The sequence below is a fragment of the Balaenoptera acutorostrata genome, chromosome 12 (genome assembly GCF_949987535.1).
Source record: "Balaenoptera acutorostrata chromosome 12, mBalAcu1.1, whole genome shotgun sequence".
Classification (NCBI taxonomy): Eukaryota; Metazoa; Chordata; class Mammalia; order Artiodactyla; family Balaenopteridae; genus Balaenoptera; species Balaenoptera acutorostrata.
In genome coordinates, this window is record NC_080075.1 from 2,045,726 (window position 1) to 2,189,904 (window position 144,179).

The 144,179-nt window shown below is 46.1% G+C and overlaps 2 protein-coding genes across 4 annotated transcripts; one reads left to right on the forward strand and one right to left on the reverse strand.

Moving 5' to 3' along the window:
* Positions 1 to 34,562: 34,562 nt before the first annotated feature.
* LOC103002143 (transmembrane protein 14C-like) lies at positions 34,563 to 35,071 on the reverse strand. Its single transcript, XM_057558505.1, has one exon. The coding sequence runs from the start codon at positions 35,015 to 35,017 to the stop codon at positions 34,673 to 34,675; it is 345 nt and encodes a 114-aa protein (XP_057414488.1). The 5' UTR covers positions 35,018 to 35,071; the 3' UTR covers positions 34,563 to 34,672.
* A 16,336-nt stretch (positions 35,072 to 51,407) lies between these two features.
* ST6GAL2 (ST6 beta-galactoside alpha-2,6-sialyltransferase 2) lies at positions 51,408 to 118,435 on the forward strand. Of its 3 annotated transcripts, XR_009009978.1 has the most exons (7): positions 51,822 to 52,114; positions 89,104 to 90,027; positions 98,350 to 98,447; positions 99,849 to 99,950; positions 102,903 to 103,077; positions 113,666 to 114,623; positions 114,843 to 118,435. XR_009009978.1 is itself a non-coding variant. In XM_057558640.1 (6 exons), the coding sequence occupies exons 2-6, from the start codon at positions 89,160 to 89,162 to the stop codon at positions 113,917 to 113,919; spliced, it is 1,497 nt and encodes a 498-aa protein (XP_057414623.1). In that variant the 5' UTR covers positions 51,408 to 51,684; positions 89,104 to 89,159; the 3' UTR covers positions 113,920 to 118,435. The 3 variants fall into 3 exon arrangements, 2 of the variants coding, with proteins under 2 accessions (XP_057414623.1, XP_057414622.1); XM_057558640.1 differs by lacking the exon at positions 51,822 to 52,114 and adding an exon at positions 51,408 to 51,684 and having other exon boundaries at positions 113,666 to 118,435; XM_057558639.1 differs by having other exon boundaries at positions 113,666 to 118,435.
* Positions 118,436 to 144,179: the final 25,744 nt, after the last annotated feature.

A 144,179-nucleotide genomic window follows, 5' to 3' on the forward strand; every position in this document is an offset into this window, starting at 1 on the left:
AAAGGGCCACAGACTGGGTGGCATAAATAAACAACAGAGGAGTTTGGGATTAACATATACACACTACTATATATAAAATAGATAACCAACAAGGACCTACTGTACAGCACAGGGAACAATACTCAATATTTTGTAATAACCCATAAAGAAAAAGAATCTGAAAAAACATAGATATATATGTGTGTATAACTGAATCACTTTGCTGTGTACCTGAAACTAACACAAAATTGTAAATCAACTGTATTCCAATTAAAAAAAAAAAAAAACAGAAATTAACTGACTCACAGTTCTGGAAGTTTCAAGATCAAGTGATCAGCAGAGTTGGTTCCTTCTAAGGGCCACGAAGGAAAGATTTCCTTGGCGTGTAGGTGGCCATCTCCTTATGTATGTTCACATTGTCTTCCCTCTGTGTGTGTCTTTGTGACCCAATTTCCTCCTTTTATAAGGACCGTTGTAATATTGGATTAGGGTCCACCCCAATGGACTCACTTTTTATTAATTGAGAAAGAATTGACATATAAGACTATCTTAGTTTCAGGTGTACAACATAATGGTTCAACATTTATACATATTCTTAGAATGGATAAACAACAAGGTCCTACTGTATAGCACAAGGAACTATATTCAGTATCCTTTAATAAACCATAATGGAAAAGAATATGAAAAAGAATGTATATGTATATATATATATGTATAACAGAATCACTTTGCTGTACAGCAGAAATTAACACAACATTGTGAATCAACTATACTTCAATAAAATAAACTTTAAAAAAGCATTTGTATATATTGTGAAATGATCTCCACAATAAGTCTGGTTAACATCCAGCACCATACATAGTTACAAAATTTTTTGTCTATATGTGGCTATAAAACCAGCTGTGGTTTTTGGATGTCAAACAGTTGTCCCCGGGCTTCCCTGGTGGCGCAGTGGTTGAGAATCTGCCTGCTAATGCAGGGGACACGGGTTCGGGCCCTGGTCTGGGAAGATCCCACATGCCACGGAGCAGCTGGGCCCGTGAGCCACAATTGCTGAGCCTGCACGTCTGGAGCCTGTGCCCCGCGACGGGAGGGGCCGCGATAGAGAAAGGCCCGCGCACCGCGATGAAGAGCGGTCCCCGCACCGCGATGAAGAGTGGCCCCCGCTTGCCGCAACTGGAGAAAGCCCTCGCACGAACCGAAGACCCAACACAGCCAAAAATAAATAAATAAATAAATAAGAAAATCCTTTAAAAAAAAAAAAAAAAACAGTTGTCCCCTGGTGAGAAAATATTTTCCAGTTATATGTGTTTAGACTCATGTGAGAATAGGTTGAATGTCCACTTTTTTGTTTGTTTTTTGTTTTTTATACATAGTTACATCTTGTGATGAGAATTTTAAGATCTACCTTCTTAGCAACTTTCAAATATGCAATAGAGTGTTCTTGACTATAGCTACCACGTTCTACGCTACATCCCCAGGACTTACATTCTTACAGCTGGAAGTTTGTACCCTTTGACCCCCTTCACCCATTTCGCCTACTCACACCCCGACCTCTGGCAACCACTAGTCTGTTCTCTGCGTCCATCAGCTTGTGTTTTTGGTTTTGCTTTTTTGTAGGCTCCACATATAAGTGAGATCATACAGTATTTGTCTTTCTCTGTCTGACTTATTTCACTTAGCATTATGCCCTCCAAGTCCATCCATGTTGTGGCAGATGAAGATTGCATTCTTTTTTATGGTTGAGTTTTATATATATGTATACATGTATAATGTATATGTATATACACATATAATGCTGCAATGAACATAGGAATGCATATATCCTTTTGAATTAGCATTTTCATTTTCTTCAACTAAATACCCAGAAGTGAAATTTCTGGATCACATAAGAGTTCTATTCTTAATTTTTAAAGAAACCTCCATACTGTTCTCCACAGCGGCTGCACCAATTTACATTCCCACCAACAGTGCACGAGGGTTCCCTTTTCTCCATGCCCTCCCCAACACTTGTTATGTCTTGTCTTTTTATAGTAGCCTTTGTGACAGGTATGACGTGATACCTCATAGTTTTGATTTGTGTCTCTGATGATTAGTGATGTTGAGCACCTTTTCATGTTCCTGTTGGCCATCTGTATATCTTCTTTGGAAAAACGTCTTTCCAGATACTCTGCCCCTTTTAAAATAATTGGATTGTTTGGTTTTTTTTGCTGTTAAACTGTATGAGTTCTTTACACATTTTGGATAGTAACCCTTATCAGGTATAAGATTTGCAAACATTTTCTCGCATTTGGTAGGTTGCCTTTTCATATTATTTTGGGGTTAATGGATTCATTTTAACTTGATTACTCAGTAAAGAGCTTATCTCCAAATAAGGTCATATTGTGAGGTGCAGGCTGGGGGTTAGGAATTGAACATATGAAACCGAGGGAGGCGGGGACATAACTCACTCCATAAGAGTAAAGTTCTAAGTGCACAGACACACAGGACTTGGGCAGTGTAGTATCTGATGCCCTTTCATCTCAGAGCGACGTAGTCCCTGGGAGCAGTTAAAACTGTTCAGTGCAAATGCTCACCAGAAATTCAGAACAGGGTGAGGGGTTACACAGGCACCAGTGCCCCAGGTGTGACTGTGGGAAGACCATTTATGAGCTGATCCTTTTAGTGACTACAAGTACGGAAAACAAGACGGCAACAACAAGTCACCTTTACTTCCATTGGGCTGACAGAAAGTTGAAACGGTACGCCATCGTGAAAAGAATGGTTTAGAGGAACACACACCCGCATTGATGAGGGGAATGCAAGATGCAACCACATTTCCGGAAAGAGTTTGCTGATTTTATCAAGGCCCCTTTTTTAAAGGTATGTAATCTGACCCAGGATCCCTGATTTTAGAAACTTTCCTTCGGAAACTAACAAGGGCTATATTGCAATTTTCGATATTCTTCCCAACATTGATTATAATAGTGAAAAAATGTGAAACAGCCTCAATGTCCAATAAAAGGGGACACTGATATATTCTGTCCAATAAAAGAGTATAATGATGTATTCAAATGATAGAGAACTACACCAAAACAAAGAGTTTTCAAATAATTTGTTTTGATGAAAAACAATTTTATGATATGATATTAAGTGAAATAAGCCTTGACTGTATAATATAAAATGTAACTAATTTTGTTTAAAATATTCTCAAAAAATAATGGAAATCTTAGCAATTATTATTTCTTGGTGATGAGATTAGAGATTTTTTCTATTTTTTAATTTCCATATTTCCTAGCTTTCTTACACACAGTGTATTTATGTGTTAATCCAATAAAGCACAAAGGACGGAATTATTTTAGTATCGTGCTCCCCTTTCTGTTCCTTTCTCTCCTCCTCTTGGTTTATTTTCCTCAGGGTTGCAGATTGAACAGTGACTAAGTACTCACAAGTCCATTACCCTCTTATATTCATTACTACTGCATCCATTATAGCTTTAGCCATATCCTGATGCTCATGAAGCTTACATGAGAATCTCAATTTGTTTAACCTGTTATCACTAAGTAAAGATGCACTTGCCCCTTTGCTTCAGCTGTGTCATGGCAGTGGGATGAAAGTGCTTGTAGTGAATGGAAAATGGATTCACATTAAGATTTATAGGGGCTAGAAATAGAAATAATCCAGCTGGATCACTGTCACTTATAAACTATATTTTTCTATATGTATCTTGTAATTCCTAACTTGGGAGTTCCTCCATGATAGAAATAGTCTGTCCTCCCTATCGAAAGAGAAAAAGAAACAGAGGTAGATGCAGAAGTAAGTGTACATGCAGATGTAGAAACACAAATGCAAATATCAATGTATTTATTAGTATGGCATCAGAAATTTTTCGCGAATTCTTTCAATACTTTCTTCTCACTTCTGCAGGATAATTATTCTAAAGAAAGAATGTGATCATGTGAACTCCCTGGCGTGAAATTCTTTTAGTGGGTGTCGCGCTGTGTCACCTCAACCCGCCTTCAGAACGAACACTCACTTCCCCAGGTGCTGGTAGTCTTGGGGGCTAACGGCTCTCGTTTGAGTGACCCTCCAGGAGCTGCCCTCAGCCAAAGACAGCAGCTTCTCCCCAGGTCACCCCTCCAGGGACAGCCCGCATCTAACGACTCATCAGTGCAGGGGTATAAAGGGCATCCCAGGTCTAGAGCTCCCTGTGGGGTGTGCCCTGCAGTTTACTGCTTCCCGCTGCCCACCGCTCCTTCCTTCACTGCCCTACAAACGCTGGTCCTGGGAACACTTTCTAATAAATACTCACACACACACACAAACCGTCTCAGCGTTTGCACCTGGACCTAATCTAAGACTTGGTGCCAGGACTGGCCTGAGGAAACTGACTCTAAAATGGGGTTTCGGAAGGAGATTACCCTGGGTAAGCTGGCTGTGAAAATCCTATCAGGGGTGGTAGACGGAGCGTGAATAGCCCCAGGCATCCTGCAGCAGTGAAATTAACTTTCTCCAGTGGAGAACTGGGATGGGACACCAGCGGAAAGAAATGCACTGGAGTGGGAGACATCTCAGAGAAATTTCAGGAAAGTAGAAATGAAGGATTACTGGAATCAGGTAGCAATTTTGGAGTGCGATTAACACATCGAAGAAAACAATAATCTGGGTAAGTCTAACAGTCAGAGGGCTTCCTTGTCATGATATTAATATAAAGAGACGCTCATCTTCTGCAGCGGAAGGACAGAAATCACTTAGGATCAAATCCAGGACAGATTGGCAGGGCTTCAGAGGCAGTTGAATTCTCAACCCTAGAAAGCCTTGTCTGCCAAGGTTAGGGCCCTTGGAAAGGAGAGGGGCCCTGAGACACAGAATGAGGGGCCCTAAGACACAGGATGGGGATATCTGGGCTCATGCACTTGAAATTTGGAATGCTAATCCCTCTGGAATCTCTGGGTCTGCCTGAGTAGCTACTCTTCCTTGTTAAAAGCTAGGATTCTCCTCTCTTGCTTGAAGATGGTAAGCATATCTCTGTATTCAAGATAGCACACACCTCCTTCAGGACCTATGCTTACATCCTCTCCTGGACACAGATCAATAATTCGGGTTAAGTCATAACATAAACTTGCCAGGAAGATGCTAGGCTTACTAAGAGAGGAAAGTACTATTGCCCAAAGAAGCCACACCACTTAGCCAACATGAACAAGTGGGAGGTGATATGTGGGGCTGTATTTTAATGGTCTGAATCAAGGGAGGCAGAAAAGTTGTATAAAAGTTTATTCACATGGACGTACTCTCCCATGAGACAGGATTTAATATCCAGGCAAAGACCCCAGAAGATAGTACTAACGCCATGCTTGACTGGTTCTTAGAACCCTGGAGAAAGCAATGGCCTGTGTGCATGAAGTTGCCATGCCATGACCATGGCAGTGAGACAGGAGATCAAAAGCTCCGAGAAGTAGACATACTGGAGGGAACACACCACACAAGGCCAGAAAACCAGCTAGCCACCGAGGTTCTGTTGGAAGGTACCACTTACAAAAGCAATAAAAAGCATACTAGTAGAGGGCTTCTCTGGTGGTGCACTGGTTAAGAATCCACCTGCCAATGCAGGGGACACGGGTTCGAGCCCTGGTCCGGCAAGATTCAACATGCCGCGGAGCAACTAAGCCCGTGCGCCCCAACTACTGAGCCTGCGCTCTAGAGCCCGTAAGCCACAACTACTGAGCCCACGTGCCACAACTACTGAAGCCAGCACGCCTAGAGCCCGTGCTCTGCAACAAGAGAAGCCGTGGCAATGAGAAGCCTGTGCACCGCAATGAAGAGTAACCCCCACTCGCCGCAACTAGAGAAAGCCCGCGTGCAGCAACGAAGACCCAACACAGCCAAAAATAAATAAGTAAAATAAATAAATTTTTAAAAAAAAGCATACTGGTAGAGATGCTCAGAGATGACTGTGCTTTCTAGACCAGGCTGACGGTAGGAGGTGACGTTATAGTCCTGGGCTCCCTAACAGCACTAAGGATGATAAAAATACCGAAATAATAGAGGAGGCTGCCACGCATAAACATCAGAAGCGAGAGAGGACAATTTTCATAATAAACCCTTAAGAGTTCACACGCTCCTCACTACCCTCTGGATACAGATAAACCCCTAAGTCTAAAGGGCATTGGACTTGCCCATTTATTTATCTTCTCTGTAAAACTGCGAGCAGTGCCTGTCTCCCGTGCATTCTTGCCAGCCCTGTGATCAGCGCAGTCTGGCTCACGGTAGGAATTCAATAAATACTCACTGAATTAATAAATGTATGAAAATTTGTCAATATTACATTTTCTTCCCGTGAGTATTTTGCTCAGATACCCTTATTTTGCTCCCTGCCCCTTGTATAGGATATGGGCTTGTAGATGTCGGGGGTGTGTTCTGATAGCTGCAAACTTCAGAGATCAAACCAGAAAACTCAAATTCCTGATCATTTTGGCAGCAATAGTCCAAAAAGGTAGCTAAGACAAGGTTTATAATGGCATCCTTAAGTCAATGAAAAGGAGCTGTAACTTTCCTCCGTAAAATCTTTCCTTAGGGAAAAAGAAATATATGGGTCCTACTAGCTCAGGGAAAAAGTAGAGCCATAAGGTGATTTTTTTCCATGACTTCCTTTTCCACTTCCACTTTAAACGTACACAGCTACTAGATTTCTCCTTCTTCTTCTCCTTCTCCTTCTCCTTCTTCCTCTTCCTCTTCCCCCTCCACTTCCCTTTCCCCTTCTCCTTCTTCTCTCTCTCTCTCTCTCTCTCTCTCGTTTCAAATGTCTTGACTCTTGGGAAAATATACACTGCTATAATAATCCCCATGTTCTATGTATATAAAATCTAATTCGTATAATGACCCTTTACTGATTAAGGAAGAAAGTTACACTTCTTCAAGGAGATGGCTGACCATTGCCTTTAGAAAGAAATGTGCAATTTATTTGTAAATTACCGTGACTCTAGCAGCAAACTGTATTAATTAAGCTGCCTTCCACACACATCATTTCACTGTTCCTAGAGGCATCAAACAAGTTTTGGCACATTTTGTACAAAACTGGTTGCCTGATGATAAATTACATAAAAACTGAAAATACCAGCAGTATTCTTTCTTTTTAATTGGGGTATAATTGGCACTGAATATTATATTAGTTTCAGGTGTACAACATAGTGGTTTAATTGCCGTATATGTTGCAAAATGATCACCACAAAAAGTCTAGTTACCATTTGCCACCATACAAAGTTAATACAATATTGTCGACTGTATTCCCCAAGCTGTACTTTATGTCCCCAGGACTTATTTATTTTATAAGTTTGTACTTCTTGACCCCTTTCACCCATTTCACCCATCCCCAACCCCTCCCCTCTGGCAACCACCAATCTCTTCTCTGTATCTATGAGTCTAGGTTTTGTTTTCTTTAGTCTGTTTGTTTTTCAGATTCCACATATAAGTGGAATTATATGGTATTTGTCTTTCTCTGCCTGATTTCTTTCACTTAGCATAATACTGGCAAGGTCCATCCATATTGTTTCAAATGGCAAAATTCCATTCTTTTTCACGGCTGAGTAGTGTTCCATTGTATATATACCACATCTTCCTTATTCGTTCGTCTATCAATGGACACTTATGTTGCTTCCATATCTTGGCTACTGTAAATAATTCTGCAATGAATATGGGGGTGCAGATATCTTTTTGAATTTGTGTTTTTATTTTCTTCTATTTTGGATATATACCCAGGAGTAGAATTGCTGGATCATAGGGTAGTTCTATTTTTAATGTTTTGAGGAACCTCCATACTATTTCCATAGTGACTGCACCAATTTACATTCCCACCAACAGTGTACGAGGGTCCCCTTTTCTTCACATCCTCACCAACACTTGTTATTTGTGATCTTGTTGATGATAGCCATTCTGACAGGTGTGGGGTTCTCACTGTGGTTCTGATTTGCATTTCCCTGATGATTAACGATGTTGAGCATCTTTTCAAGTGCCTGTTGGCACCTTCATTTCCTCTCTGGAAAAATGTCTATTCAGTTCTTCTGCCCATTTTCTTTTTGAACTATAGTTGAGGTACAATGTTATGTTAGCTTCAGGTGTAATCCTCTGCACATTTTTTATTCTGATTGTTTGGGTTTTTTGATATTGGTTTGTATGAGTTCTTCATGTATTTTGGATATTAACCCCTTATCAGATATATGATTTGTAAATATCTGCTCCCATTCAGTACATGGACTTTTCATCTTGTTGATGGTTTCCTTTGCTGTATAGAATCTTTTTAGTTTGATGTAGTCCCACTTGTTTATTTTTGCTTTTGTTTCCCTTGCCTTTGGAGTCAGATCCTAAAAAAAAAATCACTAAAACTAACATCAAGGAGCTTACCGTGTATGTTTGCTTCCGGGAGTTTTATGGTTTCAGGTCTTACATTCAAGTTTTTCATCTGTTTTGAGTTTGTTTTTGTGTGTGGTTTAAGATAGTGGTCCAGTTTCACGTTTTGTATGTGGTGGTCCAGTAGTCCCGACATCCTTTATCTCCAGTTGTGTTCTTGACAGTGTTTCGAGGAAAGTCAAGTCAAGACAGTGACATGGTCCTAAGCGTGTTTCAGTGAAAGTTAACTAGAAGCTTCTCTCACCTGTGACTCCGTGTTTGCAGTTGACAGAATCCTGCCAGGCTCTCCATCCAGGAGAAATTCCACGGCAGGAGGTTCTGGGTGACGTCCTGACCAGGACCTGCACTTCCCTGCTCACTAGGGAGTCTGAGCTTGCAGCTATAACAAGCAGTTAGTACAGCAAACAAAAACGAAACAACCGACTCTTCAGCGTCTCAGGATTCAGAGAATTTCCTGGAGTTCAAGAAAAGTCCTCAGAGGCAAAGTGTGTTTCCTCCCAGATGCGCGCGGTGCAGAGCTGGTGAACGCGGCGGCGGATGCAGCCAGGGCTCTGGCCCCGGCCCCTCCACCCCGTTGGCGTTTTCTGCACACGCCCCCGTCCGGCCTCTCCGTGACGGCGACCGTCCTCAATCGGCCAGACCCGCTCTGCCCACGAAGGGGAGTCGGAGCGCCTGGGAACAGGGAGCGGGAGAGCCGCCCCTCATCAACACCCGGGCGTCCATAAACCCCACGCCCGTCACTCGCAGGCTTCGAGCCAAAGTCACCGTCTGCGGGGCCCCCCCGGCAGCACACGGCCTGCAGAGCGCAAAACCAGCCCTGCTTGGGACTCACGCCTTTAGACAAAGCTGGAGGCGAAAACAGCCAGCCTTGGTGGTAACGCAGGGCGCGCCAGCATCCCAGCAGTGGCAGCGCCCATTTTCAGCAGTCGGATCCCAGAGCCCCCGCTGCCCCTGGGCTCCCTGGGGACCGGCTTTGCGATGGGCAGGTGCAGGCGAGGGGCAGGGCGCCCAGGAGCAGCCCTGTGAGGGGCCGGCAGAGTAGCAATGGGCAGAGGAAGAGGTTCACCCGGGAGACAGACGAAGAAGAGGCCTCCCAGGACGTCTGGGCTCCCGTGGCCCTGAGAGTTGGTCCCGTGGAGGCCAAGGCAACCGGCCGTTCAGGCCACCAACAGCGGGCCGGCCGTGGGAACCGGGGCATCCCTGGAGGCGATGTGAGGGGGCTGCCACCCTGAGGCCGGTCCCAAGGGAGGCCGAGCTGGGAGCTGCCGGCAGCCGACACCGCAGGCAGCGGGACCGGGCTGGCAGGTGCTGGCGGACAGGCCACTGCGTCCGCTGCAGCATCTGCCCTCGCGGGCCTGGGGCCTCCATCCCAGCGGGAAATCTGCGATCCCGGTGCCTGCGGCGGAGGCCTGCCCCCCACTGCACACAGCGGGACCGGGAGGGTTTATGAGTCAGCTGAGCCGCGTCCTTCCGGAAAGCTCCCCCACCCAGGCCAGGGCCCCCCACTGCCCGGGTCTCTGTTCTCCATTAGCTGCCAGCTTGCCCTCCCTGGGTCTCCACAGAGCAGTCAGCGCGGGGCGGGGTGGTGTCAGGCTCGGGCACTGACCTTCTGGCTCTGGTGTGACCCTCCTTGCAGGAGCTGGTTACAGGCGATGAGAAGGCTTCAGGCTGTGCAGTCTCCCCGACCTTGCATCTGTTCAGAAGGACAGACAGCAGAGCATGACTCAGCTATCGTCCCCTCCGCCCGGCTCTGCTCTCCCAGCCGGGTGGACCGAGGCCCTCAGCCTGCAGCCAGCACGGCCTCTGGGCCAACAGAATTGACCCCTGCGTGTTCCTCTTCTGCAGGAACCCCTGAAATCTGTCTGCTGCTGCCTTTCATTCACTTACCGACATTTACTGAGCCCCCATCAGGGTTCACCTGCAAGGCTGCTCAGCTTGTCCCCGTGTCCCCCATGCCCCGTGATGTGATATGGTCCAGCCACCACCAGGTCGACCGTCTGCACCACTGACGAGCCTGCTGTGCCCTGAACGTCCCTGTGCAAAACCCGGATTCTTTAAAATCCCTTATTTCCAAGACTCAGAATCCTAAAAGGGGTGACATCAGCAGAAATACTACAAAGAAATTCTTAAATGTTTTCAAATATGAAATCTGACTCTTATTAATCATCAGTAAGTTAAAAAATATAACTTTAAAAATGTTTCTACTATAAAATTATTAATTAAGAGGTAAAAACTACTATGGATGAAATGAATAAGCTACAAGGATATATTGTACAGAACAGGGAATAGAGCTAATATTTTATCATAACTTTAAATGGAGTATAGTGTATAAAAATTGTGATCACTATGTTGTACATCTGAAACTGATATAATATTGTAAATCAGCTATACCTCAATAAATTATACATAAATCTAAGCTGACATATCATGTAAAGGCAGGCCTTTTCCTTTCAGAAGTACCCCCTGCAAACCTGTCACTGAGATTCTGTGGCTGTTTCTACCCTAGACCTACAAATGCCTGGAGAACTGAAGCCAGGATCTTGTCTCTGTTTTGACCCAGAAGCTCGGGAGCTGGGAGCTGGCGTTCAAGGGCATCAGCCACTGAGACCAGAAACGAGAAGGGGGTGTGTTAGAAACCTCACCCCATCCTTTGTCCAAGATTTTGCCAGATAGCCTCAATTACGACAAATGAAGCAAACACTCTGAACCTTGGTTAGACCGTATGTCTGCCGGTGCCCCTATGTACGGTTCAGAAGATAGGAAAATATTTTCACTGTAGGTACGAAACGTAGTGAGAACGCTTTACCTAAAATCTCCCCATCGTGATCATATTTGTAGAAACTATGGCTCTTCACCCATTGAGTCACACCCGGCGATGAGAATCTGATGCGTTCCTCTCTCCACAACCAGGCACAGGCAAACTTCCAAAATTTTCAGACACTTCCAGGGGCCTCATCGGCTTCAGAAGTTCCCTGCGCCCCTTGGAGCCCAGGAAGAGAATCCCAAGCTCCCCACCAGGGGAGCGCCCCGACTTTCTCTGACACGTACAGGGAGACAGTGTCTGCACCCACTGTGCCCTGCGACCTGCGACCTCCATCACTCAGTCGCCTCGGCGACATTTGGAAGCCCAGCGGCCTGTAAATAGATTTACGTGCATGATCACTGAGTTTCACAAGCTATTATCAATTTCATGTGTCCCCTTTCATGTAACATTGAATGCGTCATTATAAAAACCTTTTGAGACGCTTTCCTCCCAATTACATATATTTTAAGAAATAAAAAGGGGACAAGATAAGTATAATCTCATCACAGCAATTGATGGTAATGTTCTACTGACAGTATCTACATAATCAATCAGCCTGCAAAAATCCATGACAAAAAGTGATGTCTAGTTTCCCAATAACCCAGGTCTTGTAGATTTTCCATTGTTAGAGAAGAAGATAAAACTCTGCCGTAGGCTCGAGAGTTGACATTTGGTTCTGACCTACCCATCTTTGGAGAAAGTTCTTCAGGTCTAAGTAAGATTGTTTAGAGAATATCACACAGGAGATGATTCTCACCAGGCTCATCACTTAAGAAACTCCTGTTCTTCGCCATTCATGAAATCTTCTCCCTGATTCCTTTCACCTGTTTAATTCCTGCTGTGATGCTATAAGAACGGACAATACTGCCAGAGGAAAGTTGAGCTGTATTTCAGGAACCATATACGGTTCAGTTGCCTCAAGGAAGCCACCCAGGAAGGTGCAATCCACACATGCTCTCTCTCTAAAGTTCCTAGGCACCCAGAGTTTACAGCATTCCTTCAAACACTGAATTGTCTAAAACTTGGTTTCAAGCACGGCTACCATCAGCCCAACCCATTTGTATATCTCTTGAAGACTGAACTCCAGCTATGGAATTTCCACTTCAGGGATATTCAAATAATTAAAAATAAATTTCTGATCATTCAGAAATGTATCAAGAATAGAGAGTTCGTCCACAATGCTATCAATTTATTTTATGAACAATAATTGTGAAATTTTTATCATAATGGATGTGAATTCTCTCAGTGCTGATGCAAGTTGAACTGCTATCTTATCTAAAACCATTCTTATAGTATGATTTAGTAAAATATGGTTTAGATACTATATATATCTATTGTGGCTTCACGAATATATATAGTATCCTGGTAAGCATAGGCTAGAGATGTATGACTAATTAGGTTCTGAGTTTGACAGCCTACTAAGAAATGGTAACTAATTTATATAGCATTCTGGAAAGCTCCCTTCCCTAAATTAAAAGTTATTAAAACATGCTACTTATAAACCAGTGTATGGAAAAATAAGAAAATAAATATTTTTATTTTAAAGTGTAATCTGCAGAAAACAGAGATGAGCTCAAAGATTTATGTATAAGAATATTTGTTGTCAGATTATATATAAAATTAAAAAATGGAAAACATAAATTTTCAAGAAATAGAGTTAATACAATGCAATATTATACACTCATTAAAAGAGTTTTAGGAGAATTTTTAATAACGTGGTAAAATGTTCGATTATATTAAGTTTTAAAAAGTAGGTTATATTGGAAATTCCCTGGTGGCTCAGTGGTTAGGACTCAGTGCTTCCACTGCAGGGGGCCTGGGTTCAATCCCTGGTCCAGGAACTAAGATCCTGCAAGCCGCACAGCACAGCCTAAAAAAAAAAACGTAGGTTATAGCATTATGTACAGTATGGCTTCTTATTTATTTTAATGTATAAAAATCCAAAGGAAAACAATATATTTTTTTAAATGTTTCAAGGTATTTCTTTTTTTTTTAATTATTTATTTATTTATTTATTTATTTATTTATTTATGGCTGTGTTGGGTCTTCGTTTCTGTGCAAGGGCTTTCTCTAGTTGCGGCGAGTGGGGGCCACTCTTCATCGCGGTGCATGGGCCTCTCACCATCGCGGCCTCTCTTGTTGCGGAGCACAGGCTCCAGACGCGCAGGCTCAGTAGTTGTGGCTCACGGGCCCAGTTGCTCCGTGGCCTGTGGGATCTTCCCAGACCAGGGCTCGAACCCGTGTCCCCTGCATTGGCAGGCAGACTCCCAACCACTGCGCCACCAGGGAAGCCCCGGAAAACAATATTTTAAATATTAACTGTGATTAGCACTTGTGAATGAGAATTTGTATTTAAAATCTGTATTTAAAAATTTTCCCCCAGTGCACACATATGACTTTTGTAATCAGAAAAGAAATAGCAAGCACTTTTTCAAAACAATTGATATTCTGTATTGGAAATACAGTTTTTAAATAAATTCTGATTCTAAAGCATAATTTCTATTAACAGCAAGAAAAGTGTGAACTCATAAAATTTTCTCTGAGATTTAAAATAAATAAAGTAGAATTCACCTAGCACTCTGATTTTGTTTTCCAAATACTATTCTCCAATAAAGGAAACCAGGTATTTTTAGGGGTCGAATTCCAGGGACTGAGGCAGGGAAAAGTCAAGATGAACTCTGAATATCTTTTAATTTTTTTTTTTAATTTTCATTTTGCACATAAATATTTTTATTCTTAATTTCATAAGCATTACATGCAGAAGTAGTGCTTTGAATGAAACACATCCGAGAGTCCATACTGACATAAAGATAGATGATATAGATAGATAATAGATAGATAGATGATAGATGATAGATAGATAGATAGATAGGAAAATGAGGGGGAGGAAAAACGCCTCCTTACTGTAGAATTCCCATTAATAAGTGAGCTTTTAGTAATTGTACTGTGGTTACAGAAAATGTTAACATTTGAGAGGTTTGATGAAGGAAGTCAAGAACTCTTCTAGTTTGGCAACTTTTTTGTAAACTTAAAATTATTTCAAGACGAAGAGTTTAAAAATTAGGATGATTTAAATAATAAGGTATAATTATTTTATATTATTAAATTAATATGTCATGGTTGTAGAAAATGGAATAGGAGACAAAAATATCACAACTCACAGATCAGTCAGACAAAGATACATTTCTATTGTCTTTACTCTTTAATGGATATTTTTGAAGGCACTTAAAGGCAAGAGCTGTATAGATCTAAAGAGAAACTTGCAATGCCTGCTGGATTTATTCAAGTATCTGACCCTGAGCTCTTACAAAGGACCTTAGACAGACATCTTTGCAAGTGTTCTGACTCAGAATTAAATCCACATGTTGAAACATGGGAGGACAGCGGGCCAGTATCAGACATGCCAAAGACGGCCTCTTCCCAACCACTCAGAGCAAGCTTCCGGCCTGGAAACTGCCATCAGCCCATCCCATCTGGAGAACATTAGCAGGAATTTCCATTGGTAGCATCAAAACTCCCCTCCAGGCATGAAGGGGCCTGATGACAACCGGGAGATGCTAACAAGATTTCCAGCAGAAGAGAAAGGGCAAAAATTATGTTTAAATTATGTAAAACTGCTTGTCTTAATATAGAATCTTGATAAAAAACCAAGGCATCTGAAGTAATTACGAGGCATCTACCTGGTAAGGCATCGTTACTAACTTGGAAGCAAACAAACAAGAGGCAGCAACAAGGACATGCCTTCCATTCAAGCCACCAGAATCTTGGTACCATGTTACACGCCCCACTAGAAATGATGGTTTCTAGCTGGACGGGGAGGGGAAAGCAAGCTCAGAGTCCCATGTGAGCCAGCACAAGGGATCTGGTCTCTCCAGCTGGAACTAGGCTGTTGCTGTAGCAACCACCAGATGATGGACAGATTTCTGAATGTGCAGGGGTCTGGGATAAGCGCTTCCGGGTTATCCAATAAGCATTTTCAAACCTCCTAAAATGTGTACACTGTGGAAAGATACTAAATGCTATGTTTCAAGATCAATTTTAAATGCTTTTCTTTTAAACAAAATTGAAAGGATGGACAATCTGAACTATTTTTAGTCCTAAATAACCATTTGCACTAATACCAGTTTTATTCACATGTCAAGTCAAAACTCCCATTCTTTGGGCAGCTCTGCTTATTTGCTTTCAGGAAGGTTGGACAGAATTAATGAAAAAGTATAGTAGCCCTAGATCACAGCAAGTTCTTTCCGAGGTGAATTTAATGCCAGGAGTTGGATAGGTTTTAGAAATCAACATAGTAAAAACACAGTGGGATGCTTTTGACCTTCACTTGCTGTATATACTTGACTCATTTCCTTAAGAAAATACTGTATCCACAAAGCAATTTCACTTTGGTTGAAACAGGAATGAATAATGCCCATACTACAGTAGCATTTCCAGGCAACCAAGATTCAATTCTCTGAGTTTTATGCAAAATACCCTTGACTTCAATACATCTAAAATGCTTTTGACACCCAACATTTAAAAAATGCAGTGAGATGCCTAGAATTACTGGAATTTGGAGCAAGTGGTTTCCTCAGATCCTGCCTGGAGAAGACCCTGGTAATCACGTAACCCACAGCTAACGTCTGAAGGAACAATCTTAAAATCCAGGCAAACCTTTTAGTGGGTTTATAACTATAACTTAAGCTTCTTCTTTGAATGTGGATTGGCTTTACTAAAACACCTAAGCTAAAAGTCATCTATCTCAAGGCAACCATCAGACTGATTATCTTCAATGACCTTTCATTGAAGCACATTATATTCAGGTAGAGGGACGTACCCATATCCTAAGTGTAATCAGCTCAACACCTGTGTAACCAGCACCTAGAAGAAGCAACAGAATGTAAGACAGAATAAGAAGGCAGAGGGACCTTTGTGCTCCCCCCATCACTGTCCCCCAATGGCAACCAGACCCTGACCCAATAAGTTAGCTCCCCTGCTGCTGAGCTTTACACAAACAGACTCACACACTGTGCTCTGTGTCTGGCACACTCAACTCAACTGTCCTTCCATGCTGTTGCTTGTAATGAGAGTTTGTTCATTCTCATCCCGGTACAGTATTTGATCTATCCTTTCCATTAAAAAGATGATCTGGATCTACTTTCATGTGGTCCATTCTAGGAAATAGTTACAATTTTCAAAGTAACTTCTTCTCAAAGCTGAAAAGCAAACAAGATAACAGAGAGCGGGGTGGGGGGGGGATTGACACAAATGTGTTTCTCCTTGAAACGTGAGTGGTGATACTCCTGTCATGTTGCTTTGATGGGATTAGAATAAACATCAAACGTGATTGCCTCTGAGCACTGAGAAACAGTATTTTCAAAAGTCACCATAACTTTTTGTGTACAACACGTTCAAATCCCGTATATTTTCTTCCATTTCTGAAACCCACCCTGAGATTTGGTGGAACTGTTTCAAGGAGGTGTTAACTGATTCCGTCTTCTTTTTTTTTTTTTTCAGTCTAGAAGGTCTAAAATGATTTTTGAAAGGAAAAAAATAACACATTGCCAGCATGCATATTTTCAAATATATGACCGGTCGGAAGAGGCAGAAATCCCATGCCTCTGTACCAGGAGCATATTTTCAGAAGAGTCCCCATTTTTATTACTGCTGGGGCAGCAGTGGGACCATCTGCAGAAGCCCTAGAGCAAACACATTATCTTGAGAGCCTGCAACATCCTACCCAAAGCACAGTTCTGCTTTCAGACTGCTTCCTGGGAAATGCTTCCACACACCTCCCCACGTCATCCAGATGAGAGCTTAACGTGGTCACCGCGTCATTCAAATGCACGATCTTCTCAAGCTCATTTCCATGAAGAAAAATGCAGGCTCTGCCTCTAAAGGCAGGTATAGACCAAGGCTTAAAAGTCAAAATTAATTCTATTTTTTACACTCCGCTGCATTAACTAACGAATCAAATCTCGATGATCTTTTCTTTTGAAAAGGAGTTTTAGGAGCTTTGACATCTGAGGAGAAAGAAACCAGGTAAAGCTTTTGTCTTACATTTCCTCCAAAAGATTGAAAAAGTAGTTCAGAATGTTCAAAAATTAGAAGTATGTCTTTTTAGCCAACAGATATTCTTTTACTCCTGCTTACCCTTTCCCGAAAACATTGTGTACAAAACACGAGCAAGATCTAAGCTGATCTCAGCCTCAAACTTCACACGAACACACACGCACACTTGTGGTTTTGTGTGTATGCACAAGACATATAACACGAAATCTAAAACAGAGCTGTTGTCAGGAGTGTCCAGCTGGTCGAGAAGGGCCAAGACCAACCTTGACAGCCAGGTCTGCGGGGGGGGGCCGGGGCACAGTCTCCCCAAGGTCAAGATTAGCACTGAGCCCTCCGTTTCTCTGTCTCTGTTTCATTTTTTATACAACTCAAAAGGATTTGACTACACGGTCTAAGTTTCTTTCCAGAACTAACAGGCTTTGACTCTTCTTCAGAAATAAATCAAATGGTGAGAGGCAGGAAGGAGGTCAAAGCAGAGGCCAGGGGCTGGGTGATCAGAGTTACAGGAGGTTGGAGGCCTGGCAGCTGGTGAGGGATAAAGGATCAGATCCCCAGGGATTTCTGGAAAGGCCTCGGGATCTAGCAACAGCAATAACGCACAGCACAGCAATGGCCTAATCCTCGTGCCTTTGCATTTCCTGCTGACTAAGGGCAGGTGGGGGAGACAATACAAGAGTCAGAGTCTGTCCAGAGGGAGGGCAAGTTCAGGAGATGGGCATCGCCAGACCATGAGGCTCCCCACCCACTTCAGAGAAGGCAGCAATTCAGGGGAGAATATGGTATTTGGATTTTTTAAAATAAACTTTAAAAAATTTTAGAATAGTTTCAGATTTACCTAAACACTGCAAATTTTTGCACTCTGCTCAATGATGGATAAATAATGTGAATGAGTAATAAACCTTTGTTCAATTCAGTTAGATTAAACTAAACCCCTGCGATTTTAGGGTCCCTTTTACTCTGTTTCTGTTGTAGGATTTACCTTTGTTTTTTCCCAGATGCTTATCCAGTAGTATCATCTCAAATTGTTGAGTAGTTTGTCTTTCTTCAGTTACCATACACAAAATTTGAATTAGGGTCAGTTGCTGGACCGTTTCTTTTCTAACTGATTTTGTTTTCCATTGGTCTGTCTAGTTATGCAGCAGTACCGTGCTGTTTTAATGTATCTGGCTTTGCGAGTAACTTTTTATGTCTCCTAAGCATAATTCCTGCCCATCAGTCTTCCAATTCAGAGTTTTCCTCAAATTCTTTTTAAAAAATTTTTTTCCATGGGCAATTTCATATCTTTCTCTCATATCTTACGTCTACTCCTAAATATGTCAGTTTTAAAATTGTGATCCTTGGACTCCAGTTATTACAAATAAGATAGCTAATTCTTCTCAATTTCGTTTTCCTTTTCTCCTTTATCAGTGGTCTCATACACACATTATTAGGTTATTTAGCACCGACATTTGTGTTAGTCTTGGTTCCACTCCTACATGTGCAATGCTTACTTAAGTCTTTCATTGTGGTCTCTCTTAGCATCTCTTGGTTAGCGAAGAGCACCTTCCAATAACTCCCTTAGATGAAATCACGGGAACAATGTTTCCCTGAGTTTGCACAAGTTCAAAACCATTTGCCTGTAGCCCTTATACCTGATGGACATTTCAACGAGTATAAAATCCTTAGCTCACTCTTCATTTCTTTGGATGTCTTTGTCCTGTCGCAAAAGTTCCTGTGGAAAAGAACAAAATAAACTTCATTCTCCCCCTATGTCTTAGTTTGCCCTGCTGCATTAGAAGTTCTTTCTTTACCCTTGAAGTTATGTTTTTAAATACATTTTTCAATTCTGTTATTTTGGTTTCCTTTTTCAGCAACTCACATGTTGGATCTCTTTTGCCTATCATCTATATTTTTCTCTTTATAATTTTTTTTCTGATAAAATTTCAAGCATACAGAAAAGTTGCAAGAGTTGCAGTACTCTTATTTTCCCTTTACCCTGGTTCACCCATTTTTTTAAATATTTTGCCCCATTTGCCTTATGGTTTGTGCATTCTCTCTCTCCTCTCTTTCTCTCTCTCACCTATATTTTTATTTGCACTCCTTTACCTTAAATATATCAGTATATTCCCTAACAACAAGGCTATTCTTTTATAAAACCACAAAACAATGTTCAAATCCAAGAAATTTAATATTGATACAATACGGTTATGTAATTCACAGTCTCTGTTCAAAGGTCATCAACTGTCTCAATAATGTCTATCATAAAGACCGCCCCCCAGCCCTGCCCAGCCCAGGGTTTCATAAAAGGCCACACATCATAGTTCATCATCATCTCTTGCATCTCCTTTAATCTGAAGCATTCTTACACTTCGCTTTCTTTAATAACTTTGACCAGTTGTCTTCGAGAATATCATTCAATGTGGGCACTTGCATGTTTTGGTGTGATTAGTTGCAGGTTACATGTTTGGGGCAGAAACACACAGAAGTGATGTTGTGATCTTCTCAGTGAATCATAGCAAGAGGTACTTGATCTTGCTTTGGTGCGAAGTTAACTTCCATCCTTTAGGGAACATGGTGTCTGCAAGGTTTCCTTGTCTCTAATAAGTGTCTTGTGGGGAGACACTTGGATGGAAACAAGATGTTTACAGGCTCAAACTTTCTCCCCCTGGTTTTGGCCCAAGTCAACAGCTGTCCAACGGTGATTTCCTAAGGCCACTGTCCCTTCCTCTTTTCTTTGTTGGTTTTCTACATGAAGAAGGAGTGTTTCCTTCTCATTCATTCATTCAGGGATTGACTGATTCTCAGTTTATTCAATGGATAATACTTTCTTTCCCTTGTTATTTATTTTGACGCTCGAATGGTTTCAGAATGGACCAAGGGGAATGTGTTTGCAAGTTGGCTCGTAGGGCCTTTTGGCAGGTCTCCATTCTCTGGTTCCTTTCTTACTTTGAGCACAAAAGGATGCTCTGTTCCTCATCTTGTACTTTCCTTGCTGCAACCCTAGAATCAGCCACTTCTCCAAGGAAACCATTTTTTTCAAGCCATTCTGTTAGAGGATGGTTTTCAGAGCTCAAGATGTGGGTGCCCCTGGTGCTGAGAGAGCTGGGGACTCTATGGATAGAGTCACACATGTGTGCACCTGCACATGTGTGTGTGCGTGTGCATGCACACAGTCGTGAGATTACACAGACACCTCCAATTCCTCTGCACACAATGGGGTTCGTTTTAATCTCCACCCTCTCTGTACTTGTAACTCAGCCATCCCAACAGGAGAGGAGAAAGTTGAGGCCAAGTATCCTCAAGATATTTACTTATTTTCTCAATCCTAAAATACTCAGAGGTAGTTTCAGAGTTAGTAACCAAAATGACTGTGAAAAATACAGTCACTAATTAGGATTCCATATGTATACACTATTTTTATCTTCAGGCTGAGGTAAATAGTCAAAATATTGTGTTCAAAGTTTTTTGGGCTAGTTTCCTGCTCGCCTTCGTCCTGTAATGTTTTTAACACTTTTTTCCCTGTTTTCTTTTGAGCTTTCTCATTTCTACTCTTCAAGTCACCTCATTTTTTTTAGTGTTTATTTGCCCTTAGACTCTATCCAATTCCATCCTCATTTTGGTGATGATTTGCTGTTTCATCATCTTTCACCTGAGTTCTTGCATTTCTGCTTCATTGTATACCTTTTAAAATAGCACTTATTTTAAATTAATGAAAATTTTATTTTTTACAATTTTCATCTCTTCCAAAGCAATGATTTTCTGGAGAATCCCCTTCCTCTGTTGGTAGTCTTCACTGTCTTTTCTTTCTTTTGCAGCGTCTTTGTACGGGTGCTGTACAGAAAGGTTCTCCTTCTTTTTCCATCATGCTGGTCAAGTGAGTGGGCATTTGGAGCCAGTTGCCTGAAGGACTGAGTGAGGGTGCAGCGGGTGTGTTTCCACAAACACATGCTCTACTCCTTGGCCTCCACACGCAACTCCTTCTGCAAAATTGCTGTTTCTGCGCAGTTCCACACACAGCCCACCTCCTCTGCTTTTCTTTTTATTGTGTCACCTAATTCCTATAATTGTTTTTCACAATTTTTTCCTCAGGGTGAGAGCCACATGTCCTCAAACTTCACTTTTGTGAGCCCTTTTGAAAATCTGCTGACACTGGGCTCTGTCTTTGCGAACATTCACCCACAGGTCGCTAAATCGATAGGTTTGGTCTCATAAAAATTCTATTTTCTTAAGAGCCCGGCCACTAATGTTTACAGCTGCGTGCTGCCACCAGCGAGTAGTTTTTCCCAGGGAACTCACTGAAATGCATTTAATGGATTCCCCTAAGACAGGGCCAAGCATGCTTTTTATGGACGTGAGTGTTCAGAATTCCCTTAGCCTGGTTCCTCAGAGAGCTTACGTGTTCCTGCTTTGTTAGGAAGTGAGATCTCCGGGATCAGGAGTGGGAGAAAGGAAGAGGAAGCAGGGAGCGGGGGAGAGGCCAGCAGAGTGCCTGGCAGAGCTGCCCGGCTCCACAGCAAGCTCGCCCCACTGTCCATTCATCCACTACTGTCTTGGAGGGGCCCTCTTCCTACATGTGTCAGGGAAGGAAGGGGAAAGACAGCGCGCTGGCTCCCATTCCCCAGTGATCACAGCTTTGCCCCACCGGTGGTACTTTCTCACACTTCCAAGCCGAGGCCACGATTCTTACACCTCAGAGTGGACAGGCAAGCCCTGATAAGAGCTGCAGGTGGGCAGGCAGGAGTCACCACTTTGTGCAGACTTAGCTTGGCCGTCCGTCCTGGTTCCCCAGATGTCCCCATGTGAGTCTTTGGTCCCAACGTACTTATTAAAAGCACCTCCTTTTGCTGAAAAAAAATGTTTGGGGATGGATGACAAATCACATGGTTATACGGCCGGACCAGGAACAATGCGCCCAGCTCCCTGGAGACCGGTGAGTCTGACAGATCGTCTGTACACAGAGGATGTACACAGTCTGGAACATGTGTCTGGATGTCTTGCCTTCAAGTAAGCTGCCTGGTCAGTCACTCGCTCTGAGAGGATGAGGATGGCTTTCTCCTTTGCTCAGAAATGTTCTTCTTGATGTTCTGGGGACCTAATTCTCTCCTGCATGTGTCTGCTAATATTCAGATATTCAGATACAAGAAAAACGGCACAATGCATGGGATGGTACTGACCTGATAATCCTCAAAGGAGGAGATGAGGTGTTTATTTAGATGAGATATCCAATATGACCTGAGGAAATAATGGGGAATGTAACATTCAACCTGAAAATTGTCACCTGTCAGTGTCACTTCAGTGGTGACACGCATTGATTGAGTTTAATTAACTGGCCCATAATGTACTATTAAAAAGTCTCTGCTCAATGCAAATTAGTTTATATAGGATGGATAAATAACAAGGTCCTACAGTATAGCACAGGGAACTATATTCAATATCCTGGGATAAACCATAATGGAAAAGAATATGAAAAAGAATGTATATATGTGTATAACTGAATCACTTTGCTGTACAGCAGAAATTAACACAGCATTATAAATCAACTATACTTCAATAAAACACATTTTTTAAAAAGTGGGTGCTCAAAACTACTTCAAGAACATGCATGTAATTTAGAAATTGTTACAGGGTGCTAACTTCAGCCACATCTAAAAAGAGCATTATCACACAAAATTTATCTTCCTAAATAATCTCTAAATATTTTCAAACAACCCAGACCTAGTATCCAATGTACTGTTCTGCTTCTTGTAATTTTGGCTTCAAAGGTAAAAGTTAATTGGATATACTGAAAACCTCAGTGACACCCCAGAGGTAAAAGTCATCCATTTTAATTATGAAATGTTCAGAGCACATCATGTGAGCTGTGGTCAGCCAGCATCCGAAATTCAGATCATGAGTCATCCCAATATGCGAATCACAAAGCAAGGGGCAAGATTTTTCCAAATGTTTTCTCTCCCACAGAATTGAATTTGCATCTAAAATCACAAAAATAAATTTCTGAAAGATTCAGTCACAACACCAGCAAGAGAAACATTAGCTATAAACTGTTCTTTGCTAAGGCACCAACAAGAGAGTTGGGAGGGGTAGGCCACGGAACCCCTTTGGTCAGCGACGTCAACAGATCAGAAACCTGGGATTTGAGTTTAGAAGAAAATGATTATAGACAAAATATTGGAAAATAAAAACTACAGGAAGAGTCTGTGCTTCCTTATTATACAGATGTTTGCTATTTCCTTGATTCTCTGACACCCTCAAATAGAAGCTGCTTCATCAACTTAATAACAGACTTTTGGAGAAAAAAATGTACATATGTTTGGGTTTTGTGTTTATTTTTTAACTAAACAAACATAACCCACATACTAACTCATTATTCTTTCCTTCTGTTGTTACAAAAGTTTCCCTACTTTCAGAAGTGAAAGATTATTCTAGAAGACTTTTGGCCATCACTAGCCATAGATAAGATTATGGTGGCACATTGTCTTACAAAACCCATACTTGTTAGTGTTTTTGACCTATTTAGCTGTTGTAGAATCAACAGCATAATTTTGAAACATGTCCAATAACATTATGCTTTTGTCTGAATTTCCTATGATTAAATGTATAGCTTAATTTTTTGTCTGACTTGAATCATATGTTGCTGAAAGTTAAGCAGTTCTTCTTGACAGACATTTTGACAGACAGATACTCACTGAGTGACACAAATATGAATTCATTATGCCAACCATTCCAAATTCCCACTATGAGACTTCTGGCAATTCCTACAACCTTTGATTATATTGCCTGTAAGGTGACAGGCATTTTTTGGCATAGGAAGTGGTTATATTCTTAAAGTTATAGTTGTAAATTTATGTTTTAATATATCTTAAGCAATGAATTACAGATCCAAAACTGAGTTAAATTTCAAAGGCATCTACTACTACCATTTCTATTGCAAATAACTACATATGTAGAGGATGGACAGTACTTTCTAGGGCAAATCCATGAGTAATAATAACCAATAATCATTTACAGAGAAGTTCTACTTCTGGCTTGTAGCAGACCCATGCTCCTACTGCCTACAAGATCTGGATTAAAATTCATTTAAAAATCCTTCTGAAGGAACTGGGGAGCAGCTGTGACAAGATTTGAGTGGCCAGATCTTGGAGAGAAGGAAAGTTCCTAAGGTGTACTTACCTGTCTGTGTGTAGCTCTTCTTCTCAAAACGTGTTTCGATCCATGGCTCATGGCAAGAGTGTGAGAAGCTGGTCAGTGGGAAGGTGCTGGGAGGCTGAGAAGCCAGTAAAGCTTTCAGCAGTGCCCTAAGCTTAAAAGACAGACGTGGAGTTTAGGCCAGCCAAGGTCGCTGAGGTGGGTTCCAAAGAAGCAACATTTGAGTTGGCTGTCTTTATCACTTGCCTGTTTCCATTTTCAGTGATTCCTGTTCTGTCTGCTTTCTCTTGTTAAGTAGTATAGAGTCAGCTCTGCTTTGTATCTAGTCTGAAAATCTCAGCCTTTTAATTGGAGTGTTTATATCATTTACATTTAAAGTAATTTTTGATAAGGTTAAGTCAAGGTAACCATTTTGTTATGCCTCTTCTATTTTCTTTTCTGTTTTTGGTCACTCTGTCTCTTTCCCTGTCTTCTTCTAACATTGTTTCGTTCTCAGTCAGAGAAAAAGCACTTTAACTCAATATGCAATCAAGGAAGCTATGAAATAAATAAATGCAAAAGGGCTTGAGTAGAAAAAACTTAGAACCTATAATGCATTTGCCCAGGACACTTTTATCCTGAAGAGAAGAAGGGTGTCAGAAAGGGAACGGGGAGTAACCAGGGACTCCTACATCTAACCATTCCATCCTGTTTACAGACCTTCACTCAAAGCCAAAGTAAAAATACACTTTGTGGCAGCCATTAGTGCCGTTTAGAAATATCCTGGTTCTTCTTATAATGACATGGCAGGATTGTACTTCCCTCACCCTTTGAAACTGGGTGTGGACGTGTCACATGCTTTGGTCATGAAATGCGAGTGGAATAAGTATCACGTCTGGGCAGAAGCTTTAAAAGCAAGTGTATGAATCACAACGCAATCTCCCCTCCACCTCAGGAATCACAAGCTGTTTGAAATCCAAGTCTGCCGGGATGAATATGTGAGCGAATGTGACAAATCTGCTGACCGTGTCAGAAATGAGTGTAGTGAGAAATAAACTGTGATGTGGTGAGCCGGTGAGATGTGGGGTTGCTTGTAATGCAGCACGACCTAACTTATCCTGATACGCTCTCTATAACTTTTCAGATGAGATGATGCAGATTTTATAGCTATGCATCCGCACATATGTATACATGAACACAATGTGAGTTTCTTCTTAGCTGTGGTTGTATGTTTTATTAATATTCAGGTTCTGATTTGTACTTCTATCCTCAATTTTATTTAACATAGATTTTAGTTTTTGCAGTACAGCAGAAATTAACACACAACCATACTTCAATAAAATAATTTTTTTAAAAAAGAATTTAATTTTTTTCAAAATTATCATATTATAAGTAGAATCACATGCTTTTGATTATCATTAGTGGGTTTTTCCAGTCTTTTTTTTATGATTACACCTTTTATTCTCAGCATTTAATCTAAAATTATTCATTTTGGGAAAGACTTGGGCTAACCCATTAACAGGGAAGTTATGGGAAGGCTACTTAATATATATCCTATATAATGTTTTACATTTCCTCAAACTCAAGCAACTTACTAGAAATGGATTTTGTGGATGAAAAAGGCTAAGTATTGGGCTCATTAAACAATGGACCTGGACTCCATCTTATCTGTTATTTTTATCAATGATTTTTAAATTGCAGAGTAAAATCCCTTGGTTCACACCTGCCTAAGGTCTGCTCTGTAGATAAGAACAAGCTCCAAACCAATAAAAATGACTTGTATAAAATCATAAAATTATAAACCTTTTTTACTAACTCAACATATATTTATCTGACATCTGCTCTATGCCAGGCCTCGAGGACACTCTAGCAAATCAAAGCCTTTGACCTCATCTGCTTGCATTCTTCTAAAGGAGTCAGATAATAAATTTATATTTTTGTATAAAACATACAATATAAAATCTCAAAGATCCTAGGCAATTATGTACACTCAGAAGTCTGAGTTTTTCTCCACTTTGCCTGCACTGCGTTCTCTGTGTTTCTGCTCCCGTTCACATCTATGGCTCGTCCTGCCCTCTGACAGCTGGCTTTCCTCCTCTTGCACCCGAACACTGGCTCTCCACCACGGCTCTGGTTAGTCATAATTTTTGTTTCTCAGAATATCACCTGCCTCCAGGCTCACAGTCTATCTCATGGCCTTTCTTGAAGCATCCTATTAGCCTGATTCCAGCTACCTGTATTTCTCCATATTTCTCAGCTTAAATTCCCAAGACACCGATTCGGACTTGTCCAGCGAGCTTTGGCATAAGCCACTTAAAAAGCATGTAGACCACCCAAATCTGGAGGAAGTGCCCACCCCAACTCAGTCAGGGCCTGAGAAACATGCCTTCCTGCTGCACAAAGATGGATGAGGACATTTCCTCAAAAAGCACCAGGAGTGGAGATGTTTCCCTTGAAGAAGCAGTAAGCATGGTTCATGATTATTTTACTATTTACAAGTGTTAAAAAAAAAAACCAAAACACTCTATTTAGATCACAGGTTCTTAGCTATTAAATCCAAAATAAGGATGAAGAGTCAATACAAACTCCTTATGTTACAAAGACAAACTAAACTAAACTAACATAAACAACACTCAACTAACATAAATTAAACTAAACTAAAATTAAATTAAGTTAAAGCCAATACGACGAATGTTGAGGATGTGGAGAAAAGGGAGCCCTTGTGCGCTGTTGGTGGGAATATAAATTGATTCAGCCGCTATGGGAAACAGTATGGAGGTTCCTTTAAAAAATTAAAAATAAAATTCCCGGGCTTCCCTGGTGGCGCAGTGGCTGAGAGTCTGCCTGCCGATGCAGGGGACACGGGTTCGAGCCCTGGTCTGGGAGGATCCCACATGCCGCGGAGCAACTGGGCCCGTGAGCCACAACTGCTGAGCCTGCGCGTCTGGAGCCTGTGCCCCGCAACGGGAGGGGCCGCGATAGTGAAAACGCCCGCGCACCGCGATGAAGAGTGGCCCCCACTTGCCGCAACTAGAGAAAGCCCACACACGAAAACTAAGAGACCCAACACAGTCATAAATAAATAAATAAATAAAATAAATAAAGTATTAAAAAAAAAATAAAAATAAAAAAAAAATAAAATAAAATAAAATTCCCATATGATCTAGTAATCCAACTACTGGGTATATATTCAAAGGAAATGAAATCATTAAAATGAAGAGGTATCCACACCCCCAAGTCCATTGCATTACTTAAAATAGCCAAGATACAATGTGGAAAGTGTTCACCGATGGATGAACTGATAAAGAAAATGTCATATATGTATGGCCCACAGCCTCTCTCAGAGCACCCAAGCCCTGCACTTTATTCCACCATAAATCTTCCCCATTCCTCTCTCTGCCTTTGAGTCTTGAGTCTCTGCCGAAACACAAGTGACAGTGCCTAACTCCCAGCCATAAAAAAATAGCCTCTGTTTGTTTTCATTCAGTGACCTTTGTTTACTACCACAAGAAAAAACAAAAAAAGTTTGGGAGTTAAGATGATAAATACCTATAAAATCAGAAAGGATTTGAGTAGGGCAAGCAGAGACTTAATCAGTACATTTTTGTCCTTTGAGAAGGACATCGTAAGTTACTCAGTGTCATTGAAACTTAAAGTCAAGGTCAGGAAATGTCCCCTATGGAAACAATCATAACAAAACAGACATGTCAGGTAACCATGAAGGAACCCATCTTAGGAGATGATTTGTAAAGCTGATATTTACTAAATACAGTGTTGTCTCTGTTTCTTCCAAGGTCCGGCTATCAAAAAAACTTGACCAAGAGCTGAGTAAGTAATAAATCCACAGTGAGAGGCAAAAACTGAGATATTTGAGGGTCAGCTCTGATCCACATCCTGCCTCTTCCTTGAAGCTGGTGCAGATCTTTTAAGCACACTCAGCTCTCTGCTTGTCTTCAGTATCACCCTCACAGCCTACGAGAGCCCATGACCTTAAACTCCATGTTCTGTCTGATGCACAGTTAAGTAACTACTGTCCCCGGTCTTGCTAGGGTTTCATGAGTTAACATCAGATCCCTCAAGCAACGGTTAATTTTCTGAGGGCAGAAGTATAGATGTACATACTGGACCACTCACTGTGGTAGCAACACAACTGGACTGACCACGGTCACAAGTCCTCATGAAGCGCCTATGTCTTCCTACATCATAGCTCTTCCCGTAGTGTGTGCAGCTGCCTGTTTTCTTAGGCGTCCACCACCCAACTAGAAAGACCCTAGGGCAATAATTGGGTTCTTTCATCTTTACATCCCTGGTATGTAGCATAGGAGCTGGCTCATAGTAGGGCTACTGATGTTTCCTAGGCTGTCGACTCCCATCTGAGAAAGAGCTACACATGAGTCAGCAATGACCTGGCCGAGGTAGCAGTGGTGTGTTTAACATACCAGGGGTTGCAAAGTTTTCCTTAAAGGGACAGATGGTCAGTTTTCCATTTGCAAGATACGGGGTCTCTGGTGCAACTACTCAACTCTACCCTTGTCAGACAGAGCAGCCCTAGACAACAGAACACAAATGAGCATGGCTCTGTTAATACCACTTCCTTCACAAAAACAGACAGAGGGCTGGATTTTGAGACCAGCCATAGACCTACCTTTGACATAGAATGTCAACACCTCAAAGGGATACTAGCATTAGAAACATCCGAGAAATCCAACAATACTTCAGCCCAAGGCTCTGTCTCTGGACCAGTCTCAAAGACGATGTGATTTGTTGCCTGCATTCACAAAGGCAGGAAGCGCAAATTTTCACATCAGTTAGGGAAGAGGAAAGTGGAGGCTGGGTGAAGAGCCTTCCCAGGGAGAAGCAGAAGGTACCTTGGTCTTCAGTCTCCACAACGACCATGAGTGAGGCTCTGCCCACCTCACTTAATGCTCAAAGAGCCCTACAAAGCAGGCATTATCATTTCTGTTTTACACCTAAAGAAACAGTGACGCAAGTTTGCAAACTGTCTTGTTTGAGAACACAAGGCTCCTGGGAGGAAAAGACAACGTCAAGTCCAGGTCTACCCACTTGCAGTAGCCCTGGGCTCAGTTCCAGGACTAGAGCCAGTGTCTCAGGACAGGTCCTGGGTGTATTTACAACAATGACCTGCAGTGACCAAACAACCCTAGCCTCCATTCACAATATGATGTTTGATATTCTCTTAACTCCTGAAATCTGTCACCCAAAGATGAGAAGAAACCTTGTATGATGGAATTAAACAGCTTGGATTAACAACTGCACTGAAATTACATTCATGATCTCAGCGAAATGCAACCCATTGCACGTTTGTAAAGAAAGAAGTCTTCGTGTTAAAACGGTTCCATCTATTTCAAAAGTAGAGAATATAGTTTTTCTATAATTAAAACAGACTATTTTTATTACTTAAACACATTTTAAAGGAGTATATAAGTTCTAGATTTCAAGTTCTCACTAAGATGAGGTTGAACTTTTAAAATGGAATGAACGTAGATCCATAACATTCACACAACTTGCTATGTCCTCTATTTCTGGCAGACCTTATCTTTTCCTCCTGGCCACAGTCTTTCTTGATACAGATTTCATTAAAAAGAAGCATGAAGATTTGGGGAATCAAAATCACACACACACACACACACACACACACACACACACACACAAAGCCTGTTAATATAACTGACTCAAAATATACACTAAAAAGATGATAAAAGTTCATTTGTTCTCCAGTGGATTTTGACCTAAGCTCATTAGCTGTCTCCTTTCAAAAGATGCAAACTTTTTAGAGGCAGTACAGAAACAATGGCTAGATTCCCAAGTGTGCCAGTGGAGGTTTTCCTTTTGAGATGCTGATAAAGAGGTTGTTTGGTTTTGTTTGTTTGTTTCTCAAGTTTTACACACACACACACACACACACACACACACACACACCAATGGCTGGAACAAATTCCTTGTTAGGGTTCAAGGGCAGCGAAGCTCTCACGCTTCCTCTTAGGAAGTCTTTGCACTGACTCTGCCCCTGCCCCCAGACCCTCTCCTGTGCTCGGGCATCTCACAATCTCCCCGCCACCAGCTCTCCAGAGGTCTCCTGGCCCTGTTAGCCTGTCCTGGAGACTTGAAGAAATTCTTGGCTATGGTGTTTTTCCTAGAGTTTTAAAAAGTCATTTTCTTAAAAAATAGCAATTTAACATTCAGGTTATTTTGAAGCCTTTGCAATCAAAGACTGCACAAGCAAAGGTTCTTATAGCACTCTCACCCACATGTCCATATGTTATATTTTGGATAGCCAAGATGTTAAACATAAGCTTTAATAAATGCAGCGAGGCTAAATGAAGTCAGCAAGCATGACATTTGCATTTACTGTTTAACCATGATTTAGCCTCGCTGTTCCAAATGAAGACAGACAGGCTTGAGCGTGAGAGGGAAAAAAAATCAGTCTCCCTGGATTTTTACCATTTTGTGGACATACATTATAATTTTCAAGTATACCATCTCATTTCTAGTCTTTTTTTTTTTTTAGCTTTTTTCTTACCTCATTTTTCTTTCTTCATAACCTCATTTCGTGGCTCAAATGAACACAGAGGAAGTAGGGAAAGAATATTGCAAACAATACCTCTCAGGTATGTTTGAGATAAGATTAGAACGCAGAGGCTCAGGCTTGCCTGGGACTCGTGATTCACGTGATGTAAGTTACCATCCTGATGACTGTGGCTCGTTTTGTAAAACACAAAGTCTTCGAGAATACTCCTATGATTGGGTAGTGAGAGGAAGAGCTACAGAAGAATACATCTTTGTTACTTGATTTCAAGTATAATTGCAAATAGCTTTCGACACTGACAAGGGAGCAACATTCAGACACTCTCCTTGTGGAGCCGAGCCAAACACCTGGATGGAAACTGAAAAAGAAAAATCAAGCAAATTACCTGTCATTGAATTGTCATGAAGTGAAACACTCAGGTCTTTGGAGACATCAAACACAACCTTTTGATGAGTGGATCCTTCTTCACAGCTAAAATTCTCTTAAAACTGCCCTGTGTTTCTTACATAAAAGTCAGAGTGTCTTCAAATGAACTTATCTACGAAACAGAGACTGACAGACACAGAGAACAGACTTGTGGTTGCCAAAGAGGGAGGAGGGATGCAGGAGGGATGGATTGGGAGTTTGGGGTTAGCAGATGCAAACTATTATATAAAGATGGATAAACAACAAGGTCCTACTGTATATAGCACAGGGAACTATATTCAATATCCTGGGATAAAAAGAATAATGGAAAAGAATATGAAAAAGATATACATATGTATAACTGAATCACGTTGCTATACAGTAGAAATTAACACAACATTGTAAATCAACTATACTCCAATAAAATTTTTTTTTAAAAAGTCAAAGCGTCTTACGTCACAAAATGGCGCAGTTACAGAGAAATGGGACAGCAGTGGGGAGAGCACTTCGGGGGCTGGCCTGCCCTCCGGCAAGGAGACAGGAGGTGAACTAGGACACACCACCAAAGACAGACTGACAGCCAGCATCTCTGAGGATTCACGCCAACAGGTGCGGGCCAAGTAATTCACCTCATTAAGCCTCAAAACACCCCCGGCATGTAATCTGTACTGCTCCTATGATACTACTAATGCTACTGCTAAGAGTAGCTATGACTCACTGAGTGATTGTTGTATATCAAGAACTGTTCTAAGCACTTCATGTTTACATCTATGCATTTAGTCCTATGACATAGTCCTATGACTATGCATTTAGTCCTATGCATTTAGTCCTATGCATTTAGTCCATAGTCCTATCTATGCATTTAGTCCCATGTCCTATGACAACCTATGAAATCAGTGCCACTTACTAGATGAGGTCACTGAGACCCGTAGAGATCCACTTACCCAATCGACATACCTCAATCCGTGTGGACGGGGTGGTCCTGGAGAGGACGGCAATGTGGAACATGTCCCCTCAGTCTCCGAAAACCGGCGGCATTCCAGTCGAGAGTGTTCTGTCCAGGGATCCCTTCCATCCACTCAACATGTGACTAGTTGAATAACTACCGTTTACAGGATGCTTACTGCTCTTGGACAGAGCCTGTGCCCCGTTGGTCTTGGTTTTTTCATGGCTCCTGTTTATAAATGCAGATAAAAACCATCTGATGACCATGAACATCTTCAGCTGTTCTTTTCCTCTGCTCCCTGTTTTTATACATCTCAGAACTCACAATCCCACTGCTTAGTTATTAGTTGTCAGCAATAATGAATAAATTGAAAAGGACACAGAAAAAGTGCAGAGAAGAGAGGGATTCTACTAATTACTTTATTCACCATGATCCTGGCAACTAAAACTTTTTTTTTTAATTTTTATTTTATAGTGGAGTACAGTTGATCTACAATGTTGTGTTAGTTTCAGGTGTACAGGAAAGTGATTCACTTATACATATACCTATATCTATTCTTTTTCAGATTCTTTTCCCATATAGGTTATTACAGAGTACTGACTAGAGTTCCCTGTGCTCTACAGTAGGTCCTACTAAAACATTTTTAAGTGTTAGCATGTGGTGCTCTAGCATTTAGTATTTTTACCATGTAATACATTAATACAAGTTTTTTCATTCTAAGGATGAGACCTTCTGGTTTGACCTTTTAGAGAGAACCTTATTTCATTATAATGCCGTAACTATCTATCTTTTCTGCAAATGTCTTTCAAATATTTATGTCAACCTCAGATTTTCACAATTCACGTAAAGCTTGGAAACAGGAGATCATTGACCTGGAGAAGGTAGAATTCCAGCTCACTATAACCAATTAGACGACAAAAGCAATGCGAGTAGAGAACTATGTTTAACACTGTCATCCAACCTCCCCCATTTGTAAAGAAAGCAGGAGGATGACAAGCGAGGTGGTACCAGAATCGTCCCTTCAGCGAGAGAAGGGATTGCAAGCAACACCTGGGCCAGCAGTTACCCTGACACTTCACAGCTCTGAACATGCTAGTGTATGATGATGTTGTTTTTCTAACTTAATTGTTAAAACTAAGAAACACATTTGCCTTCCTACAGCAATCTCTGGTCAGAGGCTGGCATGAACTTAATTGGTTTTCACTATTGAGTTTTAAACTTCCAACATTGGAATCACCTGGCATATTAGTCCGGTTGAGGTTGTCCAGAGAAAGCAGTAATGTGTGTGTGTGTGTGTGTGTGTGTGTGTGTGTGTGTGTGTGTGTGTGCGCGTGTGTGTAAATAGGAATTGGGTCACACATTCATGGAGGCAGGTGAATGCTAAATTGGCAGTGTGGGCTGGTGGGCTGGAGACCCAGGATGGTACAGTTCCAGTGCAAAGGTAGTCTGAGGGTCAGATTAGCCAAAGTTTAAAAAATCCATGGTATTCTGTGATGGCAAGAATTTGGGGAGAAAAGGGCATGTCTACCATTTTCTGGAAAGTGTGGATTGCAAAATTTTTTGCAAAATAGTCAAACAATTTCTATAAATTTAAAAGGCACCTATTATTTGAACAAGCTATCATACACTGTGGAAATCAATTCCAGGAGTTTCAGACTGTAAACTTTTTTGTTGAAAAATTAAAGAATGAAAGACAGAATAAGGAAACAATATGTGTAAATACAGAGAAAGGTTTAGAGGAATATTCTACCAAATTATTAAAAGGCTGTGTTGGGGGGGATATTGAAAAGATGATATTAAATTTATTTTATAAAAATAAAACAAACAAACAAACAAACAAAAAAAGGTAGTCTGATGGAGAATTCCCCCTTGCTTGGGTAAGCAGGTCTTTTTGTTCTCTTCAGGGTCTTCAGTTGATTAGATGAGGCCCACCCACACTATGGAGAGCAATCTGCTTATTCAAAGTTCACCAGTTTAAATGTTAATTTCATCCAAAAACACCCTCCAAGCTGACACATAAAATTAATCATCACACCTGGGGAGCTTTAAAAAATACTGATGCCTGAGTCTCATCCCCGGTGATTTTGATTTCATTGGTCTAACATGTGTTCTCAGCATCCAGATGTTTATCAGGGGCCCCAATGGTGACACCTTACATTTTATCTCTGGAGATTTCACCTATAGATTCAGAAAGAAAAGATAACACCAACATACAAGAATCAAACTGTATGCTTCTACTATAGGAAGAAGCTCTTGTGTTACACTCTACCCACCTCTTTAGGGTTGTAATGATAATAACTGACTTTTTTCTCTGCAAAGTTGGGTTTTTTGGTTTGTTTTTGTTTTAAGTAAAATGTCAGAATACGTGAAAATGCTGTACTTATTTATCTTAATATGCTAAAAATAGTGAAAATTTAAAAATTCTTCATGAGTCCAAGCTGGGCCATGACTTCTACTGATGGGGTTTACCCAACGCACTAATTCCAAGTTTGGCGACCATCAGCAAACTGGCACCTGCAATTAAGGCTGCAGGCATAAATTTTCCAGAGTGGTAGAATCTCATTCCCATAATGCCAGCCAAGGTTCCAGATGTAACTAAGAAAACCCAAATGTTCCTTGGATCCTGAGACAGCTGATAGGCACCCAGGCTCACTAATCCACCGAACAGGGGCCCAGCAGCCAGGGGTGGGACACTGCCTGCTTTTGCATAGCCAGTGATCCCGCCGGAAGCAACCAGCGCTACATAGCCAAAGCCAATCCAATGTAAAGGCACTAGTGGGCCGGAGTCCTTCTGCATTGTTCTCTTTCACTCCGTCCAAACGGAAGATCACACCAGGCCTTCACCTCCTTCCCGAAGGCCTGCATTTGCTGACAAGGGTGCACAGGCCTAGGAAACCTGTTTCTGCCACAAAGTTTAACAATATTTTTTTCTAATTCTATTACTCATCAATATCCTCATTCCTCCTTGTTTTACATGTGGCCATTTTAATTTATATTTATGGTAATTAAAAATAAATTACATTTAAAATTCAGTTTCTTAATCACAACAGGACTTTCAAAGGATTCAAGAGCCACCTGTTTTGGCTACTGTCCATGGTGTCAGGCAGCACAGATACAGGCTCTTTCCATCTTCACAGAGAGCTCTGTTGGGCAGCCTTGATCTAGAACAATAAACTTAGCTCAGCATGCGTTGTGCCAAAAACTGAGATTACTGACACACAATCCTGACCTCACAACACTTAATATGCAGCTGAAGAAACAATGCATGTGAATACATAATTATAATAAAATGTGATATTAACAATCATAACATATTCATTACACAAATATTTGGGAATCATGATCCACTTCTTTTTTAACAACCCACCTTTTAAAACATTTCAGTCCCACTTTTTCCCTTAGGTATTAAAATTGTATTTCCATATACTTTAAAAGAAAAAAAAAGAACGTTTATAAGCAGCAGTAACAGGGGTAATGGGGTAAAGAGATGTTTCTTAAGGTAATTTCCTGCCCTATAAAAAGTGACACCCCCCGCACTGTCACCAGGTACAGGGGGTGACCCAAAGCAGCATGTCTGTACAGTGTGATAGGACCAGAAGGGCTCTAATTAAATTAATCCTCAAGAATTGTAAAAGGAAGTGAGAAGCATGAATCCTGCAGTACGAGCAGAACCGAGGGTGTTGGTTCTGCCTTAGAAAGCTCACAGGGCACAGAAATATGCAGCCAGAACGCCAGCTCTCATATTTACAGCCAAGCGAACCACAAAATTATGTCAGCCCCACAGCTGAAATCTCTCCCCCTTGGCGAGTTGCACGAGAGGCCCAGTCCTCAGAATTTCATTTGTGCATGTGGCATCAGAGTTATTCCTTGGAGAGGGAAGTGGTGGCCTGGGGTGTCTACAGCCCCAGAAAGGAATTGCTGTCAGGCCGTGTAGACATGCCAAGGAAACAGGGTCTCAACACATGGAAAAGAGCAGATCAACTTCGGGGGTTTGGTTTCAGAGCCACTCGGAAAAGTCTCTCCCTTACTCTTCTTCTGGCAACTGACCCCCTCTCTTCCCCTGGATCCCTCACCTGAGAACTGTGTTCAGAACCTGGGGACACCCGTCTTCTCCTGGCTCAGCATCCGGACGCGCTCCCCAGGCCCCCGCAGAGGCTGTGGGGCAGTCACGTGACACTGGACCAGCCAATCAGCCTTGAGGGGCGTCCGCAGAGGCCTCACCGCCACCCCGCCCCGGAAACCCGACTCAGAACTTGGAGCCCTTGCTCCCTGCCGCCTGCAGGATGCTTGCTGCACCAGCAGAGAACAGCAGGCATTTGGAAACCTTCAGACGGATTTGTAAGTCTTTAAGCAACGTCGTGTTCTCAAAGCGCAGAAATGCTGGAAAGGGGAAATGTAAATAAAGAATGAAAAGGTGTTTGATTTTCTGATATAGCCTAATTTTACTACAATTTTAATCCAGTGACACATGTCTTAAAAAAAAAAGAGAGAGATGCCCTAGTGGATTGAACGGTGGTCCCTAAGAAGATATGTCTAAGTCCTAACCCCCGGAACCTATGAATGTAACCTTGTTTGGGAAAAGGGTCTCTGCAGAGGTAGTTGAATTAAATATCTCAAGGTCATCCTGGATTATCTGCCCTAAGTCCAATGACCAGTGTCACAGAGGAGGCGGCCATGTGGAGACAGTAATCAGAGTGATGGGACCACAGAAAGCAGTACCTGAAGCCACCAGAAACTGAGACAGGTGAGGAGGGAACCTCCCCCAGAGCCTTCAGAGCGAGAGAGGCCCGTCCCAAACCTTGATTCCAGACTTCTGGCCTCCAGAACTGGGAAAGAATACATTTCTATTGCTGTAAGTCACCACGTCTGTGGTCATTTGTTACCGCAGCCCTAGGAAACTAATATAAATGCTAAATAAAAAACTTCATTTGTGGAATCATTCAAAATTTTGGCTATAGGAAGTATATACCTAAAACCAACTTCTTGCTTGTATTAATGCTTGGTCTGACATTAAAAGAATAGCCAACAAAATGCTTGGTGCTTATCCAAAAATATTTTCTTTCACGCTAAGCCAGATTTGGGGAAAGTCTTGGCCTGGTTTCCCAGACTGGCTTTGAATCCTATTTCTTAAGTCAAAAGCAATGTCATTTTTGACGGCCACTAGAAGTGGTAGAGCAAGAGCATTTCAAAGGGAATTTTTATCTTCAAATAGAATTTCAGATTTCTTACGTGGAGTTTTTAACCATGTGAGTATTTTGACAGATGCGCTTAAGGCATTTAAAAGTATTTCCATTGTTTGGTTTTCATATTCTTATATTACAGGCCAAGATACAACAAGGAGAATGGGTAAAATTGCTATTATTCCCTTCAGGAAATAGAGGACAGAGTCTCCTCCATACATTTAAATTGGCTTCTTCATATTTTTACAATTTTTTCTAAGGCTTCTGGCAACCAAGGAGCAGAAATAGTACTTCCCTCTTGTAAAGCGTCACATGGTTCCCAGCAAGGAAAGGATCCCATTGATTATAGGGAAAATTAAACAATTGTATTTTCAATTGATTCTTACAATGCCCGAGTGTGGCAGCTCAAAATTACTTCCCACCAAAGCATTCAGTGGCTCAGGAAAGGGCAGACCTCTGCCTCTCAGGGATCTGTGTCAGAACACCAGGCCCTACTGTGGATTTACTCATTCACACAGCTCCCCTGTTGAATCAGATCTTCGCAGGGGCGCTGCTTGTCCTTCAACCGAAGCCAGAAGGAGACTGTTTCCAGAACAGCTGTAGGAGGGGACCCATTTGTATTACCGGTGTTCCCCTCCCACCCTGCAGCAGGCAGCCTCTCTCAGCCGCTCCAGTGCCTGGAATTGCCCTTAGACACGCGTTCCTTCCCTTCTCAGCCTGGAGTGGTAACCTTCTCAGCGTGGCTTTGTCTGAAGCTGCCTTAGAGAGAGGAGCCCTGGGACCTGTCCTCAAAGAAGATGGGAATAGGGAAAGTTCTCACAAGGGCAGTGGAGAAGCTGAAACAAGACCCAGGGAAGATAAGCATCCTGCCGAACCGTGTTCCTGCAACAAATACAGAAGAAAAAAAACATGGAGGGAGGGCCCCAGCTAAAAGAGGCGTTTTCTTCATTGGGTATTTCAGATTGGGCCAAAATGTGCCAGTGCAGCATTAGGCCCCTTCTAGGCGCCTGCTTGGCTGGTGGCGGTAATGCTGTCGGTGCTCTGCTCGTACCCATCAGACCTGGCCATGTCAGCGCAGCAGGCTGACTTCCAACCGTCACCGCTTCATCCCTGTGCCTGGGGACGTCTTCTGGCAGCTGGAGTCTCGTTAGGCGGCATCAAGGAATTAACACCCCCTCCCACCCCCCGATGCAGCCCTTGAACAGAGGCTGGGAGGAACTAAAGCCTAAAAGCCCTGGCTCCATCACGCTCTGAGCTGAGCGTACTCTGCTGGTGCCCACGGGACCCCCGCAGGGTTGAGCTCTGAGCGCCCACACTGTTTATCTTCTTCACAATGCGCTCTTTATTGGCTGCCTCTGCTTACAGGCCTTCCTTCCCCAAGCCCCCTCCTGCTGATGTTTCCTGGGCTCTCCTCCAGAAAAACTTGCACTTGTCTCAAGGTCTGCTTCTGGGGAAACCAAACTAAAACAACTGGCAAAGTTATCTGGAAGAAGAACCTCCCCTCTGCCTAATGGCTGCTAGCTCTGCATTCGCAAAAGCTCTCTCTGTTCATAGCACTATCTCATTCTCTCAAGAAAGAATCAGCCAGGATAGTTATCTGGCCTAAATACATTGCTTCCCTCTTGCCTTGTGAGTTGATTGTTGACAGAGAAATATTTTAGATCTATCATTTGTAATACACCAAGAAAGAACAGCATGCCAGGTACCAAGGTGGTATCAGCAAGAGTCCTAGGGGGACTAAACCCTTACCCCCAACCCAGAAATCCAAGGAGTCAAACCCTGCCCCCAAGGAGGCCAAGTGGAGAATCTAGACTTTCACTACCACCTGAAAGTCACAAGGTAACATCCCCTTACCCCCGCTGGAGTGGTGTCAGAGGAGCCCTACCAAAACACTAGACTTAAAATTAGATCCTGAACCATATACTGCCCCAAATATCCAGGTTTTAATTTTTAAAAAATCACTTTTCATACAAAACATCAGGAATATCTCAAACTACATGAGAAAAGATGATCAGTAGACATCAACACCAAAACGACATAGATGTTAGAATTATCCGACAAGGATTTAAAGCAGCCATCATAAAAATGCTTTGCTGACCAAATATGAAAAAGTCGAAACAAATTTTTAAAATTGAAAATCTCAGAAAAGATGTAGAAGATATAAAGAAGAACCAAGTAAAAAGTTTAGAACTAAGAAATGAAATAGCCAAAATAAAAAGCTCAGTGATGGGATCAACAACAGAATGGAGAGGAAATAAGAAACAATCAGTGAACTTGAAGATGGAAGAATAAAAATTACCAAATCTAAACAACACAGAGAGAAAATAGATGGGAAAAAATTGAATAGAGTCTCAGGGACATGTGGGATTATAACAAAAGCTCTAACGTGTATGTCATTGGAATCCCAGGAGATCAAAAAGAGGATGGAAATAAAAAATACTTAAAGAAATAAAGACTGAACACTTCCTAAACTTGCCAAAAAGTGTAAACCTACAGATCAAGAAATGAGCAATCTTCAAACAGAATAAAACCAAAGAAACACATGCTAAAACACATTATAGGCAAACTTTTGAAAACTAAAAACATGTGCGAGACACTGCTTCCTTCAGGCGTGTGCCCTGACGCACTCAGCTGTGCTTCAGTGTTAATGGGTCGACAATATATATTATACCAGATGTCTTTAAACAGAAACACAAATTTTAAAGGTTATCAATTGATCAGCTCATGAAAATGTTGTGGTCAGGAACTTGCAAGACCCAATCCTGTGTTTCACACGGCGCTGTGATTCAGTATTGCTAATCCACAGTTCATAGGGACATTCTAAAACATGACTACTACAAATAACTGAGAACCGAGTGTAGCTATTTGAAAAACAATACCTATGGATTGAAGAGAAAAATACTTTTGCTTCGTTCCTAAATATCCACGTTACTTAATAATGTGTGTGCCTGTTGGCAGCTGCGTGGCTTCCCAAGCTTGGGATCAGACGGAGCGAGGCTGTCTCCATTTCTGTTTCCACTTTGGTTCTCACTTGATACTTACTTTTAATCACAACAACTTCTGGAACCGCAGTTTCTAAGAGATACGATATCGCCAGTGACAGTGTAGCACGCTGTAATGTTGAGGCTGTCAAACCGTGTTATCCCACAGGCATCAAGTATCACTGTGTTTCCCTTGAAATTTTAAACTATCCTGCAGCCTCTCAGTGAGTTTCTGTGCTGTCCGGGTCATCTCCACACAGTTTGAGAATCATGGGTCTAATTAGGGAAAGAATAAAGACACAGTGAAATGGAATATTTTATTTAATAAAGAACAAATTTTGTTTTTTTCCCAATATGGAAAAAATTGCATTTCCTTTTTTTTGCAGAAAATAGGCTGGGAAATGAGGTTTGAATTAGCAGATGAAGGCTTTGAACACCACTTTAAATGTGTTTACCTTTTATTCTGAAGGCATTAAAGAACCAAAGATGGCCTTAAAGAGGGAAAGGCAGATTGGCAAATCTGTACATAAATGTTTATATAATATTGACATGTAGATTTATCTATGCATGGAGATAGATAAGTTTATATTTGTGTATAATATAAACATAATAGACATGAATAGTATATATTTAATGTAAACAAATATATAAATATAAATATATAAATAAATGCCTGCATAAGTATATAAATAAATGCATATATAATTATATAAATATATATATATATATATATATATTTTTTTTTTTTTTCTTTAGGAACCCAACGTGGTGGCCATGAAAGACAGATTGAATTGGGGATAAATTAGAGGTAGGAATGAGGTAGGAGATAGATGGGCCCCTGGGCCGGACAGCTGGTGTTTGTCAAGTGGGGTAACACTGAAGCTTTGTTCTCACCCAGACACTCCAAGGACAAAGCTTCTTCCAAGGCAGAAGCTGAGCTCTGCTGAAGTAAAGGGATAAGATGAGCACTCCTGAGGTCAAGGAAAACTTCCCTGTCTGCACATGCGCAGGAAGGCTCCTTGGGGGTCAGAAAGGGAGGGGGGGCGCCACCCCATAATAAGTGTGGACATGCACCCAGAGGCCACTGTGGTGGGATCCATCTTAGCAAAAAGTTGCACACACGGGGCTTCCCTGGTGGCGCAGTGGTTGAGAATCTGCCTGCTAGTGCGGGGGACACGGGTTTGAGCCCTGGTTCTGGGAGGATCCCACATGCCGCGGAGCGGCTGGGCCCGTGAGCCACAACTGCTGAGCCTGCGCGTCTGGAGCCTGTGCTCCGCAACAAGAGAGGCCGCGATAGTGAGAGGCCCGCGCATCGCGAGGAGGAGTGGCCCCCACTCGCCGCAACTAGAGAAAGCCGTTGCACAGAGACTAAGACCCAACACAGCCATAAATAAATAAATTATTAAAAAAAAAAAAAGTTGCACACACATTTTGGGGAGGGTCCTAGGACCCATCAGGTGTGAAAAAAGAAACAAGATAATTGGCCAAAGGTAAACAAAGACCTGGAAGGACTGTCCTATATAAGTGATTTTAATCACCTATTTACTGGGCTCCTTCTTATTAGGGGGGACGCCCACACCCTTTCTCTCCTGGTGGGTATCTCTGCCTAGCTTCTGTCTTAACTAAACAAACTGCTTCTCTGTGTGCTCTCCCATACGTTGTGCTGTCTCTCTAACAGTAAGCTTTGTACCTGTTTTTACAGTCTTTGCCTCCTTGAAACATTCTTGCTTTCAAACAGAGGTAAGAGCCAGGGAAACTTTGTGTCTAGCCTCTAGCCCCTCGTGGTCTAGTGGCTAGGATTCCTGGTTTTCATCCAGGCTCCCCAGGTTCAGTTCCTGGGCAGGGAACTAAATCTCCCTTGAGGACCGCTCACTGCTGTTCCTCCGAGATCAGGAAGACCAGACTGTACAGCAGTTGATCACTGTAATTACCGAGATCAGGAAGACCAGACTGTACAGCAGTTGATCACTGTAATTACCGAGATCAGGAAGACCAGACTGTACAGTAGTTGATCACTGTAATTACCGAGATCAGGAAGACCAGACTGTACAGCAGTTGATCACTGTAATTACCGAGATCAGGAAGACCAGACTGTACAGCAGTTGATCACTGTAATTACCGAGATCAGGAAGACCAGACTGTACAGCAGTTGATCACTGTAATTACCGAGATCAGGAAGACCAGACTGTACAGCAGTTGATCACTGTAATTACCGAGATCAGGAAGACCAGACTGTACAGCAGTTGATCACTGTAATTACAGTTTTGTTACGTGTGACGAAAGAAAAACCCTCTGTGCCATGAAGTTATATCTTTAAAGGACTGAGCCTGGTCTGGGGTGTCGGTAAGTTTTCTCTAAGCTGAGATGCGAAGGATGAGAAGAAAGGGGCTGGAGGGGGCGGAGGGCGGACACCAGGGAGAAGGCACAGGGAGCGGGGGAGGGGACGCAGCAGGCCAGCCTGGAGGGGCGAAGGCAGGGTCCGGGGCGCTTCCGGGGGGCGGGGGGCAGCGGTGAAGCGGAAGACAGACGGGTGGGGCTCAGGCTGCTGTCCGCCAGCCAGGGAGCCCCGCATTCCAGAACACCTTCATGGGCAAACAGGCTCCAACCCTCCAGCAGACGGATTCTCCAACTTTTTCATCTCAGGACTTCTTTCTGTTCTTAAAAAACTATTGAGGATCCCAGAGAGCTTTTATTTATATGGGTAGACCTATGCATTTCAACCATATTTATTGATGTGGGTTATATCTATTGCTTATTTCCCATAATTAAAACTAAGAAATTTTTAAAACACTGAATTCACTTAAAAATAACAATAATAATAAGCTATCACCTGTTCACGTGAGTCACACATTTTTGTGAAAATGTAACTATGTTTCCCAAGACAAAGCAAAACAAAAAAACCAGGAAAAAGAGTCACATTGCTTTAAGTTTTGCAAATTGCTTTAATGTCTGGCTTAAAATACAACTGAATTTTCACAGTTGCTTCTGCAATCAATCTGCTGCAGAATCACGCCACACAGCCTCTGGAAAACTCCACCATACACTCAGGAGAGAACGCGAGTTAAAAAGGAACCTAATCTCTAGCATTATTACGAAGATAGTTTTGACCTCGGGAACCCTTCTTGAGAGGGTCTTGAGGCCCCCAGACCTGAGCCACACTCAGGGTCTCCTGCTCTCATGTGGGAAGGTGTCCGTGCAAGACAACCTGCCTGCATGAGGACAACCCAGGACGCTGATGGCTCTGAACTCTTCCTCCAAGAGGGCTCGTAAGTGGATGTTATCATTCTCAAAAAATTAAGTAAAATCATGAGTGTACTTTTATCACTTTTCCTTTTATCATTTCTCAGTGATTCAATACATCAGGAACATCCTCTGCAACCCACGTAAACTATAAAGGAAAAGAAGATAAAATGTTTAAATTGCTAACCTTTTCAGAAGAACAAGTATGACATCAATGCTGCCACCGTAAGTTACAGCTGAACTAAAAGGCAAAAGAGATCAATCTGTCCCTCTAATATTTTTTCTTGTCACAGGATAATTGGTTCCCCTCAGATAAGTCACTCAAAAATTTAAAATTTATTTCTTGCATGTAATGTAATACCGTTTACCTTGGCCATTCTTTTTGGCTCTTGTTACTATTCGAATTAAGAAATGTATGGCTATCTAAACGTATGTGCTATTGAATACATAACTTACCGCCCATCCCAGTTCTGTGAGAATTCTCTTGGGAAGCAAGTATTGATGTTTTTAACTTTATTTATTGAAGTGTAGTTGATTTACAATGTTAATTTCTGCCGTACAGCGAAGTGATTCAGTTATCCATCTATTAACATTCTTTTTCATGTTCTTTTCCACACTCCCAAAGACATTCTATGAAGCCGCCATCACCCTGATACCAAAACCAGACAAAGACACTACTGAAAAAGAAAATTACAGGCCAATATCTTTGATGCATATAGATGCAAGTATTGATTTTGAACTGTGTTAAAGGAGACTTAGAAATATGTTGGAAAGAATAGCTTGAGTAGAACAAGAGAAGTATCAGACAACTTAGTACTTCTTTAAAAAAAACTAATAGGGTTTCTTTTTTAAATGTGAATGGTACCCTTTTATTATTATTATTTATTATTTATTTATTTAGTTATTTATTTATGGCTGTGTTGGGTCTTCGTTTCTGTGCGAGGGCTTTCTCTAGTTGTGGCAAGCGGGGGCCACTCTTCATCGCGGTGCACGGGCCTCTCACTATCGCGGCCTCTCTTGCTGCGGAGCACAGGCTCCAGACGCGCAGGCTCAGTAGTTGTGGCTCACGGGCCCAGTTGCTCCGCGGCATGTGGGATCTTCCTAGACCAGGGCTCGAACCCGTGTCCCCTGCATTGGCAGGCAGATTCTCAACCACTGCGCCACCAGGGAAGCCCAAAAAAAAACTAATAGGGTTTTTAAAAATGGTCCAAAGTTTCCACTTTGCGTTCATGCTTCTGCTGTCTCTTAAATTAGTGCAATTATTACCCATTAGTTTCTATAACTAAAGCTGTTTTGTACCATTTCTATCACTGGTTGAAAAAATTTTTAATTGCTGTAGGATTTAGACTTCTGAACTGGAATGCTGTTTTAAACTCGGTTGTGATTGTGTGCAGTACAGCCTGCTTCACCTTAAAATGATGAGTGTTTTGTGAAAGATAAACTGCAGAGCTAATCAATGGGAAAATTACTCAGCAGCGGAGGTAGGTTTTAATTAATGATATTGCTTGCTTGTTAGGAGAGGTCTTTGGAAAGGTAATCAAAGAAAACATCACATATGGGCCATTTGTTCTCGTAAGACTATTTTTAAAAAGGGAATTTCTTGACTAGTTTTCGGTCCATCTCCAAATCCTCCTAAGGATTAAGGATGGAATTGTGTGTCCCCTGGCAACTCTCTGATGGGTCTCCCCTCTCCCTGTGTGGAAATAAATGAAGACCACCCGAATGAGAACCAGCAAAGGCTGATATTCAGAGCTGGCAGTAGCGAGGGAGTCAGCCATCATCGCTTGGTTTTGACAGAGACTCAAAGGCAGGCAGAGGAGTGGGAGAGCTTGATAGTGGGAAAAATGGAAGGTTTCAGGGATGCCCTGATTGCAGACTGCTGGCCTGGGGAGGCTGCATGTGGGTGCATTCGTTTGCAAGAGTTGCCATAGCAAAGTACCACAGGGTGGGTGGTTATTTTCCCACATTCTGGTGGCCGGAAGTCCAAGATTAGGGTGTCGGCACAGCTGGGTCCTTCTCGGGCCTCTCTCCTTGCCTGGTAGACGGCCATCTCCTGGCTGTGTCCTCGTGTGGTCTCTTCTCTGTGAGATGGTATCGCTGGGGTCTCTCTGTATCATAATCTCCTCTCCTTATAAAGACAGCAGTCATGCTAAATTAACACCCACCCTAACGACCTCATTGTAACTGAATCTCCTCTTGAAAAGCCCTATCTCAAAATACAGTCACTTCCTGAGGCACAGGGTGTTAGGCTTTACAGTATCAATTTTAGGGGCATGTAATTTATCCCGTAGTCATGGGCTAACTAGAAATGGGGCATCCTCTGTGGTTGGTTAGGGGAGCATATGTGGCTTTCTAGGAATGCTGTACGTCGGAAGTGAGGGCAAACATTTGAGAAGTTGGCTGTTATTAAGCCCTGACTGTACACAGGCTGGGTTTGGCTTCCTGGTCGGGGTGCTGCAGATGTTGGGGCGGAGTTTTACTGTCATATACGGTCTGCTGTCATGGGTTTGTATATTCAGTCTGATGTGGAAAAAACAGAAGCACCTGTTGTGTCACGACATCTGTGTCTGCCGGTCTGGAACTGAAGCTGGCTGGCTGAGCGCTGGCACTCGACAAACAGCGGCCGAAGGAGAGGACTCGGGTCGGAATGCTCCCCTGTAACAAGCATCCCTCTCACCCTCTACGACCGGCTTTTCTTATCTACAAATGAGCACGCTCCACCCTCCTGACAACAGCCGTTCACTGAACAGTTACTAGGTGTGCGATCGGGGTAGGCACTTTGAAGTCACACTGAACAGCCCTATGGATGATTATTCTCATTTTACAGGCGAGGAGATGGTTTCCGAGTTATTACCTTGCCAGGTTTCTTCCATCACTGGATGTGTGACCCAGGACAGTCCGCTCTCTTTGTCTGTGACCTTTCAGTTTCCTCTTTCCAAAGACGGAGGAAAAAAAAACACTGGCATCAGAAGCTTGTTATGAAATCAAGAAATGGGGGAAATGAAAAAAGCTCTTCCTTGTGGCAAAATGCCAACCACTCCGTGCAAAGGGAGAATGGAACTAGGAAATCATCGTCCTTGCAGGCGAGAATCACCATCAGAGGCTTAAACCAGCGAGTAGGAGTTTGAGGAGAAACAGAACGTTTACATACTCTCCACGTATCTCCACACAAATTACCTTTAATTATAAAGGAAGGAACAGTAAAGTCACTGTGGAGAAACCTGGCAGACGCCACCTTAACCATGTAATAAAAGTTAAGCTCATAGTATTGGAACAAATGAAGCCAGTACGTAATTTTGAAATGATGCTCTGAGAAGGACATAACACTGGGGTATTTCTGGCCAAAAAGAAAACAGCATAATCTGAGGTTAATCTGAAGTTGATTGTGAGGAAACAACAGACAAGCCCAAATGGAGGGCACTTAACACAAGAAACAGTCTGAACTCTGCAGAAATGTTAAGGTTAAGGAAATTCTGTTCCAGATTAAAGAGATCGAAGAGAAGAAATAACAAAGTAGAGCAGATGATTCTGGATCGGGTCCTGGCCTTTATTGTTTATTATTATTATTTGCTATAAAGCACATTCACAGGACAATTGGTAAAATGTGAATAAAGTCCGAGATTAGATCATAGTATAACAATATTATTTCCCTTATTATGTAAGAGAAGGTCCCTGTTATTAGGAAAATAAAATAAAGCACAGTTCCCCCGCCCCGCCCCCGGCTCTCTGAAAGTAGAGCATTCCCAAGGAAGCTTTCGTAAGCCGAAGAAGTTACCTTAGGACAGGTCTTGCTAGGTGGTGCACAAAATAAAGAGAAAAAGCACAGATGCTCACAGAGGTGCTTCACAGCCCTGTGGGCTGGATGCTGAGTGTAGTTCCAGGAAGGAGCTTGGCGGGGCCACTCGTGCAAAACACCTGGACGCAACTTTCACTTTTTGCCTTTTTTTTGTAAAAGTGAGAAATCCTCCTAGGATTTCTTTCTGTTAGTGAAAACAGGCACTAATGTAGGTTTTTTTCTAAAAGCGAAGTGGCTTAAAGCGAACTTATGGAAAGCGGGGGATCCCTGTATTTAGGGGGAAAAGGGCAGGACAAAGCAACTTGCCCTCCAACAGTTCACAACAAAACAAACAGAAGTAAAGGATGATAGAGCAAACCTAGTCAAGGGCCAACCTTTGGGGAATCTGGGGGAAGGTATTGCTTACCCAATTTTCTGTGTCTGAAATTATTCCAAAATAAAGTTAAAAAAAAAACAACCCTTGTTATGAGTAGTAAACGAGTTAATATTTATAAAGGACTTAGAACGTAGCCCTTAAAATATCAGTGTTAGGTATTATTACTGTCACACAATTCAGAAGTGGCAGGGCCACCTCTAGATGGCCTTTAATCCCCTCATACCTTCACTTCGTAATTCGGAGTTGTGGGGCAAAAGCCTTTACATAAACTGTGAAGTGCTGTACCCTTGTGAATGTCTGTGAGCTTGTGATGTGGGCTCAGGGTCTTGTAGGTGTTTGTAAAGCAGGCTTAGTCTGCATCGCTGACAAGGTCATTGAGGCAACACAAGGTTCAAACAGCTTCACGAAGGTGACAGGTTGGAGGAAAATCCAGATCTCCCAGAGTTGAGTCCTGTCCCTTTAACTTTAGGTTGTGGGCTACAAGGGAAAGTTTAGGAAAGGGGAATTTCTTTCACAGCCGGACTTGTTTTCCGATGGCTCAGTCCTGCAAGTGTGGCTGTGACCCCTGACCCCACCGGAGGCCAGGTCGGCCTCCCAGTGGACCTCTAGGATGGGGAGGTGAGGAATGTATGACAGCAACCCAGGGGCAGCCAATCACACCTCAGTGTCTTCTCGTCTGCATCGGATGCTGAAAAGGTATATTACTTACATCTGATGCTAAAAAAGATCTTTTTCTCCCGATCTGAAAATACTGCAGGTGTTAGCTGGTGTTAGCTCCTGCACGTCCAGGATTCTGGCCGCTACATGCATCCAAAATCCTGAGACTGTTTCTTCTTAATAGTGGTCATCTCCCCACTAACGTTTCTAAAGACTAAATGACAATTTGAAAGAAGAAAACCTATGAGTTGGCTGGGGAAAAAATGCTTCTTCCCATGTTAGCATTGTTTAATGGGCTCCAAACAAGTATCTGAAATTCATTTTTGCACTGCCCACTAACAAATTTGTTTCACTGATTAAGTATGAAGAACACGTCTGTAGGTTATTTTCCTCCCTGAGGTATGAATTTCATTTACAGAATGGCAACTCAGGTAAATCAGAACCTGAAGACATTACGCTTAGGGAAAATGATCCCCCCAAAAAAAAAAATATATATATATAAATATATACACACACATATATATATGTCAGCCTCAGTTTCCCCATCTGTAAAATAACCTGGAGGTTTATTGTGAGAGCTGAATGGCATAATAATAGGAGAGAAATATTTTCTATGAACAGTAGTTAAGTGAAAACAAATACCCCAGATTCAGCAATGGTACCGTTAGAAAATATTTCCTCATTTCCTACCCAAACCCAGATACTTCAGAGCTGGGAGACTCAAGGAACTTCCTGATTTGACTGCTAAACAAAGAAAGGTTCAGAAAACAGAAGGAATGTTCCCTGTAAGCACAGCCCATCATCCGTCAACAGTGGATTAAAAAAAAAAAAAGAACAGTGGTGTACCCTGAGTTTAAAAACAGAAAAGGAAATTCAGGTTATTAGGAGCAAATGGATAACATCAAGTGGGTTTCTGATGCTTAGGAATAAGTTTATTCGGGTTTTTTGGGTTTTGTTGTTGTTATTTAAGAAAGGAATATTAAAGTGCCAGAAGAGGCTGGGAATTCCTAGCAAATCCGTAGACTGATAAAAAAAATTAAATAATCTGCTCCTACTTTGGGTGCCTCTAAGCAATTAAAGGATGTCAAAACATTTTATTTGCCATACATTTTGACAGAAACAATCATCAGTTGATAGCTTTATATATATCAACTAGCTTTGTGATTTCCTTAGGAAGCCAGAGATTAAGTCCATTTAGCCCCACTTCACTGATTACCCCAACCATAAATAATAAATTCACTTAAAATTTTACAACAATGATTTGCATATTTGCCCGCAGGTGGTAATTCTGCTACAAGCATAAAGTTATTTGGCCACCCTTATTGAACTTCTCATTAAATTTTCCTGAAGGTAATCAAGGCGTCAACTTCTGCAGCGTTTAAATACATATACACTAAAAGAAGAGCATATAAATTATTTTTCTATTACATGGTTAAGGGGTTTTAATAATGGCACTACTATTTATTAATTACTACAATTATTAAATATCACATTCCAGGCACTAGGGAGACATTTCAACACCTGACCTCTACTCTTACCATAAACCTTGAAGGTAGGTACTGTTATGTGCCTTACGCAAAACACAAAACCAAGGCCCATAGAGTCTGCGACCTGCCCGGCGTCCCTCGGGGGATACGGGGCGGATTCTTCAGCATTACCCCCATGCCCACTAGCCCCAGGATTCTATCACGTCACTTTTCTGTAGCCATATTGCCCCTATTTCACTGTTACGAAACACTCTTCCTTAAGTCTGTGTGCCAAGTTGTCCTTTCCATGCAGTTCCTCCGAATTCCAGGTGTCAGAAACTGTCACCAGAATTGGGGAAACACTGAGGAAGCGTTTTCGGCCCACACTTTTGATTGAGGGCAGCGCATTTTGCCCAGTCGGTTTTATCAATGGTTGAACCCCTGTGACGTTTTAAATTTCTGCAAGCTTCTAGAGGATAAGGAAAGAGATTCTACTCACGTTCGCATGGCTACTGCCCGACCCAGAGTCCCCAGCACAGAGCGGGCACTCAATAAATACTGAATGAACTGGGTATCTAGTTCATTGCTTTTGTTCTAAGAATCCTCAGTGAGGTCAATGAACGTAAATACATACGAATTTTCAAGTAGTATTTTTAATGAAGGATTTGTGTCTCCAAAATGTTAGCCCTCGCAGCGACCCGGGGACGGAGGGGCCAGCGGTAACTTTTGTCCCTCTGAGATGGGCACTACCTGGTAGTGTCACTCAACTCCTCAACGCAACCTGGCTCCACCCGGGGGTCCCGTCAAGCCGCACCCCAACAGCCCTGTCGGTCCGCGGGAGGACCCCCGCGCAGCCAGCGGCCCACCGCGTCCCACGCACACGCTAGGAGCGCCTTGAAGTTCAAAGGCGCCTGTTCACCAGCAAACAAAGGGCGGCGCGGTCTCCGTCCCGGGACCAGCTGCGGTCCCCTCGGAGGGGAAGAGGGCCGCAGGGACAAACGGGCGTTCCGCACGCGGGCAGACGGACATCCGATCTGCGGCCCCATCCGCGGCTCCCGCTCCGGGTTCTCCGCGCGCCGGGCCGGCAGCCCGGGTGCCGCGGTCCCGAGAACTTGGCCGGCCCTCCCGGGGCCGGGCGCGGGCGGCGGGGAGGCCGGGCAGACAGGGCGCTAGGGAATGCCCGGGGGCAGGTGGCCCACTCCCGCTCCAACCCCGACCCCGGGCGCCTCGGAGAAGCTCCCGGGAGCGAGCGCCGGGCGGCGGCGCGGAGCCCCGGCCGAGCGGGCGGAACAAAGGGAGCCAGCGGGCCGGGAGGATGGTGCGCTCGCCCCGCTGCGCCCCACCCGGCCGGCTCCCGGGCTCAGCCTCGCGCGCAGGTAGCCCGGCCTTCGGCGCCGCGGGAGGGTGCGCCGGAGAGGGGCGCACAAAGACTCACTTCCGCGGGGCCAGGCGCCCCGACACCCTCTCTGCCACTCACAGCCCGTCCTCATCCCTGCATCCCTGCGGCCGGCGGGGCCCGAGTGCCCGCGGGTGCCACGCGCCGTGCCGGGCGGAGCCTGTGCAGGTGACCCCCGGAGGACCGGGGCTGGCTGGAGGCGGCGGCGGGGACGGGCGTGCCTTCTGAGGCCGCCGCGCCGCCCGAGTCTGCGATCGCTCTGTGTCAGGAGCGGGGCTCGGCGTGCAGCCCCTGCGCCGCCGCGGCAGGGCAGCGGGGCCGGGGGCGTGGGGAGCCGACGGGAACTTCCCGGGGCCGGTGGCCGCCCGCTAGGTGAGCGGGGCCGGGAGGGGAGGCCGGCGGCGGCCGCGGAGGCGGAAGGGCCTGGGGGCGGGGCTCGGCGCGGCCTCGGCGCGGGGGCCGGGAGCCCAGCGCCGCCGCCGGGAACAATGAGGCGCGCGGCGCGGGCTGAGCGCAGCTCCGCGCCGGCCGCCGCCGCTGCCGGGCGCCGAGCGATCCGGACCCGCGAAGGCGGCTCGCCGGGGCTCCGGGGCGGCGTCGGGAGGCTGCTCGGCGGAGGCGGGCGGGAGCCGCTGAGCCGCGCGCGTCTGGCGCCCGGGCCCCGGGTCTCCGCTCCAGTTGGCGCGATTGTGGGAGCGCGTGGCGCGCGCCCGAGCGGCCGCCGGAGAGGAAAATGTGACACGCTCGTCCCCGGCTCCAGCGCCTCGGAGTCGGGCGCCGGGAGGCGCGGCGTCCGGAGAAGGTGGGCGACCGGGGGCTCGGGGTCGGGCGGTGCCAGGCGTCTGCCGCGGGGTCGCCGCAGCCCGGGGGCAGCTCAAGCACCGGGTTAGACTCGGCGACCCGCACGCAGACCTGTGGGCGGGCTGTTGAGGGCGGTTTGCGGGGGAGAAGCAGGAAATTCTTAGAGAGGTGAGCCCCCCGGCGGGCTTGCGCTTCGGGGACCGGAGGACCCAGTGTGCCCCAGTGGCTCAGTAACAGGGATCTTCTCTTTGGGCTCTGGAAGGGAATAGAGGTCTTTAATTGTCTTTCTCGACCCCGCCCGCAGGCAAAACTGAGCTTCTTAAAGCTTAAAGTGCGTTCCACTGATTCCTAGTTTTCTGTAGCTGAGGCGTTTAGGAGCAGAAGGGATCTTTAGAATCCTGAATACCCGGGTATTCATTCTTGCGCACTTGGCGCGAGGAAAACTGCTTTTGAGTTGTTTTACTTTCCACCGTGTACCGAGGGGAGATTTGATGCACTGGGGGTACGGCATGTAACATCCATCTCGTTCGGATTTTGCGATGCAGGGGGACGGAGTGAAGTTAAACTCCTGGCTTGAGGGAAGCAAGTGATGTCTCCTTCCAAAGCGATCTGAATAGCTGTTCGAAGAAGCCGTGCTTTCCAGGAATTTAAATGAGACTTTTTGTGATCGCCTTCCAGGTCTCTCCTCCTAGTACCATATTTGTTTTGTCAGGCTGAACTTTCAAAGCTGTTTTATAATCCGAGAAGCACTTTGGGAGAAAAGTAATGTTTGGCTGGATTTTTTGTGAACGTATTTTTTAGTGGTCATGCTGAAAATTTGAGGAGAGACGAACCATATTTGGTCGAAATCTTTGCTTTCTGTGCGGTTGGCGTTCTAACGGTGAAGGGGCCAGCCGGTCCTCAGCGCGGCGGGCCGTCTGCTTGGTGAGGACATTGCTGGCGGACTCGGAAGGCATTTTAAGTACTTTCTGAACGTTTTAAAAAGCCTCATGCGGGTTGCTTGATACTTACATTTTTTGACATTTTGGTCAACATACTTTGCCACATTGAAATAAAATTCGTGACCCAGGAGTTTCAAAAATTGAAACTCTGTTGTTGCAAACTCGGGGCTAACATTTTCTTTTCAAAGGAGAAGTGATGGCCTTGAACTTATTTTTACCCTGTTATTTTTCTGAAACTGGCAACCAGAATTTTTACCACACTTGAAGGCTCGCATTTCCCACTAATGCCTCAGGGAAACTGTTGACAGTAGGGGAAGGATATTGTGATCAAAATGAGGAGTTCTAAAATAATGGGTGAATTGCCTTGAATTTTACAGCTAAGTTAAAAAAAAAAAAGTCACTGAAACATGTTGGAATTCTTGATACAATTTTTGTTGTGAGTGATAGAAACGAGCATTTTACCTTTTTGCTTGGTGCAGTTGAAGCTTCTGGAGCTTTGAGCTGAATCTCTGTAGAGGTTGTGGTGTGAGCCTCGGCTCTTGGTGGGGTTCTGAGCCCCGCAATTTAGACAGGAAGGGGAGATGGTGGAAGAGAGTTCAGAGCGGCGACCAGCATTTGGTGAGTGTATTATGTACGCGATCTGGGAAGTAAAGATAAAGAAATGAGGACATTTAGACTGGAGGATTCAAGGCTGAGATAATTTAATGTTTGAAAAAATGTGAATGGATTTATTATGCAGAGAAGGGCAATCAACTGTGCTCTGTCTCTGATGAGGATAATTAAGAGGGATAGGCTTTCCTCAAGGCGTGAAGACTTAAGTTGGGTCTAGGGAAGGATTTGTGGGTAGCCAGCGAGACTGGTTAAATAGGGAAGTGGTTGCTGAGAAATTCCTGTAGATGTTTGTTTCTGGAGCTCTTTTTCTGAGATTCTCCTCTTCCTGAGATGATGTAAGTGTGTGAGTATCTGATCTAATGCTTATACTAACTGGGATTTTATACTCTGGGTCTACAGTTTATCCAAGCATTTCTCAAGTACTCCAGCCCGCCCTACAGTGACAAACTCATTTCTAGGCTTCTGTACGTACCATTTAGCTAAGCAAATGATGGGTTCCTTTCCAGAAACTTGGAGATGTTTGCTCTTTGAGAAACTTTGAATCAATTTTTGGATTTGGTGTCTCATTCTTGATAATTTTGAATAGAAATATCTTATGCATTGATAATTGGGACAGTCTTTGTTTTAATATTCACGTCTCTTTAAGTGTACAGTGTTTTTTCTCCCTCCTGGACCTTCTGTTATGTGATCTTAAATTTTAATTGATTAATTAAGTGAACTACTTGCTTAAATGTCTTAGTGAAAGATAGTGCCTTCAAGGCAGGTGTATGTTGAGCTTTGAGATTTTAAACATTGAAAGCGTCTCCTTAAAAAAGAACTATGGGATGAAATTGACAACTGACAGTAAGAGAAATAATTACATAGAATCAGATACTAATTTTGGAACCAGGACAGTGCAGGTGTAATTTACACAACAGTTTTCAACGTTCTTAACAGATTGGTGTCAAGTCCAAACCCTGAATGTGCTGTAGAAGGTGACCAGCTACTGTTAGTCTATAAACATCAGACTCTCGATTTAATACATCTGCCATTTTTCTACCTTTGAGAGATTAATTTGTAAACATTATGAAATACACAGTGCATGGGCAGCAATATGGATTTATTATGACTCTTGCCAAATCCGATCCTGATCTGAAATTCCAAGCCCCCCCTCCGAATTGATGGGGTAGAGTCTCAATTCAGAATGCTTGGAGCCCACCTGGCCTGCGGGTGAAGTGGTAGTCATAGTATAAAGGGGTGAGGTGTGGCCTGGCCAGTCCTAAGCTAGTGGTTTGGTCCAGCACTCGCATCCGTCCTAGACCTGCCACTTGGTAAAAGCTGGGCCCCAGCAGTGGTCTGGCTACTGTCTTCACTCGGCCGCGTGCAGGTTGCGGGCTGTCCCCCAGCGCCAAGTCCCTCCTGCTTTGGGGAGGAATTGCTCTGTGGATGGGAATGACATCAGACCACTGCCCACTCTCAGGGACTTGTCTGCACAGACCTGTCTGTGCCCCTCCTGGTTTCTGCTGCCCCCTGTGGTCTTCTCGAGGAAAGAATTCCCAGTTCCAGGCAGATGTTGTTTCTGACAAGGGTGTGAGGATTGGGGTTGTGGATTTGCACTGGACTTTCTCAGAGCGAAGCAGCAAGGAGACCTCCTGGACGCGAGTCCTGCGGTGACCGGCGCGTGGTTTCCAGGGCTGCAAGATAAAGACTCAGGTTAACCCCTCTGCAAGGTGTCCTCCGGTGCTGGGATCGCGTGGAATTGAAAACTGTGTATTCTGGTGTACTGAAAAGCAGATTCCCCTGCACAGAAGAGAACGAGCATTTAGTTTTCATGCCGGACATCCCTGCCAACACCACGTAGCCCCAGGGAGAGCAGTGCTTCCAAGAATAATAAAAGCCACTGCTTCGAGGTCTGCATGGGGCACCAAGGGGTACCTTGGCCACAACCTGGGGGGTGGTTATCATCCCCATTTTACAGATGAGGAGACTGAGCTCAGAAGGAGGAAGTGGCTGCCTCCAGAGTGAGAACGTGGCAAAGCTGGGATTTGAGCTTGGGTTCCTGTGTCTCCAAAGGCCGTGCAGTGAGATGAGCTTCCGCCGCGCAGAGGAAGGGGACGGACTTCTCTCGCTGTCCTGGAGCCAGATGAAGACTGACCGGGAGCTCCCAGCCTCAGCCGGGCGTGCTGGCTCCGGAAGGTTTTCCAGGCTGCAGATGGGGGACGGGGAGCCCATGTCTTCCAGAACCTGGAGGCCGAGGGAGGCTTGAGCTGTGGTTCAAAGGGGGCTCCTGCCGTTTGGAATCGCCAGGCTGGCAGTGTTAGGATGAAACTCAGGCTCACAAGGTGATACAGCAGTGAAATTTCCAAGGAAAAAATTAAGCTAAGTTTCAAGAGGATTACCCCTGTGCTTTGAGTTACTGGGAAAGTGAAGAGCACAAGCTTAGAAAGTAGTCTCCTGGGACATTTAGAAATGGATTGGCTAAAGCATTAGAGAAAACACTGTAAAGAAAAATCCTGCAGCGTCTTGATCAGAAGCCTCTGTTTTCAGAAGTTTATAATTCACACATCTAGTCCTACGCTAGGCTGCTTCTAGGATTTGAGCCTGAGAGGAAAATGCTTTAATAAATTTAGAACAATTGGTTTTGCATGTTCAAATTATACAAATTTTTCAAGTAGAGGTTCTTGCATGTTGGTAATTGTGGCTTCTAAAATGACTTGGCTTTAAATTAAATTTGGGAAAGAGTAAATCTCGTAGATAATCCAATAGCTTTCCTGATTCAGAAATAAATGTGGGGCTTCCCTGGTGGCGCAGTGGTTAAGAATCCACCTGCCAATGTAGGGGACACGGGTTCGAGCCCTGGTCCGGGAAGGTCCCACATGCCGCGGAGCAACTAAGCCCGTGCACCACAACTACTGAGCCTGCGCTCTAGAGCCCGCGAGCCACAACTACTGAGCCCACGTGCCACAACTACTGAGCCCGCGCGCCTAGAGCCCGTGCTCCGCAACAAGAGAAGCCACTGCAATGAGAAGCCTGCGCACCACAACAAAGAAGTAGCCCCCGCTCCCTGCAACTAGAGAAAGCCCGTGTGCAGCAACAAAGACCCAATGCAGCCAAAAATAAATAAGTCAATAAATGTATGAAAAGAAAAAAAAAGAAATAAATGTGAAAAGCAGCTTCCTCGAAAGTGTACTGATGACTTTTTTGAAATATATTATGTGTTAAAAACCTATATTTGTACCTCTGGCCACAAATAGGTAGAAAAAAGTACAATTAATACAGGATTTGTTTTCTAACTGATACAGTTAATACAATGACAATGTCAGACTCAAGGTGCATGATTAAACGAATGAATTTGTTTTTACTATTAGAAGAGAGATCTTACTATGTAAATTATATTTTACAGTCGGGAAAACTATATCCCCTGAGAAATCTCAATACAAAAAATAAGGACTGCCTTTTAAAAGAACCCCACGGGCACACACATATTTGCACACAGTCACACTTCAGTGCAGGAATACATCCCTGCATCGATATGTTTTTACATCAGTGATGAGGGGAGAGAACTTGAATTGGGACACGTAAGTATTCATGGCTGGGATTCACAGCTGTTGAGAAACAAACTGAGGAAGGACTCAAACACTGGCCTTCTCACTGAGAGAACGTTCTTTTTCCTATGTCACTAATCTCTGGAGAATTCCAAATTACCAGTGGGGTAGAAAGATCTCAAAAATGGTTAGTGTTTAAACTGTACTCTTAGTTTATTATAAGTAGAATATGTGTGGGAACACACTTATTTCTGTGTGTGTGCAGTGTGCAGTGTCAGTGTTCTTATAACGTCAGAGTCTTCAGGTACCCAGGGTGGCCTGCAGGATGTGTTTGATCCTGGGGACTGACCGCCAGAGGCATCTCTAGCAGGGCATCGGGGGTGCTGGGCTGGGCCAGGTGACTGGAGTCCTGGTATCAATTAGCTCCTGGCTACCGTGAAAGAGGTTGGGCCGTTTTAGGTGTTTCAGGTCAACTTGAAGTTGGCCAAAGTGGAGGTAAGTCCTTCTCTCTCCTGGGGAACAGCTAATTCTTTCAAGTTGCCCTGAATCGTATAGTCCTCTAATCACTTTAGACTTTAGGTAAAAGAATGAAGACCATAAGCAAAAGTGTTTTGTTCCTTTTTTTAAAAAAAAAATACTATACCCGCTAATTCCCAAGGTATTAATACTTTTTGAGCAAATGATGAATAATGGGAAGCTGACGGTGCAACATGGCTTACTTGAAGTTAATATACATGTGTATGTACATGTATGTAATGTGTATGGAAGTATATAATCTCCATTTTCCAAAGGGCAGTTTTCCCCCTTTGAGTCAGTAGTGTGGTTACAAAGTGTATTCCTCTGCCCTGTGTTCAAATTTAGTAGCTGGGAGAGTTGAGCTAATTAAGTAATTTGCCTGACTAGATGCTCGGTACTTTATAATGACCGAATTCAGAGAGGGCCATTAAAGAGATTATCTCATTAACTCTTTGAGGGGGGAGAGTGAGTGTCAGAATCGTGTTGATAGTAGGAGGATCATGGCTGTAAGGTGTGCTGGCTGCTGTAAGTTACACCCAAGCATGTCCCTGCTGGCCTCACTCTATACTTTTCACCGCAAAATTCAAACATACTGTATTAAATATAGTCATATCCTAGTAATACCCCACATACTGCTATCTGATACAAACGTAGGAAAAGCAGAATTAATTTTTGGTTTGAGTTTTTTTTCAATATTTTCATGACTGGTAAGCATAGGGTTAGATGTAAAACCAGAAGTGGATAAAAAAAAACAACAATAAATTGTATTAATTAATGTGCCGCTTAAGGAATAGTCAGAGAAATCCGAGACCAGGGCGCCTTTGTGTTTCTAGATGGTTTGTGGAACCCAGTTTCACATGGAACTCCGTGGGTGTGATCAGATGCGTGGTATGCATATTTTCCTGGCAAAATGAAACTTGCTTTACCCCAAATCTCCTCCATGTGGGTCCCTGCTTCTCAGCTGCCCAAATTAGATCTATACTGAACTTATCACACCGTATTGAAAATGAGAGGTGAGTTTATAACATGGAAAAAATGAAGGGACCCTGCATGGTGGCCAACACGTTTGGGAATTACTGGGCCCATGCAATGCAGGGTGACAGCGCCACATGCTTGGGGTGACGGCTCCAGCCAGCAGCCAGGTTCCTGCACCCCTGGACCCCAGCAGCTTGGCCGGAGGGCCATTCCTTAGAGCCATTCCTTGCCCAACTGAAAGGTGTGCATGGATTGATTAATTTGCTTTCCAGGGCATATATTTCCTATAAGCCCACATACTCTTTTCTCTCAAGTGAGAATTCAAGTTCTCTATGTGCGGAAAGGTAGACATAGGACAGGATTATAGGAGGAAGGTCAGATGTGTGTGTTGGTTTGCTTTATATTGTATTTTTACACCGTGGGTAAAAGCGGGATTGATGGTTACAATTAGGTATGCAGACATTCCCCTTGTTACCCTGTGTACTTGCCAAGGACATTTTTCCTTAGAGATAAATTCCAGTGCCTTGGGATGTCCAGTCACCTGTGTACCTCAAAATTAAATGTCCTTCCCTTGGTGCCGGCGGTTTGCAGGGTGGACAAAACACAGCGACTATCACAGCCCCATTGCTTGTGTGGGGAGAACGGGGGAAAGGATGGTAAAGTTCACCCCAAGACGCTCAAAGCCTCATGCGTTTGTTGAACTCCAGATGCCGGGGGGAGTGACACGGAACACAACGGGTCTGGAGCATGTCTGTCTGTTCTCAACTTTTTTTTTAATTCACAAAACTACGTTGACCTTCTTGTGACGTTGTTCTTGCCAGCTTCATGTATGCCCGTGTATCAGATTTCATCAACCTCAGGTACAAAAGATAGAGGGGAAACAATGTCCCCAGCTACTTCTTGGGATCTCAGAAGGATGGGGAAAAGCAAGCTTAGGGTCCCCTTGCCAATCGGAGAGGCCAGACGAGATTTGCCGAAACATCCTGATTTGGGACACTAGCCCTCGTGCCTCTTTCCTTACTGGTCCTCCAAGCAGGAGTGGGTGCCGTCCAGTGGGATTTGGGAAAAGAAAAGAGGTGCATAAAGACCTGACATCCCCACCTCACCTCACCTCCCGCTGCCACTAGTTTTTTCCTCCCAAGAGTTCAGAACCCTGACTTTCTTCCTCATTCCTGGGCTTCCTGCATCCATGTATATAGTTGGGAGGAAGCTGTGTCATTTCTCCAAGGTTCAGTTTTACTCCTGCTTCCTTCAGCTGTGTCTCTCTAACCAGAGGACTGCTACATAGAAAAGTTAATTATTAAATCCTTTGCCAATGCCAGCTGCACACACACAGATCAGAAGGGTAAAGTTTGTGACCTTCCATCAACGGAATCTACGTGTGTAACTGGCTAGATCAAGAAACAAGCATCACCGGCATCTCAGAAGCCTCCGTGTACCCCTTTCAGGTCTCTGTCCCCAAAAGATAACCACTCCCCTGATTTCTAACAGAATAGATTAGTTGTGTGTCACCTGCTTACATTCAAGTTTAAACAAAAAAACTTTTTAACCATTTAGTGTATGTTTCTAGAGTCAAGGCAGAGTTAACCTGGAATGAAATACTTGTTATGCTATTAAAGTAGAAAGTTTGACATATGTTCATCATTGAAATGTCTGTGCTGCATGATGTGCATTTTGTTGTTAATAACATAGGAGCTTGGTTTTGCCATTTGTTGGGTGCTATAGGTCTTTCTTTCAACTCATGTCAACCACAGGATCAAACATAAATTTTAAAATGTGCTAAAAGCTAGTGAGTGCATTGTGCTCAACGCTTGAAGACATATTTTACCATATTTCAGTTTAATAAAGGTGATTCTATAACATTTATATGGAAAAAACACTTTAAAATGAAGTTTTCCTTACTAACTGTACTTAATTTCATTTGGCAACTTGTAGCCTCTGAATTGTGAATTGGTATACTTTAATATTGCAAGTGGACACCGGTAGATGGGTAGTTCTATGAAACATTTTGTAGAATATCATTAGACACTCTTAGGAGATGTTCTTAAGGAACCGGCTTGTAGAAAATTTCAGCAGGATGGATAAACAACAAGGTCCTACCGTACAGCACAGGGAAGTATATCCAATCTCCTGGGATAAACCATAATAGAAAAGAATATTAAAAAAGAATGTATAAATGTGTAAAACAGAGTCACTTTGCTGTACAGCAGAGATTAACACAATGTTGTAAATCGACTATACTTCAGAAAGAAAAAAAGAAAGAGGGAGGGAGGAAGGAAAGGAGGAAGGAAAGAAAGAAAAACGAGGGAAGGAAGGAAGGGAGAAAAAGAAGGAAAGAAAGAAAAAGGAAGGAAGAAAGAAAGAGAAAGAAAAGAAAAAAGGAAGGAAGAAAGAAAGGGAAAAGAGAAGAAGGGAGGGAGGAAAGGAGGAAGGAAAGAAAAAGGAAGGGAGAAACGAAGGAAAGGAAAGGAAGGAAGGAAGAAAGGGAAGGAAAAGGACGGAAGGAAAGAAGGAAGGAAATTTCCACAAGACATGGAAGATTAAAGTTCTATAGATTCTTCAGGTTTTTTTGTCCTCACAGAGTTAGTCTACACTGCAATTTGGAAACAATACATAAAAGTCTAAAAACTAGAAAAATCTGAAACCTCAGTACAGGCTCTCAGTGGCCTGGGCTGTACCTGGAGTACCCGGACCAACTTTGAGAGAGGTTTCCACTGCACCAGACACTCAAGTTCAAAGGGATGTAAAGAAAAGGTAGAATGATATCTTCAAATGTGTAGAACAGAAGAGAATAAGTAACTGAAATGTGATTTTAAACGTAAAAAGGGTAATATGCAGATGGCTTCATAAAGAGCTGATGTACTCAGACTGTATTGTATAAGTTCGGGATTTTCCTAAAGCCAGAGATCGGCTTAAACCCAAAGCCAGATGCCGACAGAGCCAGGTGGTGTGCAGCAGCCGTGCCCAGAGGGTGTGCAGGGACCTGCCCCCAACAATGCTGGCTTTTCTACAGGGCGCCCTTGGGCGTGTGCTGCGTCAGTGGCTTCAAGATGCATGACTCTGCTTCGTGTGCCCGCCAGAATCTCCCTCCTGATGGAGACGGTGGCCTTTACAGTATCTGGAGGGCAAAGGGTGTCTCAGGCTTCAGCCTCTGGTGTTTATCATATTCTTTGCAGAAAAGTGGAGGAGCCTGCAGTGTTGGTAGTGGAAGGAGCATTTTGTCTTAGGATTCGTTTCACAGGTGTCTCATCCCTTCTTGCGTGCCTCCTGCACCCCCGTCCATCGTCCTTAACTGGACAAACCCAAAGCTCGACCTTCCCCTCTCCTTAGCTGCCCCAGGCGCCCATACTGCTTCCAGGACACAGTCTGGGATGTTTAGAGCATCGTGTGCTTCTGGATTGGCCCCCGGCTTATGGTCTCCGCCCTCCCACTTTTAGGCTGCGACCACATTAGGCTGGATGTAAGGACAACCGCGGTTCTTCTCCCTCCATCACCAAGGCTTCCGTTACACACATGCGCGCGCGCGCGCACACACACACACACACACACACACAGTGAATGAGTGGGGCCCTTCCGTCTACACCTCTCTCACTCCTCCTTACTGTGAGGTCCTTGCAGGCAGCCCTGAAGCTGCATCCAGAGCACTTAGCACACTTCACAGACTGAGCTCACATGCTTGATCCATGTCAACTGACTGCAGCTGAAATCCTATCAGATTGAAAGGACCACCGTCCGCTCCCTAAACATGATTTCTGAAAATAGAGAAAGGGCAGGGTCTTATGTCTTTTTTTCAAGTTGAATCCCCATGTACATACCTCCCTCGGTTCTAGCGATCCAGTGGTAAACAGGACCTCGTCAGGATGAGGGACCGTGCATCAGGTGGACCATTCTGTACACACATTATCTTTCGAGGTGCAGTTCATCCCTTCGGAGAAGCACATTTACGAGCTACGTTAGGAAGTCAGAGTTAAACCATTCAACCTCATTATTTTTATGCCTCTGTGAATCTCAGAGAGAAAACCTGAAATTCACCTTTCTTTTCATAATTATCGCAAATGTAGTTGAGCATCTTTGTTCTTTTTTTTTTTAACAAAGCATTCAGAAGTGAGGGAAATGTGTAACTGGTCAGTAATTAGTAAATAAACTGGGTAGGATCTGCCCAGGGAGAGTTTATAAAAGCACTTGTCTCGGATTCATAAATGTATCAAATTCTAACAATTAGAGCCACATATGTTATCAGCACCTGGTGTGATAACAAGTCGGCTCCCCAGTGATGGGCTCGGTGGTGTTTCTGTTGGGGCCGTGTTTTTTCCTGCCTGCCCACAAATCATCTGTGAAGAGATATTAAAATTTGGAAAATGTTCCTCTAGGGGAAAGTATAAAATATCAACTCTCTATGAAAAATTGTAAATTCAGTGCCTTGACCCTGAGTTCAGACCCACCAGGTGCACGTGGGGAAGGTAACACACACTCTTGGTGGGAAGCCGAGGGTGCTGCTGTGTTGTGCTCCCCTCCCGTGCGTCAGATGTGGCCGTGAGTGTCAGACGTGGCCGTGACCTTAACCTGCCGGCGCTTCCACCCGGGCTGAGGGCACCTTGCAGTGACAGAGGGACAGCGTGCATTTGGGTCACTAGACTTTAGATGGCGCTTCCTGTATTTTCAAAGGATCATCCTGGACTCATCCTCTGTGTGCTAAGCGCTGTGCGTTTCTCTCCCAAAAGGTCAAGTGAGAGCTCGGGGCAGGCCTGGGTGAGTCAGTTAATTAAAGGGACTCTTACCCTTACTCTGAGCCCATACTAGAATTAAAATTAAAAACGTTACCAGTGGTGGGCTTCCCTGGTGGCGCAGTGGTTGAGAATCCGCCTGCCAATGCAGAGGACGCGGGTTTGATCTCCGGTCCGGGAAGATCCCACGTGCCGCGGAGCAACTAAGCTCATGCGCCACAGCTACTGAGCCTGCGCTCTAGAGCCCGTGCTCCGCAACAAGAGAGGCCACCGCAATGAGAAGCCCGCGCGCCACAACAAAGAGTAGCCCCCGCTCGCTGCAACTAGATAAAGCCCATGCGCAGCAACGAAGACCCAATGCAGCCAAAATAAATAAATAAAATAAATTTATTTTAAAAAAAAACGTTACCAGTGGTTGAAGTTAGGGACTTCAAGTGATTCTCAGTGGTAAGTAGAACGCTGCAGTAATTTGATGAAAGCACATAGAGTGTCAAATACATGGGGCATTTGAATGAACTGTTCTCTTGTTCCACTTACATATGCTTCAGATACAGGATATCACTTGCAAATGAAGAGAGAGGAACCGAAGTGTGGCTTTCCTCTCACCCAAGGAAATAATTTTTCAATCGCTTTCATCATCTAGTTAAGTGGATTTTAATGATTTCATGTGTGTTGGCTATTAGCCGCCATGCTGCTGGCTGTGACACCCGGCATTCCGCCTGGTGACACCCTCCCCCCACTGCCCGGGGTCTCCACAAATTCTCACAGACCGAGGTGTGTCCTGGAGACACACACCCGGCAGAGGAGGCTTTTTGGGTTGGGTCCCAGAGCATCAGGCGTTACTGATATTTATGGTAATATATTACAATGTGAAAAATCTGTGAAAAGTATTCCATTTTTAAGGACCTTAGCTCTCTGCACACCCTCAAGCCCTTTTAATTTTCCTTGTGAGTCACGCTGTACCAGCTTAATAACGTGTGCATTATCGGTGGGTTTCTCTGCACTTTTTAATTATGTTGTCGTTCTGCGCAAGGTTTTCGATAGCTGGACGCGGTTAGAACATTCTGTTACCGGTTTCTGGAATTCTGGTGCCAGCCAGGATGGCCTAACCCTGTGATAAACCACCCCCCCCCCCCCCCGCCAGCTTATCTTGTGCTCTTCTGGGGACTCAGAACCGTCGGATAGTGAAACTGGTTTCCGGTGGATCCCAAGCTTTTAGGAGAGGGTGCGAACTCAGCCTAGACCTCTGTACCGGGCTAGCTGTTTTGCTTGTTTATTTGTTTGGTTTTCTTTTTTCCAACTGATTTAGACTCGTTGAGAACGTTTACTCTCAGGCAGGGGGCCTCAAAGTCAAGACGATTTTGTGGCCTCCGAGAAACTGATGATGAATAACTCGGATCTAACAAAGGTCCTGCCTTTCCCTTGCTTACATGTCAGGAATATCTGAAGTAGGTGGAAATTTCAACATTTGAGGCCCTCTTAGTGAATTACTATGAAGCATTCAGTTTGCTCACCAAAATAATCGTGTCCGTTCTGTTTTTGGAAAGGAAGGCCTTGTTCTGGGTCCGGGGGCGGAGGTGATACGCACACTGGCCTCAGCTCTCGGCCGGGTGAAAGGTGGAGCATCTCACTGTGGGGCCGTCGGGAGGATTCTTCGTCACGCGGCAGCTGAGTGACACCCCCAGGTGCCTGTGCCGGTGGCTCTCCCTACCCCTCCCCGCTGGCCGTTTTGCAGACGGGCCCCCTGACAGGCACCCCAAGCCCGTCGACCACACCAGGCAAAGGGGGACCTGGCTCCACGCGAGGCGGCCCCAGCGCAGTCCCGACAAACAGGTGAATAAGGGTGATCTGTCTCCCAGGCGCAGAGGCCCGCCCCCACCCCCGTGTCTAGCCCTCCTTCGTGTCGGGAAGGGGAAAGGCACAGGTGTCGGGGAGCGGGGTCCCCCCGGAGCTGGGGGGCTTCAGCTTCAGCCTCAGATCCCTGCACTGCTGAGAGCAAAGCCTTGGCTCTCAGCTGAGTTAATGAGAAGCACTAAAAAGCAAACAGATCCTTTCTTCCCTCCCCAGGGTTCTTCTGCCTTCTGGAAGGGTCTGACTGACAGCTCTGAAGTTGCCCAGGGAGGGGAGACGGCGGCAGGGGCGTCGGCCCTGTGTAAACGCAGCCTCTCCCTCCCTGACCTAGAAAACAGGCGGAGGGGTCCCTCTGCCCCCATCTCAGCAGGCTCCCCGGGACCAGAACGGTTATCACAGAGTTCAAAGGGCAAGTGTCGTTTGGGGGCTTCTGGGGGAAAAGAGGAGACGGAATGTGTTTTCTGTTTGCCGGAGGAAATGAACAGAGTTGCCTGGGTTTGGTATTTCCCGGAGTGTCTGAGTGGAAGGGGCGAAGCTCTGTGCGCAGGGAGCTCCGGACACGCGGCCGCCTTCCCCTGCTCCCCGGCCGCCCCCGCGGGACGGTGCCCTTCCAGACCCAGATCCAGATCCTGGCCCAGACCCAGATCCAGATCCTGGTCCAGACCCAGATCCTGACCCAGACCCAGACCCTGATCCAGACCCAGATCCAGATCCAGAACCCTAGGGCGTCAGTTGGGACCTCCCTCCCCAGGACTGTCTCAGCGCTGTTCACATCTCTTGTGGGCCGTCCTATGCTTGTGGCATCCTGGCCACCTCCCCAAGTCCTCTCCAACACCCCCCCACCAACCATTCCTAGATGTGGGAGCTTATCTAATTTACCTTTGTGTCGCCAGCGGCTGGAAAATTCCTCCTGTAGATATTTGTTGAATCAAAGACACTCCTTTCATGGCAGACACGGGCTTGTTGCCATCGGGCATGGAGCTCCACCCACCGACTCTTTTTTTTTCTTTTTTAAATGATTTTTAAAAATATTTATTTATTTGTTTGTTTATTTTCTTTATTTTTTGGGCTGCATCGGGTCTTAGTTGCTTGCAGAACGCGGGATCTTCGTTGAGGCATGCAGGATCTTTCATTGTGGTGTGCAGGCTTCTCTCTAGTTGTGGCACGCGAGTTTTCTCTCTCTAGTTGTGGCCCACGGGCTCTGTAGTTTGTGGCATGCGGGCTCCCTCACTGAGGCGCGAGAGCTCAGTAGTTGTGGCGCGCGGGCTTAGTTGCCCCACGGCATGTGGGATCTTAGTTCCCCAGCCGGGGATGGAACCCGCGTCCCCTGCATTGGAAGGTGGATTCTTTACCACTGGACCACCGGGGAAGTCCCCACCCACCGACTCTATCCCGTGGCTGAGGTGTCTCGGAAAGGGATGCATGGCTCTCCTTCAAGAATTCTGTGTTTCATAGGGTGTTTTTTTTTTTACCGCACCCACTCCCTGATTCACGCTCTTCAGCCATAACGAACACATGTGGGAACAGGTACATTCTGAGGTTAGAAATTTCCTTCTTAAGAAGAGAAGCAAGTTGGCTTCTTGTGATTGTCTCTGAAGCCCCCAGACTACCCTGAGGGTGGGTGGGTGAGGCTTTTCGTCCTGGGTTCTGTCCTCGCCTCCCCTCAGCCTCTCTCTCTGTCTTTCTCCCACACGTCACGTCATCGCATCCGCATCAACACAAGCTCTGTGGAGACGCGGCCGGGGGGTTCCAGGGGCTGATCTCTGCCTTGGGACTTGTACACAGATGCTTGCTTTCTTACGGCAGGTGCTAACAATTTATGACCTGCGAGAAGTTTCTTTGCAGTGTAACGGAGGTCAGAATTGGACATTTAATCTGAAATCCACATGGCCCTGAGTTGAGAGTATGGGGAAGCCCTTTGTAAACTGTAGCGGGCGGTCCCTGCAAGAGACACAGGCTCTGGAGCCAGCAGACCGAGTCTCAGATTCCAGGGCCTCCACTTTGGGGGGATTTATGGGTGTTATTCTTTTTTCTTTTCTCCTCTCTTTTCTGCTCTTTTAAAAGACTTTTAGAGCAGCTTAAGGTTCCCAGCAAAAGGGAGCAGAACATAGATTTCCCACACGCCCTGCCCCACACGCGCACCGCCTCCCCCATTATCAGCATCCCCCCAGATGGTACATTTGTTGCAATTGATGAATCTACACTGACACATCATAATCTCCCGAAGTCCGTGGTTTACATTCAGGCTCACTCTTGGGCTTGTACATGCTGTGGGCTTAGACGAACACGTAAGGACATGTATCCATCGTAATAGCATCAGACACAATAGTGTCGCTGCCCTAAAAATCCTCCGTGCTCTGCCCACTCATCGCCCCCGTCTCCCACCCACCTGCTCCTGCAGCCACTGGTCTTTTACTGTCTCCGTAGTTTTGTGTTTTCCACAGTGTCGTCTAGTTGGGATCCTATGGTAGTTAAATCTCTTCAGACCATCTTCTTTCACTTAGTCATACCCATGTAAGGTTCCTCCATGTCTTTTCATGGCTCGATAGTTATTTCTTTTTAGTGATGAATAACATCCCACTGTCTGGATGGACCACAGTTTCTTTATCCGTCACCTACTGAAGGACATCTCGGTTGCTTCCAAGTTTTGGCAATTATGAATAAAGCTGCTGTGAACATCCGTGTGCAGGTTTCTGTGTGGACATACGTTTTCAACTCCTTTGGGTAAATACTAGTGAGTGCAACTGCTGGATCGTGTGTTAAGACTACGTTTCGTTTTGAAAGAAATTGCCAAACCATCGTCCACAGTGGCTGCGCTATTCTGCATCCCCGCCAGCAATGATGGGAGTTCCGGTTGCACCACATCCTCACCAGCATTTGGTGTTGGTGGTGTCTGGATTTTGGCCGTTCTAGTAGGTGTGCAGTGGTATCTCATGGTTGTTTTAATTTGCATCTCCCTGATGACACAGGATGTGGAATATCTTATTACAGGCTTATTTGTCATCTGTATATCTTCTCTGGTGAGGTGTCTGTTAAGGTCTTTGGCGCATTTTTTAATCAGGTTGTTTATTTTATTGTTGAGCTTTAGGATTTCTCTGTATAACTTCAGTAACAGTTTTTTATCAGATGTGTCTCTTGCAGATATTTTCTCCTCCCTGTCTGTGGCTTGTCTTCTCATTCTCTTGACGTTGCTTTCATGGAGCAGGAGTTTTTAATTTTAATGAAATCCAGCTTATCAATTATTCTTTCCATGACTGTGCCTCCGGCGTTGTACCTAAAAAGTCATTGTCACACCCAAGGTCATCCAGGTGTTCTCCCGTGTTATCTCCTGGGAGTTTTACAGTTTTGTGTTTTACATCTATGTCTGTGATTTCTTCTACTTTTTGTTATAACAAAGCAGGAAAAAGTTAACCAGATTCTGGGCTTCAGTTTCCTCCTCTGTAAAATGAGAGTCAATGATCTGGGTCTTTTATGACAAGCAGCGGTTTTACGTGTCCATCAGCACATCTGCACCAGGCCCAAGGGTGACATCTGTAGCTATTTTTACTAGAACACAATCGCTATACAGTGGTAAAAGGACATGGAATTGGCTGTATGACCAGCAAATGCTTTATGGCTTTTGTGACTTTAGGCCACCCTCCTAAAGGTTTCAGGTTGTTGTTTTGTCATTTCCTTACCTTCTTATGCAACACCTTATCCCAGGGGCATGACTTACAGCTGATGTAACTTACAGCCCATTGTGTGTGGTGTAAGTTACACACACACAATGTAACTTACATTGTTGGGGGGCGGGTGTCTTCCGGTCGCAGAGGTCGTGGGGTGGAAATTCCCAGACTTTGAGCCTCTGTGGGGCCCAAGCACACAGAATGCTCACCCGCTGCTTCGCGCCCACGTTTGTGTTCACCCGAACGAGCCCCCTTTGAGGAGGAGTGAATGTCTGCCTATCAGCATGTGCTCATCCAGCCCCTCCCCCTTCCCCACCAGCCCTGCCCTCATCCTTGGAGAGATTCCACCTGCCATGAAACACAGCCCCTTGACCAGGTAATGAAGTGTTGGGGAAAAGAAGCAGAAAGACTTTGAAGTTACATGAAACTCATCAGTTCTTTGTTTTTAGTAGGATTTTTAGAAATGCCTCAGCCATCCTTGTCTCTGAAAGTAGACGCTTTGCTGATTCTCCGTTGGGTGACATAGTTGTGTGTTCCTGGGTCAGAGTGATGATTTGCTCAGTGAATGGAGAAAATGCAGCTTCAATGATGCAGAGAAAATAAGAAAAAAGAGAAAAAAGTCAAAGGGGGTAAACACATAAGGGTCAGATGTCCAGATCGCTAACGCTGGAATCATGACAAACATTTTCCGAAACTACACCAACCCTGCGGCCCTTCGAGGGAGGCTGAAGGAGATGTTGCCAAAGCCAACGGGATGTGAGGTCAACCTGGCTCACATCCCGACTCTGCCACTTACCAGCCATGTGACAGCGGGCTGGCTGAGGGACCCCAAGGGAGATAAGAAAGGACATGATACGGGCCCTTGGTCGATCACGTTTCTTTCCACTTTGGGAGCAAGCTCTGGTTCTAACAGGAAGCTTGGCCTCCCGGAGCTCTGGGGTCCCCCACTTAGTTACAGAGGTGACATGTCACTCTGAGTCTTGCTGAACTGCCGTGCACAGTGGGCGCCCGGGGGTCCGTGCTCCTGGGGCATCATGGCTGCTGTATGTGGACGAGGCAGCAAGGGTGGGTGGTCACACGTGGGACACGCGTGCTGTGCACGTCTGTTCTGCTGGAGCACATGCTTTGTGGTCCCGTTCTCCCATCCAGCTTCACTTAGAACACACAGACTCAAAGACACAGCTGTGAAGAACTCCCAAGACAGTGAGAGGGAAGCAGAGAACCAAGGCTGGCTCTTTGCACGTGGGTTCCCATGGGGCTACCAGCCACGTGCCCGTGAAGCCGGCCCTAGTGATGTCTGATGGATTCTTTTTTTTTTTTTTTTTTTTTTTTTTTTATTTTTGACTGTGCTGGGTCTTCGGTTCGTGCGAGGGCTTTCTCTAGCTGCGGCAAGTGGGGGCCACTCTTCATCGCGGCGCGGGGACCGCTCTTCATCGCGGTGCGCGGGCCTCTCACTTATCGCGGCCCCTCCCGCTGCGGGGCACAGGCTCCAGACGCGCAGGCTCAGTAGTCGTGGCTCACGGGCTCAGCTGCTCCGCGGCATGTGGGATCCTCCCAGACCAGGGCTCGAACCCGTGTCCCCTGCATTGGCAGGCAGACTCTCAACCACTGCGCCACCAGGGAAGCCCTGTCTGATGGATTCTTAACCTCTGTCTCCTCTTTGTAACATTGAGGCACTAATAGTACCTATAACTCATAGGCTGTCCTCAGGTTTAATGACTCCATTTATTGCTGACACAGTGGCACACTTGGCCCCTGGTGGGCTTTACCCTCTCCACTGCCGAGCGAGGCTTCAAACACAGATGGCCTGGTGCAGATGCAGCCGGGGCCACTCGGTGTCACGTCCAGAACCGAGCAGGCCGCACAGAGGCTTCTGTAAGTCACGGAGGATAAATCTTATTAGCCCTTTGGAAATGAGTCAGTGTCTGCACAAATGAACAGCAAATAAAATAGAGCGCCTTCAGTGCTTTGAAGAGCAACTGGTTTCATATAAGTACAAGACCTGGCTTCCAGCCCCTGTTCCTTTCCCGTGGCAGCTGGCTTCTTCCTCTGCGTCTCAGCATTCTCACCTGCAAAGTGAGAGCCTCAGAGGCTTAGTGGGTCCTGAAACTTGGACATCATTTATCTTAGGTCCAGTCTTGCAAGGAGACTGGACCTAAGATAAAAGCAAAGACATAGCAGTGTATATACAACAGGACGTGATGGGCACCAGTAAACCAGCTTTATCATCGCTGTCCTTTCGCTTGGGCCCTGGCAGCGGTAGAGCTGGAGACCCTCTCCCCACAGCCGGGGCTTTGCCCACATGCACCTGTCACCGCCATACAGACACCGGCTGTCTTGTAGCCGTTATCGCACCCACGTAGAAGGTCTGAACTCGTACTTCCTGCATTTGTTTAAAGGACCCTGCGTGTATAAAGCCCTCCAACAGGGTGCCCTGGCGTAAACACTGTGCACAGTCGGCTTTTTCTGGGTGGGGTGAGGTGCCCTAGTTTGCTGCAGCTCCCTTGTCAATGTTCCGGAACTTTGTGAGCCACTTATTAAATTATATGAAAAACAAAGGTAGTCAGTTCTCAAAACTCATCAGTTCCTAATGATTTCGTCACATTTTCTGTCCTCTCTCTTCCAGGAGTCCTTTACATCTATGTGCACCTGTGTGATACAAATACTGACCCAAGATGAGCTTCTGTGCATCTCTTCCCAACTCTGAGTTCAGTGATGACACGTCAGTAGTTTGGAATTGGCCGTGGTGGAAATACTTACACCACAGAAATGGGCAGATGTTAAAAATCAGGTCTCCTCCCCCCACCCCCCTTCCCCGAGAGCCAATTTTAAAACTGTTATCAGCACATTACTGAATGGGGATGAAATTTAGAGAAGTTCCTTTAGGAAGGTTTGTTACAAGCTGTGTCTATTGTGGACTATTCCAGAACCCACTAGAAAGTGTGGGGAAGGGAAAAAGGAAAAAGGGGATGAACATTCTTGGAGCATCTTGCCTGGCAGTACACTGATTGGTGTAGAATCTAATGAAAATCCTCTGAAAGTCTGGCTGAGCTGTATGACGGTACCTCAGCCTTGCAGGGGAGGAACCTGGTCTCTGGTTGGATAACTTGCCCTTATTTATACAGCTTATCAGTGAAGAAATGCATGTCGGAAAAGTATTTGAATTTAGGTGTTTGTGACTCAGCTCCTTAACAGCTTTCTTCGGTAGAATGGAAATCTAAATATGTTTTGCAAAGGTAATAGTGTTCAGCGCTCTGGAAAAATTTTTCTAAGTATAATTACACTCTCTTTTTCCTTTCATTCATTTATCTGTGCATCAGGCATGGAAAGTCCCGCTGTTGGTTCTGCCTGTAGGAGAAGCAGGCACAGGTGCAGCGCCGGGTAGCACAGAAAGTGGCCAGGGAAGGATGCCCAGGCCGGTTCTTGAAAGGTGACAGCCCCAGTTTTCCTGCAGAGGAAACAGCCCTTGCAGAGGCACTTAGATGTGAGCCGGGCATTGCGTGTGGGATCCAGGGTTGCAGGTGTCAAGGTGGAGGCTGGCTTGGGGAAGGGTGACGGGGATTGTGAGATTGCGGTCAGACAGGCGTCTGCGGGTAGTTCTGTGGGTGGTTTGGGGCTTCCTGCGAACCACTTCTTGACCGCACGGTGGGGCAAGGGTGCAGTGCCCGTCCTCTCTCCCGCCCTTGGATTGCACTCACTCACGCCCCCCATCCGAGGGCCGACATCCAAAGGGAAGCTTCTGCAATGCAGGTGTCTGGTCCCTGCCCCTGGGATTTTGGTTCAGCAAGTCTGGAGCAGAACCCAGGAGGTTTCATTTTTAACATACGTGCAGCAGTACACACAGAAATATCGTTCTAACTTCAGTGTCTTCACCACCAGGAAGAGAGGACACACACAGTAATAATAAGGCTCTTCCCAGCTTCACATCCCTGTGACACCCAGTCTCCATCTGTCCCCACGATCACCTTGTGAGATGTTCAGAGCGGTCGTTACTCCTTATCTTACAGTTGAGAGAACAGAGACGGCAGAGGTTTATTAAGGAGCGCAGGTCCTGCCATAGCACCTGGGGGACCCACACTTCTCCCCATTTGCCAGCGTGTTTTCCTCGGGGACACAGGCCCCAGGAGTCCTGCCCATGTGCCCTGGATGCCACCTCGTGGCAGTCTGCTCCGAGGCCAACCTCAGAACCATCGTGCCTTGAACGGGGGACCACCTGGGCTCCCCAGGATGTCTTGAGCTCCATTGGGATGATTCTACAGACTTTACAGCATAGTAATTTGATTCTTAATGTTCCTCCTATTCAATTCCCGCAGCATTCTGTTCAGCTACTGAACTTTATAAAATTGTGGAAGTAAAATCCATGATCCGATCTACTTAGTATCATTAGATGACAAGGAGTGTAATGCTAGTAGAAGAGATTTCTGTGGGTTTTAGGTATTTCCATCCATCTCCATCTCTTAATGACAGAGAACAAGACAGAACGAGGGTGTGAGCTTGAGCCCGGGGACCTGTGTTCTCATTCTGTCCACCACCAGCCAGCTCTGTAGCCGCAGATAACGCACTGCGTGTCCCCAGACCGTGGGTACCTCATTGCAAAAAAAAAGGAAGTGGGAGTTTTTGTAAGGTCTCCCCCAGCTTTTGTGAAAGCTCCCAAGTCTCCCGGATGGAGGGGAAAAAATTATCAGCACGAATTTCATGTTCTGTGGCTTTTCCAAGACAAACAACACATTTACATTGTGAACAGTGAACTCATCATTCTATCATTGTGTTCATCTATTTGGGGGTGGGTAAAATAGAAATATATTTTATTCATCAAATTAATTAGATTTAAAGTAGTTCAATGATGTGTTTTCTCAAGTGTTGAGTCACTTTTCTCTCCTGCCCTGCTCTGCATCCCTCTAGAAACTCGTTCTTCTTATGTGACCCACCTGTTTAGTTCCTGCGTAAAGGCACTAAATGTAAAGGATAATAAAATTGCATTCATCTCGGTCCACGCTTCTCAGTTGTCTTCACTTAGAACTGATACTTTGTTTTACTGTAGAAGTGGGACTAAAAATTTATAGTAAAATGAGAAGGGCAACCAAGTGAGAAGTGCTTTTTTAGCCTGTAAAGCAGAGTAGACCCACAGGAGCCATACATGGCTGAACTTGAACTTGACATTCTGAGAAAGCCAGAACATATTCTGGGGTGTGTTCTTTTTCTTTGAATTCAAGGTAATAACTGTACACTGTTCAGAAATGAATTCCAGATGCAGATTTTTATCAAACTCATCTGACATTTTAAATAAATTTTAGGCCGATGAATTCAGTGTTTCTGTGGTAAAGATCGTAAACATTTTCCTTTTTCAAAAAGCAATCTGGGAGTGTATATTTGTACTGGAGTTAATGCTGTGTTAAGTCATTGTAACATAGCTGCTGCAAACATTTGTAGAACCAAGAAAAAAGCCTTTATTTAAATCTTGCCAAGAGCAGAAATAAAATGAACAAACGCATACTGGCGGGAGAGGTAAAGGAAAGATTGGAGCTGTTTGATTACCGTGGGGCCGTGGTGCTGGCGTCTTGGTTAAGCTGCATGTACTAATATGGTATGGCTGCTAATAATCTTAGGTCAGAGTGCTCCTTACAAGAGATGTTTGAGGAGTGAATAAATGTTGGAGCAGTGATTTTTTTTTTTTTTTCTGCTACAGAACTTTCACTTAGTATGGAAAGTAGATACAGAGACCCTAATTATAATAGTATTTGTGTATTTACATAGAGTAAGAAAAAAGAAGAAATGAACATCATTTCCACTGGCTGACACAGGCACCATGAAGACAGTGTTAGAGGTTATTCTCTCTAAATTATAGAATCACGGAGGATAAGACTGTGTCGTATTGTCCTTTTAATCCCCACCGTCTAGCAGTGCTGGACATATAATAATTGCTTGTACATTGTGTGTGTGTGTGTGTGAATTCCCATCAGGAGTGTATGGGCAGCTTATATGCCACGACTTAAATAAGAATTAGAAGAAAGCTAGAAGAAAGCTTTTCCAGGCCAGAGAGAAATTACAGTAGCAGGAGGAGGGGCTGGGATGGGCGGGGGTGGGGAGGTTCCCAGATTACGTGTTTGGCACAGATATTGAGCCAGGATTCAGATGATGTGACCCCACCCATCACCTCGGAAACTCGCCGTTTTCAGACAGCATCCTTCCTCTCCTTTGATGGACTGTTTCCCTGTCATCCTAGTTGGCTTTCGGTTCACATTCTGGTGACTTGCCACAGCTGTGGTCTCACCGTTCTGGTCTTCCTTGAACTTCTGCCCCTGACCTTTCCTGAGCTGGGCAGGCCTCTCCCCAGGGCGGGTCCGGGTTCCAGCGTTCGGCGTGGGTGCATCCTCGGTGCTACCACCCCGTCCCGCTGAAGCCCTGCAAAACTTTTGAGCCATCAGTCAAGGCTGGGGAGTGTGGATATATTATTATGTTCACTTTTCTCTCTTCTTCCTGGTTCCATATGTCACAAAATGAACTTCCAAAAGTCATACGTCTGAGTTCCCAAATCTCAGTTGTATGTCGTTTGGTTTTAGCTAAAACTATCTGTGAGGGAAGGTTTTTACTGAGCTCAGGACGGGGAGGTTGAAACCCACTGCATTTTACTGCTGTCATTAGATGCGATGAAGACACTAAAATTATAGTGTTTCTCACAAGTTCTTGTTAGTATATTTCACAGAAGCCGGTGTATGTGTAGATTAAGAAACAGGTGGTTTGAACTTTATGGGAGGTCTCTGATATACCCGGAGGCTACCCAGATTTCAATTCTCAGCGTGCCAACTCCTCCCCGCCCTGCCTCCACAGCTCTTGTTCGGTGTGTGATGCACCTGGCCGCTAGGTACCTGACTCCCCAACATCAGTTTGTCCTGGGCTAACACCTCACTGCCTGCACATGACCTCCCCAGGCCCCCCATCTGAGCTGTGCCCTGAAGCCCTGGTCTCCCAGTCCTTCGTTCTTTACGTTCCCCGAGTGACTAAGCATTTAGGAAAGATAGGTCTGCCTCCTGGGGCTCAGGGCCCCCTGGGAACATGGGGCCAAGTGTGGGAAGTGAGGTCAGAGAGACAAGCGGGACACGCACGCTGTGTACCCCGTGGAGGTCAAGACCGCACGTGTCTTATAGGGGGAAGAAGAAAGGAGGGTTGAGAGCAAGCAACCAGCTACATGAAATCTCCATTTAAAAGTTCCACTCTGTCTCCAGAGAAGACATCCAGATGGCCAACACGCACATGACAAGATGCTCAACATCGCTAATTAATAGAGAATTTCAACTCAAAACTACAATGAGGTATCACCTCCCATTGGTCAGAATGGCCATCATCAAAACATCTGCAAACATTAAATGCTGGAGAGGGTGTGGAGAAAAGGGAACCCTCCTAACACTGTTGGTGGGAATGTAAGTTGGTGCAGCCACTATGGAGGACAGTATGGAGGTTCCTGAAAAAACTACAAATAGAACTACCACGTGATCCAGCAATCCCACTCCTGGGCATATATCTGGAAAAGATGAAACTCTAATTCGAAAAGATACATGCACCCCAGTGTTCATAGAAGCAGTATTCACAATAGCCAAGACATGGAAGTAACCTAAATGTCCATCAACAGATGAATGGATAAAGAAGATGTGGTACATATATACAATGGAATCTTACTCAGCCATAAAAAAGAAGGAAATAATGCCATTTGCAGCAACATGGATGGACCTAGAGATTGCCATACTGAGTGAAGTAAGTCAGGCAGAGAAAGACAAATATCATATGATATTGCTTATGTGTGGAATCTAAAAAACTGATACAAATGAACTTATTTACAGAACAGAAATAGACCCGTAGACATAGAAAACAAACTTACGGTTACCAAAGGGGGAAGGTGGGGAGGGATAAATTAGGAGTTTGGGATTAACAGATACACACTACTACATATAAAATAGATAAACAACAAGGACCTACTGTATAGCACAGGGAACTCTACTCAATTCACATAGGGATAGAGATATATATATATACGGATCACTGTGCTGTACACCTGAAACTAACACAATATTGTAAGTCAACTAGACTTCACTAAACAGACACACGCACATGTGTCTCACTCTTCTGTTTCAATCCCCGTTCTCCTTTTCCATCAGCCCAGAGAGACTTTTTATCTCCCCTTGGGCAAGAGAAAACCGGTTCAGCAAGTATCCTTCCAAATGTTTGTCCTCCCCTTCCCCACCCCTTGAAATACAGCTTTTGAACTTAAACACCAAGAATTTACATACTGGGCTCCTGGTTCCTCTGTGACATTCATCCTTGGGCATGGGAAGTCTTCTGTTTGTCCCTGTGAAGGCAGGAAAGTCAGGGGCAAAAGGGAACGTGGAAACAATCAGTTAGGATGCACAGTGTCCTGCCAGACTTACTTATGTACTTGGTGTCTGTCTTTCCCAAATCACTTTAGGCTCAGTGAGGGGGGATTTATTCTTTGATTTGCTCAGCATCGTATACCTGGAATCCAGCACGTAGCAGGTGTCCAGATGTCTGTGGAATTTACGAATGAAGGAGGTAATGGAAGATCAGCGCTGTGCTCTTGGGCACACACGCACCAGATACAAAAACAATTGTTCGGCTCTTGACATGGGCACAGTGACCCAGTGACTGGCCGTGACCTGGGGTGGGTGACAATTAGGGGATGTTGTAACGAGTGGCCAATCCTCAGAGTTAGAAACTTCAGAAATGATTTCATAACCTGGAAACTTTTTACTGGTCTTGAAAATGAAAACTGGAGAAGCAAGCTAGAGAGAAAACGTCCGAACCATGTCTGGGTTGCCCTGATGTCCGCTGAGTCCACTCCAGCCCCTCACACCTTTGCACAGGGGGCTCTGCGGATGGAGAACGTGGCTTTGGACCTCACAGGGCAGAGTTGAAAGCTCCACACTGAGAACTGTCTTTGAAGTCTCATGTTTTATATTAAATCTTCAAGTTGATTTTCTATTTGACTCCGTGATACGTGTGTATATGTGTTTTTTTTGTTTTTTTTTGTTTTTTTAATTTATTTTTGGCTTTCTCTAGTTGCGGCGAGTGGGGGCCACTCTTCATTGCGGTGCGCGGGCCTCTCGCTGTCGCGGCCTCTCTTGTTGCGGAGCACAGGCTCCAGACGCACAGGCTCAGCAGTTGTGGCTCACGGGCCCAGTTGCTCTGCGGCATGTGGGATCTTCCCAGACCAGGGCTCGAACCTGTGTCCCCTGCATTGGCAGGCAGATTCCCAACCACTGCGCCACCAGGGAAGCCCTATGTGTTTTAAAACACAAAAATTAATGTGTTTCTCCCAGCCCACTGTGAGCTCAGAGCTCTTTTATGCCTTCGTAAATCACTTTAGCTTTAAGTGTTTCTTTTTCAGACTGATAACATTGTCACATCAAAGTTTTAACCAAAGCTGGCATCCAGCGTACAATGTTAGATTTCTATTTTGTGCTGATGTATTAGCAGGAATCATGACCTAAAGAGATTAGGAAATAGGGACATAGATATAAACACAATTAATGAGTTCTCCTTCTTGTTTTTACAACTTTCAGGACAAGTTTTATGTTGACAACTTTTGTTATGTTTCAAATCATAAGTACTTGAAATCTGCATAAAATAGAGAAAATAGTAAGAGAGTTTCTGGTACCCAGATTGAATAGATGTGAATATTTTGCCATTTTCCTCCAGATCTTGTCTTTATGAGACAGGACATATTTGAGTGATAACTCAGGATCTGCCCCCTCCTCTCACCCAAGCTATTTCCCTCCCTCCTCAGAGGAGCTTCTAGCTGCAGCTTGTATCGGGTTGTCAGATTTTACATAAACAGTAGGATGTGCTGTGTTTGTTTTTGCAGCTCCTGTTTTTCCCTCAACGTTTCTCTGAGATTTATTTGCGCTGGTCTTTGGAGATGGAGCTAGAGCAGTGAGCTTGGTTTTTTAAGAGGCGGCTTTTGCCCACATAAGACACTTTCCTTCTGACGGGATTCAAGTACCACGTGGGGTGTTCGAAGTCTCCCGAGAGGGGGTCTCCGAAGCACCCTCTCGTCTCTGGGCTCTTGTGAGATGCCCCAATTCCAGACTGCAGAGAGATTTTGGATTTTGAATCTTCAATGTACTTTTCGTTCATTCGTCTGCTACTCAAGAATTTAAATCTAATGCTTCCCCAAGAATGTACTTTATTTCCTCAAGGGCAAAGAATCAGGTGATATCTATTCAATCTGACATTAGGTTTAGTAACTATTTGCTGAATTACAGCCGCATAAATTACAATAAACTTCTGAGCAGGATGAAGCCATTAGAAGATGCCCATCAGGTATTCAGTCCACAACGGGTCTACTTTTTACGACCGAAACGCCAGGCAGGGGGATTACTGGGGGGCTCACTTAGTGCTTATCAGCTTGATCGGGGCCAGGTGTTTGTCTAAACCAGGGCACAGCCATTTGGGGTCATTTAAGGGATGCCCACCAGTGAACCCTCGAGGGTCTACACATGGGACCAATACTCACACAGTGAAATCCAGGCTTGGGTTACTTTTACAGAGATCCAAAACCTGGACTGAAAAATACTATTTCTTGAGCTCTCGCCGTGAGCCAGTCACTGCGCTAAGTCCCGTAGACCAACGAGGATCAGGCTGTGTATGACACTCGCTGAATGAAGAAACTGAGGCTTAAAGGATTATCCGAGGTGACAGGGAGGATGTGAACAGCCTCTCCCATCCCAGGGCCTTCTGGTCAACCACACGCTGTAGAGTCCAACACGCAGAGTGTGGACCGGGGACGGTGGCCCTGAGCCGCCGCCTGGGTGGTACCAGCACCCCTCACCGCTGCACCCCACGCCCCGCCGGCCCGCGGTGAGGCTCTGGACACCTCTCGGACGAGGAGGGGGGGCCGCTCTTCCTAAGGAAGGGGGCTTCTGCTGCCACGGGGCCTCCTTGTAAGAACCACCTGCCGGACACCTACACTCCCGCTGCGAAGCCCGCTTACATTTGAGGGATCGCGGGAAAAGTTGTACATCTCAGTGGCAGGTATGCAGTCTCCCATCCTGACTCGTCAGCATGAGCGTGAAGCTAGTTTACTGCTTCAGCCGTGAGCCTTTTTGGCACATGATTGGTACAACGTGTAAGTATTCCAATAATAATTATCGTAAAACAAACAGACCACTGTGTCCGGAACAGACGGCTGTGATTGAGGCAGCCAGAGGTCCCAGCTGGCGGGCAGCTTGCGCACCGCTGCACAGCCAGTAACGGGCATCAGGAACGCCTCCCCCTGCCCTGCTAGCCCCTGCCGCCTCCCTGCAGAAAGCCTCGAAAGCTGAAATCTGCCCAGAGCCGCTCGCCTGTGCAAGCCTTTGCCTTTTAAATCCTTTCCCATCTGCCCTGCCACCCAAGGACAGACCTTGGACTGCTGGCCAGTTGACCCAGAAAGATGGCCCCAGGGCCTCAACGAGAGGGCACCTCCTTGTCCGGCTGGAGATCCTATCGCTCCTGGTCACCTGTCTGCTCACCAGGCAGCCCTGGCGCAGGTACGGCCCTGGCTGGAGGTGGGTAACCCCTCCCACACCGCGCTGTCCCTCAGTGTCCACCTCTGGTCCCCTCCTCTTTGACGCAGCCCAGGATGACTTCGGTCCTGGTCGCTCTTCTGCACACTCACCCGCCTTGGGACAGAGGAAGCAGTCAGAAGCATCATTTGTCTTCCTACCGAGAGAGCAAATCCCCTGCGATCGTGAGCCTTCACACCCGGAGCCTCTCTGGCAATGTCAGGGAGCCGGCCTCCCCTTCGGACTGGGCAGAAGCCGCGTGGTTGATATGCCAGGCGAAGCTGTCTGCGGTGGCCGCCAGCGTGGAGCTGTGTGGTTCTGAGGCCCACCTGGGAGGCTCAGTGTATCCAGTGAACATAAAGAGGGATGTTAGGGAAAACGGGATTTTATTATCAAGGCAGGGAGCTAGGCTGAAATTCAGCATGCTACTTTGTGGCAGAAAGGAAAAAAACCTCATTAAAATTTTAAGCATGGTGCACCTTCCCTGGCTTCAAGATATAGTGCAAAAAGACAGGGTTTTGGAACAATGTACAGGAAAGGAACCACTCAGAGCCGAATGAGAATAATCATGTTTGTAAGGAGTTTGTTATAAAGATTAAACTAAAAATGAAGACTTACAATGAGACAGTGTAGATGAGGCCCTGGGTGCAGTGCCTGGCCCATGGGGGCACCTGATGATGGCAGAGAGTGACGCTGGTCTGGTCCACCACCCTGACAGCTACCGTTCATGATACCAACCCAGTCCGACCTGACCTAACCTGACTGCACGGCACCAGTTACCTTCGCTGGGAGCCGCTCACACAGCTTCAAGCAGCTCACACTCATCTGCGCTGACATTGCCCCAGCATCCAAATTCTGAACGAAGGGAAAGCCTGGCACTGCTTTTTGTAACTTACGCCTTTGCCAAGCGACCTCCCTCAAGTGGTCCAGCCCTCGCGGCATCCTTCCTCCCATCCGGGACTGCTGCATTCTTTCTGGGGCCTGGGGTCACGGGAAGACTGGCCAGAAGCCGCCAGCAGTGGGGCTGCCCTTTCCTTCCGGAGGATGAATTGCAGTCCTGCTGAGGCGGGAGGTGCAGAGAAGGGGCTACCCTCCCACCACCACTGAGCTCTGCTCGACCCTGCTGACTTTTTCTTTCTGTTCTTGTAGACATTAGCTTAAGAATGCGCTGGGATGGAGAGGAAATGCACTAGGGGGTGGACCCTTAGTGGCCTTGAGGACTCCTTACATTTATAGAAAATGAAAGAAGAAAAGAAACTGGGTCCTTTGTGAAAGGACCCCCCTGAGGCGGTAAAGAGGCTGGGACCGCACCCTCCCCGTGCTCTGCAGGCCAAGAGTGTTCTTGGACATGTGATGAGAGCTAATTTTAGAAAAAGGATTCTTGAAAGAAAATGACTCTTGAAGGCTATTAAGATCCATGAGTGCCTCACTATAGCTCACACACTAAATCTTCTTTACTATTATTTCAGAGTTAAAACAAATACTTAGATTTAAGATCACTGAGACAACTTCTATACACAAAAAAAGGCACGAGTGTTTCTCCAACCAAGAGAAAAGCTGGCCAGATGGCAGTTGTAGCAGACGCATCAATCAACGTGTGTTAAAAAAAACTCTACAAGAAAACCAGTGACCAAGCTTGTCAACCTCAGGGTGTAGGAAGCACGTCATTCAAATGACGCGGCCCAGAAGTAACTTCTAACCCTTAACAAAATAAGAAGGTATTAATCCACAGCTGCATCGTACGTAACGTCTGTCTGTGGTGGTGCTTACATTTCATAATTTCATTGGACAGCTTGTCATAAATTGTGCCTCTTGGGGAATGCGATTTCTTTCTGAATGACTTGAAGAAACATTTAAATACTCTCACGCTCCTCTGAACATCAATGCAGCATAAGATTTGGGCAGCGGAATTCCAGAGCAGGTAGAACCATCAAAATGATTTCTAGCAGTGGGTCACTTTTTTGTTTTGTCTCTAATCATTGTCTCTGTGTTATCGTACAGGTTTCCTAGAGGATTGGCTAGAAAGGCGACAGAAAGTGGGGGAAAGGTGGGATCAGAGAAAATTGGTTCAAATAGGCAGAGAGCATCCACTTGAAATCTATGCGCTAGCACGGCCGGGTGGTAATGCTGGGAATTGCTGTGGGAGAGACGAGAAAGCCACACGGCACAGACGATGCATCTAACTTTGCCAGTCCTCTTCCCAGGGACCTGGCAGGACCTCAGCAGCCTCAGTCACTGTCTTCATCCCCGATGAGGCTGCATGAACTCGTGATCGGGGGCCCATTTTCATCATCGCCTGGGGGCCTCTATTTGTATCTCCCGGATGCAATTTTTGTTCCCCTGCTGATGATGGGATGGAACGGCAAGTGTAACAGACGCTACCCGTTTGAGCTATATCATTACAGCATTTCAGATGTGCTATACTAGTGGGGAAAGGTGTGTCTTTTCTGTTGTTTATCCAACGTTTCTTCCCATTAGGCTGTTCGGTTACTTTAAGGAAAAGACTGGTCCAAGGCTCGGACTTGGACGGCATCCTCCACCTCTCTGTGTCCTGGATTTTTGCAAAAATGCTGGTGACTGGGGCCATGATACATGTTATGATTCCTACAGCATTTTGCTAGCAGAGGATTTGCGCTGCCTTGAGATTTCATCGTTTTGGAGGATGTTCCCTCAATTGACAGGAGAGGTTTGCAGTGACAGAGGGTGCAGGGAAGGCTGTGCATTATTGACAGCTGAAGCCTCGCCCGGAGCGCAGGCTGCGAGCCGACGCCTCCCTGTTATTCCCGAGCACCAGGGAAGTCTCCCCTGACGAGAAGGCATCCTGTGCCTTGGCATGCTGCTCTTTTCTCAGCGTTCAAGGCCTCACAGACCCTGCCCTTTCCACCTCCCAGGGCACCAGGTGGAGGGGACCCCGGCTCCCCCAGGGTCCTGGCCCCTCACAGCCCCATGCGTCCTGCAGGGCTTTTCCTTTCCTCCCTTTGAGTGGCCCGTACCTCCTCTCATTACTTCGCTCCCTTTCATGTCTCTCATCCCCCGACGAGGGAAACAGCTTCTCGAGCCTTCGGCTGGGAGCCAGGCGTTTCCGTGTAAAGCAGGCTCTGTGTGTGATGCTCTGAGTCCTGCCCAGAGATGTGGCAGGTCCCCTCCCAGCCCAGTTCCCGGGGCCTCCTGACCCCACTGGATGGAGGCAGCTGGGGGTCAGCTGGCCCAGGGTGCGCTGGCCCCCGGCTCCTCCCGGCAGGTCAAGGCTTCCCCCACCCCAGCCCTGGGTACACGCCTCACTTTGAGATTTTAAAAATAGTCTCTCAAGCGAATGCTGGAATAAGAAACCTCTGTTTCCTCTTCTTTAGTGATCCGCCAGGATAAGCCTCAGAGCTGTTCTCAGTGCAGGCAGCCAGGTAATAAGGATTTCCAGCCAGAAGCAGAAAGACTGCCTTTTAAATTAGCTACTACAGCCTTGCTGTGGTATAATGATTTGGTCTTTGTCCCGGTTCTAGGAATGGAGCTTCTAAAACCCTTGAATTTCCTGACTTATAAGAGTGTCTTTGTTATGCTAATGAGGTGACTCTTGGTGACCCCCAGGATGGGGGCTGATCACCAGAAAGACAAACCCTGTGATGGGGGGCTTTGGGCCAGCCTGACCTCTGGGGATGGGAGGGGGACTGGAGTGTGAATTCAGTCACATGGCCAACGGTTAGCTCAGTGATGTCTACCTAATGAAAGCCCAGCGTTAACTCTGGGGTCCACTGCTCAGGAGAGCTTTGTAGTTGGTGGACACATTCATGTCCAAAGAGGGTGACATTCCTCAACACCAAGGGTAGAGGACATGGACCCTCTGCCCTTGGGATGACCCCCACCCAGACCTTGAACTCTGTGTATCCCTTCCCAAAGGACCATGATCATTCGTTTCGCACTTTCCTGAGTTCTGCCAGTCTTTTTAGCAAATTTTCAAACCTGAGGGTGTCATGGGGAAGCCCCCAAATTGGTAGCCACACAGTCAGAATGTTACCAAGTCCAAGCGCGCTCTGCTCGCTGCACGACAGGCCCATGAATTGGGAGACGAGGTGCTAAGGCAAGGAATACGACTTTATTCGGAAAGTCGGCAGAGCCAGAAGATAGCAGACTAGCATCTCAAAATAACCATCTTATCGGGGTTTGGATGCCAGTTTCTTCAATAGAACAGAGAGGGGGAGGAGATGAGGAAGTAAAGTACAAAGGCCGTAAGATTTGCAAATATCCCCTGGAATGGCCAGCCTCGGGGAGGCTGTGTTAATTTGTGTTAATTTCTTGTTCCTTGCCGCCATCCCAGTTGGACAGGGTCCGGATGCTTCCCTGAACAAAGGCACTTTGGTTTAACCTTCAGGCAGAGGGGCAGGGTTCCCCGAGGCAGGCCATTGTGTAGAGACAGTATCATTTTAGTGAACAAAGGCAGCAGAAAGCAAAGGTGAAACAGAGCCAACAGGTAGTCAGATTTGGGTCTTCCCCGTTGCAAGAAGCACAGGTGGCCTGGGGACCCTGCTTCAGGCTGGTGTCGGAAGCGGGGGGGGGGGGGGGGGCAGTCTCGTGGGACTGAGTCCTTTCCCCGTGGGGCGCCCGCTAACTGCAGTGGCTGGTGTCAGAGCTGTATTGCACGGCACTCAGCTGGGGGGGAAGCAGGATAACTGCTATTAAGGGTAATTTTGTGATTTCTAATACAAGTGTTGAAATCCCGGAAACAGCTTTCAGATGGTCAGGCTGGAGCATCACGGTTTGAAGCACTGGCTCCTCAATGGACAGGTTTAGGAAGATCATTGAGCAGATGCTGCTCAAAGTGTGGTCCCCAGGCAGTGCCCGCCTGCACGCTGCTCGTTGATGAGCTATGGGCAGAACTTGGTGAGCCCTGAGAAGCTTTTCCAGCATGGGGACATTGCCGAGACGGTCAGGAATGGAAATGTGAAGGTACTCAGATTGCGACAGTTTAGGGGGAGAATGATCCTTCCTCACAGACAGTTTAAGAAGGCGTGTTTAGAATAGATGGCCTCACCTGGTACAGTCAGATGGAATCAGAACTTAGTGTTAAAAGTGTGAGCAGATGGGTTTTTATGTGCTATCTGCTGCTTGGTATCTCTGTGGCTTTGGGCAAGTTAACTTAACCTCTCTGGGCTTCAACCTCCTCATCTATAAAATGGACATCGCAGTATTTCCTACCTTACTAGGTGCTGGGAAGACCAAATGAGATAATCCAGGAAAAGCATTAAGTGAGCACAGGGTCTGGCACGGAGCAAGTAAACTGCTGGCATTCTTTCTTTCTTTTTTATTTATTTATTTTTATTTTTGGCTGCGTTGGGTCTTTGTTGCTGCGCGCGAGCTTTCTCTAGTTGCAGCGAGCGGGGGCTACTCTTCCTTGCGGTGCGTGGGCTTCACATTGCGGTGGCTTCTCTTGTTGCAGAGCACGGGCTCTAGGCGAGTGGGCTTCAGTAGTTGTGGCACGCGGGCTCAGTAGTTGTGGCTCGCGGGCTCTAGAGCACAGGCTCAGTAGTTGTGGCTCACGGGCTTAGTTGCTCCGCGGCATGTGGGATCTTGCCGGACCAGGGCTTGAACCCGTGTCCCCTGCATTGGCAGGTGGATTCTTAACTACTGCACCACCAGGGCCACCAGAGAAGTCCCTGGCATTATTTCTTGTATGTTCGTTTCTTGGCATCGTTGTTTCTGGCTTGGTGAGACCACGTTCTGTGTATGGGTTTGATATATGACTGCGAGGGAAATCTACAGGCTTGCTTTCACGTGACTACGAGGTAAAGCAAACACTTGTTAAGTAGACATAACTTAAACAAGTCACTGAATGTGGCTTTCACATAACCCCTCGGAGAGGCTAGACCGTTGGATGCATTCTGGGCTCCTCTCATCTGGCATTGCTCCAGTCACCGTTTCTGATGCAGCAAAACACCTCGAGACTTAGTGGCTCAGAACAGCGACCTGTCATGATCACTCCTGGTTCTGTGGGTTAACTGGGCTCCGCTGGGTTCTCACTTGGGGTCTTACGTGCTGCTGCAGCCAGAGGTTGGCCAGGGCTGAAGTCATCTGAACGCTCCACTGGGCTGGAGTCCAAGGCAGTGAGAGGCTGGGACAGCTGGACAGCCCGGGCTTGGCTGGGCATCTCTCGGTCCACGTGGCCTTTCCCACGCGGCTAGCCTGGGCTTCCTCACTGCATGGTGGATTCGGGTGAGAGAGACGTCTGTCTCTGCTGGGGGCTACTTCCCCCATCGTGAGCGTTTTAAAGGCAGGACGTGGAAGCTGCTGGACCTGGGCCTGGTACCTGGTCAGAGCCCTCTCCCTGCTCAAGGCAGGGAGACACAGACTCACCTCTCCATGGGAAGAGGGCAAAGGACCGTGTCCACCTGTAACAGGCATGTGGGCTTCTCACTTTCGCACATCTTCTTTTCCACCAGAGATGGTGTGTAGCTTCCCCAGGTGACTACACGGACCTGGGGATCACCCACTTTGATTTCAGTTCTTATCTGAGTCAAACTCCCTGCCCTTGCATTACGGCCTTGTCCTCACCTGCCTCCTGGTTTTCCTGGAGGCTGTTCAGCCTGTGGAGGTGGGGGAGGAGTCCCCTCTGCGAGCCCCTCCCATCAGACAGGGTTCCGGAATGTCTGCTTGCTGCTGAGGCCCCCCCCCTTACCCCACTTCCTCCCTGCCCCCCACTTCCCTGAAAGCCCCTGCCATCAGCAGCACCTCCCTGCCTTGCTCAGAGACCTCCCTCCTCCCCATTTCTCACACAGCACGTGGCCCCGACTTCCCAGTAGGCCCCCATCCCCACCCCCAAGGCTGGAAGGGACAGCTTCCCAGCCTGCTTTCCCCCCAGATGGTCTCCCCACTTCTTCCAACACCGTCACCAACAGACAGCTGTGCACATCTGCAGACACACAGCTCCCACCCCCAACGCACATACACACACACACACACACACACACACACACACACACATCATTCTTTCAACCAGTACTTATTCAGGGCCGGCCTGTGCTGGGCTCTGGGCTCCACAGCTTAAAGCTCCCGCAGCTCACTTAGCATTCCTTATGTTTGTCCTTTTCTGAGGCTTTGCTTGCATTCCTAAAGCTTAGGTGCATTTCTTTTTTTATTTTTCTTTCTTTAAAAATTTTATTGAAGTATGGTTGATTTACAATGTTGTGTTTAATTTCTGCTGTAGATCAAAGTGACTCAGTTATACATATATATTCTTTTTCACATTCTTTTCCGTTATGGTTTATCACAGGATATTGAATAGAGTTCCCTGTGTTATAGAGTAGGACCTTGTTTTTATCCATCCTGTATGTAATAGTTTGCATCTAATAACCCCAGACTCCTAATCCTTCCCTCCCCGCACCGCCTTGACAACCACAAGTCTATTCTCTATGCCTGCAAGTCTGTTTCTGTTTCATAGATAAGTTCATTTGTGTTGTGTTTTAGATCCCACATAAAAGTGATATCATACAGTATTTGTCTTTCTCTTTCTGACTTCACTTAGTATGATGATCTCTGTTGCATCCACATTGCTGCAAATGGAATTATTTCATTCTTTTTTATGGCTGAGTAGTATTCCATTGTATACATGTACCACATCTTCTTTATCCATTCATCTGTTGATGGACATTTAGGTTGTTTCCATGTCTTGGCTATTGTGAATAGTGCTGCTGTGAACATAAGGGTGCATGTATCTTTTCAAATTAGAGTTTTTCCTGATACACGCCCAGGAGTGGAATTGAGGAATCATATGGCAACTCTATTTTTAGTTTTTTGAGGACCCTCCATACTGATAGGAAAGGCCCCTTGTGAAGACTGGTTCATATAGGGACGGGGAAAAGAGCAAGTGCAAGTATGACAACTTCGTGATCTGCTATCAGCTGCATTAGGTGTGTTTCTTATTGATATTTTGTTGTTTCCTTTAGTGCCAAGCACTGTGCTTGCTACCTGAGTAACAAAGAAGCGATGATCGTGGCCTGCGCTACTGCGTGGAGAAGAGGGCCCTTCTCTCTGACTCTGTATCTTGTATTTTCATCTCAGCCTCCTTCCTCACCCTTTCCCGGTTGGAGGCTCACCTAGCTCTCTCATCTCCTCCCGTGTTTAGGATTTTGACATTTGTCCCTATTACTCCATCAGAGGCTCATGGTGAGAGCGATTGGTATATCTCAGAGGCTCATGGTGAGAGTCTGTATTTGGTATATCTCAGGGTCCCCCCCCGTGGGTGTGCATCTCTTAGCCGAGATGGATTCTAGTGGAAAGCCCTATGGGTAGACTTGACATCACTCCCTTTTTGACCTCCAAGGAGCTTTCTAGGCACAGAAGTCTCCTGACTTCGAGAATGAGCCTCCTGTCTCGATTGTCCTGCTATTCTCGTCTGGAAGTATCGGGCCACAGGGAACAAATCTCCACTTGCTTACCTTGGGGGGGCCATCTACGTCCTGCCTCAGTGGGACCCCTTGTCTTGCAGACGTGAGGGTGGGGGGCATATGACCCCTGAATTTAGCCGAAGCTCCGGATGATCCTGGTTTCTGATGCCCCTTCTAACCCTCCCGAGACCCTCTAAAGAGACCGTCCCCAGCGCTGTCCCGCACGCCTCACCGTGACACCCGGCTGTTTTTCAGGTCCATCCCGCCTCCCGCCGCCTCGGGACGCCAGGTGCTGACCCCGCGGACCTGCCATGAAACCACACTTGAAGCAATGGAGACAAGGAACGCTCTGCGGGATATTCGCTTGGGGTCTCCTCTTCCTGGTGGTCTTCCTGTACTTCACCGACAGCAACCCTGCCCAGCCCGCGCCCAGCTCCTTCTCCTTCCTGGAGACCAGGAGGCTGCTGCCGGCGCAGGGAAGGCAGCGGGCCATCATGGGCGCCTCGGAGGGCCTGCCCGAGGGCGCGGACGCTCGCAGGGGGCTGCCCCGCACACACCCGTATGGCCCCCTGCCCGCGGGGCCTGGCGACCTGCGGGCGTGGGCCCCAGACGGCTTTGAAAATGAAGACGACTTCCTTTCGCCCCAGACGGGGAGAACATCGCAAAGCGCTTTCCCCCCGGAGGATGCCGCTCCGGGCACGTCGGGGGGCCCGGAGGGGGCTCGGTCGGCGCGCCGGGCCCGGGGGCGGCGGGCGAAGCGAGGGGCCCGGAGGCAGAGCCGGAGCGCGGCGCCCGGGGTGGGCGAGGACGGGGAGCGGCTGTACGCGTCCGCGTCCCGGGCGCTCCTGCGCCGGCTCTGGAAGGGCGACGCGTCGGCGCGGATGCTGCACCCGCGCCTGCAGAAGGCCATGGGCGCCTACCTGCGCGCCAACAAGCACGGCGTGCGCTTCCGGGGGCGCCGGGCGGCCGGGCGGAGCCGCGCGGAGCTGCTGTGCGCCCTGCGGGGCCGCGTGCGGGTGCGCACCCTGGACGGCAGCGAGCCGCCCTTCTCGGCGCTCGGCTGGCGCGCGCTGGTCCCCGCCGTGCCGCTCGGCCGGCTGCTCCCGCGCGGGCTCCGGACCTGCGCCGTGGTCACGTCGGCCGGCGCCATCCTCAACTCGTCCCTGGGCGAAGAGATAGGTGGGTCCCCGCGGCCCCCCGCCCCCAGGGTGGCCGCTCCTGCACTGTGTTTCTGGAAGGTCGTAGGTCTTCTTCCTTCCCTGGGACGGAGTGAGCCTCGGCGGGTGGAATCCCAGCAGAGGTCTCCTTTGCGGAGACTCGGAGCAGAGACGGGCATCCTCCCGGGAGCTGGGGGCCCGGGCAGGGGAAGCCCGCGGCCCTCTCACCGCCCCTGTCTCAGGACCCACCTCCTGCAGAGCCCGCGTTCTGCACTGACAGCTCCCAGCCGGCCCTGCACCCCTGATGAACCCTTAATGTGGCAGGATTATGGGGGAGCAGAAAGGACAGCAGGGGAAACCCCACTGGGCGACGAGCCTTAGGGGGCAGCTCCAAAGAGGAGTTTGCAGGATGATCATTTTAACTCGTTCAAGGACTAAAATCCCTGTCCCTGGGCTCTGCAGAGAGCCCGACAGCTGGTGAGAGCATTGATCCGGTGGGCACCGTCACCTCCAAGGTTGGCACACACCCAGCCTCTGGGTCCCAGCCGCCTCCCAGGGACCTCCTCCAGGATGGCAGATAACCAGCTGCAGCCTGGGCTTCCATCTTCCCTTCCGAACTGTCTTCAAGTCCATGCCTGAGCCCTGGAGAACACCCCTGTTAGTCTGGCCTCTCCAGAGAAACAGACCAGTGGGATATGTGTAGAGAGAAAGATTTACTTTAAGGCCTTGCCCCTGCCGTCCTAGCGGCTGGCAGATCTGAAGTCTGCAGGGCGGGAAGGTAGGCTGGCTGGAAATGCAGATAAGAGCTGATGCTGCTGCCTGAAGCCCCAAATCTGCAGGGCAGGCTGGCAGGCAGGCAGCTCGGGAGGGCTCCTGCATCTGGATGCAGAAGCCCTTCTTCCCCAGGAACCTGCAGGCTAGTCTAACGCCCCTGAGTCCCCTCAGCGCCCAGCCCATCCTGGCGCTGCACCTGTGACCCTTTAGGCTCATTTAGCAAACACGCATGTAGCCTCTGCTCTGTGCTGGCTTCCGTGCTACGTACCAAGAAAACAAGTGTGGATCAGACACAGCGTCTGCCTTGAGGCCAGATGTAAAACATACATTCTCACAGGTGGATGGTGTTAGCTCGTAGCTGACCTGGACGCGACCTTCAGGGGGCACTGCCCACTTGATAGAAAGGAATCGTTGTTTCAGGGGCCCATTCATTGTTCCGTGTCCTTGAAGAGTGGCTGATACTCCAGAGCCATCTTGAAATAGGGTGACACCCTTATCATCAGGTTGCATAGCCCAGACCTCCTCCCACAGGCTCTTGGGAATGAGGCTGAATGTGAAATTTTTAAGAAGTTGAAAAAACAAGGCCCAAGTCTGGACTTGCAGCCTGGGGTCCCAGTGTCCCCGAGCTGACATTAAGCAGACTCATAATCACGCTGTCTGTGTGTCACATAAGCTTGCAGCCAAAGCCGAGTCGAGCGGCTGCTACCAATTAGGAAGGAGCATTGGTTCAGAGGCCCCCAGGGCCAAGTAAAGCCACACTTCTCTCTGGTTTCCGAGGACTATGATTAATCATGGAAGAAGGAATTTAAGCAGCACGCTTTAAAGCAGGCGGTGACTTGCTCTTGGTTTTTTGGGGTTTTTTTTTGCTTTGTTTTAAGCCCCACCGCATCATAGCTGCACATTTGCCGTGCTCTCACCTGCCTGGAGAATTCCCTTGCTCTATATTCTGGTGTAAATATCCCTGACCTCTGACCGGAGCCTTGTAAACTCTCCTCTATTCAGAATTTGGAAGAGAGTGTGAAAGACACTGGGAATTCCACATTTCTGGGGAACATGACAACGTCAGTTATATCTTCATTAGTTTCTAGTATCCACATTTAATTGATAGCGTCTGCACTTCTACAAAGGTTCATGATTAGAATCGTAGAAAGGTAACTGAAGAACAAACACACTCAGAAAATTTTTTAAATTCCCTATTGTTTTGCCTCAGTTCCTTGGAATCCTATTTTATAGCTATCGATACCTTTTTAAGAGTATGTAACGTAACACAATTCAACTTGTAAAGACAAGAAGTCTCGCTTTTTTATAAGCTGGCAACTCTCAGCATCAGCCCCTGTGCCTGCCATGTGCTGACATCTCTCCTTCCGACTCTCCTGAACATACAGAGGCTTATCAACACACAGCTGTTAACACCTCTCCTAATGAGAACAAATTCACATAGCAGAGTCCTTCAGGAAACTTGGAACCGGGCATGCTGTACTATTTAGCTAAATTCATCTTCACCCCTAAGCATCTACTTGTGAATTGGCTAAGTGAAGATTAGAAGTCTTGCACGAGGTCGTGGTTTTATGAAAAACTGAGGGCAGAGCTAGAAAAGTTCCTGCGGGTTGCCCCCTGTCTGCCCCCCTCCCCGCCCTTCCTGAGGGCTCAGCCCCTGCCCCTCCCCCAGGGGACCAGGGAGGCGCCAGGGTTGCAAGTGGCTCTGCTGGCCGCTCCCTGGGCAGTGCCGTCCTGTTTCCCCAGTTCTGTTAGACTGAGTCATACCTTGTAATTGTTTAAACACCTCCACTTTGAATATTCAGTTATTGAAAAGCAAACTGAACTGTTTTGGAAACATGGAACATTCTTTTTTAGAGTGGTGAGATGATCTTTTTTCACCCATTCCTGTAAATAATAATAATTTGGTAGTGAGATCACTAGCAGCAATCCCGTGGAAACACACTGCAGATGAGAAGAGTACTCTGAACTTACAGCTGTTGCCTTGAATGGGAGGTCACGATCTGTTACTTGAAACTCGGATTCTGGGAAGTGTGTGGGAAATGGGAGGGTAGGGAGGAGGCTGTGTAGGGAGGGGGCACCTTCCCGTAGCGAGCTTGGGATTTGGCGTCCTGTTAACCTTAAAAAAGCAAGAAAGCAGGTCATATAGTCATTCAACAAGCATGGGTCCCCAACTCTCCACCAGATACTGTGCTCGCCACTAGTGACAGAAAGACGGATGGGGCCCGTCCCTAACCCTCAAATCCTCTGCTGTCTGGTGGGAAAGACAGACTATAAACAGACAATTCCAGTATCACGGTTAGAAGGACAGAAAGATGCGCAGACAGACAGAGAGGACATGACCGCGGAATCCCGCCCCGCCGCGAGGGCAGGTGTCTGAGGAGGGGAATCCAGGCCAAAGGCCAGCAGAGCCGCTGGATGAGAAACAGCGCAGTGTGTGGGTGATAAGGGCTGGGGACCACTGTGGGCTGGGGGTGGGGAGCAGACAGGTAAGCTGGACGGGGGTGGGGAGGCAGGAGGTCAGCCGCCTCTTGCTCCTGGATGTCATTCCCCAGAAATTAGACTTCTCATAATGATTGTAATAATAGATACCACTTACATGGTGTTTACTGCAGGGAAGGTCTCATCCTCAATGCTTTTATCTGTGAACAAGCCTTGCGATGCCAAGTGACAGACACGATTATTCCTGTTTTATGGGTAAGGAAACCAAGGTACCCAGAGACACAGAGGGTAGAGCCGGCTTTGAACCCCAGTCTGGGTCCCAGAAACTCCAGCTCCAGCCCCTTGGCCTCGTGGTGCAGAGGCACTGAAATCTTTGAAGCAGAGGAGTGATGGGTCAGTGTTTCTTTACGGAAAGATTGCTCCAGAGCCTAGATGGGAGTAAGCACGTTGCAGGAGTCCCAGTGAGGCGAGACAGACCAGGGCGGTGGGTTTGGGAGAGAGGAGAATCACCTCTTTGGCAGGCCATTCCTCGTTCCCCAAAGACTGAAGGCGCTGGCTGCCCTTGCAGATTCCTGAGCTCGGGAAGGGAAGCGGGAGGTGGGGGTGCAGTGCCCAGGGCCGGGCAGGGGTTTCGCGCTGCTCCGCCTTCCGGCTGGCTGCTCCTTGCAGGGTTTTCACCTTCCTCAGTGATGCTCTTAGGCTGGCTCTGCTCTCAAGGTCAACGTGAAATGGCTCCAGCCTGGAAATGCCGTCTCCAAAAATGACGCTCTGCTTTCTTCCCCCGTGCCGGCTGTCTGATCCGTTCCTCCCTCCGTAAATGTGAATGGACAGCTTAGTTCTGAAGGTGGCTCTCTGGGAGAAGCACAGCCAGGTGCACGTTTCCGAATGTGCCCACGTGACGGACTCTCTCAGCTCGTCCTCCCCACACGTCCCCTCCCATCCTGGTGCGTTCTTCTCCCGGCCAGCCGGGGGAAGTTCAGTCTCATCCACAGCAGCCCCATCCCTACCTACCCCTCTGTGTCCTCCATGAAATTGGCCTTTTAACTCTTCAGCCTCATACGACTTCCAAAGGACTGAACCTAGATTACCTTTCTGCGCCCTGTGCTTTGTCAAGTTGTTCTAAGGCTTAAAACACACCTCAGTGTAGAACACCGGCTTTTAAAAGCTGGGACATTTTCCGGGGTGATATGATTCGTTAGGAATTTCTACGTAATCAATTAGAAATGCACCCACTGCTTGGCGTTCTCAGTTTGTTCACCTTACCTCTAGACGGAGGCTGTTATCTAAGGGTGGCGTGGTTCGGTGGGAGAACTGGTCCGGGAGTGCCAGCATCCTGCTTCCTGCCCTGGTACCACCCTGGTTCCCTCCGAGTGCCAGGAGGCCACCCCACTGTCTGGGCCCCCCCCCCCTCACTCCCTGCCTGTGGGAGAGTTACCCCAGGTGAGCAGGTCATAGAGTGTCTGGCCTTGCACTTGGAGCCCCCATGATCCTTTCAGGGGCTCACAAGGTGAGAACAACTTTCATCATAGTACTCAGAGGTCTTTTTAACTGTTGACATCGGAACGCATGATGCAGGAGCAATAGTGGATAAAACTGCTTCTTAGCACAGATCAAGGCAGTGGTACCCAACTGTACTAGTCCTCACGGAATGTTTTCCTGCCAAGCTTAGCAGTGAAAGCAAAGCATGCCAGTTCCACGTATGGATGTCCTTAATGAAGCAGTAAAAATGATTCGTTTTATTAGAGTTCAGTCTTTGAAGTACATGTGTTTTTAAGACCAAATGGGAAATAACGTGAAAGCATTTCTGCAAACCAACCCCCGATGGAAGGTCACTGATGTGATTGAGCTGTGAGTGGCACTAGCCGCTTTTGTCACAAAACACAACTATACTTGAAACAGATGACTGATAGACATACGTAATTTAGACTTGGACATTTGGCAGATATTTTCTCAAAAAGGAAGTAAGTAAGCCCTCACTTTTAGGAAAATAACTGACAGTGTTTGTTGCCAATGATAAAATTAAAGCTTTCAACCCTGAGCTCGGAAGCTTCCCAAACTTAAAAAGTGATGAGATCCGTGGTGACATTAATGATATTTGATACTTTATAATGAAATGCTTCAATATTTGAAAGATCTGCATTACTTATTGAACTGATGGCTTCCAAATGACCGTTGCACAGTGTTACAAAATATACATGGATGAATCATCCTTTTTTTTTTTTAATTGAAATATATTGGGCTGGCCAAAAAGTTCATTCGGGTTTTTCCATACCATCTTACGGAACTTTTGGCCAACCCAATAGTTGATTTACAATGTTGCGTTAGTTTCTGATGTACAGCAAAGTGATTCAGTTATACATATATATATATATATATATATTCTTTTCCAGATTCTTTTCCATTATAGGTTATTATAAGATATTGAATATAGTTCCCTGTGCTATTCAGTAGGTCCTTGTTGGTTACCTATTTTATATATAGTAGTGTGTATATGTTAATTCCAAACTCCTAATTTATCCCTCCCCCACCCGTTCCCCTTTTGGTAACCATAAATTTGTTTTCTGTCTGTGGGTCTACTTCTGTTTTGTAAATAAGTTCATTTGTATCATTTTTAAAGATTCCACATATAAGTGATATCATATATTTGTCTTTCTCTGTCTGACTTTACTTAGTGTGATAATCTCTAGGTCCATCCATGTTGCTGCAAATGGCATCATTTCATTCTTTTTATGGCTGAGTAATATTCCATTGTGTATATGGACCACATCTTCTTTATCCATTCATCTGTCGATGGACACTTAGGTTGTTTCCCTGTCTTGGCTATTGTGAATAGTGCTGCTGTGAACATTGGGGTGCGTGTATCTTTTCGAATTAGAGTTTTGTCTTTTCCAAATAAATGCCCAGGAGTGGGATTGCTGGATTATATGGCAACTCTATTTTTAGTTTTTTAAGGAAAGTTCATACTGTTTTCCACAGTGGCTGCACCGACTTACATTCCCACCAGACAGTGTAGGAGGGTTCCCTATTCTCCACACCCTCTCAGCATTTATTACTTGTAAACTTTTTTTTTTTTTTTTTAACTTTTGGCCATGCCGCACTGTGCAGCATGCGAGATCTTAGCTCCCCGACCAGGGATCGAACCCACACCCCCTGCAGTGGAAGCAGAGTCTTAACCACTGGACCGCCAGGGAAGTTCCTATTTGTAGACGTTTGGATACTGGCCATTCTGGCCTGTATGAGTGGTACCTCATTGTAGTTTTGATTTGCATTTCTCTATTAGCAATGTTAAACATCTTTTCATGTGCCTGTTGGTCATCTGTATGTCTTCTTTAGAGAAATGTCTGTTTAGATCTTCTGCCCATTTTTTGACTGGGTCGTTTGTTTTTTTTGATGAATCATCCATTTTAAGAGCAAGATTAACTAATGGATTTTAATGTAACAGAGCACAAAAATTGATAGTGTTTCACATTCCACACTGCCACTAACCTTTCAGAAACTAGCTCTTGTGGAGTTACGATGAAGTATCAGAGGAGAATATTCCTAGTCATCTGGAAAGACTCTTGAAATACTCCCATCATTTTCAGCGATATATCTGAGTCTTCATATACTTCAACTAAAGCAATATATTGCAGCAGATTGAATAGAGAAACAGGTATATGAAACCAACTCTCTTCTAAAAAGCCAGGCGTTAAAGAGATTTGCAAACATTTCAAACGGTGCCCTTCTTCTCACGATTTTTTGAAATGTAGTTATTTCTCATAAAAATGTGTTATTTTACAGATAAATTAATAAATAAACATTTACAATTTTTCTGTTTTACTCACTAATGTGATATATTCTGAAATCTGTAATCCAGATAAACAAAAGGTCTCTGGGTTGTCAGTAATTTTCAAGAGTATAAAGGCATCCGGAGACCAAAAAGTGAGAACCACTGCTGTGGGTGACCTGACTTTTCTAGCTTAAGTATCATTTGAATTTTTATGACAAAATACTATTCAATAATAATAAATAATAAGGCAAATCATTACCCACCCAAATTGCAAATGTGTACTTAAATTGTGAAGTAAAGAAAATTGGAAGTATTGGGGGGGTTTGGCATCATTTATGCAAAGCATAGATCGTGTCGAATCTGGAGATTGGCAAACCTTTCTTTTCTTTTTTTTTAAGAGCCAGGTAGTAAATGTTTTAGGCTGTGTGAGCCATAGGGACTTTGTCACAACCCTGCTGTTACAGACGACAGATAAACACCAGTGAGTCTGTGTTACAGTACAACTTTATTTACTAAAATATGCCATAGCTTGCCGACTCCTGGAAAATTTCCCCTAAAAGAATGTTGTAGGATTTTTGGATGGCATGTGTTCCAAAAGTATAGTGATTTTGATGCCCAAAACTGGCATCCAAATTCTTCTGAGTTCTGAGCTTGTGGAGAAGGGCAGGCTATTTCGTAACGTGGTTCTAATGCTGGCATGCCCGCTGAGTGCTGCTTAGGGAAGGTGGAAGCTACCTCCCAAGGAGACCCTCAGAAGGGATGGCAGATGCGCAAGAAGAAGGCCGGCTGCTTTAGGGGCTGGTGCAGGCTCTGGCCACAGTGCATGCAGCGTGGACCTACAAGGCTCTTTGACAAATCAGAGATACGTTATCGCACTTCTCACTCTCTCACAGACAGGCTTTGTTGTTTGCTCCAAGTTAAATTAGGAACGTGCATGGGGTTTTTGAAGCTGAAGAAAACGCATAGAAATTCCCTATCGCTGATTAACTCTGCTTTCAGCCCTGTTTCTGGGAAACACATTAGACTCCACAAAGCAGTCTAGATACACACATATGTCTTGAAATTTCCTGTGTAAAGCATGTCTTTAAAGACCATGAACACATACCAAGTATCTAAATATAACTTAGATGATACAGGACCACTTGTAATGGATTGATATGTTTTTATGTTTATTTGCCCCCAGCCAGGAGCTCATTCTAAATAAATAGTATGCCAAACAGTGTGTGTGTGGGTATCTGAATTTTACTGGGGTCTAGTTAGCTTTAGGTATTGAAAGATTTGCTTTCAGATATTTTCCTAGATTATGCTGATTTTTATGCAGAGGGAAAAAAAGAAGTAAGTTTGTCACTTATGTGCCCTCAGATTCCCATGATGCAGTTTTGAGATTTAACTCTGCTCCTACACGTGGCTATGAGAAGGATGTTGGAAATAAAACCACCGTCCGCATCATTAATTCCCAGGTAAGATGGGTGGACTGTTTTCACGGTTTTCACGGTGGACTGTTTTATAGGTAAATAGCTTAACTGGGTGAATGAAGAGAAATCACCCAGTTATCCATGACCACGACCTTGCTTATTTCTAAAGGTCTTGTAATTATAAAGAATTAGGGAGGGAAAATGCAGAGAAATGGGAATTCGTGTGTGCTGTGAGTAGGAAACAAGAGTAAATAAGATCAAAAGGAAAAATAAGAGTAGAGGTACAAATATATATATGTAGCATATTGCATTTTGTGAACTGAGGAAAAAAAAAGGTAAACAGAGTAAATCATGGGGATGGAGGGGAGAAAAGCAAAGGAACAGAATTCAAGGGTCAGAAGAACAGCTCAGAAACTTTACTTTGTTATTTGAACATTTTAAAAAGGAAAATATCTCTTTTTTGTATGTTCTCAATAAGAATGTTTTCCAAAATTCATAGCAAAATTAGTCTCAGAACAAACCACACCAATTTCTAGAGTTCCAAACTGTATAGAAAAAAACGGGGTGATGAGCGATTTATGGTGAGTTTGTTGCAGAACCAAAGACCAGCTTTCTTCGTCGGGCTCTGGGCTCGCAGCCTGCAGAGGTGAGAAACAGGCTCCGGTTTCCTGAATTCAGAGATGCCACTGATTGAAGATTCCTCATCTGTCTGACGACAGCTTTTAAGAGAGGAGGAGATAAGCCCCAGCAAATTAAAATACAGGTCCCTTGTGAGATACACCCTAACTTCAGAAATATTAAAATGCCAAGGAAAAGAGGGCATCTTAAAAACTGTGGGAAAATTCCATCTTAAAAATGAAGCAAATCAAATGCATCCTTTTTCCCCCAGACTATAGTTGACCAAAGGTGATGATTGGCAGGTGAGACTGAAGGACTCACTCAGGACCAGAGGGGGGACAGTCATACCGGCTGGATTCATGTCTCCTGGCCTCTGGGCCCAGTTTGTCCTGAGGCTGGCACTAAGCAGGTGCCTAAGAACCCCGTCCTTCTAGGCCTGCAGGTCTCTCTCCAGTGGCCAGTGAGGGCAGTTGTCGTTGATGGGGTCTTACTCAGCCAGGAGTTCCATCAGGATGGCTTGCGGGATCTTAGTTCCCCGACCAGGGATTGAACCAGGGCCCTCGGCAGTGAAGGCCCGGAATCCTAACCACTGGACCGCCAGGGAAATCCCTGGTTCTTTTCTTAAAAAAGAAAGCCCTCCTTTGTCTAAATATTTCCTGAGTGCCTTAGTGTGTAAAGCCTGCCTCTCTCCCGCCCCCCAGAAAGTCTGAGGAACATTTATTTTTTTTCTTGCTCCAAAACTCCTTTTTAAAATTTTTACCTCTTTTTAAAATATAATTGTGAAGGCCCAAACCCTTGTTTTGAAATGATTCTGCTATGTATTTGCAGATTCTGACCAACCCCAGGCATCACTTCGTTGACAATTCGTTGTATAAAGATGTCATCTTGGTGGCCTGGGACCCAGCTCCTTATTCTGCAAATCTTCACCTGGTGAGTATTTCCTTGGTGCCCCTACCCTTGAGGGTCAGACAGTGGCCTCTGACCGATACGTAATGGGAGTGAGTCAGGGATGAAACTTTGACAGGCAGAATGAAACCGAGTGTGGGTGCGAATGAAATTCACATACGTTCACACCGTTTGAGTCCTGGTTGCAGTAGCACCCTTGCTGAGCAAAGTTCCTCTGATGCTGAAGTGTTTTTCTGAAGGATTTCAAAAACAAAAACAAATGTACAATGTCTAGATGTTCAGAAAGTCCTAGCGACACCAGAGGTTGGGCTGCTTAAACTCCGAATTTTTCCATTGTGAGACGGTTACATCACCTTTCAAGTAGTTACAAGACCTTTTGAAATACATGGGAAGTTCTTGGCAAGAAAGGCTAATCTTTGTGAACCCTTATTATTGAAATGGAACGTGTCACAGGCTTTTCCTGAGTGTGCCACTCTTGGCTTCTGCCTCCAAATCTTTTTAATCTTATACGATACAGTGTAAACAAGGTTATTACTAGCCATCAAAATATAAGCAAGTTGGGGCTTCCCTGGTGGCGCAGTGGTTGAGAATCTGCCTGCCAGTGCAGGGGACACGGGTTCGAGCCCTGGTCTGGGAAGATCCCACATGTCGCGGAGCAACTGGGCCCGTGAGCCACAACTACTGAGCCTGCGCGTCTGGAGCCTGTGCTCCGCAACAAGGGAGGCCGCGATAGTGAGAGGCCCATGCACCGCGATGAAGAGTGGCCCCCGCTTGCCACAACTAGAGAAAGCCCTAGCACAGAAACAAAGACCCAACACAACCAAAAAAATAAATAAATAAATAAATAAATAAATAAATTATTTTAAAAAAGGAAGCTAGTTTTAAATATATATATATATATATATATATATATATATATATATATATATAAAAGCAAGTTATCAATACATTCACGGCCTCTCTACTTTTGGTGAAACCTGTCATGAAGAGTCAGCGCACTTGTTCTGAAAGGGGGCTGGGAAGATCGGTTACGATTTAGCCCCGTGAGCGATGCTGTCAGCTGTGCCAGTGTCTGTGGACTTGTTCTGCCGTGACCCGAGAGGATGCCAGCTTCCTAAGATGAATGTGGGAACAGATCTCAGCCCCACCAGGGGGTAACTATCCAGGAGAGCTGCCCACAGTCGATGGTCCCTCTGGAAGGAGCATTCTGTCACCATGCGTCCTAAGACGGAGGCTGGACACATACCCGGCATGATTATAACTGTTCTCAGCCAGGAGTTCACATCAGCATCATCTGGAGAATCACTGTTCAGAGTATCCGTCAGAGCCCATTTCCCAGGAATCCGGGCATGTCCAGCCTCCATGTGAGGTTTTTTGTTGTTGTTGTTTTTTAAAAATATTTATTTATTTATTTATTTGGTTGCACTGGGTCTTTGTTGCGGCAGGTGGGCTCCTTGGTTGTGGGATGCGAACTCTTAGTTGCAGCACGCATGTGGGATCTAGTTCCCTGACCAGGGATCGAACCCGGGGCCTCTGCATTGGGAGCACAGAGTCTTCACCACTGAGCCACCACCAGGGAAGTCCCCCATGTGTGTTTTCGAGAATGCTCTCTGGTTGATTCTCCTACACACCATCTCCTGAGAACCAGCATCAAGTGGGTGTTTGAACCTGTCAGCTTCCTTCCAGCCTGAGGTTCTGCGGTTGTAAGTTCTGACAGCTTTCTTGCTGTTGGTGGACCCATGAGAGCCTCCGGCTGTTGGCCCATGTTCCCTCCTGCACGGGAAGCAGCCCAGCCCAGGGCACAGGGCTGTCCAACCGATGGACGTGGGCACAGGGGCTTGGCTGCTCTCAGGGGCACGGGCTCCGATTCTGCTGTGTGAGGGTCTGGGGGAGACGGCGCAGACTCCGAGCCCCGGGGTGCCCCTGCTTTCCCTCTCCCTGTCCCGGGGTTTGGGGGCACAGTTCACTAAAGATGATCTGGCCCGTCCTTGTCAAAATTTTTAAAGCCACAGACCCCATTCAACCAGGGACTCTTCCTTGGGATCTTCATCCGAGCCCATCTTTGCCCGAGGTGTCTGTTTGAAAGGACGGTCAGAGCCCTATGAGCCAAGCCTCTCCCCACACACCTCCAAATCCCATTTCTCAGTGGCACCTGAGACACTCCTGAACCTTATTGTTTATTTTTTCCTTACAGTAATTTATGTGTAACCGATTAAGTGCACATTTTGATGGGTAGTAGCAAGTGTATACAGTCCTGCATCCAGCACCACAATTAAGGAACAGAATCTTTCCACTGCTCCAGAGTCCCCTGTGCCCACCCATCCGTCTTCCAGACCCGACCCGAAACCCAGGCGATTACTGACATCTTTCTGCGCTAGAGATTAGATTGGGAAAACATATTTCTGAAATACAGTGATTGAAACTACGGCCATGGGCCATCCGGCCATGTTTTTTGTTTTTGTTTCTTTTTTTTCCCTTCTTTTTCTTCTTTTTGTTTTTTCTATTTTTTTCCTTCCTTTTTTTTCTTTTTGTTTTTTCTATTTTTTTTCTTTTTTTTTTTTTGGTTTGCCCCTGTTTTTGTAAATAAAGTTTTATTGGAACACAGCCTCGCCCATTCATCTTGTACCCTCGGTGGCTGCTTTCCAAGTAAATACACAGCAGAGCCCAGTAGTTGCAGCAGAGACTCTATGGCCCTAAAACCCTGATGTGTTTACTATCTGGCCCTTTCCAGAAAAGTCCAGTGCCCCCCCCCCAGCCCTTCTCCCTCATTTTACTAAAGAATAAGGCACCAGCCCCCCAGGCCAGACCCCACCTCTGTACTCACCCCCTCATCCAGTGCAGAAGTGCCTGCAGAAGAGGGGGTCCGCATCCCCTCCCAGCCCGGCCCCTCAGCCTCTAAATACCTCCCAAGGCGGGCGCTGCCCGGCTTCCTCTTCACGGCGTGGTCCTCTGACTGTGTTATTTTTTTCCTCTTAGTGGTACAAGAAGCCGGATTACAACCTGTTCACTCCGTATGTTCAGCACCGTCAGAGAAACCCAGACCAACCGTTTTACATCCTTCACCCCAAGTTCATCTGGCAGCTTTGGGACATCATCCAGGAGAACACGAAGGAGAAGATCCAGCCGAACCCGCCGTCCTCGGGCTTCCTTGGTAGGCGGATGCCAGAAGGCGGGACGGCTGGGCGGCGGGGTGAGGCTGAGGGTTTAGCAAGTACACGTTCGTGTTAGATGATAAGAGCACCTAGAAGGTGGCTCTAGAGGGACACAGATGAACTGAAAAGGGCACGAGGACGCTGTCCCAGTTTCCAATGGGCACGTAACAGCTCCCCCGCCCAACCTTTCCAAGGGTGAAACGAGAACTGCTTTACCTTCCCTCGTGATGGTGGGTCAGGATGGGCCCGGCTGGGTGACCCCTTCGTTCCACAGGCCTCGTGGGGTCACTTGCAGGTATCCAGCTGCGTCACGGGGTGGCCTCACTCCCCTGCCTGGCCCCTCGGTGGGGACGGCTGGGAGGCCGGCTCAGCTGGACTGGTGACCGTGTGCCTGCAGGCGGTAGCCTCGCGGGAACTGGACCCTTGACGGAAGCTCAGGGCTCCTGGCAAGTGTTCCAACGACAGGAAATCGAAGCTGCGGTCTCTCAGGGTGGAGGCCTGGGGACTCTCTGTGGGTCACCGAGAGACTCAAGGGCTGGAGACCCCAGGGCCACCCGGGACCCACCACCCACTCGCGTGCACGTTGCTGACGTGGGCCCGGATCGAGGATGGGAGTTTGTGGCCAGAGGACCACACCCCAGACGTTGCAAGTTTCCTGGTAGGTCTGGGCTTTGAGTAGCCGGATTCTAGGGCCATGTCCCACTCTCTCCAGCAGACCCGCCAGCTGCGATCTGAGAATGCACTTCCTGTAACAAGGGCATCACACTTGGCTCTTGTGTATTTTTCTGCAGCCAGGCTTCGATCCACAAGTTTGTGGTCTTAACCCACTTCTTTTCCTGTGTTTCAGCCTCTTGCCCCAACATTTCCTTGGTTTTACCTGAATAAGGTAGTATTAAGGGAGGTCTTAGATCCCCTTGGCAATATGAAAGCTGCAGTGAAACCAGAAGATAGTAACTTTGTCCATAAACCACTGCTAATGTTCTCCACCCTAACTTCGATGAATTTCCATCCTGCACCTTAACTCGGGTGCACAGTAGGTCCTCATGACTAAAGGAGCATTTGTGGAGGTGACACAGGTTGGTGAACGATGCAAGGCGCAGGAGTATCCAAAGCGAGGCTTGTGGGTTTTGACGCGTGTTCGAGGTACTATAATGTGAAATATTTTACACAGAATTCAAGACAGATTAACGACGCTGCGTGCTATTTTCCTCAAGCATAGCTCCTCCCACCCATTTTATGTCGTGCCGTCAAGATGCTTTGTTTCCAAGTCACTTTGCGAAATCCTAAGTGCTGTATCTTTTGTGCGGTTTCACGGAATCCTGCGGATTTAGGGAAGAATGTGTAACGGGATGGAATGATGCTGAGACAGCATAACAGGACGCGGCCATCTGATCAAGCCTTTTTCCCATCCGTGCCTCCCCGTGAATTCCTGTGGCCAATATTTGATTACAGCGAGAGCTTGGGAGACCAGTGAGGGCTGTCAGGTACCCTTAATGTCGACGTGCAGTTTGAAAGTTTCCACTGACATAGTCGTAGCTGGAGAACACTGTTTCCTCATGTGTTGAAAGAAATCCTGTCACGTGTGGACAGCTTCCTTTCACAGCTATTTGCTGAGCGTTTGTTTGGAGTTTTCAGGGGCTGCTGCTTGCCTGGGTGGCATCCTTTCCGGGATGAAGGGGACTGCCGTTGGATGTCACTGCAGGGGTGGCGGCTGGGCTGAGTGACAGTCCTTCTCTGCTGTCACTGGGTTTCCAACCATGGGCGAGTCACTTACTCGTGTGAAAGTCCCTGCGCTCCTGGGAGAAAAGGGAGTCATAACAACACCTTTTTATCAGGCCGTTCGCAATCGTTATTATTTCCTAGCCCTGTCCCGTCCAGTAGAGCGGCTACTAGCCACAGTTGGCTGCTTAGATTTAAGTTAATTAGGATTAAATAAAAGGAAAACTTCTCTTCCTGGGTGCACGAGCCCCATTTCAAACTCTCAGAGCTATGTGCTCCCGGTGGTTCAGCCCTAGGCAGTGTAGACGGAGACCGTCTCCACCACAGGGAAGGCTGTAAAGGACAGCACTGCCACATCGTGCTGACCGCAAAAGGATGAAAGGGAGCTCGTGGAGAAGGTATCAGGGTCCCACTGGACACTGCGCCCTGTGGGTGGGGACACACGTGATAGAAGCTGTTTGCGATTATCAATCAGATTGCCTGTAGATAAATTCCCAGGAGTATGAGTGCCGAGCAAAGGGGATGGCGTGTCGATCATTGTTGGGAAGTGCTGACTTACCGCTTCTTCTTTGAATTCTGACCAGAGGCCATATTTGTCCTCCCGGGTCACAGAAGGACAGCCTTACAATAGTCAGTGCATCAGAGACATATGCCGTGAACCGTCCGCTTCTCCAGAGCAGTAGTGAAGGGATTCTTACCCCTCCGGCACTGCACCTGTATTTTTAAAATTAGAAGGAAGTAGCGTGGATCCAGGCGATTTAGCTGCTCCATGGGACCGGCTTCTCTGGAACAACTCCTTCACTTCGTTAGGGCCCTCACCCTCAGCCCGCTGGGAGCTGCTTGTTCACACATGAGGGACATTTCTCTTTCATCCCCAGTTGGATACTGGAGGTTTTCTCTCGTTCTTTGGTACTAGGAGGTGGTTTTTGACCGCACCATGGCCTGGCTGAGGATAGGGAATCATTTCCTTGGAATCCCATTGTTTCGGTGTAGCTCTCATACAGACGGATGTTGTCATAGAGGGTCCGTGAGCTCGTCTGGGGTCCTGCAGCCTGGCCGGATGGCTCTGCCACCTGAGGTAGTGGGGCCTCCAGCCAAGCAGGAGGCCCAGCTTCACCCCCCGGGGCTCGGGGCTGAGCATTGTCAGGCAGATGGGCCTGGTGCACCGGCCCGACCAGCAGCATAGAGCGGGGACCCCTCTAGCCTGCAGGGGACAAGGTCTTTAGTGTACAAACCCCCAATGCCTCCTCCTACCTCTACTGATTATATCATAAGGAATGTTTCTAGGATTCACAGATGCAAATGCTGTAATTTCAGCCTAGTTAATACATGCACAAGAATAATATGCTTAAAAACAAGTCATAGGGCTTCCCTGGTGGCGCAGTGGTTGAGAATCCGCCTGCCGATGCAGGGGACACGGGTTCAAGCCCTGGTCTGGGAAGATCCCACATGCCGCGGAGCAACTGGGCCCGTGAGCCACAACTACTGAGCCTGCGCGTCTGGAGCCTGTGCTCCGCAACAAGAGAGGCCGCAATGGTGAGAGGCCCGCGCACCGCGATGAGGAGTGGCCCCCGCTTGCCACAACTAGAGAGAGCCCTCGCTTTGAAACGAAGACCCAACACAGCCAAAAATAAATAAATAAATTTAAAATAAATAAATAAATAAATAAAAGTAACTACATAATAAATATAAAAGATTAAAAAAAAAAAACAAGTCATAACTTCCTTTCTTTTCCATTTTATTTTGAGTTTGGGGTTCTAATTTTCCAATATATCATCCAAACTCAGATGTTAACACAAAATAATAACACATTAACCCAAACTAATAAGCCGCTTAACATCCATATCTATGAGTGTGTAAAATCAATCACATTATGTTGGTCAGGAACAGTTTTTTACATTTCCCTGTAAATAGTGAATCCTTATCAAATAATACAATATAAATGAGCGAAAAACTTGGCTTTCAAGTATTATTTATGCATTACATGATTTTACTTAATATAGTAGATGCTTCTTAAATTATTTTATTTCATGAAATGCAAATTTCCAAACCACCTTTTAATTACAGATATTTTCTGGAATTATCACTTAAAATGTCATTTGTGCTCCTTCAATAATCTTAAGTATAGTTTTCATAATTTTCCATCTTATGATGAATTTATGGGGAAACCACAGAAGAGCTGCTAGATTTCCATCGGATCAGCATATTCAATACACTTAACCTTTCACCCTCACCCGTCATTCCGAAACATGTTTTGCAGTGTTTTATTGGACATGCTCAGAAATTTCTAGTTTACCTCACATATGAATTATGTTCAAGTGTTACCTGGAATGGATGAAAGCCAGTATTTTTCCCGTCACTTGCATTAGGTTCTGTTTATATCCATAGCTTATTTTGCTCCACGTTAAAAGGATCCGTTCATCAAGGAAAAAATTCTATTACTGTGAACGATTTGGGGTGTTGTTACTTTAAATATTTTGCCAGGTGCAAAGTAAGACGATTTTCGTGTGAGCACAATTAAGGTAAAGGCTCAGTGATTAAACTCTGCTGGACTCTGACACGTATCAAAGGCATCTGTGTATATGCAAAGTAGAGTTTTCTAGGGGAACCTCATTCATTCAGGATCTGTGATCATCTGAACTTGGGTGGAAGTTTGCTTTTTATCCAGGTTTTGGACAAATAAATGAGTGTACATACTGCTTGTTATGCTGAGTCATATCATGTGACATTTTTTTTTTCATGTGACATTTTATTAAGACCAGTTGAAATGCTTTTTAATTGGTTTGATAATTATATTGAATTATACAATATTTTAAAACCTGTCATTTGGCAAATGAGTGCCTCTTGAGTCATAATTGCCCAGGAAAATTTGCACTTTTTTTTCTTCAAATGAATCCCTCCTCATTTGTAAAAACTGGCCCAAAAACTTAACATTAACTGAATTATGAATTATGGTCAAAGATTTTTAAGAACTGGCTGCATGCCCATTCTGATTGACTTGGAAAAATACATTAAAAAGTGTCTCAGTATTGAACCGCCCATCAAAAAGTCTGGCTCCACGTTGAAAGCAGTAAAATTTTATTAGTGATGAAAGCAGTTACTTTTTGGTAGTCCATAAACAAAATTATGTGACATAAAAGTTCCTTAAGTGATTTAAAAAAAAAAATTCTTTACTGAATAGCACAGCATTAGATGGTTTGTATTCATTTCGCTTTTTGGGTAATCCTGAGCAGTCCTAAGAAAGGAAATGAAAAACACACAAAAAAACATTTTTAGCATAACCAGCTGTGAATTCCCCGTGTTGGCCTGGCATCGGGAAATGATTAGGAGCTAACGTGATACTGTGAATTTCCAGGTATATACGGCATCTGTGCAGAAAAGAGCCACCGTGGCAGGCCTGACTGCCGATGGCTGGGAGCCCTGCTTGCAGGGTTGGCCCTTGGCTGGCATCTGGAAGCCTGGGTTTGGGGAGGCCCCCTTAAGTGCCAAGGTGGGTCACTGTGCCCAGATGCTTATGCGGCAGTGGGTCCACGCCCAGCACCTGCTTCCTTCTGGAGTCTGGAATGCTGGTGTGTGCCAGGCACAGCAGGCCTGCAATAAATCGTTGGCTATGTGCTGCGTCTGGTGGGTCCTCCTAGCAAATCATCAAACCCAGAAGTAAGCTGGGGCCTCCCAGCACGGTACCTTGTCAGTGTACCTCAGAGAACATCTGAGGACCACGTGCTGGCGTTGACGTCACTTGTGGATGACAGAGCCCAGCATCACAGCACGTCAGAAGAGATGCTGGTGGCAGTGCTCAGACACTGTTCTCAGTACAGTAGTTAAGACGCTTTCTTCAAGTTGTCCTAAGAAATGTAGCTTATGAGCTTGCCACCTATTGTGAAACTTAAAGTTTCATTCTTTAGTTGGGTTTACTTATTTTTTTTTCTTAAAGAAACTTTAGTTGGGTTTACTTATTCTTTAGTTGGGTTTACTTATTTTTTTTCTTAAAGAAACTTTCTCCAAATCCCCAGTTTTCAGCACTGTGCCCAGTTGAATACATGTGTGGGTTTAACTGAAGAGGCTTCTAAGCGTGCTTGACAGCTCTGGTCCCAACCCTATAGGTCCCGCACTCCCTCCCGCCCCCCACACATGCCCCGAGCTGTACCAGGACTGTTACGCTCCTCCTGACACTGAGGTCCACCTAGGTCCCCTTTGCAATACATGAAGGAGTTTCATCTTCAGGGTTTTGTGTGTGACTAAGTACTCTTAACTCCTAGGAAAAGTGATGTGCGGATATAACCACATTTAATAATGATTTTCAGTATTTGTTATATGACAGAGTCTGAATCTAAACTCAAATTTATGTGTGATATCGGCCTTAATAAATTAATAAGCAGAGTATACGTATGCCAAATGAAATGACCATGCTGTCTAAAAACAAATTTAAATAAGAAAAAAATATCCTCCACCTTTGATTTCATAAATCTTGTCCACCTTTCACATGTACCAATGAGTTATAAATTGATTTTCCCTTCCCTTTGAAGGTGCTGCCATACCGATTCTGTTATCAGTACTACAGCTGGCTGTCATTTCATCACTTAAAGCAGATTCGGCTCTAGCTTACATTTTAGGGTGCTCTGGACCAAGGCTCATGGTTATAGGAACCCACAAGTTCATATGGAAGCACAAAATGAGATGCAAAAACCAGGAGGACGTACACAGATAACTCAAAATAAGACACTTCCTGAACCTCTGTCGGCCTTCAGTTTGGACGGCCGTGAACTACCTAGCAAATTTCAGTATTTCTGAAGCTCTAGAAGTCACTTTAAAATATATTTATATATGAAGATGCAAAAATATACCTATTTACTTACAGTGAAACCATAACTTTTTGCCCAGTCATGACGAAATCTATTGTCTATTTAATAAATATGTGATTTAAAATGTACTGATAGTAGTTCACTAGCAGTAAGAGGAAACCTTGTCTCTGGAAAACTTTCCAGAAAACAATAACCAGATTCGAGCACGTAGTAGACCTTTGAGGCCAAGTAGATAGCAAGGACACCTAGAGAAATTACTCAGACTTCTTCTTACTTGGGTGTGGGTAGCAGTTCAACTCTAGGTTAGTTGTCTAACACGCAGAATGTCCAGCTACTAAGGAGACACCTCCGGGATCCTTACAGTAGAGTTTTTCAAAGAATACGTGTGTGAGACCAGCCTGGTCCTCCAAGCGTGGTAAGCAGATCAGCATTGGTCCAGGAACATTTGTTATTAGTCTACGACTAGATCAGTGTAGAAATTGAAAGTATTTGGAAGGCTTTATAGCAATTTGACATAGCATGGCAACCTAATATGTGATCATTTTTCTAGTAGTTCATTGTTCGTGTATTTTACAGAAGTATTGGTCTGTGATGGATAGGAATTTTTTCAATGGCCCTTCACCACAGGTAGTTTAGGATTGCTTGTTAAAAATTCCATTTCCTTGGGAGTTCCCTGGTGGTCCAGTGGTTAAGACTCCGCCCTTGCAATGCAGGGGGCATGGGTTCGATCCCTGGTCTGGTCGGGGAACTAAGATCCCACATGCCACGTGGCATGGCCAAAAAAAAAAAAATTCCATTTCCTGGACCCCAACATACACCAGGCAACCCAGGTCTCTAGGGACGGGGACATGCCCGGGAATCTGCATTTTAACAAGCTGCCAGGTCGTCCTTTCACGCCGAAGGCTGAGAACTGCTCTCGAGGAAGGACAACAGCATCTCGCAGGACTGACAGTGGCTTCTGAAAGGCATGCACTTGGAGACCAGAGTGGCAAAGGCGACAGCTAGTGCACGCCGGTCGCAGCCCCCGTGGACGAGGCTGTGTTCCGGGCTGACAGAAACGAGAGTGTGGTTTCTAGACACAGCTCCACGCTCATTTATCAGAAGCTTTTGTGCAAAAGACACCCTTGAAGGGGACTTCCCTGGTGGCGCAGTGGTGAAGAATTCGCCTGCCAATGCAGGGGACACGGGTTCGAGCCCTGGTCTGGGAAGATCCCACATGCCGCGGAGCAACTAAGCCCGCGAACCACAGCTACTGAGCCCGCGTGCTACAACTACTGAAGCCGGCGTGCTACAACTACTGAAGCCGGCGTGCCTAGAGCCCGCGCACCGCAACGAAGAGTAGCCCCCGCTCTTCGCAACTAGAGAAAGCCTGTGCACAGCAATGAAGACCCAACGCAGCCAAAAATAAATAAATAAATAAATTTATTTTAAAAAAAGAAAAATATACCCTTGAAGCCTCTTCAGTGCGCTGCAGGAAAAACTGTTGTAATAAATATACGGAGGGAAGATGTTCCGGGTGTGAAGGATTCTGGGATGCTTTGCTGTGGTTCCTTGGGCACTGCTGGCCACGCGCCACGCGCCACGCCCAGGGAAGGGAAGGGAGGGGAGGGCGGGCGGCCAGCGCGAGCCCTGACGGGCAAACACTGAAGCGTCCTCGGCTCCACAGACACAGGCCTGTGACTCTCACCCAGAGACGCACACGGCGGAGGCGGCCTTGCTCATCAAAGGTTTAAAGTCACGGGAATAAACGAATGTAATTCTCCGGGTGCATGGCTTTCTCATCCACTGTGTCAATTCCTCATGGGAGATTTTGTGAGGATGAGGAGAAATGTACACAGAGCAGGGATACCAGGGGGGAAGGAGGGGGCAGGATAGTTAGGGAGTTTGGGATTGACGTGTACACACTACTGTATTTAAAAGAGATAACCGATAAGGACCTACTGTACAGCGCAGGGAACTCTGCTCAATATCCTGTAATAACCTAAGGGGGAAAAGAATTTGAAAAAGAATTAAAAACAACAAAAGAGGCAGAGATCTCATCGCCTGTGCGGTGCGGGCTGGTGCCCACCCCCTCGGTGACTTGAGGAGGGAGGTGCTGGTCCGCGGTTCTCTCTTGGCTCCACCTGGATCGCGGACGCGGAGGGGAGACGGGAGCCGGCAGAAGTGGGAGGAAGAGGGGGACCGACCAGGGACTTGAAGTTCCGACGCAGCTCCTGGGAACGGTGCCGCTTCCTAGACCGCGACCTGCAGAATCTCTGCCTCGCTAGGAGCGTGCTTTACTCTCAGCCACAGCAGCCGCGTGGCCCTGGAGGCACACCCTGACGCCTTCTCAACAGGACACCAGGGTCCTCTCTGTCATCCTTTCTGCTTCCCCTCCCCTCCTTCGCCCCGCCCCGCCCCGCCCCGCCCCGCCCAAGGTGGTACCTGCGGGTTCAGGCCTCGCCTCCCTGGGGACCTTTCTGGAGCCCCAGGCAAAACCAGGCCCTTCCCACTGCTCCCCTCGGCCCCTCGTGCCGGACTTTGTCCAGTTGTGGGGATTTTCATGATGCACGCACAGTTGATCAATTAGAAATACGATTGTCCTCTGCAGAGAAACCTTGTCTGTAACAGGAGCTAACTGTGTGACTTCATGTGTTTTTCATAACAAGGGATATCCTTTCATAAAAGGGCTAAGCATATTTTTTTCTTTTGTTTTCCTCTTGGGGTGTTTTTTTTTTTTTTTTTTTTTTGGCCGCGCCATGCGGCATGTGGGATCTTAGTTCCCCGCCCAGGGATCGAACCCACGCCCCTTTCATTGGAAGCGTGGAGTCTTAACCACTGGATCTCCAGGGAAGTCCGTATGTTTTTTAAGTTTAAAGAATGTTAACAAAGATGATGGTGGAGCTAGGAAAAGAACGCTCTTTAGCATACATCCAGAACGAGATCTGCTCAATGATCATATGGTTTTATAGCTATTTTGAACATTAAAAAAAAAAAGACATGAAAGCAACTTTAATATTGATAGTTCCAGTGAGAAAAATAATTTTAATATTAATTTTGAACTCTGTGTCTCCATCTCTTTCATTTAAGCAACTATTTTAGCACCAGTTTTTTTAAATTATTATTTATTTTATTTATTTATTTATGGCTGTGTTGGGTCTTCGTTTCTGTGCGAGGGCTTTCTCTAGTTGCGGCGAGCGGGGTCCACTCTTCATCGCGGTGCGCGGGCCTCTCACTATCGCGGCCTCTCTTGTTGCGGAGCACAGGCTCCAGACGCGCAGGCTCAGTAGTTGTGGTGCACGGGCCTAGTTGCTCCGCGGCATGTGGGATCTTCCCAGACCAGGGCACGAACCCGTGTCCCCTGCATCGGCAGGCAGACTCTCAACCACTGCGCCACCAGGGAAGCCCCAGTTTTTTTTATAACATGCATCTCTTTGGTATATCACAGTCCTCCTGCTGCAAATCGGTTGGACCTGCATGTCGAAGGTGGTACATGATATTCTGACTTGGGGATGCAGATCTGGCGCTGACTGTCCTTTCCTTAAGTTTGATCACTTTGTCTTTTTTTCTCCCATTCCTGGGCCCCCAGTGGTCAACTGGACGAGTGAATGTTTAATAGCATCACGTCTTAACACGCCCCCAGCCCCCAAACCGCACACATGCCACTCACTGGAAGTTAGAGCCACAAGGTGAAGCCGACAAGGAAGGGGGCACAGAGCAGGAATCTCCTGCCCCAGCCGTGCCCCTCCACCCCCGGCCCTTCAAAGACGTCCCCCACCTCGTTACCTTACCTTTAAAAAAAGCAAGAAAGCAGGTCTTATAGTCATTCAACAAGCGTGGGCCCCCAACTCTCCACCAGATACTGTGCTCGCCATTAGTGACAGAAAGATGGATGGGGCCCAGCCCTAACCCTCAGATCCTCTGCTGTCTGGTGGGAAAGACAGACTGTAAACAGACAATTCCAATGTCACGGTCAGAAGGACAGAGAGATGCGCAGACAGGGAAGACATGACCGCAGAATCCGGCTGCAGCGTGAGGGCTGACCTACCCCCTCCCGAGTCGCTCACGGCTCTGGTCTCTCCCGCAGGCATCCTGCTCATGATGAGCTTATGCGGTGAGGTGCACGTGTACGAGTACATCCCGTCCGTGCGGCAGACGGACCTGTGCCACTACCACGAGCCCTACTACGACGCGGCCTGCACGCTGGGCGCCTACCACCCGCTGCTCTACGAGAAGCTGCTGGTGCAGCGGCTCAACACGGGCGCCCAGGGCGACCTGCACCGCAAGGGCAAGGTCGTGCTGCCCGGGCTGCGGGCCGTGCGCTGCCCGCCGGGAGCCTGAGGGGCTGGCCGGGCTCCGAGTCCCGGAGATGCTGGAAGGTGCCCTGGAGGTGGCGCGGCCTTCCGTCGCCAGCTGTGACTTCGTGGTGGCCACGGGGCTCCTTCCCTTTCTAAGCCATTGAGTATTAACGACTGCTTTGAATATAGAAATGGAACTCAAAGAAATAAACTCAAGAAAGTTGCAAAAAACTTTTGTAAAGAATAGCTAGAAAAAAAGCAAATGTATAACAAATGGGTAAATAACTCCAAAATGTTAGTCTTCTCTTTCCTAGGGCTGGTTTCAGCAGCAGGTGTCAGGGATACACCTGATGGATGACACAGTTTGTACCTGGGAGCACCCATGCTGAGGGACAGTACATGTCCCCTCGACTGTGCCACTTGTACGTGCACTTGTCATGAAAGAGCCTAGAGTTGATGACGAACGTCTGCATTAGCGCCCAGGCATGTTTACACTAACAGCGGAACCCGCGGTATATCCTTCGAGGGGTCTCTAGCCCTCGGCATCCCCATCTCTGCTCCCAGCTGCCACCGAAGGCTTTGCTCTTTGTGTATCAGACACATTTCTAAAACCATAAAGCCTTCCTCCTGAGCAGTCCAAGAAAAAGCCAACCCGGAAGAGCAGCACAGGGGAAGCAGTTTGTTATCCTGCAATATTTCCTTACTTGACTAGGAACGCCCCCAGGCGGACAGGAACATCCCTGGCAGGTAAATGCAAAATCGGGGGCTGCAGGGTAGCCCAGGGCAGGACGGCCCCGGGCCACAGCTTTCCTGGCCTCCTGACCCGCCAGCCCTCCCCATAGCCTTCGTAACCACAGGCGCTGACGATTAGGACACCCCCGGGGGATGTGGGCGGTGGCTTCCAGCCTCCTTCACCCTGTGCTTCTGGGGATGCACACCTGTCTCTCTCATGCTTTTTTCTTGCAGGTTAATATCAGCTATTGGGATCCCGACGGTGATACACTGATTTTTCACTGATTCTTCCTACAGACAGATGTTTAGGAATCCCACCCTTGTTTTCACAGACCTGTTTTATGTCAGCAACATAACAAAGCCATGTAATTAAATACAGTTGTGTGAAAGCATCGCTCTTTAACAAATAGGAAACTAAGTATTAATATGTGCTTCAGAGGGAGAGGCAGTGAAAGGGAAGATTGTCATCCCAGTGTGTTAGCTGTATCAGTTGGTTTTGTTGTAATCTCAACTTTTGTCACTGACACATCAAAAAAATATATATATTTTTTGGCTGTAAATGTAGTGAAACAGAAACATTTTGGAATACCTTAGTTAAACATGCAATTTCAATCTATAACTAAAACCTATCTCAGTGGTACAGTTAAGACTTCTTGGCCATGACAATAGCAGCTTAATTAAATATGTTCTCCTTCACCGTTGTGTGAACATCAGGAGAGTTTACTGCACAGGTTTTTTGTTCCAGGATTGGTTTTTTTCCTGAGCAAGAGTGGCTGTTTGGTTGACCTACTCAGCAGAAATCGGGTTGGGTCCCAAGCATCTCCTACAGCTTACTGTTATAGTGAAGGAGGGTGTCATTGAAAAACTTCAATCATGACAGTATCCACTAGAAGCCCACTTTGAGAGCTTTGCTTCCGGATCTGTGAGACGGGATGGTAATTCTGTTCAGCGCATTGGCTTACGTCTGAGCAGATGTGGCCAGGCCACTTTCCTTCCTCGTTTCCTGAAAGAGCGTGCTCCTGTCCGGTGTCCGGTGAGTAACATTTCAGTGACTCTGGGCGCTGGGAAGTGGCTGATGCGGGGTGAGCGGTCCAGCCACCCTGGTCCCCCCCTGGACCCTCCAGGCTCTGCCTTCAGAGGCCCACGACACTGAAGTTTCTGTAATAATCTTCCTACTGGATTTCCCTACCGGCCTCCTTATGTCCAGGACAGCCCCCTCTGATGGCATGAGATCATGGGTAGAAGAAAATTTACTGGGGGTCAATGTAAATATTCAAGTTCAAAAGCCCCAGAAAACACTGCAAAGATCTTTAAGTATTGATACCGTTTCTTGTGACACATGTACTTTTAAAACGTACTTTCAGTGTCACCGAGGTTATAAGATTGAAGAGAGTAAAGAAAATTTAATTAAAAGTTTTGGATTTATTATGGCCTTAAAGACCCTTGGGAACCAAGGTCTGCTAAACATTGAGAAAATGGGGTACACGTATTAATACAACGTGGGCTGGGCATTCTTCTATTTAAAAGTTTAAATTGTTTAACTCCTTAAAAGTATTAGGAGGTTTTAGTTGACGTGCCGGCTGCTTCTAGTATGAATGAAATCAGCCCTAAGAGGCCGTGTTTCCCAGACACTGATGAAGCCCTCAAATGCCACGACGGCAATAAACACCCGGCCTTCCGTGGCGCAGTTACAGGGAACGGCGCCCAGCTGCATTTCTTCCAGGCTTCGCCTCTTCCAGACCCTTCACCCTCTGCTGAGGAGGGACGTTTGATAAACCGAAGCCATTAGGTGGCCCTTTTCTTCACTCTCAGGACTGAAGGAGGTCACGTTGCTTTACATCTCGAGGTAACTTCACTTGATCTTTTGTTGCTGCTATTGTCACAATGAAACCAACACGGACCAAGAATAACAACTCACCTGCATCCAGGCCCTTCCCCAGGTACAAGCGGAAGGTCTAACAGGTGTGGCGCCCTCACTGTCCCCAGGGACGCCAGCGCTGGTCCTGTGTGTCACCTTACAGGGCACAGGGCCCGCGGGTTGGCAGGTAGGGGTTGCAAGTAAGCATCCTGCCCCCTCAGGGCCCGCGAGGGGCTTAGGCTCATCTTTCGGTCCCGGGGTCTACCCTCGTCTGCGGGACGCGGGGCTCAAGGAACCTCGGCCCCATCCTCCCCATGTGTCCCTCGCCCTCGGCCGGCAGCCGGACCTTTAATCCACCCTGGGCTCCCCAGTAATCCTCTGTCATGGTAGTCATAGCATTTGCACAAAGCAATGCTGAAATAAACGTTAGCCTTTTCCAAATTGGGAAATGAAATAAGTGTTTAAAGCCGCCCCGGGTTACTCTGTTAACATGATCACGAGCCGGTTCATTCTAGTGGAACAGATTAATACCTGATGTTGTGGGTTGACCCTTCTGGGCAGGACCACTTACAATCACTGAATTAATTAGGTCCCATCTGGCTGCGGCAGTGGGATCGGGCTCACGTGAGTAATGGTAGGTGATGGAGGAACTTCGTGCGCACAAACGACATAATGAAAGCTCTCTCTCTCCAGCCTTTTTCTTAGAGATCAAGGCACTGGGCATGGTTGAGACTGGTGGCCAAAGGGACCTGGTCTCATTGCTGCTTAGCTGTGGGAAGAAACGGAGCCAGGAGGTGGGGTGACTATCGAGAAACACGTGACTGAATGCACAGGCCAGATAGGTTCTGCATACAGTCACTCAGGTTGTCTGTGTCGACTTCCCACTTTCTGATCCTTTAGGGCTCTTGCCCAGTGGTCCCACAGCGGATGAGGGCAGCTGCGTGTAGAAATTCAGTGCTTAGGGAAAGTGTACCTGAGTTCAAACTCGTGCTTTGTACTCCAGATATTTCCTTTGTGAAATTATTCTGCATGTTTCTGTCTCTCGGGCATTATTTTACACAACTGGTAAATTATTTTACACAATTGGTAAATGAAAGGTATTTATCTTTCAAGGAAATAAACTGTAAGTTCTGATTCTTGCTTTATTAAGTGAATGAAGCCTTTTTAGTAAGAAGAAATCCAACAAATTAGCTTGGGCTAATGGAATTTAAAGAATTAAAGATATTGATATAGTTCTTACTCTTGTTATAAAAAGTGTGCATGTAGATATAGTTATATAATTGTATATATACGTATCTACACACATGGTTGCTTTTATATTGTCTTTTTTCATCAAACTTTATTTCTGAAACCTTTACAATAAATTTTGTTTTAATTATGCAAACACCAATTTTTTACGAGAAGTAAGCAAATGTTACATATCCTTCTGTCAAACAGAAATCCAGTCTTCCCACGCACTCATATTTCACACATTCTGGCTACATTAAAAAGTCTGGCAGAAAAATTAAAAAGGTGCTCTGAGGGTAGAACTATGACCTGAAGGTTGTATCATTGCCAGAAGTCTAATTGAATTCTGACCTTTGATGGGTAATTGATCTACAGCTCATGGCTTTTGCAAGATTAGGGGAAGAAACACTTATTTGGTTCTATGGAAAATAGTCTTCTTACTTGGTAGGTTTCACACAAATTAACTGCATTGCAACTGTTAAAACCTAACATTTATGATACCACACAGCCTGTTTTACTCTAGATAAAAATCCTTATGAAGTTTTTCCAGTGGAAACCAGTGAACTTTTTTAACAGCTTTGGGAATTTTTTTGTATGATAATTTTTAAAATTGAGATGTGTACTCTTCAAATGAATTAAGGCTTGAGGTTTTCCAGGAGTCACCTTTTAAAAGTGTTTGTACACATTTTAACACTTTGATATTTTCTAGTTTGGTTTTGTATATTTTTACGTGTACACAGTGTACAGACTTTTTTCTTGTAAATAAAACGTTTTCATTTGTCTAGAAGTTTCTCTGTTTTAATTTGTAGAAGTTGCACAAAATAGTGAGCCACCCCTAGGAAAAAAATGGCACAAAGTTGAGACCTAATTGGAAGACTGTAAAAAAAAGTAACACCAGCAGGCCTTCAAACACTGAGCGTGGACACAGCCCGGCCTGAAACAGAGGTTGGGTCAGTGTTCCTCACCCAAGGGTTCACTGCCAGACCAGGAGAGAGGCCACGGCGAAATCCAGCAGAAAAGGCAAAGTTAGGCTAACAGGTCCTGATGTTGACTTAGTAGGCCAGCATTTTGAGTAACTTATTGCCTTGAGGGACGCGGCCAGCGTGACAGAGCTCTTAGTCTTAGAGAATATGAATAAGTTATTAGAGGGAAGACTCACCCACTACCATGTCACATTAGCCCTGGTATTTTCACACTTGCCACGTGAAGGGAAATCAGTTAATTAGGCTCCTAGAAGGAAATTCCCAGAGGTTTGTTGTTTCCGGTTAGAACGTGAAGAATCCTTGAAGGGGAGCGTCCAGGGTTCTGTGTGAGGGAGGATGTGAGCAGCTGGGGAGCCGGGGGCCCTAAACCCCCTCTGCAGGACGTGCTGGCTCCGAGGGGACACCCACACCTTGGCTTGCCATCATTTTTCTTTCCCCGCAAGATGCAAGATGCCTGCTTCCAGGTAATTAAAATGCAGGCCGGATTCACAAGGACCGAAGATGGGGCCCTGGAAGGATGCCGGGATGCGGCAGCCCGGGACCGAGGTGTGTGCACAGGAGACGTGGCAGCAAACAGAGGAGCAGGGGGGCTGAGTACCTCTGCCTGAGGCTGGCCACGCGTCGGGGTGACGGCCCTGGGCGCTCCGTGCTGTGCTCACGAAACCCCCGGTGCACAGAATCCAGCAGGAGGGAGGCCCTCCGGCAGCAAGCCTCCGCTGACCCCTCATCCGAGCAGGGCTTGGCAAACGGTGGCCACAGCCTCCTTTTGTCAATAAAGTTTTATTGGGCCGCAGCCACGCTCGTGTGTTGACATCCTGGCCGCGGCTGCACCAGACAAAGAGCCGGCAGTTGCAACAGAGACCGTATAGCCGCCAAGCCTAAAGTATTTATTATCTGGTCCTTTACGGAAAGGACCTGCGGAGCCCCGATTGTAAATACAGTATATGAGACTAGTTAGGCAAGCCTTGTGGCAGATGGCGGGTAGGTGGTCCTCACAAACCACCTTCTAAGGTAGGTATAATATTAGCTTCAGGAAAGCTGGGGTCAGCGAGGTTAATTCATCAGCCTGCAATCCCACAGCCAGGAAATGACAGAGCCCGGCCTGCGGTCCCCATCCGACTCAAAGCCCCCGCTTGGAACCCTTAGGTCAGGCTTTTTATTTTATTTTATTTTTATTTTATGTTAGAGTATAGTGGATTTACAATGTTGTGTTAGTTTCAGGTGTACAGCAAAGAGACTCGGTTATAAATATACATGTATCCATTCTTTTCCGGCTTCTTTTCCCATATAGGTTACTACAGATGTTTGATTAGCGCCCCCTGTGCTCTCCAGCAGGTCCTTGTGGACAGGCTTCCTAAAGCAGCCTCTCCCTGAGGTGCTGCTCTGCTTCTCAGATGCCCCACCGACCCAGCCCTGGGAGGCTCATTATACTTTGAATATTTTGAGAAATTGTGCTTTGAAATTTATGGAGCAAACAGAGTTCTCTAAATCCCCAGAGCACTAACAGGTATCTGAACAGCCTGTGTCAAGGGCAATTTCTATCTTGCGATCAGAAGCCAGTCTCCGTGTTTGTCACAGCCCCGTGGAAGGAGGAGGTCTGACGTGCATGGAGAAAAGCCAGCACAGGGGACTGGCACCCGTCAACTCCACTCGCAGCTCCCGTCCTAACTACACAGTGTCATGCTGGAGGAGCAGACTTGGAAAATGAGACACGAGGTGTGAAATGATCACAAAAGTCAAAGGGACAGAAAAATCAATGACTTTGAAAATACATCCTCTCCTGTCACGGCTGCCTTGCTGGCACCCAGGAGGGTGGAGGAGAAAGAAGGTTACAAGAGCCGCGTGGCCCTCGTCCGCTTTAACGCCACGCTGGCACGAAGGGGTGCGGGATCGTTCTCATCTACGAAGCCGGTTGGAAGGAGCCCAGCAGGGCACTGGCAAACCCGGAGGAGACATTCGGAGGCCTTGGCGGCCACGCTGGGCCCCAGGAGAAGAAGAGCCAGCAGAGATGGTACAGCCGCTGCCTCTCTGTAGGGACCAGAGAGGCTGACTCGGAGCTCATCTGGAATAACGGGCAGGCAGGGGGACCTGGACAGCTGTCATCTAACTACACCCCAGGTAGGTAGAAGAAATGCGACTCGGGAGGGGAGGGGAGAGATCAGCTAGGGGTTTGGGATGAACAGATACACACTACTATATGTAGAATAGATAACCAACAAGGACCTACTGGAGAGCACAGGGAACTATATTCAGTATCTTGTAATAACCTATAATGGAAAAGAATCTGAAGATGAATATATACATATAACTGAATCACTTTGCTCTACACCTGGAACTAACACAACATTGCAAACTAACTACTCTCCCCATTTAAAAATGGTTACAAGAAGAAGAAATGTAACTTTAGTTTCTCCATAACTAAACTTAATTACTGTCTTGAATCCCCTTCTCAACACAAGGTGAAAACTACCATTTTTCATTTAATCTAAGACATCATTCAGCATGAGATGCACCTATCTTTCGTGAACCACTACAAACAAAAATGCTGTCATTAAACTAGTGGACCCTTCGGTGTGTGCTGTGAACACAGTAGCCACACGCCACCGGAGGATACGGAACAGCTGGGTCTCATCAGAACTGAGACGTGGAGCGTAACATACACCCTGGATCGCTAAGACTTAGCGTGAAAGGATGAATGTAAAATATCTCAGTAATTTTGTTGTATTGATACGTTGAAATGAAATTTGAGATGGAAGGGGTATGCGTGGTCCCGAGAGATTGGAAGGCAGAACAACTTAATAGAATTTAGAAAGCTGGCCCGTGACAGGAGCAAGGTCTAATCCAAGCAGCTGGTCCCACAGCCCTCTCTCACTTTGCTGCGGTGCTTCTGTGTCACTGGCTGCTTGAAGGAGGCCACTAGGACACCGCCGAGCTGCCAGGCCCACCAGGCCACCACACGTAACGGTCGTCACGAGACAAATAATCAGAATCTGAAAACCAGCCACCCTCACCCTTCCCCACGGAAAAAGACATCTGGAAAAAGGAATCAGCACTGAACCTGGCGCTGAACACCCAGTGTGTAGCAGATTCTGGGCCAGTGTGACCCCGTGAATCCTCAACAACACCCTTGGGAGGGATCGTCACCCCCATTTGATACACAAGGAAACTGAGGCCCCAGGAGAATTGGACTGGATGAAGCTCATTGTGACAAAGCAGGGTTTGAGTTCAGGTCCTCTCAACCCAAAGTCTGTAATTGTTTCACCTAACCTTTCTGTTTAAGGAACAAAATGAATTCCAAGGATAAACACTGGGGCTTGCCCTAGGCAGAAGACATGGGGATATCCGCCATGAATTCATAGTATTTCCAAGGAAATGTCCTTCACTCTTCTACAACCCAACTTTGCTGACACACCATCGAGTACCAGGCCTCAGGGAATTCCACACAGCTATGAAAACCATGGCTAAAAAGACAAGCAATAAGATAGGAGAAAGTGCATGGTATAATGTTAAGGTCAACAAATAGGATAGAAACTGTATATTATAATTAAAATCTCTTTCTCATGTATGTACACACACATACGCATATATTACACATTTATATACATATGCACATATATGAGCCATACGTAAATACATAGATGACTTAAAAATATTTTAATATGCCAAAATAATTAGAACAAGCGATTATCTCTGCATGGTGGGAAAATGGGTGGTTTATATCTTATGATCTTACCTTACTTATCTTAATTGTACTTCATTTTACACATTTTTAAAAGGTCTATTGAATATAATTACGAAAAGCAAATTTTAAAAATATTTAGGAGGTCTTGTGCTCTAGTGGGAAGAGATGGGCTTTGACAGTGTGGCTGGTCAGAGAAGAAAATCCATGTCCTGCTTTGTGTTTATTCAATTATGTGATCCAGGTATGACAGGGGATCAGAGCCCCCCAGATATTCGCAGCAGTACAGGCTAGCTCATCACCCAGCACCCAGCAATGTCACCACCAACTGCCATCAAACCCTGTGGCAAGCACCTGGGGTCACATTATTGATTAGAAAGGCAAGGTCAGTGCCTGCTTCCTGTGCTAGCTATGCGAACTTGTGTACATTACTTGTTCTCTCTGAAGTTCCGTTTCCTCATGTGCAAAATATGTGCACGAGGTAATAACAGTGCCTACTCACTGAGTTATTGTAGTGATTAATTTAGGCAGTGAATGTAAATTATTTATCACAGAGCCTGACAAATAGTGAAATTGTTGCTGGTGTTATTGTTATTTTGATCTCCTCAGTCTAATATATCTAAATAATTAATAGAAGAGAACATTCACGGATGCTAAACATTGCAGACGGTTGCTTTCTCAGGGAAGTTTCATCTGCTTAAATTTTTTAGGTAAAATAAAACTATGTCTTTGTGGTGATGATTTGTTTTCAAGGCTCTCTAAACAAAACTCGGCAGGAATCCTCTTTCATGAAATAAGAAAGCCCAGGTCCCTATGTTTGGGATTTTTTTTTTTCTTGTTTCTGTCCTTCTGTCCCCACACGAGGGTCAGCACCTGCTGTCAGGACGCCTGCGGTTTATTGCCCCAAGGAAGCTGCTACTCATCCCGCAATGATTCTGGTGAGCATACACACAAGCTCTCACTAAACGGAATAAAGCAGCAACGAGTGTTGTAAACAGCTCGGTTCCTATTTGTTTTCTCTTCTTCACAGCTTTCTGCTCTCTTTGAACGTCTGCACTGTTGGTGTATCAGTTATCTGTTGCTGCAAAGCAAGCTCTAATGGCTCAAAACAGGAGCCGTGTGCTGTTCCTCCCACCGCGAGGGTCCGTCGGGCGGTTCCTCTGCTGGCTTCCGGGCGGCCTCCCGGGCTGCGTGCCAGCTGTGGAGTCACCCGGGCTGGACGGCTCACCTCATTCCCACAAGGACGGATGGGGACGGGGGAGGGGGAGGGAAGGAGGGATGGTGTGGGTGCTTGGCGTTAGCAGATGCAAAGTATTACATATAGAATGGAAAAACAACAAGGTCCTACTGTACAGCACAGGGAACTATATCCACTATCCTGTGATAAACCATAATGGATGGGCTTCCCTGGTGGCGCAGTGGTTAAGAATCCGCCTGCCAATGCAGGGGACACCGGTTCGAGCCCTGGTCCGGGAAGATCCCACATGCCGCGGAGCACCTAAGCCCGTGCGCCACAACTACTGAGCCTGCGCTCTAGAGCCCGTGAGCCACAACTACTGAAGCCCGCGCACCTAGAGCCCATGCTCCGCAACAAGAGAAGCCGCCTCAATGAGAAGCCTGCACACTGCAAGGAAAGAGTAGCCCCCGCTCTCTCTCAACTAGAGAAAGCCTGCGCACAGCAACGAAGACCCAACACAGCCAATAAATAAATAAATAAATAAATAAATATATAATTTAAAAAAAAAAAGACTAAGATGATAAATTAAAAAAAAAAACAACCATAATGGAAAAGAATATGAAAAAGAATGTGTGTGTGTGTGTGTGTGTGTGTGTATATATATATATATATATATATATATATATATATAAAACTGAGTCACTTTGCTGTACAGCAGAAGTTAATAAAACATTCTAAATCAACTATACTTCAATTAAAAAATGCCACAGTTTAGGGCTTCCCTGGTGGCGCAGTGGTTGAGAATCTGCCTGCCAATGCAGGGGACACAGGTTCGAGCCCCAGTCTGGGAAGATCCCACATGCCGCGGAGCAACTAGGCCCGTGAGCCACAACTACTGAGCCTGCGCGTCTGGAGCCTGTGCTCCGCAACAACAGAGGCCGCGACAGTGAGAGGCCCGCGCACCGCGATGAAGAGTGGACCCCGCTCGCCGCAACTAGAGAAAGCCCTCGCACAGAAACGAAGACCCAACACAGCCAAAAATAAATAGATAAATTTTTTTTAAAAAAAGAAAAACTTAAAAAAAAATGCCACAGTTTATAACGATAGGTGATAGACTATTAAATTTGCTGGGAGGCATCATTTATACTGTTTATGAAATGTGTCTCAGTTAAGAGCATTAGCCTTGGATTCATTTTACTCTTAACCGTACTCTTCAAAAAATTCCTGAATACAATACGGGTTTTTGCCACTCACAATGGAGAGGGAACATATCAGAGAAGAAAAGGAAAATAACCATCAGCAATGAACAGACCAGAAATTGTACGTGGGTGCCTGTGTGAAGCATTCATACAAAAAATAAGTATTGGGCATGTCCTGTGCACCAGGTATTATACTATCTGCCAGGGCGTTCGGAGGAGAGAAACACAAAGTCTCCGTTCTCTGGAGATCTCACAGAAGAGCTATACATAAGTGTCAACAAGTAGAACACTCTTCCTTGTTCTCTCGCTCCCATGACACCCGCACTGGTCAACACCGTGAAGCCAGGAAAAGCAAGGGGACACAGTGACGGAGAGTGATGTGCTTGGTCACCCCCCAGGGTCTGTCAGGAGGAGAGACAGGCTGGCAGATGGAAAGCGCGGGTCCCTGCTCTTAGGGACGCCCTCCCTGGAGGAGTGGGATCGCGGTACCTGAGGACTTTCCATTGGGAGGTGCGGTCCACGCGGGGTTCCATGCCAGCGCAGTAGAGGAAGGAGCGCCCGGCCAGGTGGGCGCCCAGGTGACCCCTGTGGGGCTCCCGTTAGCACAGGGGGCGTCCCCAGCTCTAGGGCGAGTGTCCTGCAAGGGTCCCTGACCTCTAGAAGCTTACAGTCCAGGGAAGTAACAGAACAACAGAATGTCCAGTTAGAGAGCGTGCGAGTGATTCAGCATCCAAACCACAGAGACTCTGGGTCTGTTGTGTGGACCTTGCACCTTGTCCACACCTGCTCCGACACCGGCAGCGTGTCAGTGGGTAAACCACGTAAGCTCCCAGGGGTCTCTTTCTCTGTACAGTCAGGCTACGGGAACAGCACCGACATTTGGGGTGGTGACGCTCAGTGAACCAGCCTCGGGGGGAGCCCAGAAGGCGCCCGGCCAGGTGCTCAGCCAGGTGTGTCCCAGCAAGCTGAGCCAGGCAGCTGAGGCCCGCCGCCAGCCCTCCAGGCAACAGTCCCCTAAACGGTCCTCACTTCCCGATGCAGACGCAGAGGGAAGGGGGTGGGTTTCAGAGGGGCAGTGGTGGCCGGGTCTGCACCTGCATACGGAGGGCATCGTGACCTCTCCCTGCGAGTAGGGCTGTAGGGGTGGGGCTGGTCCTCCCCAGGTGTGGTTGTCCCCTCGGCCATCCTCTGAGACTGGTGACAAAGCGACACCCCAGGACGGTTTATTTTTTCTCAAATAAAAGACTCCCGATTCCTTCGCCTGAAAACTGCTCTGCAGCAGCAGCCCAGTTGAATTAAAGGCGTCTCAGGGCTTCATTTAAAGAGAGAATAAGGGCTTCCCCAGTGGCGCAGTGGTTAAGAATCCGCCTGCCAGTGTGGGGGACACGGGTTCGAGCCCTGGTCCGGGAAGATCCCACATGCCGCAGAGCAACTAAGCCCATGCACCACAAGTACTGACCCCATGCGCCACAACTACTGAGCCTGCGCTCTAGAGCCGGCGAGCCACAGCTACTGAGCCCACGTGCCACAACTACTGAAGCCCACGCGCCTAGAGTTTGTGCTCCGCAACAAGAGAAGCCACCGCAATGAGAAGCCCGCACACCACAATTAAGAGTAGCCCCCGCTCACTGCAGCTAGAGAAAGCCGGCACGCAGCAACAAAGACCCAACGCAGCCAAAAATAAATAAATTAATTAATTTTTAAAAATAACTAAAATAAAGAATCAGGTTACGTTTTTAAAAAAAAAAAGAAGAAGAAAAGAAAAGAAATGCTCCTAAGTAGCCGAGAAAACCTCCAGTGAAGACGGCGAGGAGGACCCGGGGACGCCCAGTGGCTACAGCCAGGGACCCCAGGCGGCCCAGCACCGCCTCTGGGAGGCCTGATGCCTTTCCACCAGGCTTGCATTCATTCATTCATTCATTCACCCACTCACTCGTCCATTCATTCGTGGGATAATGAATGGACACTGAGGCATTCTGCCACACTTCGGGGGCACAGACATGAATTAGACAATCACTGTCTGTCTTGGGGGTTAGGGAATATCCCGGCTCCAGTCTCCTACAAATCTGCCCACCTCTCTCACGAGGCCAGTTATAAGTTCCGTCTTCATTATTCCTCCGGTAATGATTTTTTTAAGTTAACACGCCTTTTCATTTTTCTTGGATCTACTCAACAGACATTTCAGATACTAACTTGAGTAACTTTTTAGGGGATCGTATCCAGTCTCAGAGCCTGAAATGCTCTCCAAATACCAACAACTCCCAAACTGATTCTTCAGCACTTGGATTCTGGGCTCGTGTGTCTCCTGACATGTCTTTTTTTTTTTTTTTTTTGGCTGCACCTTAGTTCCCTGACTCAGGATTGAACCCGGGCCCTCGGCAGGCAGTGAAAGCACGGAGTCCTAACCACTGGACCACGAGGGAATTCCCCTGACATGTCTTCTTGAATGGACCTCAGAGTTAACATATCCGAAGCTGATCTCAGTCTTTTCCCCCCAAACCCCCCGCAGACCCCCATCTTGATGAATACAATCTCCTTTCTTCTATTTGTCCGACAAAGTCATCTTTCTCTCACTTCCCATGTTCAACGCCTCCGCAAATGTTGTCGGTCTCCTAACTTCGTCAGGTCCTGACCATCCCCACTGGTCTAAGCCACCTCTCTCTCTCCTGAGGAATATTCCAGGAGCCTTCTAACTGGTCTCCCTGCTTCCTTTCTCACCTGCCTTCTGCGTAAACAACTTGAAAACTAAAATCGTTCTAAACCCGGCACAGGATGAGCATTCAATTACTGTTTGCTATTGAATAAAGAATGTTGGAAGTCTCTCACAACCGAGCAGCCAACATGCACGTCCCGCGGGTTCAGTGCACTGGGGCCTCATCAACTGGATGGTTTCTTTTCTGAACTTCAAGATACGATAGTTCAACATGGAAAATCATACCACGCTTTGTTCCTAAATTCCGAAGAGCCCCGTCACTGCAGTAGTAACTCTGTCTCCTGTAGTCCTTTCTTGAAGGATGAGTGGGTCCACTCCCTCAAAAGGCGGTGGTACCACGCTGTGACCAACACCCACTTCACAGCCTCGGAAGGCTGCTGTGTCCTGTCTCATCCTGCCACTCATCACTCTGGCCCAGACCCACCGGCTCAGACCCACCCTCTGAGCCCCCCCTCCTGCTGCTGCAGCTGCAAACTTCAGGCTGTCAACAGCCTCCCTGGCTGTTTTCTAGCTCACTGATTCTCCCATTTCATTTTAAATCCCAACCGAATATCTGCTCGGATGTCTTGCCTGGGATTCTTTGGTCCCTGCCTCCATGCTGTATGCTTTTCAGGTTGTCATTATCACCTAAGTCAGTGGAAGAAGTTCAGGAGAGGCTTGAGATAAAACATACAATTCCTAACGAAGCTGTAAGGTGTGTTTTTATTGCCCCCATTACCTTCCTATCAAGAAGGAACTGTTTTTAAGGGATTAACAGATGATGCTGAGAATTCGGGAAAGTTAATCAATATATGTGATTTACTTTCTGGAAGAATTTATAGGAATTCTTCATAGTCTATAATTTTCAATATATGCCTGAATTATTACTGTAAGGGAGCAAACCTTGTTGTGTGGTTAGACACACGCTTGGGGTCGACGGTTCAGAGCCAACCCTGGCTCCCCCATGGACACAAGTTGTGTCACCCACTTCACCCAGCCGAGTCAGGGCAGAGCCAGTGCTCCTGAACTCAGTGTCTTACAATTCTTCACCCCCAAACTTTTAACCCAAATCCCTGGATATACGACCAGCAGCGCAGACAAGTTTGGCTACTGATGTTATAGGACATTTCTCTCCAAGCCCTCCTGCACTGTTGGTGAGAATGTAAGTTGGTGCAGCCGCTATGGAGAACAGCATGGAGGTTCCTTAAAAAATGAAAACTAGAGCTACCATATGACCCAGCCATCCCACTCCTGGGCCTATATCCGGAGAAAACCGTAATTCAAAAAGATCCATGCACCCCTATGTCCACAGCAGCTCTATCCACAATAGCCAAGACATGGAAACAACCTAAATATCCATCAACAGAGGAATGGATAAAGAAGGTGTGGTACATATATACAATGGAATATTACTCAGCCATGAAAAAGAAGGAAATAATGCCATTTGCAGCAACATGGATGGACCTAGAGATGATCACACTAAGTGAAGTAAGTCAGACAGAGAAAGACAAATATCGTGTGGTATCGCTTATATGTGGAATCTAAAATATGACACAAATGAATTTATCTACAAAACAGAAACAGACTCACAGACCTAGAGACTTGTGGTTGCCAAGGGGGAGGGGGGTTGGGGAGGGATGGATTGGGAGTTTGGGGTTAGCGGATGCAAACTATTCTATATAGGATGGATAAACAACAAGGTCCTACTGCAGAGCACAGGGGACTGTACTCAATATCCTGTCATAAACCACAGTGGAAAAGGATATGAAAAAGAATGTATGTGCAGTGTAACTGAATCATCTTCCTGTACAGCAGAAATTAACACAACCTTGTAAATCCACTATACTTCAATTTAAAAAAAAACAAACGGAGACCCTGCCGGCTAGGATGGAGGGGAGGAATGATTTCAAGCTTCATCCTAAGGTCATGCCCCCCACCCTGCCCTCGCAGCCCCACCAGACCCCACCACGGGACACGCGGCGCTGGCCACTGCTGAGAAAGGAAGCGGCCGTCTCAGCTCCCTCTTCTGCCAAACGCTCCCTGATCCCCCGTCAACGCCAAGGGTCAGCTGTCATCTCCTCATTTCTAGGGCGGGACGCAGCCGAGTGTCTGAACAGCCTGGAAGAGTCTGTGCGCCGGGCCGGCCGCAGGTCTGAGGAGCGCCCCGCACTTCCTGATCCCAGAGCCCTGCTTCTCCCGTGATGCCACCTCACGGCGGACCAGGGCCCAGGGAATAAACCGTGTCTTCTAAAAACTGAATAACAGACACACGAACAAGTGCGGTAAAGAAGTCACAGCTGCCCGTTCTGGCCCAGACCTTAGCTCGTTTGTGTGGCTTTTGTCAAGGGACGGTCAGGCTGCACAGCTTATCAGGCAGTTCCCCAGGAATTGATTTCCTGGCAGCAGAGACTTCAGCACAGAGAGAACCTCCCAGAACCACCTCGAGTTCCCGTTAGGACCCATGGGGGCAAGAGAGCTCCTCCTCCATCAGCAGATGTCGGCCGTCACGGAAAATAATTGTCCTCCTGACACGGTTGCCAAAAGCCACAGTAAGAAAAGGCCCTCGCACTACATTTATTCTTCGTTCAGACTTCCACAGCTTTTATAATTTTCTGCTTTACAGTATCAGTGCTCACTAATTCCACTTTTAGAAATGTCTCCTAGCTGTATATTAAGAAATGCACACAAATATTTACAAACTGTGATATTCATCACATCATTACATGTATTATCACAAAATGTTAATCTAAATGTTAATCATGGTTAAATAAATTATGATCATCAATAAGGTGAAATATAATGCAATTATTTTTAATGCTTTCAAAGTCTATTTAATGATATTTTCATGACTCCAGTAAGCTCTCTTACCTGTGTGCAAAAGAGGCCTTATTAGAGTGATGAAAATGCTCTAAAACTGATTTATGGTGATGGCTGGACAACAAATTAGTAAATTTACTACGTCACTGAATTGTCCACTTGAAATGGTGAGTTATATGATGTGTAAAATATGCCTGAATACAGTTGTGAAAAAAATGGCCAACTCCTGGGGCCCTAGGACATCACTCTCGTGCTCTGGTCAGAGCGGGGGGGTCACGAGTAAAGGGTCTGTGGGACTGTGGACCCGAGTTCCCCTCGCAGCTGTTGACATGGGGCCCCAGCCCCTCCTGTAATTGTTCTCCTGGCTCCACAGGAGGATACGTACTCGGACTAGTTCTCCTCAGTACCCGGAGCGATTCCCACGTTGGCTCCTGGACCCACTGAATGGGAAGGAAAACTTAGAAACCCAAGAACCCATTATATCATCAGCTATTTTGAAACTATCATCAGCTATTTTGAAACTATCATCAGCTATTTTGAAGTTGATGATATATGTCAATATTTTAATGTCCAGTAAGTGGATAAAAGAACAGAAGGGAGAAAGACCTTTACTAATAAAGTTACAAAGGCTCCTACAAGCTGCTCCCCCCTCCCCCTGGATTCAAATTCCCACAGACACCTGGCTGTATATCCCAGAAGAATTTAACAGAATGAGTGTGAAAAGCAAATATGTGATGTTTGAGATGTTGGCAAAATGACTGGGGTTCAAAACCTGATCAGTTTGACTTAAAAAAAAAAAAGCCCAATGACAAAACAAAACACACACACACACACACACAACTCGGGACCTTTTTAACTATAACATATACAAAGTTAGTTCTTTCATGTTATTTAATAGCTTTAAGTATCTCAAATTCAATTTTGCAAACATAAACTGAATTTTTTCCAATATTCAAATTCTGACCTTTGATTCCTCAGCCCAATAAGACCTTCAGCAGGAGCTCCCTTGTCCTTGAGCCACACCAAGTAGAAGTACCCTCAGGAGACAAGTCAGACAAATGTGATTTTCTTCTTTCAAGGGTCCTATTCCCTCTGATTGTGGGGGGGTGGGGGGGAGAATGTGTGTGACAAGGAAAGCTCTATTAAGTGAGAAATGCTATTCCTAAAATGAAAAATAAAAAACTTATTCTTGCATGGAGAATAATTGATTTAGAAGAGAATTTGCAGATATGAAGGATCGTTCCAGAAGTTGAGGTAGCAGAACTACTCACTGTTGCCTAATATCAAAGTCAGCTGACATCGTCGACTTCATCCTTTAGGGATAATGAATTTTTAGAAACCACATTTCTATATGTTACCGAATAAAATCTGAGGTGCCTCAAAACCCACTAAAAAGTTATCTTCACACAATCGGAACCGTGCAGAGACGCAGAAGGAAACACGATACCAGAAGAAGGTCATCGTCCTTCCTGTGGGCTTTTTTAACCAGAAGGAAAATTTCCAGGTGGATTTGAAGAACGTCTAGGCCATTGTCTTTGTTACCTTTTTCTCGGACCCTTTCCAGCTGTGATGGAATAAGCGGGTGGAGGTGGAGGGAGAGAGACAGACAGTTTTCAGTTTTGAGCTGACACCACGGTGCCCACTACTCTGTCTCTCTCCAAGAAGTTGTGAAATGGGCATCGATTAGAGGAATGGGAAGTCCTTTCCCCAGTACATTCTAGATTTTCATTAGCTCTCTCTGCTAATGTAGAGCACCGTGCACAGTTCCAGCCTGCCTGGGCCAGTGGCGGGGAGGTGACAGCGTCGTGTCTTCAGAAGGAAACTTCCACCGAGGGACGCTGTCCAGAGCCGCTGCCTGGAATGTCAACGGGGACGGAAAAGCCTTTTTCTCTCAAATCCAGCCTCCATCTTGTTCTTGCCCCTAATCCATCCTTCTTCTCCTGGGCCCACAACTGCACACACTGATAGACTCAGTACTGACGCGTGATGGGAGGTCACCTGCTGGTGAGCACAGAGGAAAGGGGATCCAGACAGGGGAGGAATGACACAGGTGCATCAGCCAGGGGTCATCGAGAAGACATTTCAAACAGAGGCATTGAACTTTGTGAATCGGTTATGCAGGCAGTAAAAGAGCTGAGGACCCAAAGCGTGGGTGGTCAGGCAAACCAGGTGGTTTGTCCCTCCTTGGGCCAGAGGGATGAGGGATGGGGTCCAGGATCCAGAGGCCAGAACTGCAGCCGGCCAGCAGGTGAGAGCTGAGCCCACAGAGCCGGGGCCTTCCCGGGGCGCCCAGGCCCATCGAGGGGACTCGGTCCCTGCCAGGAATGCCACAAAGCCGAGGGGAGGAGGGAAAACACCCTGGCATCACGCCCACCCCCCCACCTGCCCTCCAGTCTCGGGCAGGTGCCTCCAACTGGCTGAACCTGCATGAATGCCAGAGGCAGGGAGCCCTGGGGAATAGGATTCCCTGGGATGCAGAGCAGAACAGGGGGAGGACCAGTCCCAGGGCGAATAGGCAGAAGGCCAGCACATCTGCATTTGATGGGAAGGTGGGATGCCATGAGTTTGGACCAATGTAGTGAAGACAAAGATGTGTTTGTGTCACTTCTCATCTTCAGTGGCTGCCCATCATTTATAGCAACTGTGGTCAATCTTTCATCTTCTGTGCCAATTCTGACCAATTAGTAGGGGCTGCCTGGAGACACGTGTTTCAAAGGACTTTGAGGCTAAGAGTGGGCTCAGCGGAAAGAGCTCCGTGATCTCTTAGTGTCGTTTGGACTTGGTGCGGGCTGCGGTAGCGGGTGTGCCCTACACTTGCCCTTCATCGTCTGTGGGTTAAAGCCTACACTTGCTGCATCTTCTGCCATCACTGCTCCTATTCTCAGCTCCCCAGATGCAACCCCACAAGTGGGATCTCCAGAACCCCACGTCGAGGGTCACTAGCAATCAACAAGCCCCTGAATTTCCCTGATCTTCAGCCTCTCCTTCCCTGCCCCTGTTCCCTGCCTCACATGGACCAGGTCTTCGGGAAACACCAGCAGATGAATGTGAAACTGTTTTCCCCTATGTTTCTCCCTTACGTCTTTTACTTACTTTAAATTCTGCATTTGCATTTTCTCCCGTACACCTCTGCAATCTAGCGCTCTTCATTCACCCTGAATTTGAGGGCTTTTTCTCTGTTTGAATGTTTGTCACAGCGAATCCCTAGAATTCTTATCTGAGCATATGAAGAAACGGTCCCATTGATTTAGATGGGAAGCTTCAACTGAACTGGTTGTAAAAACATCTCAGAGCAATACTGAAATTTTCACTTTATTTCACCTTTAATGATCAATGGAAGTTTCTAAAGATTTTCTTTTCTCTCTTTTTTTTTTTCTTTTCTTTTTTTTTTTTTTGCCACTCTGTGCAGCTTGTGGGATTTTAGTTCAAACCGTGCCCCCTGCATTGGAAGCGTGGAATCCTAACCGCTGGACCTCCAGGGAAGTCCCTCAATGATTTACTTTTACTGTAATTGCTAGTTTAAACTCACAATCTTCATAACTTCTAGTTTCTCATAATTATGAAACAAGCAGTTGATCTGATTAGTGTACTTCCCTAAATATATTCCATGATATCCTCTTGGAATCCTTTTACATCTGCAAAAGCCCTTTTCACTCCCACCAGGATAGGGAGGTGAGGCCTGCAGGTGTGAACCCACCACTTTTTGGTTTCTGGTCCTGCAGATGTCTCCCCAAGGCCACTGTCCTTGTGAGTAATTTTTTCTGTCCAGATCTTGGTTTTTATAAGATTTTCTTTGTGATTCAGGATTTCCCAAAGAAGTTCATCCTACCTGGGAGGTGATAAACCCTTTCCACACGCCGCCCCAAATCCTTCTTTTCTCTTCTGGAACACTCAAATTCTAGCCAGTTCTTCTGAGTAACGTGAATATCCTCTCCTGCATTTTATGAAATAAATCCTTTAAAAATCATGTGTCTTGGCTCGAGAAACCTCTGTTTTGACCTAATCAAACCCCCTGAATTGCTGCTGGTCCTTTTTGTTGCCCGAAAGCTGTGACTTCTTTACCCGCTAAATTTCAGTGGCAGCCCTCTCCCCGCCCAAGTGTTTCGCTCAGCCTCCCCCCTCTGATGGCCACATCTGCTAGGTGAGGGTTTTGTAGTTTTGCTTTTTGTTTCCCTCTTGCCTGCCTTTGGCTCTGTGAGTTTTTTGTTGTTGTTGTTGTTAGACACTGCTAGTTGCCTTCCCTGTGTCCGCCTCGTTTTGTTGGGGGGCACTGGTGTGTGCCCCCAAGGCACCCAATTTCCCAGCCTGCCTCAGGAGGGAAGGTGCAGTCCAGGCCGGTGGGTGAGGGTGGGAGTGCTGGGTGGACAAGATCGCTGGCAGGTGTGCTGCCTCCCTACTCCTTCTACCCGCAGGAATGGTACCCGATGCTGCAGGCAGAGAAGCCACATTCTAAGCACAGGGAACAAGCCCGTCACCTGCTCTGCGCAGGTCACCAGAGCAACGGAAAGAGCCTGAGTCTCTGATGACATCGTGAATCTCTGGACTAGCCTTGGGATGCTGCCTCTGGTCGTCTCGTTCCAGGGGAAATGTAACCCCTAATTGGTTTAAGCCGCCCTAGATCAGATTTCTGTCATTCACAGCTGGATGTAGCCCTGAATTAATAGGCTCAGCTGTTACCATCTCTCAAGAAACCAGCCAGTGTCGGGAAGCTAGGCGATCTCCACTCTCCGAGCCGCAGTGGACAGTTGCCCCAAGTTGTGGGCCTCCAAGGAAGCGTCTCGGTGGCCAGTTCTCCCGTGATGTTAAGTACCAGCCCCGAGCAGCCCGAGACACTGACATAACAAAGCACCCTCAGCTAGCACGGGGAGGGGTCTGGAGGTGGAGGGGGCCTTAGGGATGAGCACACAGACCTCCATCCACGTCTAAAGCTGTGCTTCTCGGATCCAGCGGCCTTGATGGTCCAGCTGTTTTTGCTATTTAGAATCACTCACAGCACAACTGTGAACTAGATCTCCTTCTGAAAAATTCTCTGTATTGAAAAGTCCTGAACTCCTTAAGATTTCCCTGCTTCACATCAAAGCCACAGGCCCATCCTCATGAACTGCCTGGTCCTTTCAGAGACGGAAGGGAATGAGCTACTTTGCGGTCTGTTTGATGTTCTTCCAAAAGCATAAATTACCAGCTCAGCCCACCTCTAGCACCCAAGTCAAACAGACTCAGGGAAAATGAAATAGAAGCAGACAAAACCTCACCTCCTAAACCCTCCACCAAATACTTGGAAAGTGGAGCAGGAAAAAGGCTTTGTCTGTAAGGGCTACGGTTTGAAGAATTCATGCAATTTCTTCCTCTTCTGTTTTCTGAAGGCTTTTTTTTTCACTTCCTCAGTCAAGAAAGAAAGGCTGAGTGACAGCTGTTTCGTATCTCGCTCCTATAAACTGGAAATGGATTTTTAGTAACTCAGCAGAATTCTGTACCACAAAAATCGGTAAACCCCACAGAATGGGGGCGAGGTATTTGACCTGTTTAAGGGACGCGCTAAAGGATTAATGAAATACAGGGGCGCGCATCTCTGGCCTGGCCCTCTCCACCTGCCTGTCCGCCTGCGCAGGGACCCACGTGGGGCCGCCTCTCTCTGTGCGCACGCGCGGGGCTGAGCTCGAACAGCTTTCACACCAGCCCCGCCCCCCATTCCCTGCATCTGGGCGGCGCTGGCCCCGCCTCAGCATCCCTCCCTCCACGGAGCCCCTCCCCCTCGGCATCCGGGAGCAGTGGGTGAACCTTCCCCGTGGCACAGGGCTGCGCTCGTTCCTCGCCACCTGTCCTCTGCCTCCACTCCTGGGGTCCCTGAGGATGGAGATGACACCCCACGGGAGCGGTTCTGAACTAACCACTTGAGTTCATCAGGATTGGCTGGGACAAGCACGCAGCGCTCTGCTCACCTCCTCGCTTTATCCGTCTTGGTCCACATCTACAACGCCTTCCCTCTGTCCTCTCCAGCTGCTCCAATACTAACCATCCGCTAAGAACAAGCTCGATTCCCACCTCCTCCGTAAAGCCCTCCAGGACTGCCCTGTGTTGATTCTTTTCCCTCTGAGATCCTACAGCACACTATAACAACCAGTTTTCAGGGGGAAATTCTTTGCCTCTCCTCCTGTGTGTTCATCTTTTCTCTCCGACTCGACTATAGGGTTCTTGAACAGAAATCAGTATGACTGACTGACTGAATATACTTTTCACAAGGAAGAAAAATCAACTTATGATTTTTTAACTTTACAGTAATGCGAAAGCAATACGCATTCAGTAGAAACTACTTCGACTTTTGAATTTTGAGCTTTCCTCGGGCCCGCAATATGGGGAAAGACACTTCCTCCCGATGCTGGGTTGCAAGCCCCAGCTCCCCACCAGCCATGCGACCGCACCAGGAGACAGCTGATAGATGCAACCATCACGGACCCAGAAAAGCACTCTGCTTTCCACTGTCAGTACAGTAGTCAATAAATTACATGAGATGGTCAACACTTTATTATAAAATAGGCCTTGCATTAGATGATTTTGCCCAACTATAGGCTAACCTAGGTGTTCTGAGTGCACTGAATGTAGGTGAAGCTAGGCAGTGATGTTTGATAGGTCAGGTGTATTAAATGCATTTTCAATTTATGATATTTTCAACTTACCATGGGTTTATTGGGACGTAACCCCATGGTAAGTTGAGGAAGATCTGTACAACAGAAGCATCAGCCAAGGAACCAGTAGGAGAAATAATGGTTTTTATTCAAAGACAGTCACGGAATTATTTTATCAATGTATATGAACTTGAATTATCTAAAAGCATATTTTATCTTTAAAACTTATTTCTTTTAGGTTAAATATTCTTAAAATTTCATTTAAATTCCAAATTGAAGGCAAAAAAAATTTTTAATGGTTGATTTTTCTGAATGAAAATGAACAAAAAAGTTTATTTTTCTGAAAATTATGACAGTACTTCTCAGTTCAAGGAAAATGATAAATTTTGTGAGGGAAATGAATTTGCAGGATCAGGATTATTAGGGTATTCTGATTTGGAGATTTTTTTTTTAATTGAGGTCTAATTGACATATAACATTAGATTAGTTTCAGATGCACAGCATAATGATTTGATATTTGTATATATTACAAAATGGTCACGACAATAAACCTAGTTAACATCTGTCACTATAAATAGTTAGAAATTTTTTTCCTGTGATGGGAACTTTCAAAAACTTATTCTCTTAGCATATCAAATATGTAAGATGGTATTATTAACTATAGTCACTATGTACATGAAATCCCCATGACTTATTTATTTTGTAAATGGAATTTTGTACCTTTTGACCCCCTTCCCCCAGCCCCTGCCTCTGGCGACCACCAACCTCTGTGTCTATGAGCTCTTTCTTTCTTTCTTTTTTATTCCACATATAAGTGAGATCATACAGTATTTGTCTTTCTCTCTCTGACTTACTTCACTTAGCCTAATTCCCTCAAGCTCCATTCATGTTGTCACAAATGGCAAGATTTTTTTTCCTTTTTATAGTTGAATAATATTCATATATGTAAAGAAAATGTTATATCTCTCTATATATATGTGTGCGCGTTTTCAGCCACTGGTAGACACTTAGATTATTTCTGCATTTTGACTGTTATGAAGCACGCTGCAATGAACGTGGGGGCGCAGAGATCTTTTTGAGCTAGTGCTTTTGTTTATTTCAGATGCAAACCCGGAAGTGGAAATGCTAGATCACGTGGTAATTCTATTTTTAATTTTTTGAGGAATCTCCATACTGTTTTCCACAGTGGCTGAAGAGTTAATTCAAGTGCAATACATGAAAGAGAGCCTCCTTCAGAGTAATCCGGTTGGCGGAAAATGAGAAGTTCACATACACACACATATACTGGCGCAAGACTTAGAGGGAAAATTATTTCTTTGAAGTAGTAAATGCCAAACCCTTTCTATAACTAGGACCGTCTTACAAACAAACGAGGAGCTCACCACAGTTTTACAGATGATGCAAGAAGACACAAACTCCTGGGTCCAAGACAAACGATTTTATCACTGAGAGCACAGCAGGCAGCATAACCATTGGCCTGCTCGCCTTTGTTCCCCGAACCCCAATCCTCACAGGGCCAGGTGAAGAGGCTCAGGTAACACCTGCATTCATCACAGGATGCATTGCAGGAACCCAGGTATTTTACGATGGGCATGAAGCCTGCCTGAGCTTTGTCCCAGAGGGAGACATGACCTTGTTTAGTGGTCACTGGACAGATCTGTCCTCGGCTCAGAGGAAGATGCTGCACCTTGCAAAGCTCTTCACTACTCAGACAGTTCAGAGCAAAGGCAGCCAATGCCTCTGCTTGCAGACACGAGACATTTGAGAGAGCCGTAAAGAGCTGTCTCCCAACAGCTACTTCAATTTTTCTCATAGCTTAGAAAACCCACTCCCCTGACCCCCTTCCCCCTTCAGTCACCACCCCTCACTCTCCTTCCCCCCCAAGGTGACCGTCTCTGAGAGTTTCCCCTTGCCCACCATTCAGGCACTTCCCAGGACGTTGCATCTTGGCTTTCACAGCTGCTCCTGAAGCCTGGGGACGCTTTGCCATTCTCAACCTGGACCCTCAGCAGCCTTCACACTTAGGACGCCTCTTTCCTACTGGAAGCTCTCTCTTCCCTGGCTTTCCTGAAATCACACAGCTGCACCCTTCCTCCTGACTCTGGTCGCCTCCCACCCCTCTTTTGGCTGATTCTCCTCTGGCCCATATGACACTCTGGATCTCCTCCAATGCTGGACCTCTCTTGTGACTCTACACTCTGCCCCTGGGTGGTTTTATCCACTACCACATCAGCGTCGTTGTCTAGGTGCTATTTCTTCCTATATCTTCATCTCTAACCTAGTTTGAGTTGAATATATTCAATTGCCCTCTTGACTTTGCCACTGCACAATTTTAACAGATCAAAATTGAACCCGGGCTTCCCTGGTGGCACAGTGGTTAAGAATCCGCCTGCCAATGCAGGGGACATGGGTTTGAGCCCTGGTCCGGGAAGCTCCCACAGGCCACGGAGCAACTAAGCCCATGCGCCACAACTACTGAGCCTGCGCTCTAGAGCCCACGAGCCACAACTACTGAGTCTGTGCGCCACAGCTACTGAAGCCCGCATGCCCAGAGCCTGTGGTCTGCAACAAGAGAAGCCACCGCAATGAGAAGCCTGCACACTGCAACTAGAGAAAGCCCACGTGCAGCGACGAAGACCCAATGCAGCCAAAAATAAAATAAATAAATAAATTTATTTTAAAAAAAAATTGAACCCAAGTACTTTCTTTTTTTCCAAAATTGTTCTGCCTCCAGTGAGCCTCACCTTGGTGACCAGAATCATCCCCTTAGTTGCACAGATTTAAAAAGAGGTGCCCCTTGCATGAGACACTTCACTCCCACAATCGGAAATTTCCCATGATATATTAATTCTGTTAGGATAAAACACTACCTCCACCAGCTGGAAAACTCTTGTTATAAAAACAGGAAAATCCATGCTGTCAGTGGTATAAATGCATCCTTTAGAAGCAACACGATCACTCACTAAAGCACACCTGGTCACCCTGAGGGACTGAAAAGTGACATCCCTGTGAAAATACTCTGCCGCATGTTATCCAGGCATTGGTCCTGCATGTTCACTTGACAGAATGAAATAATTAACCCAGCTACGTTCATGTTTATAAAAAAGGAAAAGAAAATAAGAAAAACAAGACCTTGTTAAAATCACACTCTTGAAAGCTTCCAGAAGTGAAAAGGAGCAGTGCCCAACATCCTTCTCACTGTGAAATTCATCGCAAAGAAAATGAGAGGTCGTTCATCCGTTCTCTACGTGATAGTTTGCATCTACTAACCCCTAACCATCCCAGTGCATCCCTCCCCCACCTCCCCTCCCCATTGGCAACAAGGTCCCTACTGTAGAGCACAGGGAACTATATTCAATATCCTGAAATAGACCATAATGGAAAAGAATACAAAAAAGAATATACATATATATATAAATATTATATATATATACAACTGAATCATTTTGCTGTACAACAGAAATTAACACAACATTGTAAATCAACTACACTTCAATTAAAAAAAAGAGGGGTCTCTGAGAAGAGGGTTTTTATCTTCTCTCCTTTCCCTGCCTGTCTCTTTCAAATGTAAATCTAGACACTGCAAACACAAAGCTGACTCTGAAAAACAAAATAAAAAGAGAGGGCCTGAAATGTCCCAGCTTGAAAGAGCAGCAGACAAACAGCTATGAGGATGCAGCTGTACAAACGCTGATTAAAAAGGCAACTTGAGAGAGAACAGCAATGTTCAAAACAATTATTAACACTGAAGGCCTAGAGACCATTGGATAAATCATAGCTTAAATGAAAGTCTCTTCCTGCAAATTCTAGCTGGATGTACTTGAATCTTCAGGAAATATTAAAATGCAAATCTCAGCAGGATTTTCTAGCATCTGCATCTGTGTCTCAAAAACTGCGGGACCTATTTTGAGTAACATGGAATATATCAATGAAGTGATGCCATCTTTGGAACTTTTTATTGATCCCATCTTGTCATTGCCCCAGAAATTAGATTCATATTCCACCCCTTTCAAATTTGAATACATCATTGATTTTTGTCTATATTAACATTAGGTATGTAATAGTATTTTATGAACATGTATGATGTCATTTAAATAATAATAGTATTATATATTATGAAATACAACTATCAAAGAGGAAATAGGATATATTGTAGCTCATCTGCAGAAGTTTGCCGATTTACACTTGGTTATGCTAAACCGCCACATTCAAGCTGGCCCTTTGCAAATACAGGAAATTGTTTGAGGTCGTCCAAGATCATTCACGACAGCCATGCTCAGACATGTCCATTCCGACAATGCACCTGCCTTCCTAACTGACCATGAAGAGATAACCATGCAGTAAAGGTAGGGTCAGGCACCACAATTAAAATTTCAACAACATGTCTACAAGCAATTTAACTATGGAATAAAAAGTGGGAAATAAGCTAAGAAAAAAGAGGCTGCACCAAGCACCCTGTGGTCATCTCAGAGTTTTTAAAGAATGAAATAAGAGCTCTACACAAGGAACCAAAGCTTCTAACGAGGACCAGTGGGACCTGACTTCAAGATGTACTGTAAAGCTACATAATCAAAGCAGTTTGGTGTTCGTGAATGGAACAAACAGATGGACAGGACAGGATAGAGAGCCTGGACACAGACCCAGTGACAAACAGTAGCCAACTGACCCTCGAGAAGGAGCAAAGGCAACAGAACGAGGTGTTGGGGGGGGGGGTCTTCTCGACAAATGTGCCAGAACAACCGGATATCCACGGACCAAACAACTATTAATAAGAAAGAATCTAGACACTGCCCTCACACCTTCCACAAAATTTAGTGCAAAATGGATCACAGACATACATAAAAATGCAATATTATGGGCTTCCCTGGTGGCGCAGTGGTTGAGAATCTGCCTGCCAATGCAGGGGACACGGGTTCAAGCCCTGGTCTGGGAGGATCCCACATGCCGCAGAGCAACTAGGCCCGTGAGCCACAACTACTGAGCCTGCGCGTCTGGAGCCTGTGCTCCGCAACAAGAGAGGCCGCGATAGTGAGAGGCCCGCGCACCGCGATGAAGAGTGGCCCCCGCTTGCCGCAACTAGAGAAAGCCCTCACACAGAAACGAAGACTCAACACAGCCAAAAATAAATATAAAAATAAATAAATAAAAATATTAAAAATATCCTGTGTCAGTAAGTTTACCATTAAAAAAAAAAATGCAACATTGTATAACTTCTAGACCAGGGGGTCCCCAACCCCTGGGCCACAGACCAGTACTGGTCTGCAGCCTGTTAGGAACTGGCACACAGCAGGAGGTGAGTGGCAGGTGAGTGGCAGGTGAAGCTCCATCTGTATTTACAGCCGCTCCCCATCGCGTGCATCACCGCCTGAATCACCCCCACCCCGTCTGTGGAAAAATCGTCTTCCACGAAACCGGTCCTTGGTGCCAAAAAGGTTGGGGACGGCTGTTCTAGACAATAACATGGGAGAAAATCTAGGTGACCTTGGGCTTGGCAATGACGTTTTAGTTACAACACTAAACACACCATCCATGAAAGAAAACCCAGATAAGGTGGATTTTATCCACATTAAAAACAGACTCCTGGGACCTCCCTGGCGGCGCAGTGGTTAGTAATCTGCCTGTCAATGCAGGAGACACAGGTTCGAGCCCTGGTCCGGGAAGATCCCATATGCCGCGGAGCAACTAAGCCCGTGCACCACAACTACTGAGCCTGTGCTCTAGAGCCCGCGAGCCACAACTACTGAAGCCCGTGTGCCACAACTACTGAAGCCCATGCACCTAGAGCCCGTGCTCCACAACAAGAGAAGCCACGGCAGTGAGAAGCCCGCACACCGCAACAAAGACCCAACGCAGCCAAAAACAAAAATAAATAAATAATTTATAAAAAACAAAACAGACTCCATTCCTTTAGGAAACACGAGCAACTGCATTATTTAAAAGCTCCCTGGCTGTTGACATTCCCTGTGGACTCCGTGCAAACAAAAGGACTGCGTAGCAAAGGGGGCTCTGCCGACCGTCTCCTGCTGCCGGGGTCACGGCCACTCAGCAGCCCGTGTTCAGGGCTCTGCTCTGCGGGCAGTTCTCAGGGCCCTACAGCCAACTCAGCGCATTCCCCACCTGGGTAATCAGTTTCTTCATTCTTCTCCAATTCCGATTCTCTTTGAAAAGGCTCATATTCTGTCCCCTGGCTCTCTGAAGCCGAGCTTTTCCCACCAGCATGAGCCCACGGACCCTGAGCTGGAGTCTCCGTTGTTGCCGCCCTGGGTCCCCGCCCAGCCTCCTCCACTCCCCGGGCGCCCCAGGCAGCTGACCTGGGGTGGATGCACAAGTGGGCGTCCTGGCCTTCCAGCTCAGCTGGCTGTACCATCTGGAGGTGCTGGCAGAAATCAGAGGAAGGAAGAAGGGCGGGCTTGGTGTATTTGTTCTCCACGTGTGTCCCTCTACGGAAGGCATAGCCTCTGTCAGACGGTCCTGTCCACGGAGCTGCCTTCCCAGGTTCTGGAACCCTCACCTTGCTCCTCTCTGGCTGTTGATAGCTTAGAGGCTGTTACACTCTCCTCAATGATTTCTTTTTCTTCTTTTTAAATTGTGGTAAAATCCACATAACAAAGTTTACCATCTTAACCCTTTATAAACGTACAGTTAGTTCAGTGGCAATAAGCACATTCACGTAACTGTGCAACCATTGCTACCATCCGTCTCCAGAATGCTTTTCATCTCACAAAATGGAAACTCGGTACCCATTAAACATAACTCCACAGTCCCTTCCCCAGCCCCGGGCACCCACTCTTCCCATTTCTGTCTCTATGAATCTGGCTGCTCCAGGGACCTCATGTAAGTGGAATCATACAGTATTTGTCTTTTTATGTCTGGCTTATTTCACTTAGCATAATATCCTCAAGATTTATCCATGTTGTAAAGAACATGTGGCATATATATATATATATATATATATATATATATATATATATAATGGAATACTACGCAGCCACAAAAAAGAATGAAATAATGCCATTTGCAGCAACATGGATGGACCTAGAGATTATCATACTAAGTGAAGTAAGTCAGACAGAGAAAGATAAATACCATATGATATCACTTATATGTGGAATCTAAAATATGACACAAATGAACTTATCTACGAAACAGAAACAGACTCACAGACATAGAGAGCAGACTTCTGGTTGCCAAGGAGGGAAGGACTGGGAGTTTGGGATTAGCAGATGCAAACTATTATATAGAGAATGGATAAACAACAGGTCCTACTGTACAGCACAGGGAACTATATTCAATATCCTGTGATAAACCATATGGAA

Bases quoted from the DNA above. Each gene is read 5' to 3' on its own strand.
- ST6GAL2 (XM_057558640.1), top strand. From the start codon at position 89,160: ATGAAACCACACTTGAAGCAATGGAGACAAGGAACGCTCTGCGGGATA. The intron at 90,028-98,349 runs GTGGGTCCCCGC...ATGTGCCCTCAG, and splicing joins GTCCCTGGGCGAAGAGATAG to ATTCCCATGATGCAGTTTTG. The intron at 99,951-102,902 runs GTGAGTATTTCC...TTTTCCTCTTAG, and splicing joins ATTCTGCAAATCTTCACCTG to TGGTACAAGAAGCCGGATTA.
- LOC103002143 (XM_057558505.1), bottom strand. From the start codon at position 35,017: ATGCAGAAGGACTCCGGCCCACTAGTGCCTTTACATTGGATTGGCTTT.